At 33.3% G+C, this 121,896-nt stretch overlaps 5 protein-coding genes and 2 pseudogenes across 11 annotated transcripts; 3 read left to right on the top strand and 4 right to left on the bottom strand.

The window, feature by feature from the left end:
• The first annotated feature begins 2,340 nt into the window (after window positions 1–2,340).
• LOC144574317 (uncharacterized) lies at window positions 2,341–5,848 on the top strand. 2 transcript variants are annotated; one of them, XM_078324257.1, is made up of 10 exons: window positions 2,341–2,555; window positions 2,631–2,791; window positions 2,973–3,037; window positions 3,340–3,380; window positions 3,774–3,862; window positions 3,957–4,070; window positions 4,497–4,574; window positions 4,931–4,996; window positions 5,183–5,263; window positions 5,375–5,848. In XM_078324257.1, the coding sequence occupies exons 1-10, from the start codon at window positions 2,399–2,401 to the stop codon at window positions 5,429–5,431; spliced, it is 909 nt and encodes a 302-aa protein (XP_078180383.1). In that variant the 5' UTR covers window positions 2,341–2,398; the 3' UTR covers window positions 5,432–5,848. The 2 variants fall into 2 exon arrangements, with proteins under 2 accessions (XP_078180383.1, XP_078180382.1); XM_078324256.1 differs by having other exon boundaries at window positions 2,347–2,555; window positions 5,404–5,848.
• A 9,114-nt stretch (window positions 5,849–14,962) lies between these two features.
• On the top strand, window positions 14,963–19,007 carry LOC144574031 (monooxygenase 2-like). Its single transcript, XM_078323851.1, has 6 exons — window positions 14,963–15,188; window positions 15,804–15,950; window positions 16,667–16,738; window positions 17,208–17,373; window positions 17,862–18,090; window positions 18,380–19,007. The coding sequence occupies exons 1-6, from the start codon at window positions 15,115–15,117 to the stop codon at window positions 18,883–18,885; spliced, it is 1,194 nt and encodes a 397-aa protein (XP_078179977.1). The 5' UTR covers window positions 14,963–15,114; the 3' UTR covers window positions 18,886–19,007.
• A 610-nt stretch (window positions 19,008–19,617) lies between these two features.
• LOC144573734 (ABC transporter G family member 44-like) lies at window positions 19,618–41,743 on the bottom strand (annotated as a pseudogene).
• On the top strand, window positions 32,255–36,259 carry LOC144574239 (monooxygenase 2-like). Its single transcript, XM_078324157.1, has 6 exons — window positions 32,255–32,448; window positions 33,064–33,210; window positions 33,932–34,003; window positions 34,458–34,623; window positions 35,110–35,338; window positions 35,632–36,259. The coding sequence occupies exons 1-6, from the start codon at window positions 32,375–32,377 to the stop codon at window positions 36,135–36,137; spliced, it is 1,194 nt and encodes a 397-aa protein (XP_078180283.1). The 5' UTR covers window positions 32,255–32,374; the 3' UTR covers window positions 36,138–36,259.
• Window positions 41,744–42,451: 708 nt separating the features above from the next.
• On the bottom strand, window positions 42,452–44,900 carry LOC144573963 (AP2-like ethylene-responsive transcription factor AIL5). 3 transcript variants are annotated; one of them, XM_078323756.1, is made up of 9 exons: window positions 44,677–44,898; window positions 44,343–44,508; window positions 44,172–44,254; window positions 43,633–43,645; window positions 43,456–43,546; window positions 43,300–43,373; window positions 43,152–43,202; window positions 42,953–43,035; window positions 42,452–42,848 (listed from the first exon to the last, which is right to left on the bottom strand). In XM_078323756.1, exons 1-9 carry the CDS (start codon window positions 44,816–44,818, stop codon window positions 42,712–42,714), a joined length of 840 nt encoding a protein of 279 aa, XP_078179882.1. In that variant the 5' UTR covers window positions 44,819–44,898; the 3' UTR covers window positions 42,452–42,711. The 3 variants fall into 3 exon arrangements, with proteins under 3 accessions (XP_078179882.1, XP_078179883.1, XP_078179881.1); XM_078323757.1 differs by having other exon boundaries at window positions 44,343–44,571; window positions 44,740–44,896; XM_078323755.1 differs by having other exon boundaries at window positions 44,343–44,900.
• Window positions 44,901–46,561: 1,661 nt separating this feature from the next.
• LOC144574357 (microtubule-associated protein RP/EB family member 1A-like) lies at window positions 46,562–49,662 on the bottom strand. Its single transcript, XM_078324305.1, has 8 exons — window positions 49,419–49,662; window positions 48,739–48,807; window positions 48,554–48,640; window positions 48,279–48,385; window positions 48,073–48,200; window positions 47,917–47,981; window positions 47,685–47,798; window positions 46,562–46,917 (listed from the first exon to the last, which is right to left on the bottom strand). Exons 1-8 carry the CDS (start codon window positions 49,533–49,535, stop codon window positions 46,801–46,803), a joined length of 804 nt encoding a protein of 267 aa, XP_078180431.1. The 5' UTR covers window positions 49,536–49,662; the 3' UTR covers window positions 46,562–46,800.
• A 49,150-nt stretch (window positions 49,663–98,812) lies between these two features.
• On the bottom strand, window positions 98,813–101,079 carry LOC144573862 (F-box/kelch-repeat protein SKIP11 pseudogene; annotated as a pseudogene). Of its 3 annotated transcripts, none has more exons than XR_013518098.1 (2): window positions 100,789–101,079; window positions 98,813–100,438 (listed from the first exon to the last, which is right to left on the bottom strand). The product of XR_013518098.1 is annotated as an F-box/kelch-repeat protein SKIP11 pseudogene, transcript variant X1 (transcript). The 3 variants fall into 3 exon arrangements; XR_013518099.1 differs by having other exon boundaries at window positions 98,813–100,695; window positions 100,737–101,063; XR_013518100.1 differs by having other exon boundaries at window positions 98,813–100,532; window positions 100,789–101,063.
• Window positions 101,080–121,896: the final 20,817 nt, after the last annotated feature.

Genomic DNA, 121,896 nt, shown 5'->3' with positions numbered 1-121,896 from the left:
GATGATGGAGACCTTAGACGTTTTCTTTACTTCTCACTTTCAAAAAATGGTCCACAATACACTAATTATTTATATTATCTTAACAAATCAAGCATGCATGCATTAATTAATAATTGATCTAAATAAGCAAGAAGTAACAGAAAATTAGAGGAAGAAAAGAGAAATATATATATACACATGACTAACCTTAGCAAGATAGAGAAGAGAAATACAAATTAACTTCAAAGATCTCAGATCCGGCCTCCTTGTGAGCATAAATCAGACCAACATCCAATACAGAGAGAGAGTGTTAATTGATCAAAACGACGCTGGAAGGAGAATGCCTTTTATATAATCAAAACCCTACAATAACCTTTATACACGGATTTTTAAGTATAAATCCGTGTAGCTCTCTCAAGGCTTTCTATACTGTTATTTAAACAAACATTCGTGTACAATGCCTACCTTTCAACACGGTTCTTTAATAAATACCCGTGTAGCTCTCTCAAGACTTTCTACACTGTTATTTAATTAAACATTCGTGTACAATTCCTAATAAACGTCCGTGTGTTGTTTCTAGCAATAATTTTTTTAGTCTATTTGACTAATTTGTAAAACATACAATTATTGAATTTTACGATTTCTTATATTTTAGAATTATGTAGGTTCAAGCCAATTGGAATTGCAATGTAGATTGCTTGAACTGAAGAAATCATGAAGACATTTATCAAGAATTTAAATTGTAAAATTATAAACTTGGTAAAGTGTTTTTGATGTTGTTTCAACATGATACAAACGTTGGTAACGTTTGTAAAACGTTATAACGATTATACCTGTAAGAAAACGCTGTTGAACAGCTTGGTCAAACTCAGAAGGAATCACAAAAGTTATAACGTTTTAAAAAGTTATAACGTTTGTGAAAAAGTTATAACGTTCTACAAAAAGTTATAACGTTTTAATTAAATTTCCAAACTTCAGAAATTTCTGTTTTTGATCAAGTTTTTACAGTGCAAAACGTTACATAACGTTTTACAATCGTTGGTAACGTTTTACTGAGTTCACAGAAAATTGAAAACTCTAAATCGTATTTTGAACTAAAACGTTGTAACGTTTTAACAAACGTCTGTAACGCTTTAAGTCAAATTGCTCTTTCTGGAGCTATCTCTATAAATAAAGTTGTGGGGTCTCTTCCCCACTTGAACTTAGCCGCCTCAAACTTCAAAAAGCCAGATCTATGTGAGCTTGAGTTCCTCCATTGTTGTGAGAGCTTAGAACTTCAATATCCCTCAAACAATCTCAAATCCACTTCACTAATCTTGAGTTAGATTAGGTTAGAGTGAGTTTTTGAGTATTTCTCTTGCGAACATTGATTTAGAGACTTCGTTCTCTTCTTGAGTTGTCCGTGTGACTTCCCTTGGTTGTAAGGGCTCGCCGACTCTCATCTCTAGTTGGCCGTGTGACTTTCCTTAGTTGTAAGGGCTCATCGGTTCACAAATTGTAAAAAAATTTCTCGTTGGGTATAGAAATGCGCACCTAGAAGAGGTTGTGATGCTCCGGAGACGTAGGCCTTTGTTTTGCCGAACTCCGTTACCACCGCGTGTCAAATTTCTCTAAACTCATATATTTATTTTTTTATTACAATTACTTTTCAATTTTAAGCGATTAGCGATGTATTTAGTGTAACACCGTGTAGCTCTCTCAAGGCTTTCTACACTGATTCTTTAATAAATATCCGTGTAGAGATCCCACAGATATTTCAGGCTTTCAAAAAATTACAATTTCTACATGGTTTTCATATAAAATTGTCAAATCCGTATACAATGTGCAGTGTACAATGACCATTTCTGTAGTAGTGAATCTAAAAATTCTAGACTATTACAAAATAGTGATTTTTTGCCTTTTACATAATATATTTTTTTAAATATATAAAAATTATGTTAAACAATTCAGATTAATTATTAAAATTTTGAAAATAAACTTCTTCTTTTTTTGCAAGAAAAATAAAGATATTAATACACAGCGGACCAGTATATCCTGCGCGCTGCACATAACCTCACTGGAGTCTGGAGTTAGTTCGGCTCCCGTAATACCGCAAAGCAGACATGTATGATGTATCCATGGACCACGGAGCTCCACGAATTCAGACCCTCCCCGGTACCGTAATTGGAAATCTTTTAGAATAATTGGATCTGGACCGTTGTTTTTAACTTGGCACGAATCACAAAGTCCAATAATACTGCCCCTGCGCTAGCTCGAATCTCGAAGCGACTGAGAGTTAATCTCAAACCGTAAAGTGAATGGAATCTTTTATTATATTGGAGAGGATACTTGTCCGGAGGTTCACGACCCCGACTAGTGAACTAATCCAGTCTCTTCTAGTCTCCTCCATTTTTTACTCTTTTTATTAACCAACCGTTCAATGGCGACGATGCCGACTGCATGGTCCTTGGGCCGCGCAAGATCCCCTGCTATCGTCTGGACCTCCTCCGCCGCTCTCTTCTTCCTGATCTATCTCTTCGCCATGAACGCCTTCTCTCCTAGCACATTCACTTCTCCCATTCTATCCTCCCACTCAGGTGCTTACACATCTCCTCTCTTTCTATCCTATTCTCTCGTTCTCGCTCCTTGAATCTGATGACTGTACATTGCAGATCCGCCATTTAAGGAGAGGCGACTGGAGCTGTACGATAAGATGTCGCGTGATCTGGATGATAGAGGCGCTGTTTTTCTAAAAGGCGGGGAGACCTCTCAGTCTCTGTCTCTGTCTGATATTTTCGAGCTGAGGGACGGTGTTGTTGTACCAGTCCTCAAGGTATAACTGGACTGTACTAGAAAATGTTGCAGTGGAATGATCCATTTCATTCCAATTGTACCAGAAATCGCCAAGACATTTTAGAAGCTCAAGTCCCTATCCATTAGTTTGTAATTGCCTTAATTTTTCCTTGGTTTTTTGTAGTTGAATTCATGATGCATTCTTAATTGTATGTGCGCAGGCTGCAAAACCCCCAGTTCGAGCAGATGTGCTTTACCTGAGTCCGAGATTTTCGAAACCCATATCGTATGTAAAATTCCCTTCTCACAGTGAAATGTCTCCATTTGCAATAGATTCATTTGGAAAGTCCAATTGCAACAATTTCTCAGACTTATATGCTACTATTTCCTAGTTTGGCACAAGTCCAGGATTCAATGTAGTTTTGCTCCCTTTAGAATTACTATCATAGTCTTTATGGGTGCAAATAGGTAAATAAACATCTAGCAGTTTCTACTGGGTTGAATTCTGCAATTTATCTCATATAATTTCATAAAGGAGCTCACAAGGCTGTGTAGTTGCTTGTATTCACAATTTCTTGTTTTGCACAGGGAGGCTGTGAAGGAGGTACTTCTCCCTTACTTTGATGGAGGTATTGTATATAACAGATAACCTTATCAGCTGGTGCATCTTACTCTTTACTCACTGGTTGTTCATTAGCTGGTTTCTTGCTGAGCCCCACTGCGCACCAATTCCTTCAATTCCCAATCATGTTCAGAAGCTATTATTTACTATTTACCATTTTTCACGTTTTTTTTTCTTTCCATTTTTGGTCTTTCGTTGAGGTTAGATGCCATACCAGAATTAACTCTTAAACACAGTTCAGGCTAAAGGCTTGAAAAATCTACTATCACTGATACCGTACTTACTGGGGTCCTATACTATAAAGAGACTCTTTTATGTTCCTTAAAAAGTCATGATTGAATATTTTTTTATTTATTATTTTTGTATTTGTTTGCTGACGATACTGTCTTGTAACATGCAGCAATTTGGTTCCAAAATGAAAGTATATACCACTTCAGCATGTTCCATGCCTCCCATCACCTGACACCCGTAATTGCCACTGAAAATGAGGTACATAAAAATCCCTGTTTTACTTTATTTTTAATTGATATGTACTTTTTTTATATTCTGTTTATTGATGTGTCTCGTTCTTTTTTAATTTGAGATCGAAGCTGAAGCAGAAGCTGTTGAAAGAGTGACTAAATCTATTTGCCCTTTAAATATTACACTTGATCGTGTGGTTCTGACATCTACTGGTGTTCTTCTTGGTTGTTGGCAGGTCATACTTAGTTTTCCTCTCTGAGTTTGTTATATTGAGGGACACTCACTTTTCTTTTATTTTAATTTTATATTCTAACACAGTCATAAGTAGTTAGGATTTTGACAAGCTTTCCTTGTAAGTTTCTTGTGTAACCCTGCAAAATCTCTAAATACCAAATATGTTCTTACTATCGGCTAACTCCAATAAATGACTATAAAGCAGAAGCATTTAATAGGGCAGGGTAGTCTGGAAGAATGCTGTTAGTGATACTCATCTCGTATTGAAGATTTAAACATGATATTATTCTCCGGATTTGTAGGGGCGCACGTGCAAACATTCCTGCCAATACAGTTGTTCTTGTCAATTGTCATATTTATCTCACGTGAACTTGTAATATGTGGCTTTCTACTAATACTCGTTTCATATTTTTTTTTGAAATTTTAGGTGGTGTCCGGCACTGATCCAGCTGAGATCAGAACAAAACTAAGAGAAGCTTTGCCCCAAGCCCCTGCAAAGCAACTTGTGAGTGGAGCATATTAATTTTCTACTTTTCATTGTCATATCTTATTTACTGTTTGACAATGACATCAGACATATCTTTTAAAATATTTAATATTAAATTGTTGGATTGGCATTTGTTGTATGTATCCATATGTAGGTCATATTCCTGATAGCCATATTCATAGGTGTCAGAAAAAATTAGTCTAGAAATTTGTTGTCACAAAGTACTAGCATGTACCAACTAGCATGCACTGGTAAATGTATGATGAGAATCCTAGGTGGGACTTCTCATATATGGATAGTAACTCCTGTGCTGATAGCCTTGGTGACTTAGTCATAACTCATAAGAAACAGCCTCTGTTCTTTTCTTTTTGCAGTATGACACTGTTCTGCTCCATACTTCATTTGCAAGGATTTTGGGCCATCCTAAGCTCTCTGAGGAGGTACAATGTGGAAATATTTCCTCTTAATTCATTACCAAAGTTTGCCAAATATTACTTAATGCTGTTAGATAGAACCTTGGCCTATTTCTTTTCAATATTTTAAGTCTACATGCTTTCTCCATTTTATACTATTAGTCAGCTTGTCATGACATTATATATTTATTTATTTTCTCATTTTTTTGGTAGGAGAGTAAAAAACCCTTTGATCAACTCCAATTTTTTCATGAGCTGGTTGCAAGAGTCAATGCCAAGCTTCGTGGTTTTGAGGTAGTTCTAGAATAGAACCATTTTCTAATTAGACCTCTATTTTTCTACCTTTATGGGCAAATACCCTCTTTGACAATTTAAAACGAAAGATAGTTTTCTCTCTTTATTAAGGCTATTGTATTTTACATTGCCAAATGCAGGCAACAGTTACTGAGCTGTGGTTTGTAGAAGAGTATGATGTATTAGCCCTTGCACTTAACGGAAAGATGAAAACTAGGAGATTCCATCTCAGATGCAATGGAGATGTTCAAGGCTCTTCTTAAGTACGGAAATTTTTCTTTCATGAAAATTTGGAGGGTTCTTCAACAAATGACGTTATTCTCCAAAAACTACCTTGATGTTAATTCAGAGGATTTGGCACGATTTCTCAGAAATCCAGAAATTGTTACTTTTGTATGATTTCGAATGACATGTATGGTGGTGCCATTGCTCAGGGATATACTTACAAGTGTGATTTCAGATAAAATTTGTACGAGTTTTTCTGGGTGTTATATACTCCCATGTACTTTGTATAGACTCTTAGCTTGTATCTAAAGTGTACTGAAAATTAATGTTTTACAGCATATAGTTCAGTTTTTAGTTCGATATTTGGCATCCCGATGAGGTCACGTTGACTATTAATTGTTCAGTATTCAATTCAAGAGTGCCTGAGTCAGCCTGACCAAAATCGAAATATTGATATTTGAACACCATACCTGGAGGGGAGATTTTTTTGAAATACCAGCCAAACTTAGGATGGCCCAAAATCCTTGCAAAAAAAGAAAGAAAGAAAAAAAGAAAGAAAGAAAGAGAATTGAGGAATAATAAAGAAAAAAAAGGCGAGTCCGGATCCCCTAATGTAACCCAATTTTTGGGTTTGACATCTCCACCGTCGTTTTTATTGAAAGACTCAGATTTATAAGTTTTCATCTCCACCTGCCCAAGCCCAAAGGCGCTAATCCATTTTTTGTTTTCGTTTCTTTCTTTCGCTGAATCATTGCTTCAACACAGTAGCATAGGCATTATCCGCCAAATAAATCTCCAAATCAGCTAGAGCAACTAGGACGATCTCAATCCCTCATCTCGAAATCATCTTTTCTCTCCATTTCTTGCAGCCAGCACACAACAATCAATAGACCAACAATCATTTTCTGTAGACACAACACCAATTTGAAGCCCTTTGGTCCAGGCTCCAAACCGGGTGAAGTGCGAAGACGTGTTGCTAGGTAGAAGTAGTGCAACTGCCGCGAGATGCATTGTCGGAGGAGCTTCCAAATCAGTTGCCTCCTTTGAAGGTGCATAATCAACTCAAAACTATCAATGTTTAATTTACATATCAGTGGTAAGCTGCTTAATAATGGGAAGTGTCATTGAGTTGTCCCTGATGCCACATCATAGTGCAGATGCATCGGCACTCAAGTCTTTTATAGTTGTCAATTGTCCTGGTATGTTGGTACCTTTCCTTTATTTCTGTACCTAGAGCACAATATGCATGGCATCAGAAAGTGAGATATAATTATTATTGTTGGGCAATTGTTTGATATATGATGGGGTTTAAACTGAAATATATTAAAAGGGGGTTAGCAATATATGAGAATCTATTTGTCCGTGATGCAATTTTTAGAATGCTCCTGTATTGTCAATATTGTTGAGTTTAATTCAATCTGTATTGTAATTTAATTATATTTCATAACTCCCAGTAAAAATGGAGTCCTACTCGAACTTATACTCATCTGGCCTTAATTTACTCACAAGTAGAACAAGAAGACTTACTGTAGATCTGATCCATTATGATTTTAAACCAATCAGGCACTCCTAAGAAACCCTTTTGATTTTATACCGTGCAGAAATTCAATTCTGCACATGCACATATACTTTTTGATAATTCTTGCAAGAGCTATGTGCTGATGGCAAGAATATAAACAATATTTATTTATCAAAATGATAAGAGGTCGATTTTTCACAGATTGAAGCTGAGAGGCACTTGTGTTTTTAGGGCAAGGTGGATGGATGAATCTCCACTAGTGAATAGGATCGAGGTGGAAGTGAAGATGTGGAGCAAATACTGCTAGGGATAAATGACCTTTTTTTTTATGTGAGGTGTAGAGTTGGATTATTTCTATTTTGATGTAATGTAGTTGTGAAGTACCAATAGGGCCTGGATGTAAGAGCATTTCAAAATAAAAGATACTAAATTAATTTCTCTGCCAAATTAATTTTTGTCTTGATGTAATGTAGTCTCTGCCAAACATTTCAAAATAAAAGATACTAAATTAATTTCCTTCTTATTACATTTTATTTTAGGGTTAATTTCTTATATACCCTTCAAGACATCTCTAATTTTTTATTTACCCTTCAAGTCTTAAATTTATCTTATTTGTCCTCTAACTCTTGCAACAGTTTCTTATTTATCCATCAATTAATCTATGTTAAATTATCACTAGTTAAATTATAAAAAATCTTTATTGAACTTTGATTAAAAATGTAAAAGACAAAATTACCCTTTTTTTTTTTTTCTACATCACTGAGAGTACACAGCATCTCTTCTCAACAGAGCATGATTCAAGAGAGGAGAAGACTGCTGAGTTTATTGACGCTCTCGTCTCATCCATAATTAATAATTATTGAACTTCAATTTGAGAATACTGAGAAGGAAAAAGTTAAAAAAAAACACCTGCAAAGAATCACTTGAGAAGAGATGAGAATACTGACAACAAGAAAAAAAGTTAAAAAAACAGACTTGAGAACTTGAAACAAGTTGCCAGGACAGGTGTTGTTCTTAGGTTTCATTTTTGGCTTTTGTTTCATTCATTTCACCCTTTTGTCTTTTTTGTTTTTGCACAGCAGGTCAAGAAGACAACAATTGTCAATCTACTTTTATTAATAAATAACTTCCATTTTGTTTGTAAAGCAAAATTAGTAATCACGAAATTATTGGCCACGATTCTTTGCAAGACAGAAGAGTTTTGCAACAGGATTTTTTTCTAGAGATCTCGGCGTAGATGTAAAAAGAAAAGGGCAATTTTGTTTTTTACTTTTTTAATTAAGATGTTTTATAATTTAACTAGAGATAATTTAGAATTGATTAAGTGATGGATAAATAAGGAACTATTGTAAGAGTTAAAGGATAAATAAAATAAATTTAAGACTTGAGGGGTAAATAAGAAATTAGAGATGTCTTGAAGGGTATGTAGGAAATTAACCCTTTATTTTAATAAGACACAATGATCTTGGTATATTTGCCTTTTGATTTTCTAAAGGTTTAACTCTCAAAACCAGATATAACAAACTGTTTTATTTTAATATATAAATTGGGGTATGACCCCTATTCCTTCCTAAAAAAATGTTGGTAATCAGTGACAACTAGTAAGAAAAACAAAGCAAAACACAACAATATCACTTCATAAAAATAAAATTTAAGTTGGATTTACAATGACATATCCAGTTCTACAAATCTGATTATTGTACCCTTACACAACAATGAATAAAACAACAAACTGATATATAATGTCAGAAAAGGCAAAAAAGTCCATAAGCTCAAAATATTTTTTGTTTTCTTCAACAGCTCTTTGGTCTTGTAAAACTTACCAATCTCAGAGTTTGGTTAGATGTCTCAGAGTTTGTTTAGCAATATATGCTAACCCCCTTTCAATATATTTCAGTTTAAACCCCATCATATATCAAACAATTGCTAACCAAACTCTAAGTTTGTTTTCTTTCGTCTTGTAAAACTCAGAGTTTTACCAATAACCAAACTCTGAGTTTGTTTTTTTTGGTCTTGTAATACAACTTTTTTGTCTCCTCGATATACTGCTATAATCGTTATTTAGAACCTTGATTTTATGACATCCGTATCAATTTATTTTTATGTATCCTTTTTTTTTCTGCAATATGGATGCCATGAACTATCGCGTGTCCCTGCTGGACGCGCCATAGACATAGTCTATGAGCCCGTGTCTCCCCAGTCCCCAGGTACCTGAGATACAATTTAAAAGAACGGGCAGCTCAGATTAATTTCATCCGGATCAAATTCAATCAGATGTCTATAAAAACCGTATGAAGTCTACTGTGAGATTCGTGAATTAAAAAAAACGGTTCGAATTTAACACGTGCCTGGAGTGATACGGATTCCATGGTCTCTGACCCAACTATGACCGAAATTTAAAAAAAAAAAAAATTCTTACATATATTTTTTTTATTTTCTGTTTTTTTGAAAGTTTGATAGTAACTACCAAGATTTTTTATTTTTTTATTTTTTGTTAATAAAAATTTCGGATGAATGCCTATTCAAACTCTCAATCTATATCAATGTTGTAAAAAACGGTCTTAATGGCTATTTAATCGTTAACGCGGTCAAACCATTACTAATACACTTAATGGATCAAAATTTTTAAATATACCATTTTCCTAAAAATAATATACCAAAACACCATTTTTTTAAAAAAATTGTTAAAAATGCCATGGCCGCATCTTGTAGAAGTGGCTACCTTTTCGGTGGCCGCATCTAGGCAAACAGGGCCGCTTCTACAGGATGCGACCCTTTTTTTTTTTTAGAGTTAGCAGATTTGTTTTGTGTTTTTTTTGTTTGTTTTGAAAATAGTTAGTTAGTTGTGTATGGTATTTAATTTGAAAAATATTTTACGTTTGTCAGAAAAAAAATATTATGTTGGCAATGTCGTTAACTGCATATGTACGAAGAAGTAGTTTGATTTTGTTTTGATTTAGAAATATTAAATTAAGATACGCCTAACAAACATGAAATAAATATTCAATACAATAAAAGTACTCCTAAATAATAATTTTTCAAAATATTACAACAAACAAGCTGACAATCACAACATAAAATTGACTACTAGATAAAAATACATTGCTTGCCTCTCTCTCAACCTCAAAATTGACAAACAAAAATGTATTGTTATTATTAATTTTTTGGGCAAGTTAGATTTTAATTTAAAAATATGAGTTAACTACCTCGTGCATCTCAAGCAACTTTGTTTTGTTGTTCCTGTGTATCTCGACCAGCCTGATGTCCTCTCCTTCTATTATGCAGTAAATCAAGCCACATCGGAATTCTATTGACTCCTTCGGCCCAAAGTAATATTTTTGTCATTTGGAACAAGGGTTGGGCCTTCGTTTTGCGGCCAATCAGACTGATTGTCATACACATGCCATTCACCCATCCATGTATTGATCAGTGTCTAGATGTGGTAGTAGTAATGTACGAACCTGCCTGGGTCAATGCCTCGGAGACGGCACACTGCCAGAACATGAGAACACGGTATTCTTTCTAATTGTGGCTTTTGGCATGTGCATGTAACCGTGTTCTCATCCGTGATTACTACCGTGTATTTGTAATTCGCCTTGGTAAACCAGCCAGAAGCGTCATACATGTATGCATTAACTCTCTCTTGTGTGGATGTTACCTCAAACTCGTTCAAGTTGTCAAATCCAGCGAGCGTCTTCATAGAATTTGACTTCACGCACCGTTTGTTAATCAACTACGAAAAATTTATGATATCAATGTTTTAAAATAATTGAATGAAAATAAAATAATTTAAAATTAAAAAAATAAAATAATTTAATGAAAATAAAAAACCTTGTGCACACGACATGAGAACTGTTGACCCTGACTTGCTTCAAATTCTGCTTTTGTCCTCCTTTGAGCAAACCATTGCTGATATTTGTAAAATGTCTCCTCAATTATTGCTGCTACCGGCAACCTACGAGATGACCTAAAGACATTATTGAGCGACTCGGATCCGTTTGTAGTCATAATTCTCCAACGGTAACCCCATCCAGCGCTTGGAATATCTTCCATGGTTTTGGACACTCGTTCTCATCTTGATCCAAATACTTACCCACACCGTCCAAGGGGCTTGACTGCTCTCAGGCATATTAATCTGCAAAGGGGTTCGGGACCGACGGGAGGGCCGACTACTAGACCGTCGGCCCTCCTGAACTGGGGCATGACTACTCTCAGGCATGTCAATCTGGAAAAAGGGTTGGGACACTGGACTTGAGGAGGTTGACGCATTACCCCGAGTAGCACGGATTAATCTCGCAAGAGGGTTGGGACGTTGGACTCGATTAATCCCCACAAAGAGTTCAATTACCTTGTATCCACCTCCAGGAAAACTCATGGTCTGGTTGTACAGTACCTGCTAGACTCTATCATTCTGAATAGGAAATAGTTGGAACTAGGTTTGTCCTGAACCAGTGGGTATGCTAATTTTGGCCTGAATATCAAGATCATATCGATCCTGATTCAATCCCAGGTTCTGAGAAATAATAAATTTCAGAACTGACAAATCAGTACCCGACATTACCGGTATCACAGAAACAAGCTCGATACTGTAATAAACCTCATTAGGACCTGTTAGAACCTCACCACCAGTGTAAACAGATACCATAACAGCCATTTTGGTCTGAGTATATAAGAAAACCTAAAATTACAAATTAACTAAATTAATTACAAATACTGGAAAAAAAAATTGAAAAAGAGAGAAAAGAAAAAACTTACAGTTCAGCTGAGAAGAAGGCTTAGTGAAAACAACGTGAAATGAATCTCTCTCTGCAGAAAATGGGTTTTATATAGGTGGGGGCCGCATCCCCTAGAAGCGGCCCTGTTTGCCTGCCCGCTTTGCCTAGGTGCGGCCACCGAAAAGGTAGCCGCTTCTACAGGATGCAGCCATGACATTTTTAACAATTTAAAAAAAAATTGTGTTTTGGTTTATTATTTTTAGGAAAATGGTATATTTAAAAATTTTAGCTTAATGGATGCATGTTTGCTAATGAAAACGATTAATCGGCCGTTTTACTGTTTAATCATCCGTTTATTTCCATTTATTTTTTTTATTTATGTTTATTCTCGTTTATTCCTGTTTATTTATGTTTATTTCAGTAAATATTTATTTTTCACATTGACTTTTTTTTTATGATAGTGCGTAATAATAAGTTTTATAAATCATATTTTGTAATTTTATTTGTGCTTGGACATACATCCAATATTTTTTAGGGGGAATTTCACGTATACCCCTCAAAAACTTCAAAATTACGTATTTCCCCCTCTAAATTTGGATATTACGTATTTCCCCTCTAAAGTTCAAAAACTCACATATTTACCCATTTCATTGTCTTTTATATTAAAACTCATTCTAAATATATAAAATACCTATTTTACCCTTCATTAAAAGTATAAAATGCCCCATCGAACTCAAATTTGAATCTGAATGGTTTCTCTACCGTCCAATCCGCACGTATTGCAATAAGATTATTACGTGTTCGCTTCAAGATTCGTGCTAATCTAGCCCGCATGAATCTCAAAGCAATTTTGATCTGTGTGCATCGCATTAAGATCTGTGTACATTGCATCAATTTCAGTGTTTGTTCGCTTCAAGATTCGTGCTGATTTAGCGCGCACGGATCTCAAAGCAATTCAGACGGTAGAGGAACCTTTAGATTCAAATTTGAGTCAATGAGTGTTTTATGCTTTTTAATAAAAGGGTAAAATATGTATTTTATAAATTTAGAATGTGTTTTAATAAAAAAGACAATAAAATGGATAAATATGTGAGTTTTTGAAGTTTAGAGGGGGGAATATGTAATTTCAAATTTTAGAGGGGGAAATACGTAATTTTGAAGTTTTTGAGGGGTATACGTGAAATTCCCCCTATTTTTTATATATGTTTTTTCTTCTTGCTTACTTTGAAATTGATTAATTCTTCTGTTATTTATATACCATATATTTTTCTTACTTACTAATTAACTTTTCAATTAGTACAACATGTTCATTTATGAAACTAAGTTGTTATCATAAACTAAATTTAGTGATTTTATGTTAGAATGTTTTATTTCTTTCAAATAATATGTTATTAGTATTTGAAAATGCTTAATTCTTGAATTTATTTTTTCATTAAATAAATGTGTTACTTACACATGAAAATTATTATGCATTAATAAAATATAACGTAATGTCATGTTATAATAATGAAATTAAGTTAAATTAAGTTTATTTGATAAGTTTAATGAGTTAAATAAATTATTTTTAATAAATTATGATATACATAGATAAATTTAATAAAAATATTAAATTGTCCGTATAATTCTGATTAATCGGCCGCATACTGATTAATCACTTAGCGGTACCCTATCTATCCGACGACCGCATACCGTTATCTCACGACAGTTTTCAGATAAAATCATTTATGTACTTCTCGTCAACATCAACAGTTTTTAGATAAATATGTAATTGAGATGAGATTTAACATTTAAAAAATAATAGAATGGTGGGGTCTCATAAACTTGCACTAACTCAAATTGTTTTGGTATGGTTCCTCAGAAACTTGCACTAACTCAAATCGTTTTGGTATGGTTCAATCTATTTTGTGAAAATATATATTTTTTTTCTATCTGGAAAAATAATTTAAAATTTTTTTAAATAAAATATCCCTACTCGGAGTCTTTATTTATGTCCCAATTTTTTTTATTACCATCTTAATTTTTTAAAATTCTGATCTTATTAGCGCTTTTTTAAAAATTCAAAATCCATCCTCCATGCAGATCAGATCTACGTAGAAAGTCAGGCATCCACGATTCCACGTAGATTGAATTTGCACAGAACTATTGAGTTACGCAGATTCAATTTGCGTATAATCCATTTTTCTTAATACAAATAGCGACAATATTAATAGACGCTGGATTCATTGCAATCTATTTCTTCTTAAAACAAATAGGGACAGATTCCCCTTCGTGGTGGGCCACGATTAATTAAGTTATTGTTTGATATTTGAAGTTTTTTCTTAATAGCTTTATTTATAAATAAGGGTATGTGTTCGTCAAACAGGTGAACAGAGTACTGTCAAGATATTAATTAGTATATGATAAGTTAATTAAATTTTACGAATAATTTTACATTTTCATTAAAATTATGTACATATACTTTTAATTATTAAAAATAATTAATTTAATTCATTAAACTTATCAAATAAACTTAATTATTTTAATTTAATTTCATTGTTAATTAATAAAATTTTATGAAATTGCCATTTAGAAAATCTTAGATAAACACAACAAAATAAGTACATATAATATATAAATACAGAAAAATAATAATAAAAATGACTAATTAGTTGACAATATAAACAAAAAATAGACTCTTAGTAATAATTTAGGTTAAGCGGCCGTTTTCTAAACACTGATTCCTACGTAGGTCCTGCAATCCTTGTTTCTTAGATACATAAGATTTTAATCTCAACTCATAAACTACAAATTAAACTCCAACAATCTTTATTAGAAAAATAGAAATATAGATTCCATGCAGATTTGGTGCGAAAATTCAATCTGCGTGAATGGTAGATTTTGAACTTATAAAAATTGCTGATAAAGTTAGGATTTTAAATAATTAAGTTGGTAACTAATATTTTTTTTTTTTTAAGATTCGGCATTTTTGTTGTTGTTGCGAAATTACATTTTTTGGACGAAAACAATCCCGTACTTGCACATTATCAAGATATCATATATGTATGGAGTCGCTGTATGCGTCAGGGACCCACTTCTAATAATGACATAATAGACATTTCCATGACTTTCTTTGTCTTTTGTTGACCACATGCAAGCCCACTGATGCATCAGCAATTATCTTTTTTTCTTCTTACATCAGCAGTGATCTCATACGCCGTAATTCAATCCAACATATACTCTCAGTCACTGTTATACACTCATATATAAATAAAAGAAACCCTTCTCTCTTCTAAACCCATCTTTCATCTCCTTTTCATTCTCATTTTTAATCTTAACAGAGATATCTCTTTTAAACTCACCTGTTGTCTCAATAATTCTTGTTTTCAATTGCTGAAAAGGTGTTTCGAGTAAGAATGGATACGGTAGAAGATATTGTGATAGTTGGTGCTGGCTTTGCTGGTCTGGCAACTGCACTTGGATTGCATAGGTGTGCTCATTTATCTCTCTCTCTACCAGACAAGACTTGAAATTATGTGGAATCGACCTTACCTTCTATTTGCTTTCAGATCAGGTGCGGCGTAGCACCCGATCTACACACAATCTGACCACCTATTTTTTGTCAAGATTTGTGCTTTCCTTAAGATTCACACCCCCTCTTAAAATCCACATACATATACACCTTCAATTTCAGCCATATTAAGTTTCCAATGGCTTCATCCTTAAAAATTGGATCCTGTAGATACTGACCAGTACTGGTACTATACTATGTTGCTTCTGTACCAATTTAAGGTTACTTGGAAGTTGAAACATGGCCAATGATTTGGTACATTTGGAAGATATTTGTACCATGCAAATCACTTACCGTTTTAAATTTACATTGTTTTTATCTTTGCATGCATGATTATACAGGAAGCAGAGACGGATTTAGATTATAGCTGAGGTGGTTAAGTCAAACCATTAATTATAAAAATAACAACTTTGTCCACTATATTTTATAATTTTTATTAGTGTTGATACTTTTCAACTCCCTGTCTAAAGTAAATTATACTACAATAATTTATTTAGCTCTCTAAATCTCAATTTTCTGGTTTTGTTCCTGTAGAAAAGGAGTGAAGAGCTTGGTTTTGGAGTCATCACCGACAATGCGTACCACGGGATTTGCATTCTCAATTTGGACAAATGCATGGCGTGCATTAGATGCTCTTGGTGTCGGTGACAAAGTCAGGGATCATCATCTCTTGCTGGAAAGGTGAATGATGCATGAATTATTTACTTGCCACTAATTTTGTGCACTAGATGTAGAGGAAATAATATATACATAACAGATCATCAGTTTACTGCTGGTTTTGTTTCAGAAAATTTAATTAGGTCCGTTTCAGACCTTAACTGATATGTTTCTATACCAGATGACCCGGCAATTCTTCTTTATTTATTAATGGACTGAAATGCTGTAATTAAGATACCAGCAAAAAAGTTAATAATGGTTTACTGGAACCTTGGTTACATTATCGAGTAAAACTAGGGTGTTCTTAAGCTCATCCAGTACAAGTGTACTCAACTCCAAAACCTATCACATGGACTTCAAATGATGAATTTAAACCTGAAAACCGATCTAATTCACCAACGATGCATTTACATGCAAAATTTATAAATTTTCGAACTAATTTAGTACAAAGTTAAGTAGTCAAAAAATGATGAGAATTAACTAATAAACCTTCTTTTTTTGACCGCTTGATTTTATACAAAATTAAATTTAAAATTTTACATGCAAATAATCATTCGTGAAGTACAATTTTAACAGTTTGAATTTGTTGTTTGAAGTCAATTCGATAGGTTGGTGATCTTAATAACACCCAAATTTTATTCCCATAAATATGTTTGTTGTAGTTTTTCCTTCAAAATCTAAGAATACAACTATACATGATAATTATTCAAGACTGAGCCTCTTTTATACAACTTTTGCAGCGTTACATTTTTGACAGAAACATCAGGAGACATTTCTGCAAAAGTGGATCTAGACAAAGCTCAAGGAAAAATGTAAGAAATACAGTAGTACCTTTATGAGAAATTTTATATACACTGAAAGTAGGAAACTAAACTCGTGGTTTCTTATTGAAGCTTATTGTACATTTTTGAACCATCTCTCCACCAAATACCAATCCTGTATGATACCCGTGTTGGAAATGGTTTTTCTTTTAAAATAAATTGAGATAGGGTCCAAGCCATGACACAACTTTTACTATGAAAGAAAGAGAGAATTTTACAAAAATATAAATTTTACAAGCACAATACCTGTTTTTGGTTTTCTATTAAATATAAAATCCTGTTTTTCCAATGCCAGAAAACCCATTTCACTATTGGAGAGATAAAAATGACCCAAAAGCTTTCTAGAAAAGATTAGGGAATAATGGGAATATTTGAATATCAAAATATTTAAAAACTGTTTTAGTTCATCCATTTATGAATCTTAAAATTGACGATTCAATATGTCTTTCTTTTGAACAAGAGGAATGCATGAAGTTCGTTGCGTAAAGAGGGATTTCATGTTGGAAACCTTAGCAACAGAGCTACCAAAGGACACCATCAGATTTTCATCTAAAATTGTGCTAATTGAAGAAGATGGAAATCTTAAGCTCCTGCACTTGGCCGATGGCTCTATAATTAAAGCAAAGGTGCATACAATCGTAACACAATTAAAATTTCAATATAAATTTAACATAAAGTCAAGCGGCACAAAGAAAAAAAAAAAAGGTTTATTAAGTTAATTTAATACGTTCATTGTTCATCATTTTTTTGACAGCTTGATTTTATACTAAATTTATTCAAAAATTATAAATTTGACATGTAAACGCCACACTCATGAAGTAGATCAGTTTCAACGAATTGGATTCATCGTTTGGAGTCAGTCTGATAGGTTTAAGAGAGCTTAAGAACACCTAGTTCTACTCCATCTAGCATATCTGGTATACTCCAACAAAAGCAAATAAGAAATCGAGCCCAATAAAGATTTGTCATAGGAAATAACAAAATGGAAAAAAATAGGACACTTCCAATATAATCTGTCCATTGCCATTAACTGAGCAAGCTAACTCAACAGTCTAAGATGCTCATGAAGGAATATGATTTAGATAACTAAGATTCTAGTGGCGTTAAAATACAGGTATTAATAGGGTGTGATGGAATAAACTCGGTGGTGGCAAAATATCTAGGCCTAGAGAAGCCTTTATTATCAGGCCGTTGCGCGACTAGAGGCATTTCCGAGCACCCAAGTGGTCATGGTTTTAAACACGATTTTCTTAACATAAATGGAGGAGGATTCCGTTTTGGCTTCTTGCCCTGCTCTGAGAAAAACATGTACTGGTTTTTCACTTGGTGCCCCTCTGAAAATGGTATATTGTTGCTCCCTTTTGCCTAAAAATCATGCTTTTACTACTATACTAGGGAAGTTAATGTTCTCACTATGATTAGTCACTTAAATGGGTAAATAGTAGTTATTTTATTGAGGTTAAATATTTTTAACCAGCGGTTGATGAGTGCTTAATTAGTTACTAAAAGTAATACATTGAAGGTTGTCATCCTAGGGATCCTAATGTAAAGACTATTTCTTTATCTAAAAATCAAAAATCAAATGTAAAACTGCAAAAATTAAAAGCCAATTGCAACATTGGAACTTTTCAGGGGCAGATAAGGTAGATGAAAGCATACAAAAGATGCGAGAATTCGTCGTAAAAACTTTAACAGCATCAAAAGTGCCTCGAGGAATGATTGAAGTGATAGAAAGCAGTGAGATGAGTGAGGTGGTGTCAAGTCCCTTGAGATACCGGTCCCCCATCTCTCTCTTATTTGGAAACATCACCAAAAGAAATATATGTGTAATTGGTGATGCGCTCCATCCAATGACACCCGATTTAGGCCAAGGCTGTTGCACATCTCTGGAAGACGGAGTTATTCTATCAAGGTATTTGGCGGATGCTGTTCATGATGGAAATGTTGAGGTAGCTTTGGACAAATTTGCAAGAGATAGGAGGTGGAGGTGCGCAAATATGGTTGCCAAATCTTATATCACAGGGTTCATACAACAAAGCAGTAACTGGTTTGTGAGCTTTTTGAGGGAGAAGCTTTTGGCCGGGATCATGGCTAGAGATCTGCTGAATGTATCAGACTATGATTGTGGGAAACTCTGAAATTAGTAACACGTTATGAGATTCTCTGTGGACTGAGAAATTGTATGAAATTCTCCCGTTTGTTTTCTCATTCTTTTGTATTCACTACGAATAAGTGAATAAGTTCAGATGTGACTGGCAAACAATTTCTTATTATTTTTTTCTTGAATATTAATAATCAGTTTTGTATTCACTACGAATATGATTTCTCCATAGTTACTTTCTTTTGAAATACACTTCATTTCAAGTTTCCTACATATCTTTAAAAAAAATTCCGGGACTCTTTGAGGCCTCCACTGGATTGACCAAGAGATCTAGTGGGGCTGCCAGGCCACGTCGTAGCAGGAATGATTAGATTAATAGATTTGGTGAGAAATATGATTGCTAGATTCCCACCGTACCCCCTCTGCTCAATTGAATTGTATACATACTGTATCTGCATTTAAAGCGGCAATGCCCGACTTGTGCACATGCAAAACCGAGCCCAATTTAAATTTGAAAATAACAATTATACTATATCTTCCCCCACTTTTATTTATAAAAAAAAAAAAACAATTATACAATGTTCAAGTGTGTTCAAGAAATATAGAATGAGTTTACGAGTTCACCTCCAAGCACTAAGACTAGGGGTTACAGTTACACTCGTGCACTTAAGGTGCTCGATTAGATGTATCAGAGAGCAATGAAACCCCAAGCATACCTTCCACAACCCAGTGATGCTTTTGACCATTTCAGTCACGGCACCTCCACTCTCTACTCTTCCACCGCCAAGGCCTGGCTCCCACCAGATAAAGTGACAAACCCTGCACGTGCAGCCAGGTCATGCACGTAAGGTGTTTGTTTGCGCATGCAGCTAAGATGATTTCACTCGTATGACAAACTTCGTATGCACATCGTAAATTTTGGTTTGGATTGAGCCTGACCCGGCATAGAAAGCATTGGTCGGGTAGGAGATTTGCCTCGGTCATGTTGGGACATGTCGGATTAGTGACTCTACCACGCACTTCACCTTGCAGACAGTTCAATCTGGCCTAGTTTCTTTATTTTGATAATAAAGAACTCCGACTGAGTTTTATGCACGAATCCAAAAACAGATGACCACACTAATTGCGGTGTCAACCTACTCTATTTAAATATCGATCTCCTATCTCTTTGCTGTTCTAAGAAAGTTGCTAGAAAATTTGTTTGCATGGCTGGAGATGTGCTTTTCAGGTCAGGGCGGTCTCATGCATGGCACTTAAACATAGTATTGTTTCAGCTGTGTTTCCGTGAGTTCACTGTCGGATCCAAAACCGTAGCCGTATATTCACCAATATAAAGTTAAAATCGAAGCCTTTTGATTTTCGAAAATACACCAAACAAAGTGACAAACTTAGCGAGGCCCCAATAATATGGAAACTACGAATCCACCCTTGCTATGGATTCATATTTTCAAAGTAGAGGATATTTTATAAAATTACTGGGTTGACTTGTTAAAAACAAATCAGCTCTTCTTAAAGATTTTATGTGGCATGCAATATATCACAGTGCATGCAGCTTTTCAGAATGATCCATAAAATGTTATCATTAGATAGAAAATAACACGTCTATAAAATATCGACTTCACTATCAACATAATTAAAAAATTTCAAAGAATTGAATTATTAGTTTGAATCTTACAAATTGCAGCGGGCGTATATTTACAACACCATATGTGGTGATCTTATCCTATACAAAGAACTACCAAAGAGAGGAAAAAAAACCAAACGAATAGACACAAAACCTTTTGTATACTTCTGATTTACAAATTGAACCTATTTTTGTCATGAAAAAATTATCTATCTTCTTTGGAAGTTGAGCACTTTGATGGATACACCAAAGAGGAAAGCGAAGAGAACTGCAAATCCAACTACCCCAAGTAAACAGTGCCATCATTTGTAGTTTTATGGTGCATACGTGTGCGGAAAAACAGCGTCATTGCTATTAGGGTTGTCAGCATTAACTGCATTGATTTTTTTTATCTATGTAAGCACAATAAAAAAAGTTGATTTCATATACAAATTTATGCTGTGTTTCTTTCATACATTTAGTTAAAAACTTAAAATTGTGTACCTGAAATGCTCTGAAAATGTACACAAAAAGAGTTGTGTTTCATGAGGAGAAATTCTCTCGAGGCAGCCTTTAGCAGCTCTATCTTGCTTATACCGTACTTTGAGGTGGTTAGTGCGGCAGGGTGGCTCGTTGACTTGTCGAATGGTACAGATAACTCTGCTCTGAGCCTCTCACCAACATGGAATGACTTGAAAGCCTCTGGAAATTCACGTACTGGGACGTACCGGTATGACCTGTTGTGCCTCTGCCAATACTGACGCTGGTCTTTCTGAGATGTAACCTAAGCCATTAAATATTTCATATAATTAGCTTCTGCATCTTGGATGAAGTACTAAAATATGGGTAAAGTTTTGGGTCCCTTTTGGTACATTACTTATACCACCTTGAATTCTATATTTACTTTTGAGTAAAGCTAGGGTGTGACATGCTCACCAAGAAAGTTTGGTGAGCATAATTCTAAAAATATATCGGATCGACGTCAAATGCCGAATTTAAACCATTGAAATCCATGTACTTCATGAGTGATGCATATACATGCAAAATTTTGAAGTTTCGAGTTTATTTGCTACACGGTCAAGTGGTCAAAGAAACGAACATTTTATTATAAGTTATTTTACATATTCAATTTTTATTATTTCTTTGACCACTTGACCGTGTAGTAAATAAACTCGAAACTCTCAAAATTTTGCATGTATATGCATCACTCATAAAATACATGAATTTCAACGGTTTTGATTCGACATTTGACGTCGATCCGATATACTTTTAGAGTTATGCTCACCAAACTTTCTTGGTGAGCATGTCACACCCTAGCTTTACTCTTTACTTTTTTTTGTTTTTTTGAATATATTTTTATTTCTACTTTGTCCCTTCTTGTACCATTTTTCATTCTTAATTTGAGCCGGGATTAACTGTTTTCTCAAAGAAAAAGGTATGGTCTTAACCGGTATAAACTGGTTATTTAACAAGTACATCTGCAAAATTCCTTTTTCAGTTTACCTCTTGTAGGAAATCGGCAACACCTTTCCTTTCTGGTTACTTAAAACCCCATGGTTTCAAAAAAATCAAGGATATGTTCACGGGTCCCATGGTACACGACATGGCTATCGGACAGGAGGATGATGTCATCGAACAGGTCGAAGGTCTCAGGTGCCAGCTGTAGTAGCGAAATTACGGTTGTTTGTCCCAGAATGCTAGCGATTTGCTTCAGTGACCTTACTATTTGAAATGTGGTTGAGCTGTCCAAACCAGTTGAGATTTCACCGAATTTTTTATTAATAGAAATAAAATAAAATAAATATTTAAAAAGAACATTACTTTTGAATATTTTCCAAAACTAAGTAGAACGGGTTGTGAGGACCCGTCCCACCGGACGTGATTATACAACCCGTCCCGGTTAATCATTGTTATCCAACTTCCTAATTAAATTCGCTAAAAAAAAAAAAAAAAAGCCGGACGGAACTACAAAACCCGTCCCGATTTAAAAAAAAAAAAAAAAACGGACAGGACTACACAAACCGTCCCGAATTAAAAAAAAAAAAACGGACGGGACTACACAACCCGTCCCGAATTTAAAAAAAAAAAAAACGGACGGGACTACACAACCGGTCCCGAATTTAAAAAAAAAAAAAAAATCGGACGGCTTGTTTTATACTCTCCCGGCACGCTTTTAACTCATTTCCACTCTTCTGTAAGGCGTTCAGACGGGGAGAAAAGTTCTCATTTCTACTCAAACAGAAGGCAAGGTTCAGACGGAGACATCACTCAAATAGCAGCAGACAGAAAGAAGTTGTTATTGTTAATAGCGAAATTAAATTTCAAACAGGTAATTCTTTAATTATATTTTATGCTATATTATTCAGTAATTTTTATAAAATAATTTAATTAATATTAGTTTTTATTAATGTAATAATAATAATATGTAATTTATTCATTATTGTGTAGGTTAATAATATGTAATTTCTATTTAATTAATATTAGTTATGAATATATTTCAATAGGTAAATTTGGTAAGGTATCACTAAAATGTTATGAAATTTAATTTATTTTTACGTAATTATTGAACTTTATATTTGTTTAATTAAATGATTTTATTATTTTCTGCTATGTCATTCAGTAATTTTTGTAAAATAATTTAATTAATATTAGTTTTTATTAATGTAATAATAATAACATGTAATTTATTCATTATTGTGCAGGTTAATTTATAAAAATAATTAATCATGTTGATGCTGAGAATTTATTTTGGTGGTGAAATACGACACGGTCGTAAAGGAATAGAGTATAGTATTAGTCCTCGATTCTCATTGAGTGTGACTGATGAATACGGTTGGTATGATGTGAAAGGTGAAATTTATCGCCAACTTGGATATTCTGAGAATGAGTACAACCTAAAAGCACATGCACAGGTTAATGTTGGTACAACAGCCCGACGTTATTATGAGAAAATTGAAATCGTGTGCGATCAGAGTTGGAGAGGTATTTATATCCAAAGTATGCGTGCCCAAACCCAGTATACTTTTCTCGATTTATACATTGAGTTGGTTCCAATCATCGGTGAAATACAACCGCAGTTATTCGTTAATAGTATGGTGCCGGAAACAAATCCAGAACCTCGACAGACCCATTATAGTGATAACTATGCGGGTCCCAGTTTCTTCGAACCCTATCAGACACAACAAACACCGAGGCAAGACCCTCGACATACCCAATATAGTGGTAACTATGCGGATCCCAGTTTCTTTGAACCCTATCGGACACAACAAACACCGAGACGAGACCTTTATCTGCATCCTTATCCCAATCTGAACGAGTCGTCACCGTCTGTTCAGACAGAATACAATAATCAGAATAGCCCATGGATCGATCCACCGGAGGCAGCTGATCCTAATACTGATTTTGATGATGTGCCTCAAAGTGATGATGAAGAGGACGCTGACTCATGTGAGGATGATGCCGACTGGGATTATGAAGCTGATTCAGAAGGGGATGTCCGGGATGATACCTCGACACAATCACACCAAACACCACGCGTTCAGGCCGAACATTTTCCCATAAGTGACCGTGGTGTAAGTCACCCTGTGGCAAGCTTCAATGACACCTCAGCATTTCAACCCGCAGATGTCAACTTCTTCAGTAGGCCGAAACATGTTCATGATACACTCGCTGTAGGTAATGAATTCTCTTCAAAAGAGGCTCTGCAATTGAAAATAAATAGTTATCACATCAAAAAAAATATTGAAGTAAAAATTACGGGGAGCAATAGAACTAGCATGGTAGTCAATTGCAAGGACACCAGGTGTGCGTGGCGTTTGTATGCTAAGTCTGGATTATTTTCATCTAAGTGGGAAATTAGAACAATTTCAGGACCGCATACATGCCATGCCGATGCTTCTCGTACCGATCATGCACAATTAACTGCAAAAATGGTTGCCGATGTTATACGAGAAGATATTAGGGAAAATGTTGCCTTAACCATTAAAAGCGTTAAAGGGCTAGTTCGTAAAAAATACAAGGGAATCATACCCAAATATAACAAGTTGTGGCGTGGTCGAAAGCTGGCAATCGCACAACTATTCGGTAGTTGGGAAAAATCTTACGACCTTCTCACTCCATTGTTGGAAGCAATTAAAAAAGACAATCCAAGAACAAAATTCGAAGTTGCGCACGAACCCACAGGAGATCCAACAGAAAGGTTGTTTAAGGCAGCTGCGTGGGCTTACGGTCCGTGCATTGCTGCAGTGCCTCATCTCAGGCCAATCATTAGTATTGATGCATGCTTCCTTTCTGGTAGGTATCAAGGGAGATTGTTGATAGCGTGCGGTTACGATGCTGAGAACCAGTTGCTTCCTCTGGCTTTTGCATTAGTCGGGGAAGAGAGTTTCCAGACATGGGGATGGTTCATGAGGTGGCTGCGTCTGGAGGTAATTGGTAATAAGTTCATGTGCGTTGTTTCTGATCGGCACATGGGGATCAAGAAAGTATTCACCGATAGATACGGTGGTTGGTACGAGGATGGAGGCGAGTGCGTTCACAGATTGTGCTCACAACACATTGCCGAGAATTTGATGAAAAAAGTACACAATAGAAAACTTTGTGACCTATTTAAAATACTTTGCAACAAAAAGAAGCCACGGAGGTTTGAGGAGTTCTTCGAAATATTACGAAAGAAAAATCCAGATGCAGTTGCGTACTTAAATAATGTCGGTAAATATCAAGATACCAATCATAATGAGATCCCTAAACCATGGAAGGTGTATCAATGTATGGACAACGGCGCTCGTTGGGGAATTATGACTACTAACGGATCTGAATCGTTGAATAATGTATTCAAATTTAGCCAGAGACTGCCAGTTGTTGCACTGGTGGAAGACACATATTACAAGTGTCTTGCGTGGTTTAGGGATAGATAAGAGAAAGCAATGGCTCGCTTAGCTAGTCAACAACTTTGGTCAGAGCGAGTTGAAAAGCTATTGGCTAAAAGAATCAAAAAGTGTCTGGAAATGAATTCCATGCCACTCGGTGTGCACGGTGAACACGAGGTCAAGGTGAATGATGAGAGGGTCGTGTACAAAGAACGAGATGAAAATTTTACTTATAAAAAAGAAACTTTCCGGTATAAGGTTATCATAAGTAATGGAAACATAGCACAATGTGCATGTCTCAAACCACAGCTTACCGGTATACCGTGTGCTCATGTACTTGCCGTGTGTCGAGAACGGAGATACAACCACAACATATTCGTGAATCATTTGTATTCCGCAAAGACACTTACCGAAACTTGGAGTGGCCAATTTCACGGCTATGCCAACCAATGTGAATGGCCTCTCTATGACGGTCTAACTATTGTTCCGGATCATAACAAAATCAAGAAGGGTAGAAGAAAACACGCTCGTATAGTCATGACGATGGACGAAATGCAAGGAAGGACCGTGGGACACCAAGCTAGACGTTCGACGTCCGACAGACGTGCGGCAAGTTGGTTGCATTATTTTTGTGTCATTCACATTTGAAATGTATGTACATAATATATTAATGGCCTTGTTGTTGTGTTATTTGTTTAGAGGCTTCCTTCAATAAGAATCAGGGACAACAAGCTAGACATTCTGTGTCTGACATATATACAGCAGGTTTCTTAATATTTTAATATTGATTAATTTTTTTTTCCTTATCCAAAAATTGTGTATTCTAATTAATGCTTTTAAATCAGGAACATCTTCTGGTTACAGTCGAAGATGAAGTCGTACGTTCAAGACTCTTTTTAAGTAGTTTATTTTTGTTATTTGGTTTGTCATTGAAGATTATGTTTGTATTTTGTATTATGCATTGAATTTTTTTCTATGTTGTAAGTAATATATCCATGTTTACATCATAATAATCCTTATTTGCATTAAAAAAACTATTTTGGCATTTAAAGAAACATAAAAATAAAAACAAATATTCTCAAGTAGCATTCATGAAGCTAAGTATCATTCATACAAATAACAAAAACTAAATTAAAGTAACAGTCAATTTATCAAACAGTCCATTTATTACAGTCCATTTAAATACCTAGTCAAAAGTGAACAAGTCTGGTGCTCGGTGCTCTCGTCGTGGGTATCTTCGTTCAGGTCTAGCTTCCTGTTGGTCCACTCTCCTACGCCTGACGTAAACATTATTGTACGACGGGAAAAAGTGATTCACTGCTTGTGTACGTGGCGTAACGACCGGACTAGGTCCTGTGTTGTCTTCTGCACTAGTAACATCTAGCGGGGCCAGCCTGATATGATCCGAATTCTACAACAATCATTTTAGTATTTAGTACACATGATCGACTACTATTTAAATAAAACTTAAAATTTTGAAATTACTACCTGATATACCGGACTAGGTCCTGTGTCACCCGTGTATTGCGCATCCTGATGATAGGCCTGATCGTATGTCTGGTCCCAATTGACAAACACATTCACTCCCTGTAATAAGTATTTTATAATTTGTAAGAAACATAATAAACAATTATTTAATAATTATTTCAAGAGAGATAAAATTACCTGATAGACCTGACTAGGTCCTGTGTTGTCTTGTGCGAACGTGATAGGAACCTCTGATTCCTACAATAATTATTTTAGTATTCAATAAACCATTACAAAAATAATTAAAATTGAACATCATAAGTGATGAAATTATTACCTGATGGACCTGACTAGGTCCTGTGTGATAAACTGGGGCTTGCTGGTACACCGAGCTGTCTAACAACTCTGACATGAACTGCCCAACGTCATCCGTTCTCTATAAAAATAATGTAGTATTGTAATAAACAAACTCGACGATTATTTATAATTTCTTGGAGTATTAAATAATTACCTGATAGGCCTGGTCATATCCCGTGTTGCCTTGTGTGGACGTGCCATGATCCTCCGCTCCCTATAATTAATAATTTGCTATCTTAATAAACATAATCGACAACTAATTACAGTATTTTATTCCTATACTTACCAGATCAACCTGACTAGGTCCAGTTTGAAAGCTTTTGAGATATTCATTTAATCCGTCATTTGTTTCTATCCATCTCTCATGATAGTTGGGATTTATGTCTTGTGGCAAGTCAGGGATGTGTTCTGGATTATCACCGTCTGAGATGTCATCGATATTGTCTGGAAGATCGGCCGCTCTCAACATACTTTGCAATTTAGCATCCATACCGTTGTCTCTGAGAAGGCCACAACTTGCTTTCAGAAAAAATTTCCCTATTTTCTTGAGTGCCCTCGATTTCGTCAATCCCATAGCTGCTGATATTATCTTTATCCCTCGTAATGTCTATAAAAAAAAAGTGATAAGTAAATTGAAAGAATAATAACATCTCATAAATTTTTATAATTTATAAAACTTACATCACGTGTCGATTTCGGGGCACCGGGAATGTACCCTACTTCGCCAATCTCATCTCTGTATTCTGGAATGGGATCATCAAGACCCTCTATGCACCTCTTTCCTAAGAAGATATTGAACATGCCATTTTCCTGGAACCAACTTCGATATGGCAATATGTCGTAATGACTCCAATACCCGGTTGGAATAACCAAGTGGTCTCCTGGATTAGATGCCTCATTTACGTAATTTTGGTGCACATTAGACCAATTTACTAGTCCCACATTGGAACTGTGAACAAATTTATGTAACCGGCGTACCTCATCCTCGGGGAGCGGCAGTGCATACCCAAATTGCCTCATCACACGATCTGGATAATAATGCTCAATTATCCAAAAGTGCACAAGTGGCACACGAGCTAGCCATACACCCCTTTCGTCATTAACTCGTGATGGCAGCTTACACGGTATCTGATTTAACAATGCGTTGTAGGGCTCCCAATTTACCATGTAATCTTCGAGCTTCTGCAGTTCGTTGCGGAAGTAACTAACTCCACTCTGATTGTGACCTTGGCGATAATCATGGAGACAACACCACTTATCTCCGAATGCTGGACACTCTTGCTCATTTGGATTGGCCCAATTTGGACTCCAATCATTTAAGGGACGAGGACGGCCGGTCGGTAAACGAGACCAACACCAATGTTGTAGAAGCACATTTGGCCCGAACATAAGCTTTGTCTTACGCTGAACCGCAACACAAAGGCTCCTGTAGAGATAAGCCAGAACAGCCCCACCCCAGTTGTACTGTTCCGGGGAATCAAGATCTTATAGAAATTGCAAATACATTCCCGGAACCGAATCTCCCGACGAATCAGCAAAAAACATAGACCCGAACAAATCGAGTACATACGCCCTGGTGTACTGGCGTATCTGCTCCTCTATCGGCTCACCCGGGTTCGTATCTGGCATTGCAGCAAATCGAATACGCAACTCCTTCAAACTTATAGCATACCCAGAAGCCGTTCGAACCTCTTGCATGTCGTTTGGCCCCGATCTCTTTTTATTTTTAAGCACCGCACTTGCGGTCCCATTTCCAAGAAGTTGATCCACTAAGATGGACCAAGTACGGTCTGAAGCACCTGTCACCGGTAACCCTACGATCGGCAGCACCCAGAGACAGGAAACATCCTGCAGAGTAATTGTCATCTCTCCCACGGGAAGATGAAAACTGTGGGTCTCTGGTCTCCATCGCTCCACGAGACCAGCGAGGAGTGCTGGATCAATTTTTATGTGAGCCATTTGAGAAACCTGATACAAACCGAGTTTAAGCAAGAATGGTTTGCAAAGGTCGTTGTACTTAATCCCAGTCCAGATACCTCGAGGGTCCACTCCTACATCTCTGTAATCCTGTCAATGTTATACAATTTAATTAAAGTAAAATATTGTAATTCAAATAGTTATATCATTCTATAAAAAAACAAAATTATATGATTCATGGAGTAACTTACATCATCATGGATTCGTGAGACCTTATGTTGGTCATGTGGCATCCATAATAATTTGCTAAAATTATTTGCTGACCATGCCGATTCAAAACCAAAATCATCATGTGCAGCTGCAGCATGTGAAGGGCCACCCTGATCACGACTGCTTGACATTCTGCATGCATGCATGATATTTAAAAAAAAATTAATAACAATCTAAATTTACTAACCACTAATATTATTAAATAAATTACTAAATTAAGAATAGAACCGAACCGAACCAAACCGAACTTGGCAAACCACTAATAAAAATTAAGAATATTATTAAATAAATTACTAAAATTACTAACCACTAATAAAAATTAATGACCTTCTGCAAGCATAATATTCTTGAAACCGAACCGAACTTGGCAAACCAAAGTTATCATTCAGTTTTAAAAATAGAACCGAACCGACCCGAATTAGCATTGCAACCAAACCGAACCAAAGTTTTATTTCGGTTTGCTCAGTTTGTTCGATTTAATTTTGGTTTTAAATTTTTTTCAAACCGAACCGAACCCAAGTTATAATTCGATTTTGAAAAACCAACCGAATTGATCTAATAAACTGAAATAACCGAACCGATCCAATAAACCGAAATAACCGAACTAATTCGGTTTGATCCAAAACCGAACCGTTTGAACACTCCTAATTAATTCTTTTAAAATGCATTTCTATACTAATTACTATAATCAATAGTCTGATAACAAATCAAATTAGAAATTAACACATTTTTATACTAATTTAATTTGATTATATTTAAAACAAACCTGAAATAATCAATGACAGAGATGGTTTGAGATGACAGAGATGGTGCGGTGGAAAATTTTAAAAAAATCCGGACGGGTTGCGTTAATCCGTCCCATGCGCCGATCTGCTGTGCAAGGAGCGGAGCGAAGAGAAGCAGAAGCCAAGCCAGAAGCCGCTGCGGAAGAAGGAAGAAGTAAAAAAGAGAGTGGGGGACGGGTTAAGAGAACCCGTCCAGGTTTTTTTTTTTTTTTTTTCCGAGTTGGGATGGGACCAGTAAACCCGTCCAGAGTTTTTTTTTTTTTTTTTCCGGGTTGGGACGGGACCAGTAAACCCGTCCAGAATTTTTTTTTTTTTTTTCCGTGATAGGGTTAAGGGGTAAGATGATTAACCGGGACGGGGCATTTGGATCCGTCCGGTGGGACGGGTTGTTACAACCCGATCTACCTAGTTTTGGCAAAAAAAATTAAAGTAATGTTCTTTTTAAATATTTATTTTATTTTATTTCTATTAATAAAAAATTCGGTGAGATTTCATCCATAAATAACGCTGTTGTGGGTCCCACGATCATCTCACCTGTTGATAAAAGAGGATAATAACTTTAATTCATTTGAACTGTCCTTCAGGAAATAGCACATATTTCTTGGGGGTTTGGTTTTTGCCTTTTCGTTTTAAAAAATAATAGAATGGTGGGGTCTCATAAACTTGCACTAACTCAAATTGTTTTGGTATGGTTCCTCAGAAACTTGCACTAACTCAAATCGTTTTGGTATGGTTCAATCTATTTTGTGAAAATATATATTTTTTTTCTATCTGGAAAAATAATTTTAAAATTTTTTAAATAAAATATCCCTACTCGGAGTCTTTATTTATGTCCCAATTTTTTTATTACCATCTTAATTTTTTAAAATTCTGATCTTATTAGCGCTTTTTTAAAAATTCAAAATCCATCCTCCATGCAGATCAGATCTACGTAGAAAGTCAGGCATCCACGATTCCACGTAGATTGAATTTGCACAGAACTATTGAGTTACGCAGATTCAATTTGCGTATAATCCATTTTTCTAAAAACAAATAGAGACAATATTAATAGACGCTGGATTCATTGCAATCTATTTTTTCTTAAAACAAATAGGGACAGATTCCCCTTCGTGGTGGGACCACGATTAATTAAGTTATTGTTTGATATTTGAAGTTTTTTCTTAGTAGCTTTATTTCTATCAGTGTTGTAAATATAAGGGCATGTGTTTGTCAAACAGGTGAACAGAGTACTATCAAGATATTAATTAGTATATGATCGGTTAATCAAATTTTACGAATAATTTTATATTTTCATTAAAGTTATGTACATATACTTTTAATTATTAAAAATGATTAATTTAATTCATTAAACTTATCAAATAAACTTAATTATTTTAATTTCATTTCATTGTTAATTAATAAAATTTTATGAAATTGCCATTTAGAAAATCTTAGATAAAACAGAACAAAATAAGTACATATATAATGTATAAATAGAGAAAAATAATAATAATAATGACTAATTAGATGACAATATAAACAAAAAACAGACTCTTAGTAATAATTTAATCACCGCGAACATCAGGTTAAGCGGCCGTTTTCTAAACACAGATTTCTACGTAGGTCCTGCAATCCTTGTTTCTTAGATACATAAGATTTTAATCTCAACTCATAAACTACAAATTAAACTCCAACAATCTTTATTAGGAAAAATAGAATATAGATTCCATGCAGATTTGGTGCTAAAATTCAATCTGCGTGAATGGTAGATTTTGAACTTATAAAAATTGCTGATAAAGTTAGGATTTTAAATAATTAAGTTGGTAAGTAATTAATGTTGGATTGAATCGGCATTTTTGTTGTTGTGGCGAAATTACATTTTTCGGAGGAAAACAATCCCGTACTTACACATTATCAAGATATGTATGGAGTCGCTGTCTGCGTCAGGGACCCACTTCTAATAATGACATAATAGACATTTCCTTGACTTTCTTTGTCTTTTGTTGACCACATGCAAACCCACTGATGCATCAGCAATGATCTTTTTTGCTTCTTACATCAGCAGTGATCTCATACGCCGTACGTAATTCAATCCAACATATACTCTCAGTCACTGTTATACACTCATATATAAATAAAGGAAACCCTTCTCTGTGCTAAACCCATCTTTCATCTCCTTTTCATTCTCATTTTTAATCTCAACAGAGATATCTCTTTTAAACTCACCTGTTGTCTCAATAATTCTTGTTTTCAATTGCTGAAAAGGTGTTTCGAGTAAGAATGGATACGGTAGAAGATATTGTGATAGTTGGTGCTGGCTCTGCTGGTCTGGCAACTGCACTTGGATTGCATAGGTGTGCTCATTTATCTCTCTCTCTACCAGACAAGACTTGAAATTATGTGGAATCGACCTTACCTTCTATTTGCTTTCAGATCAGGTGCGGCGTAGCACCCGATCTACACACAATCTGACCACCTATTTTTTGTTAAGATTTGTGCTTTCCTTAAGATTCACACCCCCTCTTAAAATCCACATACATATACACCTTCAATTTCAGCCATATTAAGTTTCCAATGGCTTCATCCTTAAAAATTGGATCCTGTAGATACTGACCAGTACTGGTACTATACTATGTTGCTTCTGTACCAATTTAAGGTTACTTGGAAGTTGAAACATGGCCAATGATTTGGTACATTTGGAAGATATTTGTACCATGCAAATCACTTACCGTTTTAAATTTACATTGTTTTTATCTTTGCATGCATGATTATACAGGAAGCAGAGACGGATTTAGATTATAGCTGAGGTGGTTAAGTCAAACCATTAATTATAAAAATAACAACTTTGTCCACTATATTTTATAATTTTTATAAGTGTTGATACTTTTCAACTCCCTATCTAAAGTAAATTATACTACAATAATTTATTTAGCTCTCTAAATCTCAATTTTCTGGTTTTGTTCCTGTAGAAAAGGAGTGAAGAGCTTGGTTTTGGAGTCATCACCGACAATGCGTACCACGGGATTTGCATTCTCAATTTGGACAAATGCATGGCGTGCATTAGATGCTCTTGGTGTCGGTGACAAAGTCAGGGATCATCATCTCTTGATGGAAAGGTGAATGATGCATGAATTATTTACTTGCCACTAATTTTGTGCACTAGATGTAGAGGAAATAATATATACATAACAGATCATCAGTTTACTGCTGGTTTTGTTTCAGAAAATTTAATTAGGTCCGTTTCAGACCTTAACTGATATGTTTCTATACCAGATGACCCGGCAATTCTTCTTTATTTATTAATGCCTTAATGGACTGAAATGCTGTAATTAAGATACCAGCAAAAAAGTTAATAATGGTATACTGGAACCTTGGTTACATTATCGAGTAAAACTAGGGTGTTCTTAAGCTCATCCAGTTCAAGTGTACTCAACTTCAAAACCTATCACATGGACTTCAAATGATGAATTTAAACCTGAAAACCGATCTAATTCACCAATGATGCATTTACATGCAAAATTTATAAATTTTCGAACTAATTTAGTACAAAGTTAAGTAGTCAATGATGAGAATTAACTAATAAACCTTCTTTTTTTGACCGCTTGACTTTATACAAAATTAAATTTAAAATTTTACATGCAAATAATCACTCGTGAAGTACAATTTTAACCGTTTGAATTTGTCGTTTGAAGTCAATTCGATAGGTTGGTAATCTTAATAACACCCAAATTTTATTCCCATAAATATGTTTGTCGTAGTTTTTCCTTCAAAATCTAAGTATACAACTATACATGATAATTATTCAAGACTGAGCCCTCTTTTATACAACTTTTGCAGCGTTACATTTTTGACAGAAACATCAGGAGACATTTCTGCAAAAGTGGATCTAGACAAAGCTCAAGGAAAAATGTAAGAAATACAGTAGTACCTTTATGAGAAATTTTATATACACTGAAAGTAGGAAACTAAACTCGTGGTTTCTTATTGAAGCTTATTGTACATTTTTGAACCATCTCTCCACCAAATACCAATCCTGTATGATACCCGTGTTGGAAATGGTTTTTCTTTTAAAATAAATTGAGATAGGGTCCAAGCCATGACACAACTTTTACTATGAAAGAAAGAGAGAATTTTACAAGCACAATACCTGTTTTTGGTTTTCTATAAAATATAAAATCCTGTTTTTCCAATGCCAGAAAACCCATTTCACTATTGGAGAGATAAAAATGACCCAAAAGCTTTCTAGAAAAGATTAGGGAATAATGGGAATATTTGAATATCAAAATATTAAAAAGAACTGTTTTAGTTCATCCATTTATGAATCTTAAAATTGACGATTCAATATGTCTTTCTTTTGAACAAGAGGAATGCATGAAGTTCGTTGCGTAAAGAGGGACTTCATGTTGGAAACCTTAGCAACAGAGCTACCAAAGGACACCATCAGATTTTCATCTAAAATTGTTCTAATTGAAGAAGACGGAAATCTTAAGCTCCTGCACTTGGCCGATGGCTCTATAATTAAAGCAAAGGTGCATACAATCGTAACACAATTAAAATTTCAATATAAATTTAACATAAAATCAAGCGGCCCACAGAAAAAAAAAAGGTTTATTAAGTTAATTTAATACGTTCATTGTTCATCATTTTTTTGACAGCTTGATTTTATACTAAATTTATTCAAAAATTATAAATTTGACATGTAAACGCCACACTCATGAAGTAGATCAGTTTCAACGAATTGGATTCATCGTTTGAAGTCAGTCTGATAGGTTTAAGAGAGCTTAAGAACACCTAGTTCTACTCCATCTAGCATATCTGGTATACTCCAACAAAAGCAAATAAGAAATCGAGCCCAATAAAGATTTGTCATAGGAAATAACAAAATGGAAAAAAATAGGACACTTCCAATATAATCTGTCCATTGCCATTAACTGAGCAAGCTAACTCAACAGTCTAAGATGCTCATGAAGAAATATGATTTAGATAACTAAGATTCTAGTGGCGTTAAAATACAGGTATTAATAGGGTGTGATGGAATAAACTCGGTGGTGGCAAAATATATAGGCCTAGAGAAGCCTTTATTATCAGGCCGTTGCGCGACTAGAGGCATTTCCGAGCACCCAAGTGGTCATGGTTTTAAACACGATTTTCTTAACATAAATGGAGGAGGATTCCGTTTTGGCTTCTTGCCCTGCTCTGAGAAAAACATGTACTGGTTTTTCACTTGGGGCCCCTCTGAAAATGGTATATTGTTGCTCCCTTTTGCCTAAAAATCATGCTTTTACTACTATACTAGGGAAGTTAATGTTCTCACTATGATTAGTCACTTAAATGGGTAAATAGTAGTTATTTTATTGAGGTTAAATATTTTTAACCAGCAGTTGATGAGTGCTTAATTAGTTACTAAAAGTAATACATTGAAGTTGTCATCCTAGGGATCCTAATGTAAAGACTATTTCTTTATCCAATCTACAAATCAAAAATCAAATGTTAAACTGCAAAAATTAAAAGCCAATTGCAACATTGGAACTTTTCAGGGGCAGATAAGGTAGATGAAAGCATACAAAAGATGCGAGAATTTGTCGTAAAAACTTTAACAGCATCAAAAGTGCCTCGGGAAATGATTGAAGTGATAGAAAGAAGTGAGATGAGTGAGGTGGTGTCAAGTCCCTTGAGATACCGGTCCCCCATGTCTCTCTTATTTGGAAACATCACCAAAAGAAATATATGTGTAATTGGTGATGCGCTCCATCCAATGACACCCGATTTAGGCCAAGGCTGTTGCACATCTCTGGAAGACGGAGTTATTCTATCAAGGTATTTGGCGGATGCTGTTCATGATGGAAATGTTGAGGTAGCTTTGGACAAATTTGCAAGAGATAGGAGGTGGAGGTGCGCAAATATGGTTGCCAAATCTTATATCACAGGGTTCATACAACAAAGCAGTAACTGGTTTGTGAGCTTTTTGAGGGAGAAGCTTTTGGCCGGGATCATGGCTAGAGATCTGCTGAATGTATCAGACTATGATTGTGGGAAACTCTGAAATTAGTAACACATTATGAGATTCTCTGTGGACTGAGAAATTGTATGAAATTCTCCCGTTTGTTTTCTCATTCTTTTGTATTCACTACGAATAAGTGAATAAGTTCAGATGTGACTGGCAAACAATTTCTTATTATTTTTTTCTTGAATATTAATAATCAGTTTTGTATTCACTACGAATATGATTTCTCCATAGTTACTTTCTTTTGAAATACACTTCATTTCAAGTTTCCTACATATCTTTAAAAAAAAATTCCGGGACTCTTTCAGGCCTCCACTGGATTGACCAAGAGATCTAGTGGGGCTGCCAGGCCACGTCGTAGCAGGAATGATTAGATTAATAGATTTGGTGAGAAATATGATTGCTAGATTCCCACCGTACCCCCTCTGCTCAATTGAATTGTATACATACTGTATCTGCATTTAAAGCGGCAATGCCCGACTTGTGCACATGCAAAACCGAGCCCAATTTAAATTTGAAAATAACAATTATACTATATCTTCCCCCACTTTTATTTATAAAAAAAAAAAAACAATTATACAATGTTCAAGTGTGTTCAAGAAATATAGAATGAGTTTACGAGTTCACCTCCAAGCACTAAGACTAGGGGTTACAGTTACACTCGTGCACTTAAGGTGCTCGATTAGATGTATCAGAGAGCAATGAAACCCCAAGCATACCTTCCACAACCCAGTGATGCTTTTGACCATTTCAGTCACGGCACCTCCACTCTCTACTCTTCCACCGCCAAGGCCTGGCTCCCGCCAGACAAAGTGACAAACCCTGCACGTGCAGCCAGGTCATGCACGTAAGGTGTTTGTTTGCGCATGCAGCTAAGATGATTTCACTCGTATGACAAGCTTCGTATGCACATCGTAAATTTTGGTTTGGATTGAGCCTGACCCGGCATAGAAAGCATTGGTCGGGTAGGAGATTTGCCTCGGTCATGTTGGGAGATGTCGGATTAGTGACTCTACCACGCACTTCACCTTGCAGACAGTTCAATCTGGCCTAGTTTCTTTATTTTGATAATAAAGAACTCCGACTGAGTTTTATGCACGAATCCAAAAACAGATGACCACACTAATTGCGGTGTCAACCTACCCTATTTAAATATCGATCTCCTATCTCTTCGCTGTTCTAAGAAAGTTGCTAGAAAAATTGTTTGCATGGCTGGAGATGTTCTTTTCAGGTCAGGGCGGTCTCATGCATGGCACTTAAACATAGTATTGTTTCAGCTGTGTTTCCGTGAGTTCACTGTCGGATCCAAAACCGTAGCCGTATATTCACCAATATAAAGTTAAAATCGAAGCCTTTTGATTTTCGAAAATACACCAAAGTACCAAACAAAGTGACAAACTTAGCGAGGCCCCAATAATATGGAAACTACGAATCCACCCTTGCTATGGATTCATATTTTCAAAGTAGAGGATATTTTATAAAATTACTGGGTTGACTTGTTAAAAACAAATCAGCTCTTCTTAAGAATTTTCTGTGGCATGCAATATATCACAGTTCATGCAGCTTTTCAGAACAATCCATAAAATGTTATCATTAGATAGAAAATAACACGTCTATAAAATATCAACTTCACTATCAACATAATTAAAAATTTTCAAAGAATTGAATTATTAGTTTGAATCTTACAAATTGCAGCGGGCGTATATTTACAACACCATATGTGGTGATCTTATCCTATACAAAGAACTACCAAAGAGAAGAAAAAAAATCAAACGAATAGACACAAACACCATGTTTGATTGTGGCCTAAAGAATGAAATAAATAGTTTAGGCCTCGTTATTCCACCAAACGTGCCTTAATTGAGCCGGACTAAGGTGGCATAAGCCAATCTTTAGGCCGGCCTAAATTAAATCACCTCACATGGTGGTTTAATTTTTATTCCACCTCGTGACCTAACTTGAATGATTATAATAATATTTTATTTGTATATAATTAGTATATTATTATTAATAATAATTATTAGTATATAATTATATAATTAATATCTTATATTGTTAATATATTAAATAATTATTATAATAATATTATATAATTAATATCCTTTTATTAATAAATAATTATATAATTATTATGTTATATTGTTAATATATTAAATAATTATTATATAATATTGTAATATATTATAGTTATTATCAATATATTAATATTGTGTAATTAGTATCTTATTAACGATATATAGTACTATATAATTAATATGTTATATTGTTAATATATTAAATAATTATTATAATAATATTATAATATATTAATATTATATAATTAATATTTTCTTATTCATAATTATTGTTAAGCAATTATATATTTAATATGTTATATTTTTAATATATTAAATAATTATTATAATAATATTACAATATATTATAGTTGTTATTAATATATTAATATTATATAATTAGTATCTTATTATTAATAATTATTATTAATTTATAATTATATAATTAATAATTAATATTGTTAATATAGTAAATTATTATTATAATAATATTATAATATAGTATAGTTGTTATTGATATATTAATATTATATAATTAGTATCTTATTATTAATAATTATTATTAATATATAATTATATAATTAATATTTTATATTGTTAATATATTAGATAATTATTTTAATAAGATTATATAATTAGTATCTTTTTATTAATAATTATTATTAATTAATAATTATATAATTAGTATTTTATTATTAATAATTATTATTAATTTATAATTAATATTTTATATTATTAATATATTAAATAAATTTTAGAATAATATATAATATATTACAGTTATTATTAATATATTAATATTATATAATTAGTATCTTATTATAAATAATTAATCAATTTAGGCTTTCAAAACTTTAGTCCTCCACCAACTCTAACCAAACAAGAAATAATTTAAACTATGATTTAACTTTAGACCTCAATCAAACATGAATAATTTAAACTAGCCTAAGTTGGAATAACCAATTTATACCTCCTTAGCTTTAGCCCACAACCAAACGTGGGGAAAACCTTTTGTATACTTCTGATTTACAAATTGAACCTATTTTTGTCATCAAAAAATTATCTATCTTCTTTGGAAGTTGAGCACTTTGATGGATACACCAAAGACGAAAGCGAAGAGAACTGCAAATCCAACTACCACAAGTAAACAGTGCCATCATTTGTAGTTTTATGGTGCATACGGGCTGTCAACATTAACTGCATTGATTTTTTTATCTATGTAAGCACAATAAAAAAAGTTGATTTCATATACAAATTTATACTGTGTTTCTTTCATACATTGAGTAGTTAAAAACTTAAAATTGTGTACCTGAAATGCTATGAAAATGTACACAAAAAGAGTTGCGTTTCATGAGGAGAAATTCTCTCGAGGCATGCCTTTAGCAGCTCTATCTTGCTTATACCGTACTTTGAGGTGGTTAGTGCGGCAGGGTGGCTCGTTGACTTGTTGAATGGTACAGATAACTCTGCTCTGAGCCTCTCACCAACATGGAATGACTTGAAAGCCTCTGGAAATTCACGTACTGGGACGTACCGGTATGGCCTGTTGTGTAGGGTTTCTCAACAACTTCATTTTAATTCTCATCTTTTCGTTTTCACCCCCTCCCTTTCTCAGTTATGCCTCTTGCGTACTGGTGAGTGTAAATACGAGTAATATTTTAGCGTACCTCTTGTGACACGCTTTCGTTGCCCTCCAGAAATACCTCTGAGCATCTCATCCCCTACAGTGGTATCGGCACGTATATCCAAACCCAAAATCTGCAAAATTCAGGGAAATATCAAGAAAAGAAAACAGAGAAAAAGAGGTACTTTCTGAAATTTTTATCAAGAAGATGGATGTGATTTGTACCTTGAGCACATAGTCAGTAATGATGCTCGTTTCTTGGCCTCTTGTCGACACTGCCTGGATTTTTTGCAATAATAAAGAAAACTTCATGAAGTACCAATTAAGAAAAAAATGGGATTAAAGAAAATTGAGCTACTTTTTTTTTTTAATAAATTGGTAAGCAATTGAGCATCTTAATACTTTTTAGTATTATAGTAAGATATCTAATATATTACCTTCATATACACATCAAGGTCAGGATCAGGCTTGATATTTGAATCTTTCTCTCCTAGAAAGCTGAGTTAACATATCTACATCCATTTTCAAATACATATTATTTAGTACTTATCATACATCATATTGACAAAAACTAGATCTAGTTGTCTGAAAATTGTAAAATTTTATACCATATCTAGTACCAACACCCTGGACCCTGGCAGAGAAGGCTAGGGTTTTTCGAACTGTCATCTCAGCAATGTGCAAGTCATGTTGGCTTACATAAGCTGCTGTTCTCTGTGGCACAAACTCATAAATGCCATGTCCATTGTATGTAACCTTTCCAGTAACCTGTTTAATTGGCAAAGAAATTAATTAATTTATGGTTGACTACGAAGTTGATTAAAAAGACAATAATTAAAAGAATTGAAGAGCTAAAAGAGTACTTTTAGTTCAGAGTCTAGCTTTCCGGCCAAGGCCAAAAGCAGTGATGTTTTTCCTGAGCCGGGTGGTCCCAGTAACAATGTCATCCTGAATTTTTAAAATTTATAATTCATAAAGTGACCAACATATCCACAAAATTTAAAATGTACCATGTGTATATGTTATTACACAGTGAAAATATACTTTTACACAAAAGTAAGCCTTTATATGAACAGATAAAATAATCCTTAATTTGTTCAAACAAGTGAGGAGAAAAAATAACTTCCCAATAGTTTAATAATTTATATATGCAAAACATCCCCTCTGGGGTGGGAATATTTTAGTACCTCTTAGGCTTGACAACTCCACTGATATCATGAAGAATATTAAGAGGCATTTTCTTGTTCGGCAGTATGTGCAGAGCATTCACCATAGACTAAAATAAGAAAAGATGCATGCCATTATATCCACTGTATAATAATATGAACAATTAGTAAAAGTTGCTGGACCCAAGTATAAAATTACCTCAAGAGAATTAATTGTAGCATTGATAAATGTTGGCAATCCCCTGCTACCAACATTGGCTAATGCTTCAATATTTAAATTCTCATAACGAATTTCGATTGTTAGAAAATCGAGCCCAACCCTGAAAAAAATAATATTTCCAATAATCCAATCATTTTACCTCCACAAATAATATGATGAATTTTAAAAATGTGAAGAACATTTCAAAGACAGATCATCAGCAGCCTAAGGAACATTTTATCCAACACTTTGTGAGCAGCGACTAGTAAGTTGTTAGTTCCATATACATGCTTATTTAACCCACATTTTCATGGTTTGCACTCACCGGTCGATCCTCTGTTTCAACTTGAGCAAGAATCGTTCATTATCCTCCTCGGCAACGCGCACCAGCCGCTCGATGAGCTAGCGCTTCTCAGTGATCCCGAGATTGTCTATGTTGATCTCTTTCCCGACACCTCCATCAAGGAATAACCCCTTCTTCATGCAGTTGTATGTGGGAATCTTCTCCAGTCGATCCACTTGAGCGACTCCTCGTCATCTTCACGGGTCGATCCATTGATGCACTGCCAGCTCGTTGGAAGATTGAAGAGCTGTTCTGGCATAGGCTCGGCAGCCTGAAGGAAATGATTGAATCCATTTGTGAACTCAAGTACAGTACGGGAGTTTCTCTTCCTTCAATTTGTTATTTTGTTTCCTTTTCTAGCTAGGGTTTCTCTTTTTTTTTTTTTATTTACGAAAATGGAGGGAGAGAGATGTAGGGTTTGTTTTCTTTGAAATAAGGGATTGATAGATGGATCGAAGGAACGCGAATGAATGAATCCTGGGGAGTAATGGAGTCATTTTATACGTAGAGGAGGCGCGGGAGGAGGGGGAGGGGGAGTCTAACACCCCCTCGGTCAAATAGTCTGTTCATCAACCGTTGTTTGTATTGAAGTCGAGAGGTACCAATTTTAGAGCAATTCAACAGCTGAATGTCACCGCTGAGTGAGGGGGCTGTTGTATTTTAATTCCTATTATTTTATTTTTGATGACAACGAAAGGAATGATAATATCCAATTTTAATGGTAATCTGATATGATATGGCTGCTTTCGAAGTTATTCTGAAAGCACCGAACCTGCAGAATTTAGAATCAGAATAAGTTCAGAGAGCTATTGGTGAGGAAGTATAAATGTTTTTTCCAAAATCGACATTGAAGAACTCCCTGGTAATATCCAGTGAAAGGCATGCAATCAAGGAGACAGCTCCTATTAAATACCAATGCACTAAAAATAAAAATAAATTTTTTTAATACAACTGCAGAGAGAAAATTAGAAAAAGATCCAACGTATTGCATGAAATACATTAACGAAAAGTGCCTTGTCAGTAGAAAAGCTCCTTGATAAATAAGCAGTTACCACTTACCAAATCAACTCATCTCCTGGCACAGGCATCAAAGGTTTGTACAAATCTATATTTTACATCTAACAGAGTTATTAAGCACTCACTGAAGTCAAACAGACACAAAAGGAGCAAAAACAAAAACAAACAAAGACAAAACACAGCTAAAAAGGAGCAACAGTACATAGATATCTAATTTGAAGGACCCTCTACTGCTTTCGAGTCACTACTATTATAATAGGTACTGACATCAAAGTTAGTAACTGCATTTGGACCTCTCAGTTCAATGGCTGCTATGTCATATGCCTCAGCTGCTTGCTCTTCGGTGTCTGATATAAGCGGCAAATGAAAAACTTCCAATTAATGATATATATATATATATATAAATTTTTTTTTTAATCAATAGTGAAACTTCTGATGGAAAATTGCATACCATAGGTTCCAAGGTAGATGTCTTTGGTCTCTCTGCTCTCACCAACCCGACCAATACGAGCTTGAAATTTACCATCTTTCCTCCTTAGATCCCAAATTGAAAAGGATAGAATTTAATTTATTAGACTAATCATTAGTGTTGCAATTAAATTTTTATTTTACACATTATTTCAGCTATTATTGGTTTCTATTAAAAGAACCTGGTAACTCCTCTAAACTGTGAAGAACCTCTGGAGAAGCAAGTACTCTTCCTGCAATGTAAAAATTTGAATAGAATATTAAACACTTGTACTGTTTAGAAAAGTAAATATCAAATGTCAACATTGAACTGAAATTTCAAACACGTACCTTCTTACACTAGCCACATACTCATCGTGGGACATGGTCTTCATTGTCTCTAGGTCCTCCTCATATTCCGAGACCTAGAAATAAAGTTGAGTGAAGAGTTAAGGTTTTTAAAATATACTAAAAAAATAGAAATTGAACCTAGGTATTTTGTATTACAGGAAAGTTAAGCTTGGCCTCCGAGGAAGGGCCCCAGAATTTCAGAACAGCAAGGTCATGTGCTCTAGCTGCCTTATCTTCATTATCATAACTTCCTATACAATCAAAATTGCAGTTGTCAACTAAATTTTTTATTTAAAATGATAGTATTGAGTAATTTTAAATGAAGATAAATACTTGCCTAAGTAGACTGGAGCATTATGTCAAGTAACAGAAAAGCAACCGCCATAGCGCCAATTATGCAAAGACCAAAAAGCCAAGATTAGGAATACATATTACCAAAGAGGCAAATTATGAGGAAGAACAAAATGACGGTGGTAATTTTGTTTAGTCAATCCTGAACAATTTGATAGTTTATATGAGTACCAGAATAAAAATTTCTGTATATACCAGAATAAATGAGCATAAATTTGCTAGTCAAATCTGCTAGTAAATTTCTGTATATACCAGAATAAAAATTGATAAGAAATGTATAAATGACAATTTTATAGTTTATATGAATACAAAAGGATCATAGTTCAAGTAACTTGATCAAATTAAAGTTGTAAATTATACCCAAAAAACCCCTAAAATTGAGCATCACACATGATATAACTGCGTTTGACCACCTAACTTAAAAATAAATTAACATGTTTTTAACGACATTAGCAAAATGGATCAGCTATTAGCTATTAGATTGTTCTTTTATGCTACAAGAAATTAAATAGTTCGCTTACTGTGCCTTCCCTTCCGTTTCCTGCCTGGAGCGCAGTGTATATTATCCCATAGATGTGCCTCAAATTTCCCACTCCACTTCAACCTATAATTTAAGAAAAAAATAATAATAACAAAAGAAAACCTGATAAAAATAAACCGTCCCAAAGCAAAAAATCAAGCACAAATTTAACCTAGTGACGCCATGATATTTAGACGACCGAGGCGCCGCGTGCTTCTTAATGGCGGCAGCGACAAGCGGACTCTTTGTTGACAAAGGAGTAGCTTCAATAGCTTCAGAGTCCTTTGCCACATTTTCTCCGGCTTCTGACGCCCCTTCCGTTTGTGGATCAACGGCCGCAATCTCTCCGGCGATTTCAGCGTTTTCTTCGGCCACCACTTGCTTCGTTTCTGGATCAACGGCTGGATTCTCTCGTGCGATTTCAGCGTTTTCTTCGGCCACCGCTTGCTTCGTTTCTGGATCCCGACTAGGGGATCCGGTCGTTCTATCGGTTTTCTCCGACTCCGGATTCTCTCCGGCGATTTCAGCGTTTTCTTCAGCCACCGCTTGCTTCGTTTCTGGATCCCGACTGGGGGATCCGGTCATTGTATCGGTTTCCTGCGCAGCAGAGTCGGAGGGGATTTCCGACGGATTTGGAGATCCGTGCATCGTCTCTCACCCGAATCTTGACACGCTCAACGAAGAACAGATTGCCGTCTAAAGGGAAACCCTAGTAATATTGCGATTGAAGCACCGGTGCTAATCTTAAATTTGTTGGATTAACGGGTAGGATTATAATTTTTTGTTTTGTGATTTTCTGTGACGGTCTTTGCGTCACAAGTCCATGGGCTGAACGAGGAATTGAGATGCGGGGGGTCCACGTCCATCACCGACAATCTGTGTGGCCCAACTGACATTTTCTTTATGACAGCAAACCAACTATCCTTATTCAATCCATGTCATGAATTCGCATCATTTCGAGATATCTCGAATTTTGAGTTGATATGCGGAAAATCCAGGCCGTTTAATTTCTACACGAATCTCAAAGCAACAATAACACTGTACGTGCATTCCGATTATACACCGAATTTAATATAGCCCGACATCATAAATTTGGTTAGAGTTCACTAAATTTTGTCTTTTGTTATGAATTAGTTGTTCAAATTTAATTTGTCTCTTTATAACTAGAATTATTGTATTTTTTATTTATTTTAATGAAGATATTCTATAATATTTTCATACAAAACAAATAATAAAATATAATTTATTTGTTAGTATTATGGACGGAACTAGCATATTATGTTAAAATTTTAGATAGAATGAGGATATTCCATTATATATTGAATGGAATAAGAATATTCTGTTAATATTTTAAATGAAAAAATTATATGACTTGATTAAAATAAATTAAAAATTCAATGACTATAAAATAACAAATTAAAATTGAGTAACTAATTCGTAATAATTAAAATTTACCCGATTTTACGAATGAAATCTTCGGATACGGACTCCCATATCATCGGAATTAAAATCAAAAGTGTAGATTAATAGTTGAGTTTTATGGCAGAATGTCCAATTTGATCAGATTTTTCTTTAATTTTGATCCCGCGATTAATGTAAATAATGCCAACAATTGTGATGGAAGGCAATTCGTGCAAGCTAAGTCGAGAAAAACTGAAAAATGGATCAGTTCACCTCCGCTGCTTACCGTCAGGTGCAGGTGCAAGTGCTGTGAGAATTCGCATCCTCTGAGATATCTCATATTTTGCGTGATTGTTTTGGAAAATCTCTACCGTTCAAATATGTTCTGCACAAATCTCAAAGATAAAATAATACTGGCGCTGCGCTATCCCCGAATAGGCACCGGACACGTCGGTCACGCAAAATATGATATATCTGAGGATACGCACTCGTGCTGTGATGGAAGGAAACTATTCCATGAATAAGATTAAATTCTGATCAGATAAAAACACCGTCTCATGCGCTTCGATAGAAAATCAGATAATTGATGATTGTATAATTTAGGATTTTATAATCACATTAATAATGAAGAAAGAAATTGGCATTAAAACCTCTATGAAGGGGAAGATAGGTTGAGAAACTAAGAAATTGTCACAAAAGCTCGCTCATTTACACAACTTTGGTTAAAACTTGGAGACTTGCATTTTTTTACATCTCATATAGATAAAAAAAACAACAGACACGGACCTGGCTATTTAGTTGCATGATTTGTTTGCATACCCGTTTTACTGATATCATGTTAAATGAAGCTTAGGCAAAGCAGCATTATTATTATTTTAGTTAACAAAGACTCCATGTCTACATGCTGTGCATATGCATATTACTAGAGCATCATCACATATCGAAACAAAACCACAGGAATCAAAGGATTCCATGATCAACAGCAAAGAGAATGAGAGTAGGTAAATCTTAACTATCCACATATCTAATTATTTGCAAGTTCCACGAGAACAGGCAAAACAATTCTGAGTACCATGGTTCATAGGTACACCTAGATTTGTTAGCCAGAAACCTAAGATACCCTAGTTTTACAAATAATTTTTTTTTTATGTCAATAAGTGCACCAACTTGTTTGCTAATAGCAAACAGACATAGTATAATATGGCATGAGACGATATTGGCTTTTTGTCTCATGCTGATTCATCAGGGATGAGATCTGGAGACATGTCTATTATTCCTTGAGCTTCAGGTAATGGTGATTCAGTTGCATCAGCAGCATAAAGGATCTTTTGTATGGCCTTCGTTATCTACAAAATAAATTAAGAATTTTTCACTTCTACATGCACCAAAATACTAAGTTGCATACCATATGTAGACTAAGTCTTTTGTATTGCCTTGGTTATCTACAAATAAATAAAGAATCTTAACTTGTACGTGGACCCAAGTACTATGTTCCATTCCATATTTGGACTACTAAGGGTTTGCAATAATGCTTTGTAAATTATAATGTTAAGCAAATACTAATGGAAGTAAAGAACTCTTACCATCATATTATACCAATAATAATTACCTAAAGAAATTTCAAAATTGTTCTTAGATGACAACATAAGATATCCAACATCAGAATAATTCAATTTGCATTAATACTATGAGAAGGCTAACAAATTAAATTCAAAAACTTACAAGATACGGAATGAATAGGTGGTCAAAAGGACAATTACATTTAAATTGAAAGATAAGAAAATTTTGAGCCTCTAGTCCTTCACTTATTCAGCACAAAATTTTGAGAGACAATGATAAGTAAATGTAGAGTTTCAAAAAAAAAAAGAGAGAACACTTAATGTAGTAATAGAAAATTAGTGGAATGATATTCTGTAAATTGAACGACCAATAAGCTTAAAGTAGGTTTACATCAATGGTGGAAGAAGAAATATCCATTCACTGAAACAAAAACCAGGTCATCTGGTGAAAACTGGAACTGTACCAAACAGAAAGATAGGCACAAATAAATCTGTGATGTTTTTATAAGCACTAGCAGTATTCCAAATAAAATAGATAAAAGGTGTTTTTCTACCGGAAGATGTTCCAGCTCATGCCTTTGGCAGAGAATCTCAATATCCCTCAGCTTCGAGAAGTAGAAGTCCCTTTCTTTCTCCATATTATTTAGTGTCAATTCCATATCACCTAACTAATATCAGAAATGAAGGAAAAATATAACAAGGGAACAAAAACAAAAAAATACAATAACAATGCTTAAAAAAAAGACACAGAAGTTGGGGATATACAAGTAACATATCTAAAAATACCTTTTCAGAAAGTTCCAGGATCTGTTGCTCTTTCTCAGAGTTATCTACCTTTGTCATTTTTGGACCTGAGGTGGCAAACAAAAAGACCACAATAAAAAATCAACACAAATAAGATAGTAAATCAAAATTTGAAAAAAAATGAGAAGTGAGACAAACCATAGTAGTCATGGTCAGTAGAAACACGGCCAGCAGAGTTAGATTGTAGTGTTTTGGTAGCCTTGTTTGAGACCTTGGAGCCCCGTTCTTTCCCTCCCTTAGATCTCCTCTCCAATGGATTGTAGTTCCTAGAAGTTAACAAAATACTTTCTAAGATTATTACTTCCAAAAAGTAATTATCACAAAGTAAAAGGAAGATAGCATACTCATTTGTGATTCCGCCATTTATTGAGTCACAATAGCGCTTCAGCCATTGAAGGAACTCCAGATTGTCAAGAGGACGACCCTTCACAAGCCTGTTCACCTCAATATGCTACAACAGCAACCGAAGGAAAAATGATGAGAAAAAAAAAATGTATCATGAAACTACTGTGTACAATTTGCGCGAGGCATCAACCCATCAAATAAGTAGGTCTAGGATTGAGGGGTATACGTGAAATTCCCCCATTAAGAAATTATTGAACAAAAGCTAACTACGTACCTTTGGTATCTTCAGTTTGTTGAAGACATCTTGAAGGACCTTATAATTTTGAATCATTTCATACTCTGATTTTGCATCAAAATTGACCTACATAAGAAGATAAAATTAAAAGACTTACTGATAAGAATCATAATCAGTTGTACAGTTCAAGGAAAAAAGAGAAATAACCAAAAGAGAAATTAAACCTTGTGCATCGGCACAACACCAGGATGAACCATATCCATCATTTGACACTGAACTGCTCCAGGGCATGCCTAAAATATAACCATCAAAATGAATAGGTATTGTATCATCCTTTCACTAACCAAAAGTCTTTTTTCTTTTGTCTTTCACTAAGGTAGATTATTCTCTATATATCCCACACAATATGTTATAATTGAAGTAACCAAGTGAGTTATACCAAATCAGACAATCAACATTTGAGAAACTGTAATCCAATCAAGGCAGACTACTTTGTAAGTAAATTAGCTTCATGTAAAATTCTTGATCCTTAGTTTCAGGAGTAAGGAAAAATAGAGCATACATTTACATCATTACTATTTTTCCCTTCTTTTGAAGAAGAGAAATGGATTATCCATTTAAAATTGTGGACTGAACTAGTCACCATTACAATTGATCAATCATATTGTCCTTACTATACTAGGCTCGCAATAGACAACTATTCTAAAATACTGTTACAATTGAAGACGCAAATATAAAGACATTAAACCGATTAGCAACAGACAATCGTACAATTTCTTAGGAAACGACAAACAAGTCAGCTATATACTAAATGTACTCCAAATACAAGCTATTTCCACAAATACTTCAGATAACAAGAAGGTGAAATGAAATAAAACTTAATTTCCGTAAACCCTAGCTATACCTCCTCCACTTTGGCGATGTTAAGCTGAAGCGTGGTGTTGATCCACGTCAGAATCTCGTTCCTCCCCACGAAGTACGCGCCGTCCATCATCCCAATGTTCGCTGCCGCCATCGCCATCGCACGTCCCAGGTCGTTCGATAAACCTTGATCTCGATGAGAGAAAGAGAGAAGAGAGAGAGAGAGAGAGAGCGAGCTGAGGAAACCCTTCTTTCCACCCGGGAGAATGTTTTTAAAACAAAAAGATTCAAAGAAAAAGAAAATGCAACTAGTACGCTCACCAACAGGTAACAATACCGCCAAATAATGTACGTTTGGGAAGATAGCAGATCAATTATCTACGGATGAGATTGAATTTTGGGGAAGGTGAGAAGGTCTTACGCTGCGGGTGCGGTGACGAGATAAACTAATTTGAAAAATGTGGCTATTATGGCAGTAGTGAGAGTAACCAAGGTTCGGCCGAAAGCTGGCGATGGGTGGACCGCCTCTCTTTACTCGTGTCGTTATGTTTTCTGTTTACGCGAGCAGCAAATTTTTCTCAGAAAAAATAATAATAAATAAAACAGCAAAAGTAGGCCTGCGTAGTTCCATATTAGGGCCCAGAAAAAAAATTAAGTTGGATCAATAGTTGAATTGGTTGAGAAAATTAAAATGACCTTAAATGCGCCTATTACCCAAACTAAAATCTGAATTTCGTTAATTGTATTGTAAATTGGCCCTCTATAACAATTCGGATGCTCCTCTAACCTATGTTAATAAGTATTTTTTTTCTTTTTCACTTCATACAAATTGGTCTTGTATTCCTTGTAATTTGAAAAGTGTCACGTTCTTGTAATGTGATGGCATGAATTTATGAATGACAGCTTCATTTGTTTAAGATGACTATTTTTTCTTTTTAAGACAGCAATGTCTAAAAATATAATGTTATGAGAAAAATAAATTATAACAAATATGATTGTTTCACAATAACAAATATAATGTTCTAAATTTTTTTTTATATAAATTAGGTAGTATTTATGTTAGAACTTGAAGGAGATGCATGTTAGAGATACGGAGATATCGGAGGATTTTTGAAAAATAAGTTCATATGGAAATATATGGACTTAACTGCTAGCAACATTAAAACCATCATAATCAACATACAAGGGACTATTAAGACTATTTGCCTGGTTGAATTTGTCAATTTTAGAATAACTCAATCGTTATCTATTCTCAAATGCATTTTGAAAAAAATAAAAAATAATTCCTTGAATTTTTTTTATATCATTCATATCTACAACATGTGTTTGTAGTTTTATTATGAAACATCACAGAATATGCTATCAAAAACTAACAAATCATCATACAGGACCAAAATTTGATTCCATTTATTTTATAGATTGTTAACGATCTTGTAAAGGGAAAATAACACTAATCTATTTCAAATGAAAAATATAACATTTGTATCGTTATTTACCTCATCATACAAAACAAATGTTATCAATTCAATAAATAATTTTATATAAATTTATTATTATTAGAAGCAAATATTTCTTATTTTCTATTAAGAGTAAATTTTAATTTTGGCCTAAACTCAAATGACACATTTTCTGTTACTAAATGCAAGACCTATAAATTTAAAATTTTATTGGGTTAGTTTGTAGTTTTTAAAATATAATTTTAGAAAAGTTAGTACGAATTTTCAATTTTTAGCTTTTAGATAAACAATGTCTATAAATTTGAAATTTTACACACTAGTTACTTCAAAATTGAAAATTAATAAAACCCTCCAAAAAGATATCCACATAAACATTAGACTATTTTTTTTAAAAATATATCAAATGCCAGACAAAATATTTTTCTTTTAGGGGGAATTTCACGTATACCCCTCAAAAACTTCAAAATTACGTATTTTCTCTCTAAATTTTGAAATTACGTTTTCCCCCTCTAGACTTTAAAAACTCACATATTTACCTATTTTATTGTCTTTTATATTAAAACTCATTCTAAATTTATAAAATACCTATTTTACCCTTCATTAAAAGTATAAAACACTTCATCAAAATCAAATTTGAATCTGAAGGGTTCCTCTACCGTCCGATCTGCACTCATCGCAATAAGATTATTGTGTGTTCGCTTCAAGATTCGTGCTAATCTAGAGTGCATGGTGTTAGTTTGTAATAATCTATAAGTCAATAATACAATAAATTATCATAAAGCTTTGTTCATGAATTGAATGTTTATATCATTTTGTTGCCTTGAGTATTATTGCATTTATGGATCATTTCGAGTTCATGACTGAAATTGTGAAACTCCATAATATAGATGATATATACTCTTAAAAGGTCACTGACCAAGGTAATTAGCAGGAACACTAATTACCGCTATAAGGTTAGTATGTGGATTAAAATATGGTTAAGTTTTACAAACCACTTGACACGAGATGTCATTTTAATCACATAGATACATGTTCTAGGAACATGGTATTTGACAGACCCCGAATGAGACATTAAATAGAATTGTGATCGTGTCATTTATGTTTTCATTCAGTGTCACGTTCTACAGTATGAGGTATTTATCGTTCCCACTGAGAAATGTGTATGTGTGATTGTTATCCACCGCTGTCCGTAAAAAGCAGTCATAACGGTAGCATTTCCATATGTATAGCTTAGCTGAGGAAGTGATAGTCTGCCAAGAATACTATTTGTCCCTCGTATCTCTATACGAGCTATAGCATCACTAGGCCCCTTGGTAGAGTTAGATTATCTGCATGCGGTATAATTACAAGAGTAATTATATTTGATAATCTACTCAAGATCAAGAAAAGATTCAGTTAGCAAGGATGACACACATCTACCTTGAAACTGATCTGATAGCTATGAGACAGAAGAACAGACACAAGTAAATAGTTTACTGGATCGTGATATTGTACAGTACAGCATCATTTGTGTAATTGGATGGTCATGATGTGTTGCCAGATACCACTCATGATTATAGAAGTTAAAACAGTTTTAACTCTGTTTACCAATATAACACAGATCCTATTGGGTCACACCATATAGGAGCTACTCGGAGAATCTTACTGATTAATTATAAATTGATTATAATTAATATTAAGATGGTTATAATTAATTATACGTGATATAATTAAATTATAAATGTCATTTAGAATGACAAGCAGAAACAACGGTTAATTTATAAACGTACACGTTACGTTGTATAAAAGTTACCGAACAACAACCGAAAAGAAATATAATTGTATATGACAATTATATATATTTGATTTGAATTTTAATTTGTTAATTATGGATTTGAATTATGGGTTTAAAAGCCCAAAATAATCAAAGCCTTAATTAAAATTAAAAGCCCAAAATCAAAGCCTTTTACTATTCATGCCTTAATGGGCCAAGGACAAAATGATCATTTCACACCTATGCCACCTTGCATGACACCTTAGGGTGTAGAAGCATGGAGAAGAGTGTGGAAGGGGTATTTTGGTCTTTTCACATATTAAAGGATGAGGTGTCAAGGGTTTTTGGTAAATAGATTTGTTTTGAGGGGTATTTCGGTCTTTTGCGAACCTCCTCAAAACACTATAAATAGAGGGGTGAGGGTAGAGAGAAAACTTACTAATTCACGTGTTAATCTGATTACTTCGTTAATCGGTTTTTCCTCTCTTCCCTGATTTCGGTTATTACGAGATTCGGAAAAATATATTTTTGCAAACTCTGCGGTATTTCTTGTTTTGCTTTTTAAGTGAAACGGAATAACTTGGAGTCTTAAATATATTTAATCTGTCCCTTTTTTGGTAAATAGTGTTTCTGCAGAATTCTGCGGTTTACGGTATTTCTGGCAGAAGAAATAAACCGTTTTCCGGTTAGTCCTGGTGGATAACCGATAGAGGTATCACACGTGTGATACTCCGAGTCGATTCCTTCCCTGGTGTAGCTCTTCTTGCTCGGTCTGCATTCCAACTGTGATTTGGAAACAAGGTATAAATTGTTATATTAATCTATTTAATTGGTAAATAGATTTAAAGCTTTAGAAAATCAATTATGGAGTAGATCTGTAAATAGGATTAAATGGATCTTCTTGATTCATTTAATCCGTAGCTTAAGGTAGATGTAAAAAATTTTTGTTTTACTCTTTTCGCACCTTAAGCTAAATCAATGGGTTTGAACCATCGAAAACCCAACACATGGATCTCAAAGCAGTTTTATCCTCTAGCATCGCATTAAGATCTGTGCACGTTGCTTCAATATTCGTGCATGTTCGCTTCAAGATTCTTGCTGACTAGCGCGCACGGATCTTAAAGCAATTCAGACGATAGAGAAACCTTCATATTCAAATTGGAATCAGATTTATGTTTTTTAATAAAAGGGTAAAATAGGTATTTTATAAATTTAGAATGTGTTTTAATATAAAAGACAATAAAATAGGTAAATATGTGAGTTTTTGAAGTTTAGAGGGGGAAATACGTAATATTGAAGTTTTTGAGTGGTATACGTGAAATTCCCCCTTTCTTTTATATTTTTTGACAAAAATATCCTTGTTCCAATTACATAACCTTCGTACCTTTTCATTGCCCTCCCTTGTGTTTATATATAATATGAAAAAAAAACAAATAAAAATGGTATAATTCCTAAAAAATAAATTGAACTTTGATCAACATATTAAGTTTTCAATGCGAAAGCTATTCACATATATATATAAAACTCACATATTACTGAATTACCATATAAAGAAAATCATCTATTAAAATCTTAATATAAATTAGAAAATACAAAAAAAAAAATGAAATTTTGCTATAAATCACCAATCATAAATTGAAAGTACTGCCATGAGATTCTATACTTGTACCAAACTTTCAAAGTTCCCACAATTAAAAAAATATTAATAACTATTCATACCTGGCATTTTCTCTATGGCTATAAAAAAACAATTAAATATTTCGTTGAATAGGTAAAAAGATAACTTTCAAAATTTTAATTCATATTAACATAAGATATGTAAGATACAGTTATTATCAAGTGCATTTTATTTTAAATATTGAAGTTGTACAACGAGTGAAAGTAGAGAATGCAAATAAGGGTGTGTTTCAGAATGGAGGAGGAATGAGAGAAGAAGAGAAAGCAATGTAAACCGTTAACCCTCTATATTTCAATTTAGAGATTACAAAATTCGAATAGTTTGCATATAGAGTTCACCTCCTCTCCAATTTAATGTTCTTTAGCAAGTAAATTGAATCCGATTACCTCTCTCCTCCCCTCCCCTCCTCTACCCTCTTATGGAGTTTATCATACACCAACACTTGTGTTAATAATACGAGTTTATTTTTTGTTCAAAAACAATCAATCTAATTGGATTTATAGCAGGAATGAATGTCGTACATATTTCAATAAAATTAACACCCCAGAATTAAGCTTCCCTTCGATTGTAATTAGGAACGCCAATTGCCTGCGTGCTTCAGCTTGCCAAAAAAAAAAAAAATTAGGGACGCCAATTGTAAAATTAGCATCCTAATGGAATTTTTCTATGGCACGCTTAGTAGTGTACCAGCGCGACAGCATGATCTTTTGGTCAAATCAGCTGAAATCCAAATGCATGAACAGTAACTCTGAAATTTCTGAAATACCAAATCTAGCCGTCCAACTTTTTCTGTGCATGCATCTCAGAACAGCTGACTTTCTGTGCACGCATCTCAAAACAGTTTAACAGTTGGATTCGGAATTTAACAAATTTCAGAGTTACTGTTCATGCATATGGGATTTCAGCTGATTTAAATCCATTAACATAGCATGGAGGCTGGCAGCCTGGCACTTCAATTGTTTCGATTTTGTGGGTGCATATTGGTAAGACACGTTTTGTGTAAAATCCTGGCACAACACAATAGGGTACGATAAACTCTTATCCCATTTATTTGTCTTATTAGACAATGGATTTTGAATATGATAGACTCGGTTGGAAATTTTTATCATATAAATTATAAAATTCGGAAGTACAGAAATAGAAAGAGCGTCTTGTTTTGATCATAGTAAGATCTGATTAATTGAATCTGATTTATTGATTTTTTTTTTAATCAATAAAGAAAATTTGCAAAAGTAAAAAAAGTTATGGATCAGACTCAAATACTCAATTCATAAAAAAATTAATTATTTGTGGTACAAAATCCGCTGTAGGATACAGATGGTTTGGTGTCGCAGAAAATCAATTAAAAAATTTATAGATCATGAACAGTGATTCCGATCTACAAAGTGATTGATTTTTTGCGGCACAAAACCCTCTGTATCCATAGAAAATCAATGGTTACAGAGGGTTTTGTGTCCCAGAAAATCAATCCATTTATGAATCGGAATCATTAAGTCCAATCTATAAATTTTTCTTTTTTCCTCTGCCGCAGTTTAAAAGAAAATAAATGGATCGAATTCAATAAATTCAATCTTACTGAATTTGATAGAAACAAGACACTCTTTTTTATTTCTTTACAATTTTTATGGATAAAAAATTTCCGATTCGATTGGATATCCTTCAAAAAGTTCGGAAAAGTTTAAAACAAGTAGGAAAGCAATAGAAAAAAAAAATTATAAGAATTTTTTCAAGCTGATATCTCATAAACCTTTTGTTTTAGTGTAATATCTCAAATATATTTATTATTTCTTTTAGAAATAAAAAAAAAAAGATAAAACGATGGAAAAATCAGAAGAAGAAAAATATATATAGAAATTATTTACACGTAATATTGTCAAATTTTTAATTTCATTACATGTTTTAAATTTTCTGATAAGTTTCTGCTAAATTTTATGAAAAGAATATATTAATAATATAACATGTTACACGTATTGGTGCATGCACAGCGTGTGTTAACATGTTGACTGCCCATTTTATGTTGGAACGACACGACACGTCACTCTAACAACATGCTTGACAAAGAGCATAACATATTTTTTTTTTACTTTTTAATTTTTATTAGTTTTTTTTTTTTTTTTTTTATTGAATTTTTATTAGTTTTAATATTCTAATTGTGAGTATGTACGCGAGGTTATTTACAGTGTGAAATAACCTTGTGTACAATTAGTATGAAATAGTTTTGTATACAATTTGTACCTTTCTAACCCAACCAAGCATGGAAGCGTATCCTTTGTGGAGACAATTCCTGCGGAGCTTTTAATCTGGTCCGTTCGTTTCAGATCGAACGGATCAGATCAGATCTTACCCGAATTGAAAAAAAAAAGTATTCTAAAAAATTGCAAGATCTGATCTGGTCCGTCCGATCCGAAACGAACGGACCAGATTAAAAACTTCGCACAGCTCCGCAGAGAATACGCTTCCACCAAGCGTTCAAGCCACATGATCTGGATGACGTGAATGGTTCATCATTTTATAATCACACATATGTGATGTGCTTGATAATTTTTAATTTTATTTCTTCAGATTTTAAATAAATTTATAAAAATTAAAATAAAAAATGTTGAAAATATCACAAAAAAAATTTAAATAAATAAATAGTGTTGAAAAAAATTGACCACGTGATAAATCACATACTGTGACGTGCTATTTTCATTGAAGTAAGACATGTCGCACAATAAAGCTCAGGCAAATTCGTGCAAATCATATTTACCTTTCTAATTTCAAATACACAATTTTGCTATCTTTTTTATTAAAACTCATTTAAATTTATATAATTTCTATTTTACTATTTATTGAAAAAAAGAAAAAAAAATATGTAACATGTTTCGAAAAAATATAAGTCTTAACTAATCAGTTTCTAAAAACAAATGATTAATTTCTCTACTTTTGTCTCTTACACAAGCATGCATTTGAATGTCACTTGTGTAAGCGTCACAAGAGACATTACCCGTTTGTCTTAAAAACCGCTCAATTAGAAGACCGGTATTTTTCTGAAACATAATGCATATTTTTTATTTTTTTAACAAAGAGTGAAATAGATATTTTATGAATTTAAAATAATTTTTAATAGAAAAGACAATAAGATGTGTAAATATGTAAGTTTCTGCAATTTAGAAAGATAAATATGAACTTTAGAGGAAAATGTAATTTTGATGTTTTTGAGGAGTATGGATGAAATGTTTCCAATTTTTTATGCTGTTAATCGTGTTGTTCTTATTTTATAAATTTTCTGGTTCTAAAAGTAATTAGATATTTACATTCAAAATTGATTTGAATGTAAGATTCTATTTTAAAATCATGATTGCATTTTTTTTTTACAAAAATATATATGGCAAAGGCTTCTATGGACATAAGGACCTATTTGTAAAATGAATATATTTTTATTTTCAAAGTTTCAACAGTCGATTTGAACCGTTCATCTTGTTCGCCATATTAATATGTGGTTGGAGACCAAATTTTACATTTTTCTGAATTGTTTTACTATTTATTAAGATGGGTACAAAATTCAATGGTCTGAATTTGATATTTTTTGTACCCATCTTAATAAATAGTAAAAAAAATCAGAAAAATATAAAATTTGGTCTCCAAGCACATATTAATATGGAGAACAAGATGAACGGTTCAGATCGACTGTTTGAACTTTGAAAATAAAGATATATTTATTTTACAAATAAGTCCTTAGGTCCATAGAAGCATCACTCAATATATATTATTCTTTAGAAACGAGATTCAAAAGACAATTCGAATATTAAATTTACAAACACATCCCGGTTCATTTAGCTCTAATTTCAAAATCAAGAGCTACTCTAATAAGACAAACAACAACTATTCTTGATTTGATTATTCTAACTATTTTTATTTTGCAACTAAATTATAATTTTAACCGATATATACAGAGCATTGACTTGTAGATACTAATGCATGGAACTGTATTTTGAAGATGATTCAGGGTAATATAATATGAATCTTTTTTCATCATGTTTTTTACATTTTAGACAGTCAACAATATCAATTCGAACACTACTCTAGTCTAAGCTATTTAGTTCTCTCTTTTTCATTTCATACAAATTGGTCTTGTACTCTTTGTAAAATGAAAAGTATCACGTTATTGTAATGCAATAGCATGTATTCATGAATGACAGCTTCATATTTAAAGATCGATGATCATTTATTTTTAAGATAGTTATGTCTAAAAAATATAATGTTCTAAAAACAATATGACAAATATGGCTGTCTCACATTATAACAAATATGGCGCTCAAAATATATGTTTTTAATATATTTTTTTGTCAATAAATTAGGTAGAATTTATGTTAGAACTCCGAATAATATGAATAGTAGAGATATTGAGATGTTGGAGAAAAACCAAAAAAGTAATTTTAATTTGAAAACATATGTATTAAAAAATAATTTATCATAAAAAACACCATAACAACCATATTAGAATATATATGCATAATAATATTTGTTAATTTTAAAATCATTTAAGACTCACTGTTCTCCAAAGAAATTATGAAATATATTTTCATAAAATTGAAAAAAAATGTAATAAATAGAGAGGAAGTAACTACCTAAACTAGATGGAGCAACATCCCCGCCAGTGTCATTTTCAACTTGCTCCAAATTATAAGGCAACATCTCAAGTAAAACTATCAGAAAATATTACATAGCAGAGGTCGGATATGTAAATTTTGGCATCAACATAGAGAAGGTTTATTGACAAAGGTCTCTGAAAGGGACGAGCCATTGTTAGCTAGGCATAGTGATGTCTTCAATTCAAGCTACAGATGAAAAAAACATATTAATTTTTTTTAGTGTTTATTAATTTTAATTTTAGAGAAAGAGTTAATTGTCTATATAAAAATAAATTAATTATAACAAATTTTGGTGATAGTTTGCACTTTCAGAGATATCACATAGAGGTAGACATGTTGCTTGTCTAAATTGAAATTATCTTATCTTGTATATAAAAAAAGAGAGTTTGTTGAATATTTTAATATTCATCTTGTATATGAAGAAAGAGAGTTTCTTGAATATTTTAATATTCATCTTTGCAGTATGTGTTTGTAATTATAATAGGCACCATTTACGAAATATTCAATTAAAAATCTGTAAATAATGACGAATATGTAAACTTTGACCCAATTTATTTCGAAGTTTATATATAAAAGCTTTCCTTATTCACTTTAAAAAAATACAAATGTAATATACGTATGGTTATTTATTTTTTATAAAAAGCAAAAAAGAAAAGAAAAATCAATTGAAAAAAATCATGCAACATAAATTCTTGTTAGTTGGTCTGTTGGTGGAACATTTTTGGTTATTTATTTTTGAACTATTTTATAAAATAAACGTATTTTTTAAATATCAAATAAAATGCCCTCAGGGATGAAAATGAAGCGGATACAAATCATATAGTGGTAAAACTATATTCATATATTTTTTAATTTTCCAAATACGAACACAAATTTGATATTGACCGGATGCAGATATAGATGCATATTGAATAAAATAACATAAAAAATATATATTAAAACATATGATATATATCTATTATTCGGATACAGATAATTGAAACGTAAAACCATATCAGTATTCATATCCACATGAACATTCATATATCGGATATCCACATCTAATTTTCAAATATGGATCAGATATTATCTATACCAAATTAAACCCCTAATTAAATGCTCTACAAGTCTTTAGTTTTATTCTAATATTTCTAATATTTTTAATTTTTGTAGAAGTAGTTCTGAAAAACCAGGAATAAATAGAAAAACGTAGAAATTCTTTACACTAATATTCTAAAAAATCAATATGTGTTTCATTATGTTTCTAATTTTATACTATTTTTTGATGATTTTATAACAAAAAATATATATGAAAATCTATCATGACACGTGTTGGCACTTGGAACAAACATAACACGCACATCGGCTGTCCGATCCATGCTTGAACGACACATCACGTCTCTCGAACACGTTGTGCTTGATACGAGTCCAGCACGCTTTTAATAGCTCCAAAAATATCAGAATCACATTGATGAACAGTACAAGCTAAAATTCAAAGCTTTCCAAACAAAGTAACAAATAGTACGCCGCGTCCAAGCCAAAAAAAATGATCTGGATGATTATGCTGACCTACGTGGCACAAAATCTCATCTTACGTATTTCTATCCAAAACGAACTTTGACCGTATCCAATCACCGTCCACGTGGCATGACGACAACAAACTTCATCGATTCACGCGTCTCAACTGCCTTGATTACTTCTCGAATCTTCCCGCTTTTATATATACTTCTCGAATCTTCCCGCTTTTTTATATATATATATATCCAACAACACTCCAGACGCCACGCCGATCTCATTCGATCACAAATTCACAAAAAAAGAAAGAAACGAGAAGGAAATCGTCATGGAATTAGGATCGATGGAGAGAAGCATTGCCGAGAAGAAATTGGTTCATATTCAGGTGCTCAAATTATTACAAGAAGAGGTATGGGTTGAGGAGGGGATGAGCGAGCGATCGGGATGTAAAGAGAAAGGAGATTCCGATCTCAAATCTCATTTTGGCGATATCTCTTGCGCGCGATCGGCGGTTAGATCTTCGCCTCTTGGCAATGGACCAACTGTTAGAACTTAGTTAGATCCAAAGGCCTGAGTTGATCCGGATTTGCTTTCAATAATTTTCCTTGAAACAAATCTTTCGTACGGATCCAAGTGCTAGATATTGTGCTCAAAATTAAAGACATTTGCGTCAATGTTTTATTATAGAGTTTGATCTGACTTCTGACGTCATATTATCCGTGCTCATATGTTTTACATCCTTGTACATAGTTACATAGCGGTCCTTTTTTTTTCTTTTTCTTTTTTAATACTTTGTGCTTCTATATGGTGTAATATATAAAACATGAGTTTTTTTAAAATATGAAATTCATGTCTTCATCTATTTTACATCCGCTGATGAACAAAGATTGAATGAGGTCAATTGATTTCTATTTATTAAAATTATATATACATATATGACTTTTTTTATATAATTTAGAGTAAAATGCTACTGATGCTATAAAATTAACTCTTATATGATAAATGAATCTCATAATTTGGATGTTTGACTCCGTACTTACATTTTCTATTTTTTGTTTATTTATGTTTTCCGAAGGCACACTTCAATGGACTTGTCTACATGAGTTACATTTTTTATTTATTTATGTTTTCCGAAAGTACACTTTAATGGTTTGTTAGTTGTTGATTTTAAAGATTTAAATAATATTTATCGCGTCGTGACGGAATGACTAAAAAAATAACGCTACGTTTATATAATGTGAAATAACGTAGAATTTATTCTACTGATAATGTCATAATTTTTATAGTCTAAAAATACTATAGCATTATCATAATTTTTATAGTCTAAAAATATTATAGCATGCTATAGCTGTTATTTAGAATTTTAGTTGGTTTGGAAAACCTTGGTGCAACCGTCATGTTATAGTCAGATTGACAGATTCAAAGAAGATGAAAGACAGACGTGTGGTGGCAATCTAGTTCGTTACCCACCCGTCATCGTCATTGTTAGAGTTAAAAAAAACGTATATGCCGTGTCGTTCCGTGATTAATACGTCATGATTTTGGTTTTGTGTTGTGCAGTGTCGTGACATGTGCCGTGCCGTAATTAAAATGTCGAGGGGTGGTCATGGCACGTGAGTTACGCCGTGACTTGCGCGTCGTATTCAAATATAACTGATTATATTTTTCACGTTTAACTGTTTTTTTTTTATAATTTAAGGTAGTTTATTCAGAATTCATAATTTGATTAAGACCTAATGGTTCTAATTACACATGACTTGCGTGATTACGTGTCGTGTCGTGATTGGATCTTTCACGTTACGTGCTGTGTTGTGTCAAATTTTAAAAAACTGATCACGGCACGGAACACGCGAATTACAGCACAGAACAGTCACATGTACTATAATCGTACTATTCCGTGACGAAGCTAGCTCCGCCGTGCCATTTTTCCCACTCTAGTCATTGTCATAAGTTGAAAATCTTAATCGTAGCGTTTCCCAACGCTACATATAGTCAGAAATAATACCACCCGCAAAAAAATATCACATCTTCAATATGATTCCTTACCTTTTATCTTCAATTTCCAAATTAATATCCGAATTTAATTTCAAAGTTCCCAATGTAATTCTGAAATTAATTCCCAAAAATATAGAAGATAGAAATTTTAACGATATTTTTCAAGCTTCAGATGACTTTATTTTTGTCCGAAAATCATCGTTGGGGGCTGCATCTAATAATGAATATAGATCTTTTTACAAGGATCTTAATAAAAAAAATTGGAATTTCTCATGAAAAATAATACATGTATATCTTGTCAAAAGTTTTTTTTTTCATAGATAATCTTGTAAAAATTGTACATGTTTAATGTTTGAATTTTTATTTCTATTTTTGTTAAATTTCTTCGAACTTTAAATTAATTTATCTCGATTAAAAAATTTATAGTTGTCAACAAATTAATTTAAAGTCTAAATTAATTGTCAACAAATTAATTTATTTTTGTTATATTTTTTTTATCTACTTTCGAAATTAAAATATAAATGTTAAAACGCGGAAAATTAAAGTGTTGAATTGCATGCAATAATTCTAAGAAACTATAGCAGATCTGTAGTTGCTTAGGTATAATGTCAGTTTCTTAGAGAATTTCGAGCCGCGCATTTGTGCAGTTTCTTCTATGACATAAAAAATTGCCATTTTTTCAATAATATAAAAATATTTATTACTTTTTCGAAAATTCTGTATTATTTTGGCTTTGGAAAAATATAAATCCAAAATACAATGAAAGTTTCCTTTAAAACAATAATATGTTCTTATTCCAGAATTTAATCATACGATGGATGAAACATATCAAACCAAAATATTATGTTTTACGTGGTTCACTGCTCGTATAATTGACTATTATTTTTTTTATTTTTTGTAGGAATGCTACCAATTGTGCGAAAGTGTTTTCATATAAATTCCCCCGTCACTCACAGAATGCCCATGTTGTTCAGTATTTTTGCCGAAATTTTTATTAATACTATTTCAAAAAAAAAAATCAAAACACTAAAATTGGAGAATTCGAAAAATACCAGCAGCTCTAATTCAATCTGCACAGAAAATGGGGCTGCATATTGAATTGTCGACCCTGATATTTTTGAAATTTCAAAGAAAATGTGGTTTTTTTTTTAGAATATGGTATAAATAAAAATTTCGGGTATTTTTGTCTCAAAGTATACAAAATTTAAACTTGTTTAAGGATTACATACTACATAATTTACCCTTAATTTTACACTTATCAAAATTCAATTTCAAAATAAAATTCGCAGTTTTACGAATAATATATTGAAACTTGAAAGGCTGACTATTGAAACCAACACAATTTCAGCAAATTATAATGGTCATCTCCATTCCAAAAAGAACAAATAAAAACAAATAAAAAGTTAGGAGTAGGTGGGCTTCCGGATGGAGAGAAGCCATGGCCCAATAAGCAATTGCAAGGCCACATTATTGGAGTGAGAATATTCAACCATTAGAGCATCTACACCCTACGGTAACTCAAATAAATTTCTAAATATCTATTAATTACTTTTCAGAAATTAAAATTTCTTTTAACTCTCACATCTCCAAACTTAATTTTAGAATTTCTATTAAGCCACGTCAACAATAAATTAAAAAAAGTGAAATAATTTGAATCAATCATTTAATCAACATGGAGTTTATAAATAGTGAGTCTATGGTACTATGCATATCACGGGTTGTTACCGTGCTACGGCTCTATATTCGAGTTTTCAAATTCTAACGGTCGATCCGAACCATTCATCTTGTTCTCCATATTAATATGTGTTTGGAGACCAAATTTTACATTTTTTTGAAAAATTTTTACTATTTTTTTAGATATTTAGAAAATCACTTGATCTGAAAATTCTGGACCATCCAAAAACAGTGATTTTCAATAAATCTAAAAAAATAGTAAAAAAAATTCAAAAAATGTAAAATTTGGTCTCCAAACACATATTAATATAGAGAACAAGATGAACGGTTAAGATCGACCGTTAGGATTTGAAAACTCAAATATAGAGCCGTAGCATGGTAACAAATCGTAATATGCATAGTACCATAGACTCACTCATAGTTTTTTATAAGAAACTTTTATGCATAGTTTCTTAATAAAAAAAACTCTATCACATTTCTGAAACTGGATTATAAACTGCCACATTAGAAACTCATATAATACGAGGGAGGGAGGGATGTAGATGCTCTTTTAGTCTCTCAATTTTACCAACGAAAAAAATATATATATTGAACTTTTAGGTTTTTCAAGAACAAATAGTTATTGAAATTATGTTTGAATTGAACTGGTCCTTGAAAATTGAAGAAATGAAATATTGGCATCGTTACAAATTAATCACTATGGATGTAAATCTCCCCTGCATTTTTATCAATCTATCTCAACTGTCTTAATGGATAGTGTATAGTATGTGTCTCAAACAGCTCATGTTGTTTAATTTCATGACGGTTGGTTATATTATAGTTTCACCGAGGTCTTCGATCTGTCATACCAGTCGTTAAGAATATTATATATATATATATATATATATATATAGGATTTGGCTAATATGCTATGGGTAGCTAAGAGGCCTCCCGTGCTACGGCTCAATATTCGACTTTTCAAAATTTTAACGGTCGATCCGAACCGTTCATCTTGTTTTCCATATTAATATGTGCTTGGAGACCAAATTTTACATTTTTTGGAAATTTTTTACTATTTTTTTAGATTTATTGAATATCGCTGTTTTTTATGGTCCAGATTTGTCTGAAAAACAGCGATTTTCAATAAATCCAAAAAAATAGTAAAAAATTTCCATAAAATATAAAATTTGATCTCCAAGCACATATTAATATGGAGAACAAGATGAATGGTTCGGATCGGCCGTTAGGATTTTGAAAAGTCGAATATTGAGCCGTAGCACGGGAGGCATCTTAGCTACCCATAGCACCATAGCCAAGTCCTATATATATATATATATACACTATGTCAAACATGTTCTATCAGTATCCAGCCCATTTAATGCATGTCTGGTTCTGGCATTGGCCCATGCAATGGCAAGACATAAAACCTAATGAGGGTTGTGATGCGGGGCCCAGTATGCAGTGTTACCAGTCAGTTTGCCTAATGTAGTCATGCAACTCGATCGATTACACGCTTAGTTATTTTATATAGGGAACATGACATGTATATATAGGGAACAATAAGGACATGTATGTTCAGTTCAACATTTGAAATGACATTCTTGTGATGAACTTCTGAACTGAACTTCGGATAACTATTCCTGAATAATAAGTTCTAAAAACTATTATAAAACTATTTTAGAATAAGTTGAATCTGTAGCTTGTGGCAAGTTGCAACATATATATATAGCTAGGTAGCAAAACTTTTTGCAACTTGCATGCAAGCAGCAGCAGCAGCTTCTATTCATGAGTAATTGGCAACATAATAATTAATTAATGTGTTAAATTTGGGAGGAACAGGCTGTACTTGTCTAGGTAGAAGGTGGTACAGCAGCGTGTTGACATTTCATTTGTAGGTCCCATAGTGACAAGATATCCGAATTATACCCGTTTAATTCTTTTTTGGGGTGATGCCGAACCGAACACCAAATTATTCGGTTGACCGAATTAAACCCGAATAATTCCCGATTTTTATGAACTTTTCCCGAATTTTACGAATTATTCACAAATTTTTCCTGAATTTTTCCAAGAACAATTATTTTTTTGGTTTTTTATTTTTTTTCTCCCTTGCAGGACTGAGATTTCTGATCCAGATAATTCCAAATCATTCCCGAATTATACCCGAATCACGAATTTTTGATCCCGCTGAACCGAATCCGAATAATTCATTTGTCACTATGGTAGGTCTTGTACATAGTGTTATGTAGAAGCCCATTTGCAATGTATGACACAGAGAAATCATTCTTTTTTATGTTGTATTACATATTCATTTGTGACATCTAACTTGCTAATTCTCTGCTGGTATAAACAGTAACTCATAATAGTCAAGGCCATCTCTGCTTATCCAAGTCAAATTTAAATATTTAATCATATGAACAAAACCGAATATAACGAGCTCTGTGTACAAATAATTAAAAGAAGGCCAATAACTAATTATTTGCTAATTGCTGATACATTCTAACAAGGTGTCCACAGAATTCACGCAAAGGATTAAATGACATAAAATATCAATATTGAATAGCAGATGCTAACAAGTGACAGTAAATCACGCTTGGAAGCGGACACAGAACCTGATCATCTAGCTAGAGACCTAAACCTACGTACGCAATGCCGCATATCAAAATAATATATAATATATTATCTCATTTCAATCAGCGTAGCAAACTCCTGATTATCTCAGCCTGGCTGCTAGTTACATCCATATTAGTAATTAAGAAAGAGAGCCGATCGCTGAGGTCATCGACTTCTCTGTGGAGGCTCTTTATGTAGCTACATGTTTCTTTCAGAAGATTTGCTGCAGATGCCTACATTTGCAAATTGCATGAATAAGTTAATCACCAGCCCCAATATAAATATATCCTATGCATCAAATTTGGTGAGAGAATGAGTAATTATGAGCTACAGATATTTGCTCATCTACTATTGCTTATATGTTAATTGAGCCGAAAATACAGTTGATCAATATTTTCAGGTAATGTAAGGGAATAAAAAACGCCTAAGAAAACAAATATTTTAAAACCTTGTTGCAATATTTTCTTTTTTAGTATTTTTCTAGGTAGTAAATTAACAAGAAGTTTATTGATGGTCTTACACGACGAGTGCTACGGCGTGCCTCGGGAAGAAGAGCATGTAGCTTAGAGATGAGCTCATTGATCTCTGCCTCAGTGATCCTTGAACTTGTGATAGTCATTATATGAACCAACAAAAGTAGAACTAAGTGATTTGTTTAATTTGAGAAAGAGAGAGATGAGGAGGGAAAAGCAACTCTGAAAATTGATTGTTTGAAAATGAGATGTAAAGGAGGTGATATTTATATTGGAGAGGATTGGGCCTACATGCTACCCATTTGCCAGAAGAAAGTGGGCCCTTGTCGGCCCAATGTGTAGCAGTCATTCAATATCGGACTTTATCTCTTCCATTCACAATTTGCCACGTGCCCGACATGAAACGTTCCTCAGATTTTAACCTATGTCTTGTTACCGTACTCTTAATTTCCTATCGTAAATATTTAAATCAAATTTCCTATTGTAGGCTAAATCTCTCGTCTCTGGCACAATCTATTTGTAGTTTTTTTATTGCTGCAGCTGCAGCTTTTCCTTTTTCTTCCACAATTTTTTGGCACTGCATATTTTTTTGGATGTGTTTTTGCATGACGAGAAGTACATTCGACCATGCTTGGTTGCTTGTGCTCTTTCAAATTGCCTGTCAACAGCTCAGAAAAAGGAACCCCTTTCTATGTTTTTCAGATACTGAGATGATCAGCGCGGTGGTTATGTAGACTCAATAATTAGGAAATAAATTTGCTGCGATCCTACAGGATCGTAGGGTCTCTGAGATTCTAATCTCAGCCTTTTATATATTTTGAAATTCGTGCACCAAAACTATCTCTTTTTAAAATTTCCACACTGTAATAAATGAAGGGTTGAAATTGGAATCGCAGCAGATTTGCTTCCCAATAATTATTACATGGAAAAGAAATTGGTAATTTAATTAATTGTGAAGTTATGCTTGCTTCCTCTAATATGTATATATAAAGGCTAGAGATTTGAACGCATGACTTGGTAAAAGATACCATGTTATATATATATTATTTTCTTGTGATTGTTTGTGGCCATTTTTATTAATATCCCTAAAAAATTCAAAATTTTACAAATACCCCTGTTCTCAATTTTTTTTTAAATATGCCCTGACCGCTTGGGCTTCGGGGGGCCCAAATATCATGTGAGGCGCCACAGGGCCGGGCAGCCCATAACACAAGTGAGGCGCCACCCCCTGGGGCGCCCCATGATATATATTTTTTTTTTTTTGAGATGTTAGTATTTTGATTTGAATAATTTTGTGAAAAAAAGTTTTCTTATTTAGAGTGTGCCAAAAAATAAAATATTTGATATATTTACGAAGTGATGTCGTAAATTTTTATAACTTTAATTTTTTTATTTTTATTTATTTGGTGAACTTTGATTTTATTTGTCAGTTGGATATCACAAATCTAAATATAACACTAATAAGGACTTGGCCTTTATTATGATTTTTATAATATATGTATAATATACACATATACACATATACATATACATAATATGCGTATGCCAAAAAAATATATTTACAGAGTGATGTCGTAAATTTTTATAACTTTGATTTTTTATATTTTTTTTTTTTTTTGGTGAACTATATGTATAATATACACACATACACATACACATACACATACACACACACACACACACATACACACATACACATACATATATACACATACACATACAAAAAAACTCACATACACATACACACATACACATACACATACAAAAAAAATTCACATACACATACATATACATATACATATACATATACATATACATATACACATACACATACATATATACACATACACATACAAAAAAACTCACATACACATACACATACACATATACATACACACATACACATACAAAAAAACTCACATACACATACACATACATATATACACATACACATACACATACATATATACACATACACATACAAAAAAACTCACATACACATACACACATACACACATACACATACATATACATATACATATACATATACATATACATATACATATACATATACATATACATATACATATACATACACACATACACATACACATACATATATACACATACACATACAAAAAAACTCACATACACACATACACATACACATACACATACACATACACATACACATACACATAGACATATACACACACACACACATACACATACACATATACCAAATAAATCAATTCGCATAAGCAAAATAGTAAGTTTATCTGCCACCACGTCTGAATAAACCTAACAAACGACTAGTTCTTCTGGTACCAGTGGCAGGTGCGGCATTACTTGTAGAGGCTTGGGTACTAGATGATTGGCTTACATGAGGAGGGGGTTGTGTTCTACCGGTTGCTTCAACAACAACTCTGGCATTTTCTCTTTCATTGTGTTCGTTTATTGCATCTAAATGTAACAATGCAATTCAGTTAGTAATATAATTAAAGCATAAATAAATTTTGTACAATTCTACGTACCTGCCCTGCGCCTGTCGGAAACAGAACGGCGAGCCCGATTTCCCGACGGTCGCTTACCACCCATCTCGTCCATGGTCATTACAATACGCTTGTGTCTCCTCCTTCCCTTTCTTATCCATCCTTATGAAGATAATATTCTATCTCCGACATATGCAGGCCACTCATGCTGATCAGGATAAGAATGGAAAGATCCACTCCAAATGGAAGCAAGGTAATCGGTATGGTACATGTCAGCAACATAGTGATCCTCACAGTAGTTCCTCACTCGGCATACCGCCATCACGTGACTGCAGAGTATGTGACTTAGCTGGGGTCCTTGGCATGTACAGGTTACCGCCTTGGCATCTCTGAATTTAACCACATACTTGCAAGCCCTCTTGACAAACGCCATAGTGCCGTCTGGTTTACGGCTGGTAGGAACGTACTCATTTGGATTTTGCACTTCGAATTCTGTTCCATCATTACCCATCGGGATCACGATCATAGTTGCACCTTTGTCTCTGTGTCGTCTTAGTTTCTCCTCCACCCTTGTTGAAAATGACTGGTTCATCCTTATTAATTCTGCGGCCTTAGCACGCCGTTCCTGAAACCAGGCATTTAACTTGTAGAATGTGTCCTCTACAACTGCAGCCACAGGCAACATCCGGCTCTGCTTGAATACTGCATTCAGCGACTCGAATCCGTTGGTGGTCATAATTCCCCAACGCCAACCTCCATCCCGGGATTGATATATTTTCTCGTATGCTGGATCTTCGTTGACATCTCAGGGATTATTTTTGCCCACCTTCATTAAGTAGAGATTTGCCTTTGGCATGTACTACATAGAAAATAAGGAAATAGAATAATGTAAGTAAACAATTGTAGTAAAATTTTTTTGTTTTCTTAAAGTACAATAATATATGTAAACAATTGAAATACATGTACCTTTGCAAAACTGCTAGTCATCTCTACCACCCTTCTCAGCTTTTTCTTTCTGCAATTCCATTTAAATGTATCAGTAACCCACGTGTCACCCCCGGTTGCCTTGGAAAGGTTATCCGCAACGTGTTGCATACACAACCTGTGCACACACTGGCCAGTACGTGTTGACCAACCGTAATCTTCACGATCAAAAACATATTTTATTCCTTTGTGCTGGTCTGATATCACACAGAAAAACTTCCCTTCCCCAATCACCCGTCTTCTTAAAAACTGCATAAAGAATCCCCAGTTCTCGCCGTCCTCTTTATGAACAATTGCAAACGCCAAAGGCAACAGCTGGTTCTCAGCATCATATGCGCATGCTATGAGTAGCCTCCCCTCGTAACGGCCAGACATGAAGCATGCATCAATGCTGATAACAGGTATGATGTATGGCACAGCTTGGATACAAGCACCAAAAGCTCATGCTATGCCCTTAAATTGTTTAGCTCCCTCTATTAGTACACCGTCTTTATCAAAAAAAGGGCCATGCCATCGCTCATATACGGTGCCGACATTTGTACTTGCCATGGCCTGGAGCAATGGTGCCAGATAGCCATATGAGTCATTCCAACTACCGAATATCCTGCAAACCGCAAGTTCACGACCTCTCCACAGCCTGTTGTATTTTGGGATTACATATTTGTATTTGTGTCTGACGGTCATAGCCACCGCCTTGATGCTCATCGATGGATCCAACTTAATGTCCTCCTCAATTGCATCGGCAATTAATGATGCCGTCAACTGCGCATGGTCTGTCCTTGTGGACGCAGACTTGCATGTATGAGGTGGTTCACACTTCTTAATCATCCATGCTTCCCCTAAACCCGCAGGGGTTGCAAAAAGGCGAAACTCGCAGCGCGGGTGAGTTGTACAAAGCACAACTAACCTTGTTCGGTCCCTTTTGTGTATTATACATTTCCAGTTGCCGTGAACATGAGTCTCATTTATTTTCTTTACAAGTTCGTCTATGTTGGTATAAACTTGCCCTGCGGCAAGTTCTTTGTTGTATTCAACACGAGGACCAAAGAAACTAATGTCTGCCTCTTCGAAAGCTGTGGTGTCGTTGAATGTGGCAACCGAATGCTTATTCCCCCGACCTCTAATCGGGAATTTTTCTGCTCTGGTACCGGTCCTGACTCTGGCATAGTTGGAAATCTAGGGATTATGGGTGTCTGTCTGGGTGGTAGTGGTAACTCTTCAGTATTTTCTGGAGAGTTGTGGTACCCCTGGTTGTCATAACCGGGGCTGTGATACCTCTGGCTGTCATAAGGGGAGTGCTGGTGATATCCCTGGTTGTCATAAGGGGATTGCTGGTGGTACTCCTGGTGGTCATAAGGGGAGTGCTGATGGTACCCCTGGTTATCATAACCCAAATTGTCATAACCTGAAGGTCCAGCCCCAGCCGAACTTGAAGGTCCAGCCCTCGTTCGGGGAACCCTCTTCGAATATATGTCCATTACCGGGACCCCACAAGCTACAAATTGAGTATACACAACTCTCCACAAATTGGCATCTGTTATTGGAAACTTAACAAAGTAAGGTCTACCCCCCCACGTGAGTTGTCAATCCGTGTAGCCAATTCTATTTCATACCTGTTGGGGTTTACAGATGTCTTTTAGTATATTAGCTGCTTCAATTCCTCAAATGTAGTATTTTCATTAATCTCGAAGCCAAATGCGACTTCTTTCGTGTAATGCACGCCATCTTCATCCCTTTCTAGCTTGCCGCCGACATACAGTGCAACTAACATCTCTTCTTTAACAAACTACATTAAAAAAAAAAAATTTACGGTACGCTACAGTGAATGTACAGTAAATGTATAGTACGCTACAGTGCGTGCAACAGTAAATTTCTACAGTAAATGTACGGTACGCTACAGTACTTGCAACAGTAAATGTACAGTACGCTACAGTACTTGCAACAGTAAATTTGCAACAGTAATGACTAATTATTATAATTAAAAAAATACCTATTCATTCAGCTTCTCGCCTCGAGGGAAGTTCTCAAATCGGGAAGTGACAGAGGCAGAAAACGAATGGGTTCATACTACATATGGGGCGCCTGGGGGGGTGGCGCCTCACAGGCCTAATGGGGCGCCCCAGGGGGTGGCGCCTCACTTGTGGTATGGGCCGCCCGGCCCTGTGGCGCCTCACATGATATTTGGGCCGCCCGAAGCCCATGCGGTCAGGGCATATTTAAAAAAAAATTGGGGATAGGGGCATTTGTAAAATTTTGAATTTTTTTAGGGATATTAATAAAAATGGCCGGATTGTTTGCAACTTCAACCTCATAAGTGGAACATGGCATAAGAAATAAAATGTAAAGTTTATGGTAATATATGCACAATGCTCACATTCATTATTTTATTTGAACAAAGTATTCTGCTTTCCTCTCTATATATGAAACTTATATGAGAAGCTTAACAGTTAACTAATTAATTTATTAGCACAAAAAAATCGAAAGTGAGAGCTAACGATTTCATAGCTTACGTGGACAGCAGAGTATGGACAGTGAACCCCAAATCTCCATGGAGCTGGGGTAAAATCATAAAAAAAATATAAGTATGATTCTATTTATTTATTTTGCATGAAGAATCATATATATATATATATAGCAAAGCAAAGAAAATGTACATTCCTCTAGCCTTACCAGAGAGTTAGGGCCTGTTCTTTAAATGGGCTAGGGAATGGGCATGGTAATTGAACTGATTTTTACTGTGTTCGTGGGAAAAAAAAAATTCAGTTTGAGTGAATTTTTTTTTTCCACACGCACAGTAGCGCACCGAACAGGCCCTTACCGTTAAGATAAACCTGTTCCAAATAAAGAACATATATATTTTCAAACAAAACTATATGTGCTCAGTAAAAGAGGATTTAGTTTTTAGGTTTCTCTACGTTTTCCATAAAAAATAACATTTTGAATTTATAGACTTAGAAATTAAACTTTTTGAGTTTTGACACATCCACTGTCAAATGCATGTGGGAATTTTTTCCCAGAATCGGAAGCCTATTAATTCTGGGAAAATTGGCCACCAATGTTATGTAATATTATTGACACTAAATCTGTTAAAATAAAAAATAGCTAAAAGAAAAAAAAAATGTATTATTTTTTCGTTGACTATTTCGTACATAATATAATGCTAAAGGGTTGTCAAATTTGTGATATATATATTTTTTTTTTTAAAAGTGGGGATACCACCTGGTTTCATTATAAAACGTCCAAGTCCTTACAAAATTCAAAATATACAAAACCAATAACAACTAAACTGAAAATAGAAACATCTAAGGCAAAATACAACTAAAAACAACTAAGTCAACTAGAGCAATTAATACGAAACACTTCGAACCACAACACTCATAAAAAAAAGAAAAACGTCATCAGGAGAATCAATGAGGAGACCATCAATAGCCATTCTCGACCTTATCACGCAAATAGTTAGAAAGGTCCGGCCCCTCTAAACCAAGAAAAGCGTCCTCGTCTGAATCCCCCATGGGGCTTCCCCTTTCCTGAGTGCTTGTGTCCGAAAGTATCATCAGAAGACCTGCCTGATTCCAATAAGTTGTATCCATAGGTAAAATGAGAGTTAATTTAAAGTATGAATCATCAAGTCTCGCCTTACACCAATAAGAAGTTAAAGCTATAATAGCGGATCCTATAGAAATAACATTAGGGACTGGTACGTGTTGGAAACAGATCCTATTTCTGGTAAGCCACACTAACCATAAAGTGGCAGCACGAACTAATTCAACAAGTAATGAATCTTTTAAAGGAATCCAGTTATCAAAAAGCCACAAGTCAGAAATAGTACGACAATTATAATGAAAGTTATTGTAATTCTCTATCCATGACCAAAGCAAAGAAATATAAGGGCATGTTACAAAAAGATGATCAACGGTCTCAGGTTCACCACAGAAATGACAATTAACACTATCCTGCCATCCCCTTTTAGCTAAGTTACATTTAGTGAGAACTTTATCTTGTCTAAGTAACCAAATAAAAAAAATTATTTTTAAGGGAATTTTTGAATGCCATAAAGTAGTATACGATTTATTTGAAATACCAGTAAAAGACAACCACAAATAAAGAGAGTGAACAGTGAATAAACCAGAATTAGTCCATCGCCAAGAAATTTTATCAGAAGAGGTTGGATCAGTAAATAAATTGCTATAAACTAAAGAGTTAGAGAGATGGGTCCATTCTGTTAAAAAAATGCTTGTTAGTTGTCTAGTAAAACGAATATCAAGAATAGAGTGAGAGAAAGCATTAGAAACTAAAAGCTTTTGGTTGGAAGTGATTCTAAAGAGATTAGGGTAAACGCAATACAAGGCACAGTCACCGAACCATCTATCTAACCAAAAAAAGGTAGTCCTACCATTACCAACAATTCGATTGATGCCTAACTCATAAATTTGTAAGTGAGATAGCACTCCCAACCAAAAGGAGGAACAGCTAGGAATATGCAAACCAGTGACACCATATTTAGTAATTAAAATATTTTTCCATTTACCAGTGACAGTGGGATCTTTAAAACGAAAGTACCACTTAGCTAATAAGGCAATATTCATGTAATTCAAATCCAGTATCCCTAAACCACCTTGATCTTTAGGTAAACAAACAGTGGACCATTTAATAAGGTGGTACTTCTTCCTACCAGCAGTACATGACCCCGCAGACCATAAAAATTTCTTTCTAATTTTATCAATTTGTGATCTAACTGTAACAGGCATGTGATATTTTTTAATATTAAAATGAACATCGAATCTTTCAATTTTAAATATTAAAAAATCAATTTAATTTTGAATATGCAAAATTCGATGTGAAATTCCTTATAATTAAATATTTACAGTTCGAAATTTGAACTTCGTTTTTATCCATTTATTTTATGAAATTTTCAAACTTGTATCAGGATAATTAAAGAAACAAGCATATAGGCCGAACATTGGATTGGTCGAATGTGCATTTTCTTAGATTTTTACATAGCAATTTTGACTTTATGTAAGTAATTTATGCAACGGACAGACTGTAAAATTAAAACAGCACTGCATATGATTGGTATATTGTATGGAGTCAAAACTATTCAGCTGTTAATAACAGTGGCGGATTGGAGAAGAGAGAATCGAGATCAATTGATTTCTATTTTTTTTTTTGTATTTTTGTATATTTTTTTAATATAATTTAGAGTAAAATATCTTAATACGGTAAAATTTATCATCATTCTATGCAATTTTTTTAATATGATTGACCGTCATATATATTTTACTCTTATAATTTGAAAGTCTAACTCTGCTCATAACTGTTAAAATCTTTACCCCGTTTTTATTTCAGCCGGAACCCATTTTTTTTTTTTGATAAAAGTGAATAATCCACCGATTTCTTATAAAAGAAACCTACAATGTCATAGGAGTTGGTACCAAACCTCTGGTACCAGATCCTTTAAGAAGAAAACTAAAAATGTAAAACATACATCTAAAGCAATACCAACTCCAACATGACATCCAACTAAAATAAGCAAAGATCTCCAACTAAACACAAAAAAAAAGACTATGATATTGCAAAACAGCCCCTTAAAATTATAAACCAACTACTGAAAACCAACCGAGCCCTCCTCTACTGTTACTTCACTTTTGATGTATGTTTCAGTCGGATTCACCGATAGGCAGCAACTCCTTCATTACCCCTTCCTGACTATTATGCTCCTCCTACAATAATATATTCACATAATATACTATAATTTGATCAACTTCATTAGAAAGCAATAAAGATAATTTTAACAATGAACCAGGGTAATTATTCTTCATCCAAAAATATACCAAAGTTATAATTTGAGCCGAAATATATTTTAGGTAAAAAAGAAACAAAGAACATGATCAAGATTCAAAAATTGCGTAGGCCAGAAACTAGAGAACTAGATCGTGGGTCCCATTTACATGTGACAAATCATTGACGAAAGAGCTAGATCAATGTTTCCAAATCGGGAGGGACACAAATTGAAGAGGCTGAAAGTTTAGGCACCGTCATGCAACACTAGACTTACAGGCACGAGTTGAATTATCCAAAAGACGGGGGACCCGGTACGCAGCCTCTTGTCTGGCCAATGGGACCCGCAAGGCGCATACCACGTGTGACGTGTCTGTTCGGCATCGAGCAATTGAGACTCCAGCTAGGTGGGGCACATCGACCACGTGAGAAGGCATGGCATGGGCATCACTGCTGGGTCCATCTCCAACCAAACACGTGGGAACTTGTTGGGTCGTAGAATTTAGACATTTGACTCGGTCAATTGTCAATGCTAAATTTCTAGCAAGGTTTTATTGCATAAAAAAAAAATGGTCCATGTCCTCTCTAATAGACTGACAGTCTGACTGACACTACCATTTTTTTATTTTAAAAATTAAAAAATCCGTATTAAAATATTTACGAAATTTTGATGCAGATTTTCAAGTATAGGAGAAATACAACTTTTACTGGTCAGTCGAGATTCTGCTACATATGCTTGCGCGTAATTTTCTTGCCGGAACAAATGCAAATAAAATTCGTGTGCCACAGAAAAATCTCGCACAAAATAAAAAAAAGGGACGTGATATGAGGACCCGCACTCTCATCCCTCCATTATTCCTTCAATTTCATCCACATTTTTCATGATTTATAAGGAATTTTGCGAATCTAAAACCACGAACGTCTTCTACACAATTTTATTTTTCAAATGAGATCCATGATGACATACTTTCGAGCTCGTCATAACACAAGTATTTATACCTCGTCATTTAAGTATTTATACCTAGTATTTTTCATATATGACACTGCTGACATTTAAAAGCATTAATATCAAGTATTACAAGTATTTATACCTATGCACGGAAATATTTATACCTATATGGTCAACTATTTTTGTTAGAGAAAGGTTGACGCATGGACGATTAGGGAAATGTGATGCGGAGATGCGGGGTCCACGATTAGGGATAAAATACTTACAAGTATAGGTATAAATACTTGCACGGTGAGGTATAAATACTTGCACAATGAGGTATAAATACTTGTGTGACGATGAATCCAAAAGTACGTCATTATTGATCTTATTTGAAAGATAAAATTGCGTAGAATACGTTCATGGTTTTAGATTCGCAAAATTTCTCATAGAACGTGAGAAATGTGGAAGATATTGAAAAAAAAAAATCCACCTCTAAAAACGTGTATGATTCTTATCCCACGTAGTTTGAGTGGTCATCTATATAGTTATATCAAGTTAGACATGCAAGTATTAATATCTTAATTTGCAAGTATTAATTTATTATCTTTCAAGTATTTCTACCCATGAATTAAATTAAACTCGGAAGATCACAGTATTGTGAATAAATTTAATTAAACTAGTTAGTTAAGTTAGTTTATGAGAAGTTAAAATCTGTTTAAGAGATGGGGGATACAATGCGGGTACTGAAGTGTGGAGATTGAAATAATTATTCATAAAAAAATTCCTTGTGTCGTCCGTCTTGCATTCCATCATGTAGAGGGTACAATTATTAATAGAGCTGGTTTGAATTCATGCATGCAATGATGCAACACACCTTGACACCAGTAACTTTTTTTCATTTTTTTTTTCCATTTTGTCAATTAACCTTTTATTTTATTTTATTTTTTTCAGCCAAAATTTTTTTTTTTATTTTTTTCAGCCAAAAAAAAAACTTTTTATTTTTATTTTATTTTGTCAATTGATCGGTTATAGTTCAACTAGCTCTGTCAGTATATTTACTCAGCATAGATGATTCTTCTTGTTTTCGACAATACCCTGTGATTAGGGGTGCAAACTGAGCGGATAATGCTAATACCATATTTGTATTAGTCTTTTAATTGGTGGATACGGATACAGATAGTAAATGGATATCAAAATTTAAAATCAAATCCGCTTTAAACGGATAAGGAACGAATAATCTACGAATATGGATACGAAAAGAATAATTGTCAGATAATTGAGTTATACACTTTAAGAGACAAAAGTGTGCCTCGTTGTTGTCTTGAAACAATGACTAAAATCAATTTAACAGAGACTAAAAAGGAAAAGAATGAAGAGTAAAGAAATAAAGGTAAAAAGAAAAGAAAATAGTGCTATTGTAGCACCATTACCAGCGAAAAAGTGATTAAATTGAAAATTATATTGTATTATCATTTATCCCACAACCAACACTGAAATGAATATAAGATAATTATATAACAACTTCTATCCAGAGCAGTAAAGTCAGAGCCGGTTGGAAACAATTTTGGATCTAGATAATTGCAGATACGGATACGGATATTCACTTTCATGAATTATCCGTATATGTATCTGACATTATTTCACCATATGCAAAAATATATATATCTGTATCCGCAATTATCTGTATCCATTCAATCCGGATTCAAATAATCTTCAAATAAAGAGCGAATACGTAGGGGATTATCCGTATCTGTTTTCTTCATGTTTTTTTTTTCTCTCTCTGTTTTTTTTGTTTTGCTTTTTCTTGTGGCTTTAACCGCGCGTTTATTTATTTATTTATTCCTCCTAGTCTCCTACTGCATTTTTTCTCCTTCAACACGTTGAGGAAGAAAGAAGCCTATGCAGTTTGCACTGCTATACTATGCATATATCAGCGTCTGAAATGTGAAAATAAATTTAGTATAATTTAATTATAGTTAAAAATAAGGATCCTGATAACAATCTCCGCAGCTTTATTCTCGTAAAATCCCCCGCACAAACTGCCAAAAGAATTATGGGAGGACCGCTCAGTCATTAATAAGCGTTTCATAAACTGTTAGTATTTAACTTGAAGAATCAAAGTATTTATCTTGAATTTGCAAAATATTAATCCCTATACAACGATCTCTATTTATGAAAGAATAAATCAATCTATCAATTGTCCCCACACAAAATTTTCTTTTTTTTTGGATTGTCCCCACACAATTGGGGACCATTAAATAAGCAAATCCCCCCACCCAATGATAAATATTTCTCAGACATAATAATAAATACTTTATATTACATAGATAAATACTTTATGCTACATGAATATGTTAGTGTAATCTAGAAGTCAATCATAATTTTGTTTATGAATTTGATGATTAATATATATCATTTTATTCCATGAGTTTTATTGCCTTTATGAATTATTTTAAGTTCATGACTGAAATTGTGAAACTTCATAATATAGATGATAAATACTCCAAATAGTCACTAACCATGGTAATTAGTAGGAACACTAATTAGCCATTATAATGTTAGTATGTGGAATAAATGATGATTAAGTTTCACAGACCATAGACAAAGAGTTGTCATTTAATCACATAGATACATGTTAAGAACATGGTATTTGACTAACCCTCAATGAGACGTTAAATGGTAATGTCTTTGTGTCATTAACGGTTTCATTTCAGTGTTAAGATCTACAGTATGAGGTGTGGTCTTTCTTACATGAGAAATGTGTATTCGTAAGTGTTATCAAACGCTATCTGTAAAAAGTAGTTATAAAGGTGACATTTCAGTACACATGACTTGTGCGGATGAAGAGATGCTCACCAAAAATACCATCGTCCCTCGTATTATTATACGAGTGATAGTAACACTGGGCCCCTTGATAGGAGTAGGATTATATGTATACGGTATGATTAATAGAGATTAATCATATAAAATAATATACTTAAAGATTGTTCGCACAGAATATATGCTTACAAAGTTTCGGTATAGCAAGCTATACCTTTTAAACCTTTGTTATACTCTGTCAAATCAGATAGCAAGTGTACTATCCTATCGATGAGTATGCTCAGGTATCGATCCACAGGGACGGAAAAAAATGACCGGACTTATCCTAAAATCACTTGAGATTCTAGAAGTGAGAGAAATTGGTTTGGTTTAGTTCTAACAATTCTAATGATTTATGACAAGTTTAAAAGACAATAAAGAGAATTAAAGTTGTTTTCAATTGATAAAAAGGTGTTTCCAGGGTTCAGATTTCATTTCTGTTCAGCCCCGAGGCATACGACCCGTACAGATTCCCGTACGGTCCGTAGGGGACCCCGAGTTAATGTTGGAGCTACTGTTTTCTGCGTTGATACTAATGTTTAGGGTTTCTATCGACCAAATCTAGATACCTAACCTCAACTTTCGCATTTTGGCCTAGTACCCGATTACCAGACTCAAATACTTCCCTCTTAGATGCGTTAAACCTCAACTTTCGCATTTTGGCCTAATTTATCCAAGTTACTTGTTGGTTTACTAAAAGTATCCAAGGACTTTTGCCTCAAGGAAAGTTTCACCTTTCGGGTACTCCTTGGTTTCACCCTACTTCATATACTTTATTCGGTTGGATTAAATGTTATAGACTTGGCTCCTAACACTTATATGTGTGCATTCATCTAACGGGATGACTAATCAATTCAAGCAAGCACAAATAAAACAATCAAAATACTACTCAACAAGGTAAAAACAAGCATTCAACAAAAAATCCAAGTAGCATGCAAACAAAGCCAAACTAGAAACTACATCTTTGCCCTAGAAACAAAGTAAATTAGCTACTCATGTTCACAAGATAACACAAATAACAACAAATGAAATAGTTCATGACAAAACAGTAGAAAATTCGAAGATCCGTTGCAAACTCGCGTTTTTCACTTCTCTTCCTCTTCTCCTCCTCTTATCTTTTGCTCCAAGAAAAGTTTGTCCAAGTTCCAGTGGTGAATCCCCTTTTTTTGGTGAGGAAATATCTCATTTAATGCCCCAGATCACGTCCCAAGAGGCTTCCTTTTCGGCCTCCTTAAATTATGCTCATTTCAGATTCCAGCTGGATTTTCCGAATTAGCGTCCTACGGCCCGTAGGGGACCCCCTACGGGCCGTATGCTTGTGCTTTGTCTTGGAGACTTTGTGCCTTTGTTGGAGAACCTTTTGTGTGGTTGGGCAGATCTCGTACGGTCCGTAGGGAATGTCATACGGGCCGTATGAAAAGTAGTCAGATTCAGTTTTTTGCCCTTTCTCCTACAAAATACCAAACAAAGCATAGCAGTACCACATTTCAAAGTAAAAGTCCACATTTATAGGCTTTAAAGCACATGTTTTAGTTTAAATCAGGGCCATAATTCAGATATAATATGGAGATATCAAAGATCAAGAAAAGATTAGGTTTGCAGGGATGACACATACCTACCCTGAACCTGATCTGTTGCTATGAGACAATGGAATTAACACAAGTAAATTAATAAGTTTACTGTAGGATCGTGATATTGTAATGGACAACATCATCTGTGTAATTGGGGGTCATACTATACTGCCAGGTGCCACCTATGATCTATAGAAGTTAAAATAGTTTTAACTCTATTGCCAACATAACACATATCATATCGGGTCACACCGCATAGGAACCGAATCAGATAATCTTATTATTAATTATAAACAGTTATAATTAATTAATAAGATGGCTAAATATTAATTATAAATGTTATAATTAATAGAGAAATGTCATAGAGTTGACAAGCTTAAATAGATTAAAATTGTAAGCGTGTATGACACGTTGTACAATAGCTATCACAACTCAGACCGAAAAAGAAATATAATTGTTCAGAACAATTATATATATGGATTAGTATATTTGGGCCTAAGAAAGCCCAAAAGTCCAGGTCCAATACTATTCAATTTGGACCTTTCCGAGCCTTGTAATATTCGTTTTGGGTCTTTTGGGCCCAGGGGCATTTTGGTAATTTGCAAAACTGACTTTAACCCCTTAGAACCGACCTACTACACCTATATAAAGGGGTGGAGGGTGATATTGCTATATTCAAGCTACTGTTTTGACCAATTTCAGTACCAAAACATGTATTTTAAGCCATCAAATAACGTCTATTATAATGAATACATGTAGAATTTGGTACTGCTGCGCTTTCATTCCTATTTTACAGGAAATTGGTGAAATCAGGAGAATTTTGAAGTCCAAAGCCTTTGATGCGACCCGCATCAGGATTGACGTGAGGCGCATCCAGTCCTCCGAGTCGCACCAGAAGCTCGCACTGCCATCTCATGCGAAGCGCATCCTTCATGTTCCAATGCGGGTCGCATCGGTGGTGATGCGGGTCGCATCGCGAGCTCCAGAGCAGACAACAAAGGCCCAATAAAGGCCCAGAATTGAAGCATTCGTTTTGAAAGGTCTATAAATAGACCACCCCTGCCACCAGAGAAAGAGTTCCGAATTTGAAGATTCAAAACCTCAAGAATTGGAGTGTTGATCAAGAAAGAAGGGAAGATCCTTGCTAGATTGCTACATTGGGTTCTATCATGATCTCTTCTCTTCTCTCTTCTTTTATGATGTTGTTTGAGTAGATCTTTCTTGTTTCTAGGGTTGATGTAGTCTAAAGCTTTGATTGTATGTATTGAATTTGAATTTGAGTTCTTCTTGTGATCAATTGATTGAGTATTATTCTTTCATTGGTTGATTTTGATTGTTTGAATCTTGATTGTCTATTGTTGAATGTTTCTTGCATCTCTTCTAATATCTTGACTTTGACCCTTCTTGCAATTTAATCAAGCACTTGAGGTAGGTTAGAAATCTGAAAAGATAGATCAATTGAACCGAAAGGTGGGATTTTCATTTATTGAGAGATAGTGGATACCTTTAGCAAACCGATCAATTGACTTAGATTGAACACGAATAAACGAGAGTTGAAAGTTGTAGATCTAAGAAGGTGAAATTGCAATTCCTTACTAGGTTTCTGGTGCTAATAAACGAGAGTTGAGGCTCAGGAATCTTAGGTAGGGTCAGTAGAACCTTGCACAATCTAATAACTCAGAAACATGTGCAATCCTGCATTCACTCGAGGACCACGGGAGTCGCATGCGAGACCATGCGGGTCGCGTCACTAGGGTCGCATGCGAGAGCATGCGAGTTGAGTGAGGGTCCAGAGAGGCAAAGCTGAAGATGAAATCTGAAACCCTGGAAACATCATTTTAAAATTGACTGAAACAAACATTTATTTTCTTTTGCAATCTTCTGTTATTGAATTTAGAAATTGAAACGTATTCAACCCAAGTTTGTCACTTCTAGTATCTAACTCAGATTAGTAGGAATCCAGAGTCGAATTATACCGTCCCTGAGGATCGATACCTGATTATACTATACGGATAGGACTGTGCACTTGCAGTCTTAGACGAGAGTTGATTCAAGGTTTTTAAACGGGTACAGCTAGCTGTACCTGAGACTTTGTAAGCATACTTTTGTGCGAACAGAGGGTTGGAGAGAGGGCATACCATTTCCATTTGCAAGATTTGAAAGTCTAACTGATTGTCTGACGAAGTTAGGTTCCTTTCTTTCTCGGTTTTTTCTCTCAAATAGTGTTTGGGGTAGGAAAGAAATATATATGTATAGACATATATTATTTGAGTGGTGAGTGAATTGTAATCTCACGAAGTCAGTGGCAACTCTGCTTTTGCACGTGGTTGTGAATCAGAGTATCTGCAGATCGTAAGACAACTGTTTTAGCTGAGTGCTGCAGGTAGAGTATTTCTGGTAAAAGAAATACCTACTCTTTGGTTGTTCCTGGTGGATTACTGATAGAGGCATTGGGCGTCTGGTGCTCTTGTCCATAGCAGCAGTAGCAGTAGCGAGGCAAGCTCAGCGGAAGTTCCAATTAGAATTTGGAACCAAGGTATAATGTTATATTAATTTATTTAATTGTTAAATAAATTTAGTTTTAGAAATCAATCAAGGAGATAGATCCTCGGCTTAAGTTTGACGTAAATTTTTTTGTTTTTCGGTCTTTTTCTGCACTTAAGCCAGTACAAGGGTAGCAACAAAACCCAACATGATAAATACTTCTCAAACATAATTATAACTTTTAGTAAAACATCAATAATAAATACTTCTTAGACATAATGATAAATATTTTATATTACATGGATAAATACTTTATGTTATATGGATAAATACTTTACAGACATAATTGCAATTTTCTTATGTATAAATATTTTCTTATAATTTTGGACGAAAATTTTAACTGAGAATTTTTATTCTATATTATGTATGTATGCATGCACATTATAATTTTCTTATGTATGTATGCACATATATGTTGATCTTTGTATTTTTTTTCATTGGAGATGCAATTTTGTTGGAGACCATTAACCAAGAGACATCATGTCATGGATCACATGCACACTCCTTTTTTGATATGTTGGATCTAATACAACTAAGTATGTATGAAATTTCAGTCCAAACTAGATCATAACCAAGAGTTTTGATAACATGAGCCCAACTTTTGGGCCAAAGCTTGATCACATGGTTACTAAGTGGTAAGGACATAACTTCTATATAAACATCGTATTGGATCTTGAGGAGTATATTGTTAGTTTGTAATAATCTAGAAGTCAATAATACGATAATTTTGATTATATAAAGCTTTGTTCATGAATTGGATGATTAATATCATTTTGTTGCCTTGAGTATTATTGTATTTATGAATCATTTCGAGTTCATGACTGGAATTGTGAAACTTCATAATATAGATGATATATCCTCTAAAAAGTCATTGACCAAGGTAATTAGCAGAAATACTAATTACCACAATAAGGTTAGTATGTGGATTAAATGATGGTCAAGTTTTACAGACCATAGACAAGGAGTTGTCATTTTAATCACATAGATATATGTTTCAGGAACATGATATCTGACAGACCCCGAATGAAACATTATACGGAATTGTGTTCGTGTCATTAATGCTTTCATTCAGTGTTAAGTTCTAAAGTATGAGGTATTCATCTTTCCTACTAAGAAATGTATATGTGTGATTGTTATCAAACGCTGTCGGTAAAATGTAGTTATAACAGTAGCTCTTCGGTACACATGGCTTAGCTGAGGTAGTGATGGTTTACCAAAAGTACTATTGTCCCTCGTATCTCTATACGAGCTATAGCATCATTGGGCCCCTTGATAGAGTAAGATTATCAGCGCGCGGTATGATTACAAGAGTAATCATATTTGATAATATGCTCAAGATCAAGAAAATATTAAGTTTACAAGGATGACACACACCTACCTTGAAACTAATCTGATAGCTATGTGACAAAAGAACTGACACAAGTAAATTATTTACTGGATCGTGATATTGTATTGTACAGCATCATCTGTGTAATTGGATAGTCATGATGCGTTTTGCCAGATGCCTCTCATGATTATAGAAGTTAAAACAGTTTTAATTCTATTTACCAACATAACATAGATCCTATTAGGTCACACCATATAGGAGTTAATCAGAGAATCTTATTGTGGTTGATTATAAATTGGTTATGATCAATAGTAAGATGGTTATAATTAATTATACGTGTTATAATTAAATTATAAATGTCATATAAGATGACAAGCACAAATAAACGGTTAATTTATAAACGTACACGTTACGTTGTATAAAAGTTACCGAAACAACAACCGCAAGAAATATAATTGTTCAGAATAATTATACGAATATTATTTGTATTCGGGCCGAGAGCATTCGGGTCTTTTCAGATTCGTCCTTATCCGCATGACATGTCATCGATCCTATCCAGATGACACGTCATCAATCCTATCCACATGACACCTCACCCCCTAGGTGGCATGCCTTGTCATAGAGGTATTTTGGTCTTTTCACACCATTTTAGAGGCTATAAATAGATGGGTGCATGTAGAGAGAAAAACCACTAATTCATTCGTATCGTTTCGTGTCGAAACGAATCAGTATTTTCTCTCTTTCTCGGTTTCTCTCCCAAATAGTGTTTCGGTTGAGAAAAGAAAGTTATACATAGTTGACGTATAATCTTGCGGGTTGTGGTGAAGTATATTTACGGGATCGGTGAATAGTGTTTTCCCGAATTTCGCAGTATGTCAGTTTTGCTTATTTGTGAAACTGAATAGCTGAAAATTCGTGTTTATGGGTTTTCGTCTTTTCCTCGTGAATAGTGTTTTTGCAGAATTCCGCAGTTTACGGTATTTCTGGAAAAAGAAATAAATCGCTCTCTAGTTATCCTGATGGATAACCTATAGAGACACCATACGTTTGGTGCTCCAAGTAGAATCATTCCCGTGATGTAGCTCTACTCGCTCGGTCTGCATTCCAACTGCGATTTGGAAACAAGGTATAAATATGTTATATTAATCTATTTAATTGGTAAGTAGATTAAAGTTTTAGAAATCAATCATGGAGTAGATCTGTAAAATGATTAAATTGGGTTTTGATGCCAAAGGAATACTGAAGGACCGCCTTGGAAAGTTTCCTGACATACCCCGTTTAATCCTTGGCTTCAGTGAGAAGTAAAATTTTTGTTTTACGTTCTTTTCGCAGCTTAAGCCTAAACGGGTTTTGGTTACCCCGAAACCCAACATATATGTTATGGGGATCACATGGAATTGCATGTGTACAAAAGGCAATATGTATATATGTTGCATGAATTGAAATCTATTATAGTTTTATATGAATTCATATATAATAATCGGCCCAACGGAAGTTTATTGTATATTTTTCATGGTTGTGGCTAATTTGCTGCCGGCGGTGCTGCCGCCTATTTTTCTATTTTGTGATGTCCAAACAACAAATCCAAACTGTTAGATGTTTAATCTATATTATAATCTACTTGGAGACCAAATTTTACATTTTTTGTAAATTTTTTACTATATATTAAGCTGGTTTGAAAACCGCTGATTTCAATGCTGCAGAAATTTACTGAAATCAGCGGTTTTCAAACCAGCTTAATATATAGTAAAAAAATTCCAAAAAATATAAAATTTGGTCTCCAAGTAGATTATAATATAGAAACATCTAACGGTTTGGATTTGTTGTTTGGACATCACACGGCTAAATATAGCCCTGGCAGCACCTCTGCTGAAATGCTGCCAGCAGCAATTTAGACAGACCCTATTTTTCATATAGATAATTTAAAACATACAACGTTATTTTTTTTTAATAATTGGTTGTTATCAATTTTTATCAACTTTAAATTGCAATTTTCAGTAAAATATATGTATTCAAAGACAATGATAAATACTTTTCAGAAGTAATGATAAATACTTTATGTTACATGGATAAATATTTTATGTTACATGGATAAATATTTCTCAGACATAATTGTAATTTTCAGTAAAACATATATACATCAAAGACAATTATAAATACTTCTCAAATATAATGATAAATACTTGTCAGAACAATGATAAATACTTTCTTGAACTTTGTTCTTGAACTTGTCAATAAGTAATGTTTAATCAAATCAAAGTATTATCATGTCAAGAACAATGATAAATACTTCTGAGACATAATGAAAAATACTTATCAAAACAAATACTTTCTTGAACATCAATAAACAGATAAATAATTGTTAGCGGGGATTGTTATTAAAGGACAGTGTAATTAATGCGGGGATTGATATTAGAGGACAGTATAATTAATGCGATGATTGTTATTAAAAGGACAATATAATTAATGCAGGGATTGTTATTAAATGACAGTAATTAATGCGGGGATAAATGGAAATTATTAGCGGAATTAATGGGGGGGGGGTGGTTAAAAAGGCAATTAAGGAAGTTAATTTGGAGAGAGAGAGTGGGGGGATAAATGGGGGGGGGGGGGGGGCAGGGGTGAGGGGAATGATATAATTATTCTAAAAATAATACAATTTATTTATGAGGAGGGTTCAAATGCACCCAAATTTTTGTGCACCCAAATGCACCCTATCATTTTTCTCCGTTTTCAAAGTTCGAATAATCAATCCGAACCATTAGATGCGATCTATATATTAAGATGTGCTTGGAGACCAAATTTTACATTTTTTGGAATTTTTTACTATTTATTAAGCCACTTTGAAAATCGCTGATCCAATGGTCCAGAAAATGTAAAATCAGCGATTTTCAAAGTGGCTTAATAAATAGTAAAAAATTCCAAAAAATGTAAAATTTGGTCTCCAAGCACATCTTAATATATAGATCGCATCTAACGGTTCGGATTGACTATTCGGACTTTGAAAAACAGGGAAAAAGGATTTAAAAGGTAGGATGCATTTGGGTGCACAAAAATTTGGGTGCATTTGAACCCTCCTCTTTATTTATATATATATATGTGTGTGTGTGTGTGCGTGTTCATTTGTAGAAAAATTATGGATTTAATTTAGTTAAGAGTATTCTAGCAATTTTAAAATACTTTAAAAAGGAAAAACTTAAATAATTCTGCGAAATTTAATAACATTTAAAAAAAAATCAATAATTTGTAATTTATGGTTTGAAAATTGTATATTTGTTTTTGGTGTGCAAAAAAATGTTAGTAGGTGAACTATATGGAATTTATATTGAAATATTGTGCTCTAAATGAAAATAGTGCATCAAAAGTACTTGGTTTTGATTTTTGTAGGAATAAAATTGAATATATTCGAGCACAAGCATAACTATGTGTTGGTTAGGAGTGGCTAGCTAAGTCACTCCTGTGACTATAAATTAAAAATTAGCACTTTAATTCTTATTTAATTTGTAATTTTTATAAGCAATTATACCTTATAGTATTTCTTATAAAATAAAAATATACTACAATAACTTATTTAATTATTCCAGTATCATTTTTTTTAGTTTAGTTGAACATAAATCTCGACTATACATTGTACTATGCTCCACATGGTACTTCACCTCCAAAATATAGAATCTGCATTAATGATTTAATGTACCATTTGAATTTATCTTATGACCGTACGATCAGAATCCAGATCAATTCAACTCAACACGGACTCTTTAATATTAATGTGGACTTAAATCGGATGGTTCAGATCGTAACTCAAAATTTTAGTCAACTCAAGAGGATTTTAAATTATTAAATAAAAACACTGCACGATATGATAACTGTAGTCTGTAGCAGCCAGGAAGGTGGTTCCAAATGGCAAATGCCAAATGCCAAAAGGTTGTTGGTGTCATAATGTATTAATTAAAACTTGTTCTTTTAATTCTTATTTCAAAATGTAATTAACCGAATAGTGCATCAAATTATAGCTTAACTTTTTTTTGGTCAAAACTTATAATATATACATATATATATTTATATGTGTTGAGCATTTTTTTTTTTTTTTTGTAAATTGCAGTTTGCTTGTGGAGTTGGATATCACATCATAATAATTTCATATTTACTTGTTGGATTTGGCTAATATGCTATGGGTTGCATAGAGGTCTCCCGTGCTACGGCTCAATATTCGAGTTTTCAAAATCCTAACGGTCGATCCGAACCGTTCATCTTGTTCTCCATTTTAATATGTGCTTAGAGACCAAATTTTACATTTTTTGGAAATTTTTTACTATTTTTTTAGATTGATTGAATATCGCTGTTTTTTATGGTCCAGATTTGTCTGAAAAACAACGATTTTCAATAAATATAAAAAAAAAATAGTAAAAAATTTCCAAAAAATGTAAAATTTGGTCTCCAAACACATTAATATAGAGAACAAGATGAACGGTTCGGATCGACCGTTAAGATTTTGAAAACTCGAATATTGAGCCGTAGCATGGGAGGCCTCTATGCAACCCATAGCACCGTAGCCAAGTCCATATATTTTTTTAGAAAGAATTTATAAGAAAGAGAGTGGGTAATATCAAAACGTTTGCACCACGCCTCCCGTGCAACCAAGTCATTTTCCGATTTTTAAAGTCCAAATGATTGATCCGAACCGTTAGATGTGTTCTCCATATTAAAATGTGCTTGGAGATCAAATTTTACATTTTTTGAGTTTTTTTTACTATTTATTAAGCCACTTTGAAAATCGCTGATCCAACGGTAGCTTCTGATTTTACTATTTTGTTAAGCCACCGTTGGATCAGTGATTTTCAAAGTGACTTAATAAATAGTAAAAAAATTCCAAAAAATGTAAAATTTTGGTCTCCAAGCACATTTTAATATGGAGAACACATCTAACAGTTCGGATCGATCATTTGGACTTTAAAAATCGGAAAATGACTTGGTTGCACGGGAAGCGTGGTGCAAACGTTTTGATATTAGCCACTCTCTTTATAAAGAATACTAATAGATATCAATGAAGATGATTTCAATATAATTCAGGAATTGAATTTCTCTTATCGGATTGATTCAAACTGAAGTAGATAATTGATTTCTAAACAAACTAACATAACCCCAGTTGTTTGATATATTACTCAATTACCACTGATTTAGGGTTTCTAAAAACTCAAAGAAGCAATTCTAAAGACCGGAAAGAGTTTAAGAAAACAAGAAGAAAGGGGAGAAGAACAAAATTTTAGTATTGATGAAGGGAAAAATAAATAAATTCAGCGCCTCCTCTTCTTCTATGTTGGCATTCTCAAACGAAAAGAAAGACAATTCATTCTGCTCAAATCTCTACTTATTCTGAAGTTTCAGCCTAATCCAGTTCTCAGCGAATCGCTCCATTTCCTCTTCGTCTCAGTAAATCCGGATTCGTATTTGAATTTTTACGGATTTGGATATTTGAAAACAGATAGTTTGCAGATACGGATATTATATGTGTTCGTACATTTTTTATTTTTCAGGCATCCGTTTGTGTGAATTTAGATACAGATACGTTTTTAATCTATATTTTTGTATCGGTTTGTTTTAGAATCATATATGATTAGAGAAAAATATTTTTTTGTTAGTATTTATTGATTAAAAATATGGTTAAGTTGGAGATTAAATTTTGCTAACGATAGATATATTTATATTTTTAATGACATTAAAGTTTAACATAAAAAATATTATTTTATTCGTCATAATGATTGAATGTCCGAATTATATATGTTTTTTATGTTAATTTTATTTTAAATAATTCATTGAATAATATGTTGATTTTACCACAATATTAAAATTAGGTATTTAAGTTATATATGTATATGTATATGTATTCGTATTCGTATTTGTTTATTATTTGATCTGTATTTGTAATGTGCTATGCACAGTACCAAATAGATGTATTTAATGTTTTTGATGGATTACCAATCAATACTCAAATTTAATCTGTACGATAAAAAAATACATCTGCAATTTTAATTTGAATGAAAATATTAATTAATAGATGTAAAGTTTAAGTTGGATGCATTATGTTAATTTTTGAAGAAAATAAATATGTCAATAACAAAGTCATGACGGTGTGTGCGGTGCGGTCTGAAACCTGTCACAAAGTATTACTGAGCTGTTGTAGACAAGGTTCTGCGCTATTCTTTTAATGCTCACAAGTAATGGCCCCTCATGGATACCTCTCCTTGGTCATATCTAACAAATTGGTTTGTTTATGTTGTCAAATCACACACATTTAGTCGTGGGATGTTTGCCTTCCAAACATGTATCTGCTTTAATTTATAGATCGCCTAGATTAAATGGATACATGTTCTAGATACTCAATTAACAACGACAGATTTTACTGAGATGTGTAAAAAATTAAAATATTCAGTGATAAAATAATTTTTTTTCTTATAATATACATACAAGCAAGAGAAACTTCTGAAATTTTATATAGTTAATTCACGTTCCCAAAAAAAAAAAATGTCATGTCATGTGACATAATTAAAATTAGAGATGTAAATATATAGGTGTTGTGATTATGTTTTTATGGCCATAATTAAATTGAAATAGACAGTCACAGTACATTAATGATCACGGTACGTTAGTTATATTATGATCGCACGTGCTTATCTAAACATAACTGGTTACGTTGCATCACGTTTAACTTTTATTTTCAATTTAAGTTAGTTGGGCATGATTAATGTGACTGTGTGTTGTACCATGACCAAACAATCACAGTATTGTACCAATTTTTTTTAAAATGATCACAGCACGGAAATCCATAGCCCCTAAAGTAATATAATATTTCTATTTGAATTCAGACCGTTCAAACAAAATCTACACATTTAACTAAAAAATAAATACGTCATACGACATACAAATCACGTCACATAATCTATACTGTAACACATTCGTAATAAACCTGGTAATTACATAACTAATTTTCTTCACTATAATAGTAAACAAAGTCTTGAGCCAGTAACATCATTACATCACTCAGGAAAGCCGGACCTACCGGACGCAATGTGGGTCCCGCAAGTAAGAGTATGGTGGTGTTGTCAGAGAAAAGATATTAGCGTAGAGCTATATTTTACATTATTAAATATTTGTCTTTTGTAGGGTCTCTCTGCATTCGCTTATTAAAGAAAAAAATGATAAGACAAATCCATAGGTCAATGCTTCCCGCGTGAGAGGCATTTTCACAGCTCAGGTGCGGTTGTCGTCTATACTCTGCATAATTACCTGTTATTCTATTAATTAACTTATTTTTATTAATATCGTATGAATAATTCTAGCATGTATTTATTTATTAAATACGGTGCAGAGCGTATATATTTAGTTCAGACTATGGATTATTATCTCAATTTTTAAGGCTTAAACAATCAATTTGAACCGTTCATCATGATCTTCATATGAAATTACTTGTATATCAAATTTAACAATTTTTTTTTATATCTTTTTAGGTAGGTATAGAAAAAAAACACTTGATCTCAAGATTGCAGAACATTTAAAAGTAGTGATTTTCTATGTATCTAAAAAAATAGTATAAAAGTTTTTAAAAAAAAATTTCGTCTGCAACAAAATTTTTATACGAAAATTATGTTGAACAGTTCATATACGAAAACAAAAATATTGATTCATAGTAAGGACCAATCTGCGCTATGCATATTAATTACCGTAGCCTCACTCAATTTATTATTTGTACGATATATTTTTTAAATAAAAAAATTGTAATTATAAATACTTTTAAAAAATAGATATATTAGTATAAATTAATATAAAGTCAATTGAATGATTGGCAATTTATAAAAAAAATAATCAAACTAAACTGTTGAAGCAGTGAAGCACGTCATATTATGGAGTACATATATATCTACTTATTCATAATTTCATTCAAAACAGACCATGGTCTCATATATATATATCAACACAGACCATGATCTCGTATATATATATCAACAAAACGATACCATATTGGTCGAAGCGTGCGCGGCCATGCTCCTTTGGTACATGAATTTGCAAATAGTATATATATGTCGATGAGGCAGTGATAATAAGTCAAGGGAGATAATTTCTGTACAGAGATTTGTAGTCCAGTGAAGAGACAAGTGTAGCAAAAGCAGTAAATTTTTGGGTGACATGTTGTTGTTTTTTTTTTTTGAGGGGTGACATGTTGTTTGTGCAAGCTGTAGATTGGATATGCGAATGGAACTCTTGCAGCAGTGTAGTGACCTTGTCTGCTGATTCATGGGTCACCATTCCCTGTACAACATATAATAATAGTAATAAGAAGAAGAAGAAGAAGAATTGAAGAAGAAGACGAAGAAGAAGAAGAAGAGCGAGGCTATGATATTAAGTATAGTACAGATTGGCTCGTACTACAATTAATAAATTAATATCTTTATTTTTAAAATCTAAATAATTAATTTGAATTGTTTAGTATAATATTCATATGAAAATGTACTTGCACATTAAATTATATATTTTAAAAAAATACTATTTTTTCATAGGTAGAAAATCACTATTTTTGAATGGCATGGAATCTTTACATAACTGATTTTCTACCTTTCAAATCAGACTCATCTTAACTCCCTCCAACGTGCAAGCATATATAATTTCAAAGCTAATTATAAGTTTATTCCAAGCTTCTAAATAGCGTTTATAGCGGTGTAGCGGGGAGACCAAAAAAAAAAGCTTTAGCGAATAGCGGAGCTATAGCGAAAGCTATTATAAATAGCGTTTTTTTATTTCAAAAATTATATTTTATATTTCTACTAATAGTAAAAAGAGTGATGCTTCTATGGACATAAGGGTCTATTTGTAAAATGAATATATTTTTATTTTCAAAGTTCAAACAGCCGATCCGAACCGTTCATCTTGTTCTCCATATTAATATATCTTTGGAGACCAAATTTTACATTTTTCTGAATTTATTTACTATTTATTAAGATGGGTATAAAAATTATCAAATTCAGACCATTGAATTTTGTACCCATCTTAATAAATAGTAAAAAAAATCAAAAAAATGTAAAATTTGGTCTCCAAGCACATATTAATATGGAGAACAAGATGAACAGTTCGGATCGACTGTTTGAACTTTAAAAATAAAAATATGTTCATTTTACAAATAGGTCCTTATGTCCATAGAAGCCTTTGCCTAGTAAAAATGTCTCATCAAGAAAAAAAATATCAAATTAATTAAGAAGTTCTAATATTATTCATATTAAACCAATACAAAGTTCAAATTGTCATTCAAAATATCCCTAATTCAAAAACTATCGATATATTTTATATTCAAAATATACCACTACCATATATTAATGCATGATACAAAATTTAATTGATATAGCGGTATAGCCCGCACATGTTCCATTGTATTGATATAGCTTAATAAAGTAAAAAAAAAAACCAATCTAGATATTAAGGCCCATTAAAATTGCAAAATCATGTTTTCAGAAAAAAAAAAAAAAATTGCAAAATCATAACCCATGTAGCATAGCGGACCGCTATTACCGCTATAGCGGTCGTAGCTTGATTAGCGCAGTTTTAACCCGTAGCTTAGCTTTCTGGGTCCAAAACCGCTATAGCGGCGCTATAGCTAGCTATTTAGAAGCTTGGTTTATTCAAAACAAAAAAAAAATACTAGATTTTTAATTATTTAATTATATTATTTCTTTTTTTACGAGTTAATTATGGTATTAAATTTTTTTTTATAGCTTGAGTTAATTACGGCATTGTTTAGGACAGTATGTCCGATTTTAATGTTATGACTAAGAATAATGACAAATTGTGTTTTTTTTTAAATGTGATAATTGGTTCTTTTATCTCATTTTTTTTCTGTTATCTTCCACCATTTCCCTTCAGATTTCGTACGTCTTCACTCGGCTAATTCGTACGTCTTGAAAAAAAAAATTCTTTAAAAATATCAGAGGAAAAAAAACAACCATGTAGCCATCTCTAGAGGAATCCGTATCCTCTGTAGTACTATAGAGGATCACCATCACTTTACGGTTTGAGATTAAATCTCAACCGGTTTGAGATTCGGGTCGCAATAGGGGGCAGTATTTTTGAGCTTTGAGATTTGTGCCAAGTTAAAAGAACGGTCCGGATCCATCAATTAGGGAATCATTCTAAAAGATTCCCTTGTGCGGTACTACACTGGATCCGAATTCTCTCTAGAGGGGGGAAAATGGCACCGAGGAGTCGGCTTTGTCATAAAATATCACTGCACATGTTACTGTTTCGTGTTGTGACTAGTTTGTAGAAAATTTAGCACGGCACGTCACGGGAAAGATCCGGTCACAGCACGGTACGGCACGTAATCACGCGAGTCACATGTAATTAGGACCGTTAGGTCTTAATCAAATGGTAAATCTTGAATAAACTAACTTAAATTATAAAAAAAAAAATAGTTAAATGTGACTAGTTACGTTTGGACACATCACGCAAATAGTCACGGCGTGACTCGCATGCCGTGACCACCCCTCAACATTTCAGTCATGGTACGAGTCACTGTTCACTTAGTCACGACACGAGACCAAAATCACGTCATGGCACGGCACGTTTTTTCCACCCTAGTCATCTCTTTGTTTCAATTCGACGCAATAGACTAATAAGATTAATGCAGGATCCAATTTTTTGTACGAACAAATTTTCTTAAAGTTGATAATTTTGAGAATATTAAGCCTAGAAGTAAAAAGGTTTGTCCCCAGGAATAAGCATACTAGTCTGGACCGAGCCCAATATGAGCTGAGGCGATTTTAAGGTTTTGATTGTTTCTTTATTTTGGGCTTGGAACTCATTTTTATTTCATGGGCCAGAAGTATACTATATATGCACAAATTCTATTTGGGCAGTTGAGCCTAGTCTGTTCTATTGGGGAAACGAAATAAAATAAAAGAAGAAAAAGGTTTAATAGCTAAGGTTATTTTTTATTTTTTTGAACTATGAGTTGGAAGTCAAGTCATCTAATATATTTCAAATTTCTATGTATTAATATAGAAAAAAATTTCTAACTTATAGATTTTGAACTCATGACTTCTCATATAGAAGTTATGTGCTTTTGCCACTATATCAAAGACAAGTTCTTTAATAGCTAAGGTTATTATTTTGTCTATGTGACTATGTCTAAGTTAACAATGTTATGATTTTGAATTTTCTTTTATCCGGGTTTGTTTCAAATTTTTACCGGAAGTTAAGACGAATTATAAATTGTCTTAAAATTGACTGGATATAATTTGGGTATTTTGCAGTGTTTTAAATAGCGCGCTATAGCGGCGCTATAGCGGCGCTATAGCGCCGCTGTAACGTTTTCTGACCAAAAAAGCTATGGCGCTATGCCCAAATAGCGCCGCTATAGCGCGCTATTCCGCGCTATAGCGCCGCTATTTGAGCATAGCGCGATTTTTTTAACCCGTACGCTATTTCGCGATAAACGCTATTTAAACCATTGGTATTTTGGCATGAAGATGTCCGTAAAATAAACAGAGATTGAACAGGCTAGGTAATTAATTCATAGAATTTGGCAAAAAATAACACTTTCAAATAAATTAGTCTGTATCATAATTTGAATGTATCAAATAAACTAATTAATTAATTTGTTTAGTTCAAGAGGAAAAAGTTAACTTGCACCAACTATATTTGACAAACTTCACCTGCAAAAAGCTGGTTTTAAATCAAGTTTGAGAAAAATTCCAAACAAATTTGAATAGAATCAATGGATTCATAAAGCTGCTTTTGAGAAAGAAAACCAGCTGAAGAAAGAACCCCAAGTGAATTTCCTATTTTGAACCAAGCGTTGCAGAAAGCATTAGTCACCTGACATATCACTAAAAAATGATAGAATGAAATGAACAAAGATGGCAAAATAAAAATTAAATGCGGTGCCACCAAACCAGACTAGCTTTTGGATGCCTCCCAAGAGAAAGCCAAGGACCAGTAGCTGGTACCAGGCCTGGCCACACCGTCCTTACCATGCAAATCAAACCCTCTGTAATTAGTACAGTCAACTGAGAAAGTAAGTAAAAAAATAAAAATAATCCACCGACAAATGGGAAGAGGTTAGCTAGGTGTATTCAAGGACAGAAAGACTTGATTTTATAAAGAGAGAGAGAGAGAGAGAGAGAGAGAGAGAGAGAGAGAGAGGGATCCATATATTTTTTGTAGACAAATAGTTGGATAGATGTGGTCCAAACAACAAAAAGCCCACACGAGTGATTTGGGTCACAGAAATCGTTGTACGAAGTACGAACCCATGCTCAATAGCCTTAGAAAAAATAAAAAATAAATAAAAAACCGCAGTAAAAACTAAAAAGGAGAGGTAAGAATTGACTGGAATCTGTTGCGGTCACAATACCTAGACAAAGCGATTGGTGCATGTACTTGGTGGAAATTGGTACTTTTTACGGATAATCGATCGTTGTTCAATCATTTTTCCTCATCAACCCGGCCACCTCTCGCATGACACCTAAGCTTGACACGTGTCCTGGTTTTGTTCGGTTGCTATCATCGGGTTTCCATTCCGATTAGTACTTTTCATTTATATTTTTTAAAAGTACAATAGCTGAGCTTCTCTGAACTATTGAAGTATTGGTGCAATGTAGTTTACAAGTTCTTCAATTTTGGACTTAGACCAATACATGTAGTTTAAAAGTTCTTTTAATTTAAAGCAACAGTGAATCAACCATAAATTGAACAAAATCGTATCCTTGACATAATCAAAACCTTTTTTTTTTTAGGATAGACATAATCAAAACCTACTAACCCGTGCATGACAGCAAGTGTGAACAAAAAAAATATATATGTACAATACTATACAACCTGAAATGTACTAAAACAATATACTGCAGAAGCATGCTTCTGGTATCTGGCATGTATATGATATTGAACTACAGCATTTTTTTTTTTTTACCTAAAATAGAGATTAGGCCTTGTAAATTAAATATCCACTAGAAATCTTCAAACTGGATTTTGAACCTATAACTTAAACTACTGCATTTTGTAAGTTAAATTTTATAATTTCAGAAAGGTATATACCAGCAAGCTATTTCTATGCATGATGTTAAGCTACAGGTTTTCCACTGGTATATTTCTATGCATACTCATAAACAAAACAGAAGAAAAGAAAGTAAATAAAGACAGGAACAAAAGAACCACCAAAGTGTTAATCTACAATTCCAAATTGATTTCAAGAATCAGGGGAGATTAGAAATTTATAAATCTGTTACTCTCCAAGGATGGAAACATAACAAATTATCTAGATACAAATTCAATGAGACTTAACTGAAATACGAAAACAAAGCACAAATGATAACTCCCCAAAGGTACACATGACACAGAAGCAGTAAACAAACTTTTCCCGTGGGTTTCCCATGCGAACCTCGAGTAAACTCTGAAATTTTAAAAGAAAAGGAGGGCCTTGAAATTACCCCTCTACCAGAATCAGTAGAGATTTTCTCAGAAAAATCTCTTAAGACTGTCAAAAATCAGCAGCCCATCACTGCACAGTTATAGACAAAACTTCCCGAGTGCCTCTCGGCAATAATATTCCACTGAGGAGGACCATTATTATCAGGCACCCATGAATTGATCTCAATCATGCCCCCCCCATATGCCCGGGGCCCACCAATCACAAGCAATCTATCGCCGCAAGCACGAAATGCCACGCCCCAACCATTTACAGAATCAGGCCGGGCCGGCATGGGACCCAACGTAACCCACACATTGTTCTTCTTATCATACTTCCTCAAAACCCTCTCTGAGTAATCTGCCGCATACAACTCATTTTTCACAACAGCAACGAGTGGTGGCGCACCGGCTACACAATTCAACCCGGCAGACATGTTACGAATGACCCGCCAGGTTCCTCTCTCCAAATCATACTCCTCCCCACATGTCAAAATATCAGTATTACTTGACATGCCCCCAATAACATAAAACTTATCATCCATAAATACACCAGAGCACATTTTTCTAGCTGTATTCATACTGGCTATTGTGACCCAGCATCTAGTTTCAGAATTATACAGCTCAGCAGAGTTTAAAACAGTACCACACATGTCAGTGCCACCCGCCACAATTGCCTTTTCTCCTAGACTCGCCGATCCGAAGAGGCACCGAGGCTGATTCATCTGCACACCACGCGTCCAGGAGTTGGAAAGAATGCTATACCTCAATACAATTTGTTGCTGGAAAACTATACCGAAGACTAACAGCTCAGTGCCAACTGCAAGGGATTCTTTGTCAGCACACATGAAGCACTCATCATGCGGCATGCGTGGTGGGGTCATCCAGCGGTTCTCTTTAGGATCATAAGCGATCCACTCAAGCACGTTGCAAGAGAAATACACCCAATGCTCGATTATGCCGAGCTGGCGCCTCAGCCGGTACAGCTCTCCCCCTTGGATTAGGGATCTGAAACTGCGGTTGAGGCACGCAAGGGACCCGTAGTCAGAACGGGAGCAGCGTAAAAGACAATCAATCGAATTGTCTCGGCCAATTGAGTTAATGAGAGAGTTTGAATCAGAGTAATTCGACCTGTCGTTTGATCCATTGCCCGATTGGCAATCCGATGCGGCATTAACGGGTTCAGGTTCGGGTTGGAGCCTTTGTTTTTTGGCGGGTTTGGCAGCGAACTCAAACAGGTAGGTCATGTAAACCCACTTCTGTTCGGGCTTGCAGCAGCTCGGTAAGGCAGGAGAGATTAGGCAAGATTGACCTTCCAACATTTCTCGGGATTAGGAGAGAGAGGTACCTATTTTCTCAGGGGAGAAATCTCCGAATAAGTGATCTGCATAAGATGAAAATGAGAACTCCAATTGACTTCAAAGAAATGAAGAGTAGAGTATAATCCAGATTCGGATAGAGGAAGCTTGATAACAGATCTAAGTTACAAATAGGAAAAAATAAAGCTTTCCTTTTTGAGAAATCAAGTGCAAATAAAAAGAAATCACCTATAAATTAGATCGACAAAAACAGGAAATCAAACAAGCCCGCACCTAACGGAATCAAATCGGATTTAACAACCAACAAATCTCTTCAAATTAACTATTCTATCTTTCCTCAAAAAAAAAAAAAATAAAAAAAACCTATTCTCTCTCAAATCCGAAGGAAATAGAAATTGAATCCCAGAAGACTTACCAGTAAATGGATCGGGGGAGAGAAGAAAGATCAGACGACCTTCGGACTTATCTATCAGCTTTTATTATTTTCTTTGCCTTTGCCCCTTTATCAATCAAAACAAATGATTATCCTTTCGGTTTTCGTTTCCTTCTGCTTCTCTACTTCTTTCGTACTTTGGATTCTGCTCTGAAGCTCATGGCTTAAATCTCTCTCTCTCTCTCCCCCCCCTCTCTCTCCCCTCTCTCTCTCTCTAATAAAACTTTTTTCTTTCTAGTGTTAGTGTGTTACTGTTACTTTTTTCTTTCTATTTTCGTGTTGTGGATAAGTTCTCGTGGAAATAATCAAATTACGATGTAGTCCTTCGTTAAAGATTTATGCAATGCATTAAAATTAAGAGTACTGTTTATTTCAGTTTTGAAAAGATTGTAGAAATTATATTTGTTTGATAGTATGTTCAATCAATTTCAAAATTTATCAAATATTCTTTAATGAATTCAAACTGATCTATTTTATGAGTGATGTGTTTATATACAAAATTTATAATTTTTTTAATTATTTTAGTACAAGTCAAGCAGTCAAACAATAATAGAAAATTAATACATAAATTAATTTAAAAATATATATATTTGGCCGCTTCACTTGATACTAAATAAATTCAAAAAATTATATTTTTTTTTCATATAAATGCAGCACTACTCATGAAGTAAATCAGATTTAACAGTTTGAATTTGTTCTTTAGAGATGATTTGTTAGGTTTTAGAATTGATGATATTTGAACTACAATATCATTGATGTCATGGTAACTGAATTTTCTTTAATATTTGTTCATTTATATCTTTCAAGACGAACATTCACATGCAATGAAAAATAACTAAGTTTGGTGAGAATATCTAAAAATTAGTCTTAGTATAATTAAAGAAGTCAAAGAGGCATAAAACAAATAAAGAATGAGAAGCTTTTTTCAAATAATATGACTTGTGCTCAATTAAAATATAATTAAACCGAAGTAGATATGAAACCACTTTACGTAATTGAAATATTGGTAATTTTTAAGTAGATAAAACATAGTGAATACAAAATATGAATGTCCTATATAAGAATAAAAGGTGTTTAAAAGTAAAGATTTAATGCAATTATGGAGCCGTTTAACTTTATTTCACTAAATTTGATTTGACATCTAAATACATGTTTGTCAAACACGCTATGAATAATAGTACAAGTTGTACTTTTTACAAGTTATCTTATGCATACATACTCTCTATTATTATTTTTTCTGATATGGGTAATAATTCAGAATATATTCTTTAGCAGGGGGGCATATTGATATTGTAGGTCATGCTTCTCCTTTTATTCAATTAACCCTCTCCGTGATTTTATCTGATTAAACTTTTATATTGTTACAGAAAGAATGCTTTCCAATGAGTATCTCAGTCCTACAGTAGCAGGCCATTTTTCTCTCTCTAACCTCTCACATCAATTTTGCTTCTTTCCTTTCTTTTGTTTCTCTTGTTTACATAACCCTTGTTTCCCAAAAACTATGGTGCACTTTTGGGTCCATACTTTAACAGAGCTGTTTTAGCTTCATACAGCGCACGTACCCCATGCAGTGCTATTATGATTCAGTAATCCGTGCGCTGTATGTAGCGAAAAATGCTCTTTTAAAATATTTACCCTGCACTTTTTTTCACTTTTGGTAAATGTACAAACGTCAACTTTTGCATATTTCACTTAAATTAATGTAAAGTACTAATTAAATGTCCTTTTCCAGTCAGCATTGCTTGGGGAAGACTTCCGACAAAAATTCCCATTACAAGCTAATTTCATAAAAAGGTTCAAGAAATAAAATAGATTTTATCTAAACATTTTTATAAGAGGTTTTATTATTTATAGAAAATATAATAAAATAAGAGAGAAAAGAGAAAAAAGTATTTTGATTTTTTGATACATAGAAAGATCGGTAGAATAATTATCAATCCAAATTTTTAGATCGGTGAAAGTTCTATCAATTCTTCTATGCATCAAAAAAATTAAGGTGTTTTTTCTCTATCCCTCTAATATTTTATGATATTTTCTATAAATAAATAATTCTCTTCTAAAAGGCTGCTCTCATTTGCAAATAAAAAATGTTTATCCATCTTCAATAATTGCACTTGGAACAAACATGATTTCCTCTTAGTATACACGCCAAATAAAATACTTGCATAATAGAATTAGTATAATAATGCCAACTTCTCTATACCATTATTGGTAATAAAACAAAAATTGTACTTTTACAAAACAGATTTTATTAGCATCTATTTTTGTAAAAAGTATATAGCCCATGTTTTGGTTTGAAAAGTAGTACAATACTAACTATGAATGTTTAGAACCTCTTTTTAAAGAAAATCACCTCTAACTTAGTTAATTATCTTTAACTATGAATCTTCATCTATTTTGATATTTTCTACTTTATACAAAATTAGTTTGAAATTTTATAAATTTTACATATAAATGCACCACTCGTTAAGTAGATCGGTTTCAACAGTTTAAATTTATCGTTTGAAACCAATCCAATATATTTTAGGATTTAGCTCACAAAGAACTTAGTAAACTTAAGAAACATCATAATTCTAACTTTATTATTATCATTGTTGTTGTTGTTGTTGTTACTATTTTTAGTATCATAATTATTAGTAGAAGTATTAATATTAAATAATATAATTCTAACATTATTTGTCAAATGAGTTATATGCCCATAGAAAATAGAAAGGAAATTAAGAAAAGAAAAAATCCATAGCTAATTGTACTGCTAATTTTTGTATGCAAACTTCTGCTTATGATTTGAAAATTTATTTTTTTATGGATCTAATTATAATTGGACAATTACATGATTCATAGCACAGTTTTGAGAATCAAACAATACAACCAATACCCAGAAAAAGCTTTCATTTTTAGTGTTTTCCAAGGAAAATGTAAAAATGAATACTTCAAATGCAGTATTGATATGTGATTTTTTTTTAATCTTTTCTTGATGAAATCACATGTTAATCGTCACTAATACTTTAGTATATGTGCCAGTACAAACTATATATATATTATAAAAATATGATCAGATACTTGAAGAGACCATATACCGAATTGTAGATATGAACATCTATTAACCATATAAACTGCCAATATGTTTTCTTTTATAATAGAAATGGAACTCTGATTCAGGTATCACTCACCCAATCCTTTTGGCCCATATTTTAATTGTCCGGACAATTTCATGTCTATCCCTAAAAAACAAGAAATACCAGACATTCATAAATAAGGAATGTGAATCATGTACATCCTCTCCATTATCTCAAAAGGAAATTTTTTACAATTAGGCTCTGTTTGGCTGCCAGGTGGGAACTGGAACAGATTCAATTTGAATGACTGAAACACTGTTTCTGTGGAAAAAAAAATTCACTCTTTGTCACGGGATTATACGGCATTGAATTTGATGGAGATGGGAATCCACTTTTGAAAAAGTGGGAACTCATGGATACGAGTACGTACGGGAATAATTATGGAAATATGCTAAAATGAGTGTTCGGTTGTACCGCGGAATTAATTGTGAGAAATCTTAATATATTTAAAATATATATATTTCTAATTAGTCCAATATTGTGTTGTAAATTTAATATTTTGATTGGCTTGTAAAAAATGTTAATTGTAACATTTGGTAAATTTAATAAATATCTAAAATTATTTTCATTTAAATATAATATTTATGAATTTAAAGGTTCAACTTGCAAAAATTCAAACTTATATAAAAAAATACAGAGGCTAGCGTGGCGTGCTTGAAGACCTCAATCTCACCTTGTGAAAGGAAGTAAAATATTGTAAATAAAATCACAAAAGAAGAAGGAACAAGTGCAGGATTTGGGATGTATAATTAGTCCCACAAGAGTAGTTTAAAGGGCGTGTTCGAAATTTACTGTTCATATCAGAAAAAAAAAATTCACTCTAAAAATTAGTTAAAAAATTTTGCAATTCCATTCTCATTTCTATTCTCTTCCGTCTGCCGAACATGTCCTAAAACTGCTAGAGGTATTTATATAAGATTCTTGGACGTGTTGTTTGTACTTTTTTGTCTGGTTTGACTGAATTTGAGTGAAACAGAGGAGAGAAAATAAAGCATGCCGTTGTGGAAAAACAAAAATTTGATCTGACAACGCGAACTTTTTTCTATAATTTTACATTGTCTTGGGTATTGATTGGGAAAATAAATGGGTAATGGTTGGGAAAAAACAGAGCCTCCGAACAGACTTGAGAAAAATATGGGGAATTAATTCGATATCCCATCCGTTTCCATCAAATTTTGAACCGCCAAACAAGTCCTGAGTGAATTTTTTTTTTCTCACAAGAACAGTGATGGTCGAACAGAGCCTTAGTGAATCCGGATCATTCTTTTTAAGTTGGCACAAATCTCAAAGCCCAATAAAACTGCCTCTTGTACTAGCCCGAATGTCATACCGGTTGAGATTAAATCTCAAACCGTAAAGTGAGCTGGATCCTCTACGGTACTTGGGAGGAGCTGGATCCGAAGAATTTTATGCAGACATGGACATTCATCTGAGATCAAACGGTTCAGATTTATCATAAGAATAGTTGTCCAGAACATGCATGTGCTATCGAATTTTAGTACAAAGAAGTTGACGTCCGATCTAAATTGTTCAATTTAAAATTGAAATACCATATATTTTCATATTGTTGAGATATCACTGCTAATTATTATCCTAAAATTAATAACATTTTTTAGATAAAGATGGAGATAATGTTATGTTATATATCTAAAGAATGTTCTCCAACCGAATTTTGAACATACACTAATTAACCACACGAAAAACATTGTATTTTATTGAAATAAAGATGGAATCAACCTCTCTATTTACATAAGTTAATAGAACGAGACTTGATTTATTACCTTCAAAACTGAAATTAAACATTGAAAAGAAAATTACTGAACAATTATCTAAGCATTTAGCAAGAGAAGAGAAATAATTTGTATGTGACTTCAATTTCATTGAAATTATATGAGATACTATTCATTTCAGAGATAATATTAGTTTAAATTAGGACATTTTTGAAGGAACAAACAAGCAAATGTTCATTTGTAATATTTTATTGTCATAAACTCATAATTGGCCCATTCTTCTCTTGCTCAGTTCCTTTGATCTGTTGAGAGTGGGAAGATGAGGACCCACAACCAGCTAACGTGGTCCCACTTGACACCAACTCCTCACACGAACCCATTGGACCATTAAACCATGTTTGGTAGGAATCAATTCTTATCAATTAAGAATTGACAATGGAGATTTCGGTGCAAGAAGGTGATTGGTCATTTGCAAGTACTACCAATGATAGCACAAGCTTAATATCTAATCATTACATCTACATCGTTAAAATTATGCAATTTTCAAACAGAGACTGAATTGCATTTTAATTTGTTACATCTTGTTAGATCTACTGAAACACATTATAAAAAGCTAAACGGTAAATATTTATAGACAAATGTCAAAAATACAATGTTTAAAAACTACATTTTTAATCTGAAGCCTTGTACAAATACTATGCATATATCTATACCTCTGTGAGACCGAACATGCCAATTCAATGCAAATAAATGACAATAAATCAAATCTCTCTTACTTTTTTAAGGATGTCTTTTTTTTTCACTATCTTCATCACTCAACAAATTTGAATGCACTTGATACGCACAAATTATGAAGCTATCTGTGAGAATCTTGATGTGAATCGAACAGCTCCGACCCGGATATCGAACCGACTCTGATTCTATTAAAAGGAGTTGTTCCCCATGAATATTTTATTAATTATTTTAGTAAACTCATGCTTAATTACATACACATTGAATTTGCTAGAAGAAGTTTGTTGCAAATTTGCTACTAGCTTGCCAGTTAGTGGAAGTTTATCAAGTTTGTCCATTTTTGCATTATAGTCTATTATATTGGAGATTCTTTGTTCTTTTATTTTTAGGAAAAATTGATTAATTGTCACTCCAAAACTTTAAAATTTTAAAAATATTACTCCAAAATTAGAAATCATCTTAATGTCACTCTAAACTTAATTAATTTTTAATTTTGTCACTCCAAATAATTAATGACTAAAATATTATCTTCCTCTTCATCCAACTTTCTTCTTCTATCCCTCTTTCACTATTGACACGAGCAACATAGATCAGCAGCTGGTGAACATGGTGCGGCTCTTTTGCTCCTCCAATCATGGCAGCTCGACGCTCACCTGCTTGTACCGCTTCCGGGTTCATAGGTTTGAACCCGGTTCCCCTAGCACCATCACCCTCTAGACTTAAATGATGGATGGACTAGAAAGAATATGATTCTTCATTCTATTGGAGTTGCTCCTAATGGGTACATGTGCTTGAGCAGTCTTTGTTAGATGTTTCTGTTACCTTTTTTTTTCTCTCTCTCTTTCTGAATTTGTATTGTGTAGGGTTGATTAGGATATTTTATTGTTGTTATGCTTTAGTTTTTTGTTTTCCAATTTGATTGCACAGTGGATGGTTGGAGGCAAGAAGTGAAAAAAGGATAGAAAAAGAGAGTTGGATGGACAGGAAGAAGGTATTTTAGTCATTAATTATTTGGAGTGGTAAAATTAAAAATTAACTAAGTTTAGAGTGGCATTAGAATGATTTCTAATTTTGGGATGACATTTTTCAAATTTTAAGGTTTTGGAGTGACAAATAACCAATTTTCCTTTATTTTTATATTATTATATTATTTAAATATTAAAAAAAGTTAATAATAGAGAGGAGGATTCACATGACTTTATTTTTTTTTGTATGTCTTCGTTTTTCTTATTTTTTTTTTTAAAAAAAACTTTAAAACTTCTATACTAAAATAAAACCGCTAGATATGATTTATATTATTTTCTCTACATGAACATAAAAAATAACTAATTCTATATATTCTGTGTGTATAAATTAATAGGTTAAAAAAATAACATTCAGAAATTACCCGCATTAACATATTTTTACATGCTTTTGATAACAATCAAAATAAAGTTGAAATGTCACAATCATTTACATATACATAGAAAAAAAATATTGATCATATATATCTAATAGTTTATTTTGACATTTAAGTTTTAAATTTTAATTTATTAAATATTAAAAATGAATACACTAAAGATGAAAACATTTAAACCCCTCATTAAAAAATTAAAATGTTCATTGGCAATAACCAACGGACTCTAAGAAAAGAACTGAACTCTCGTGTAAAATTATCAACTATATTTCAAAATTATCTGTTTAGTGTACCAAGATATCAACTAGGGGTAAAAGTTGTTGAGTGAACTTAGAAATGGGATCAGCTCTAACATTAGAAAAATCTTATGCTCTTCTTTAGAACTTTGACAAGGAAAAGCTCACCTGATTAATTAATTAATTAAAGATGCTCCAAATAGATCATACGACCTTTTTTCTGTTACTTTTATTTAATAACTGAGTAGTTGGATTTGTTGAAACATGAAAGAACTAAATGGAATCTTGGTTCAAATCTATATAAGCCAAGTTTACTGCACTATAGTTGTTGGAAAATAATGTTTTAATAAAAAAAACCTTCATTAATAATTCAACTGTTTAGTACGAAATCAGGGAGAGCTTTAAGTGTACTCTAGATGTTATTTTCAAATTATTCTTTTCTTATTTTCAATATTTTCTTACAATCTCTTTTCTCTTTCTTTTTTGTTGACTTATATCCATTGAAAATCTAGAGCCTCGGTAAATATGTTTTGTCGCTTCTATAATTTTAAAATTTTAAAAAAAATATATTGAAACTTAATTAAATTTTATCTTTTAAAAAAGAAATTATATGATTCAACTTCCACATAAAATACTAAATGTATGCTTGTAAGTTGTAGCTTACTGATTATAATTTTACTGTGTGGCTGTGAGGACTCAGATTCAAATTTCGCTGCCGCACATTATGTATTTACATTCCAATTTCCAAATCTAAATTTCCAGTTCCACCCATACTTACATCCAACAAATTATTTTCCTTAAATCATTAATAGATACTCTTGACATTATTTCTTAACTGCCAAAATCATTTTCTTTGATTGTGATTTCTAAATAGAAAATTAATGTCACTACTATAGAATAAGTGATTGTACACGGACATAAACAGGGGAGCTATACGGATTTTCCGCCGTGTGGAATGTGAGGGGTATAGAAATCCCTGAATATTTACACACGGATATTTACCCATGTGCGATTATCGAGAGCTACACGGATTATTACATAAACAACCGTGTACAAACACTTGCCAGCGTTGCTCTCAAAATAACCGAGCTACACAGATTATTACATAAACAGCCGTGTACGATTACTCTTTCTACACAGATATTTAGCTAAATGTCCGTATAGCTCTCTTATTTTTTTTTTATGTTTAAATACCTTTCTATACGGACTTTAGTTAAATGTCCGTGTAGAATTGTCTTTTTTTTTCTAATTTTTTTTTAATGTTTAAATACCTTTCTACACAGACTTTAGTTAAATGTCCGTGTAGAATTATTTTTTTTCCAATTTTTTTAATGTTTAAATGCTTTTCTATACGGACTTTAGTTAAATGTTCATGTAGAATTGTCTTCTTTTTTTTTTTTTTGTGGCTAGCCTCCAATTTTGCTAGCCATTTAAAATTAGAATTCTAAAACAGAGAAACATTAAACAGAGGCCTTTTAAACTCAGAATTTCAAAACTATACAACATAAATAATTCATGTACACTAAATTATACAAAATTATACAAATCCATATTGAGCATTACAAAATTTAAATTGAAACCACCTTGCCCACATACATCTGACATCGTCGATCTGCTCCTTGGTGTAACACTTTTGCTTTGGTCCATACTACAATTATAATTTGGTATTAGTTAGTAACAAGAAAAGGTAGATGCAAGACACTCGCAAATATCAATTGCTATTAATAAAATGAAAAGTATAAGTAAGCACAATATGAAAATCATAGAAAATACTAACATATTACAATTGGTGCAACATATATATATACATAGACTATTGTACATGCAATCCCATGTGATAAAACATAACATATACTCTTCAGGATCCAATACAATGTTTGTATAAAAGTTATATCCTTACTACTTAGTAACCATGTGATCAAGCTTTGGCCCAAAAGTTGGGCTCATGTTGCCAAAACGCTTGGTTATGATCTAGTTTGGACCATAATTTCATAAAAACTAAGGTGTATTAGATCCAACATATCAAAAAAGGAGCTCTCATGTGATCCATGACATGATACCTCTTGGTTAAAGGTCTCCAACATACTGCATCTTCAATAAGAATCCATTCATCAGCATATATATGTGCATACATAATAGGGAATAAAAATTGTCCTTTAAAATTTTCATCCAAAATTATAATAAAATATTTATATATAAAATTAGTTGAATCTGTATATCTTTTATACAAACCATTGAAAATCAATTTCGTAAATCCAAAATAAAATAGCAAAATAATTTAAATCTTACAGTTATGAAGTGCAGACATATATTTTTAGGCAGAAGCGTAAGTACTGATCTTCAACGGTTTTCCTCAGATCTGATGATGGAGACCTTAGGCGTTTTCTTTAGAACACTTTCAAAAAACGGTCCACAATACACTAATTATTTACATTATCTTAACAAATCAAGCATGCATCCATTAATTAATAATTGACCTAAATAAGCAATAATAAGTAACAAAAAATTAGAGGAAGAAAAGATATATATATATAGAGAGAGAGAGAGAGATGGGCTATGGTGCATTGCAATGCATAGGCATCCTTGTGCATTGAACCATAAATCACTGATTCAAAGTCCAAATGACCGATTCAAACCGTTCATCTTGTTCTCCATATTAATATGTACTTGGAGACCAAATTTTACATTTTTTGGAAGTTTTTTACTATTTATTAAGCCACTTTGAAAATCGCCGATCCGGTGGTCCAGAAATTTTTACTGTTTTTTACTGTTCACCCGGATTTTCAGATTTTCAAAGTGGCTTAATAAATAGTAAAAAAATGTAAAATGTGGTCTCCAAGTACATATTAATATGGAGAACAAGATGAACGGTTTGGATTGGTCATTTGGACTTTGAATCGGTGATTTATGGTCCAGTGCACAAGGATGCATATGCATTGTAATGCACCATAGCCCATCTCTCTCTCTCTCTCTCTATATATATATATATATGACTAACCTTAACAAAATAGAGATGAGAAATACAAATTAATTTCAAAGATCTCAGATCCAGCCTCCTTGTGTGCAGAAATCAGACCAACATTCAATACAAAGAGAAAGTATTAATTGATCAAAACGGCGCTGGAAGGAGAAGACCTTTTATATAACCAAAACCCTACAATAACCTTTCTACACAGATTTTTAAGTATAAATCCGTGTAGCTCTCTCAAGGCTTTCTACACTGTTATTTAAACAAACATCCGTGTACAATGCCTATCTTTCTACACGGTTCTTTAATAAATATCCGTGTAGCTCTCTTAAGACTTTCTACACTGTTATTTAATTAAACATCCGTGTACAATTCCTAATAAACGTCTGTGTAGCTCTCTCAAGGCTTTTTACACTGATTCTTTAATAAATATCCGTGTAGAGATCCCACAGATATTTCAGGCTTCCAAAAAATTATAATTTCTACGCGGTTTTTATATAAAATTGCCAAATCCATGTACAATGTGCAGTGTACAATGACCATTTTTGTAGTAGTGTGTGATCATCGCTTTACTTTGTTACCGAGCGTCTACATTCCAGCAACTCAAATGAGTTTCTAAATAACTGTTAACTACATTTTATAAATTAAGGTCTCTAAAGTTTCTAACTCTCACATCCCTGCAATTAATTTTAGAGTTTCTATTAAGCCACGTCAGCAACAAATTAAAAAGAAAAAACAATTTGAGCCAATCATTTGACCAACATAGAGTTTATAAACAATTTCTTAGAAACTTTACTGCATAGTTTCTAAATAAGAAACTCTCCCACATACCTAAAACTATATTAGAAACTGCCACATCATATTAGAAACTCTAATAATACCAGAGATGTAGATGCTCTATCGCGATAGTCTAATCTGATTAATATAATTTGATTGGTTAGAATTTGAGTGTTGTATAAGTTAGAAAAAATTATGAAAATTTTGGAAATGCGGGCATGTGAAAATAACTAACCATCAGTGTGTGTGTGTGTGTGTGTGTAGAGGAGGGATTAAGTTACAACATTTTTTGAGTTACAACAAGTTACAACAAGCATTTTTTACATTTTGAAAGTCCAAATCGTCGATCCAAACCGTTAGATGTGATCTCTACAATAAAATGTGCTTGGAGACCAAATTTTATATTTTTTGGAATTTTTTTACTATTTATTAAGATGGGTACAAAATTCAATGGTATAAATTTGACTAGTTTTTGTACCCATCTTAATAAATAGTAAAAAAATTCCAAAAAATATAAAATTTGGTCTCCAGGCACATTTTATTGTAGAGATCACATCTAACGGTTTGGATCGACGATTTGGACTTTCAAAATGTAAAAAATGCTTATTGTAACTTGTTGTAACTCAAAAAATGTTGTAACTTGATCTCTCCTCATATATATATATATATATATATATATAGGAACCTGCTACGGTGCTACGTGTAGCATAGAGGCCCTCCGTGCAACGGCTCAATATTTGACTTTTCAAAATCTTAACGGTCGATCCGAACCGTTCATCTTGTTCTCCATATTAATATGTGTTTGGAGACCAAATTTTAAATTTTTTTGAATTTTTTTACTATTTTTTTAGATTTATTGAAAATCGCAGTTTTTTTATGGTCCAGATTTGCTGAAAACAGCGATTTTCAATAAATCTAAAAAAATAGTAAAAAAATAGTAAAAAAATTCCAAAAAATATAAAATTTGGTCCCCAAACACATATTAATATGGAGAACAAGATGAACAGTTCGGATCGACCGTTAGGATTTTGAAAAGTCAAATATTGAGCCATCGCATGGAGGGCCTCTATGCTACGCGTAGCATGCTAGCATATTCCTATATATATATATATATATTGGGTCAAAATGTATATATGTATTCATGAAAACCAAAAAAGAATTTATGCTATGATATGCAGAGAAAACAAAGATGTACAAAATTGATACTAGCTTGGTAAATTTTCTGAAGGGCAATGTTTTCCCCCACTGAGAGAAACCTGTGGATCAGTAATTAGTTTCATAAAATTTTGGACCATTGCTATGCAAATTAAATGAAAGAAACTGCCCTCAACAGTCTCTATTCTTGTACTGTTTTTGTTTGTTGACCTTTATTTTTGTAAGAGATACATTATTATGAAAATTGAATATTTTGTTGTACATCCAAATATTCTTTCTTTCAACCTAAGTCTAGTTTTGATGGAGACATATAGATTTATTTTCCGTATGAAGTATTTGAAAAGAAAATAAATTTCAGGATTAGTATGTCTTTATTTTAAAATATTTTTAAGGAATTTTTTTTGGATAACTTTAACCCCATGATTAATTATCGAAATTAAAATGTAACTGGCTAAAACTTTCTTGAGTAAATTATATATCTTGTCTTTAATCACTCATTTATCATTTTGGTAAGTCAAAAAGTTAAAGATGAAAATTCACATTAGCATCTTTATTACGGTGATATCATGATAATATGTATATGAATCTCGTTTTTAATCAATTTATGAATTATGATGACACAGATGTCAATTGTCTTATGATACCATTAGACAATTATCTAATATTCGTGTCATTGTCTTTTATTAGTGTGACTACATCCACACTATTTGTAATTTAAAACAAATGCTAAGGCGATAAAAAATATTATTCTTTAATGATGTGTTTGGATCGTCAAGAATAGCATGAGATTAGCACTGTTTTTGAATTAGTCATGACTATTCTTCTCCACTATTTTACGTTTGAATCACCTTAAAAATAGAGCTATTTCTGAAGTTAGCGATGTTCTTGTAACCCATCCAAACAATGAAATAACACTAACTCCAAATTAGTATTATGCTTGCTATTTTTAAGTTGCATCCAAATGCATCCTTGTTGATACAAATAAAAACTTTAAGGACCAAAATTAAAAGCCCATGGTCCATTTGTGCAATTTATTCTATTTTCTTCAGTTGAAAAAGTCAATAAATTGAAAGGGTAAAATTGTCCAAATATCCTTCATGCAGAACCTTCCAAAATAAGGTTCTTTGGTATAATTTTGAATTAGTCTTCGTTCAAAGTCAGAGTTGGCTAAACAAATGGTGCGGCTACTCTCTCTTTTCTAATTTCATAACGTTTTTTCCGTTTCAAAAATACGGTGGGTTTCTCTTTCACCGCGTCTGTATTTGACAGCGACACAAAAGTTGGTTTAAACAGAGAGCATGTCCAATGCGAATTTAGATAGAATTTAAAACCTACACGAAAATTAGATCGAATCGTGACACACGTGTTAGTGATAATGACCCCCTCTAACCTAAGTGGTGATTAGGAGGCAATTAAAGATGAGATCGAATCTTTGTTAACTAAAGGGTAATACTAATTAATACGCGCGCGTCTCTGCTTATTTTAATAAATTAGTGTATGATGTTGGGTTCTTTGCATATGAAGCCAAAAGTCTAAACTTTGAATTAAGGGAAATGCTTTGGGACACATGAGAAGCATTCCACCCAAGTATTTGTTGCTAATTTGTGTTGCTGCTCGTATCAAATTAAACTATGGTTTGATGGAATCATGGGCTAGCCATACTTTCAAATTATATGGAAATCAAATATATATGGAAATTAATTATATATATTTTTCTCATTTTCAGTACCATGATATATGCATACGTAGGATTCCACATGCAATGCATTTATAATTTTTACTTTTTTTCAAAATAATAATACGAACTAAATCATTTAATGTAATTGTATACGTCATAATTATGTGGACAGTTAAAGTTTTGTATTATACTTTTATGATTATCTAAGGTTTTTCTTTACTATTTTTTTTTCCTCATATGACAGAGAAATATCTGCATGATATAATAATATCTCTTATCATCATTTAAAATTATAAAAAAGGCATTAGTTTCTTTTATCTTGAAAAGAAAAAAAGGGTACTATCCACTGGTAATATCTGGCATGGAATCATAATTGAATAATCAGACTTCCATGATTTCATCACAGTGACTCGCTTTGGCGAATGGCAAGAAACAGAAATAGAAAATCTAACTCAGTTTAAAAATAGAATTGAATATAGTTAGGCGAATATTCCAAAGCCACCAATGAGCAAAGTGGGACCCAACAAACACGTGTCGACCTCCTAACGGTGAGATTCAACGTGTTGCGGGTCTCGGCGTAAATACCCCAAAACCAATAGGAATATAACAAATGGTGGGTGGATGCATGGCGGCCTTGTGGAATTATGGAATTATTATAATTATTTATCATTGTGAGGTTCCGGTACCGAAATTTTTAAATATACCATAACCCAAAAAAAAAAAAAAAATCAAACCACCACATTTTCTGAAAATTTTAAATTTTGACATGGCCGCATCCTCTAGATTCGGCCACTTTTCCGCGGGCCGCATTTAGGGAATGCGGCCACCTTTTTACTTTTAAAAAAAGGAATTGCCGCATCTAAGAGATGAGGCCGTGTCAAAATTTGAATTTTCAGAAATCATGGTTCTTGGTTTATATTTTTTTGGGGTATGGCATATTTAAAAATTTTGGGTTCCAGTACAATGCATATTTGTATTAATTTGTGCTATACATCAATATTTTTATTTACAAAGTTTAAATAATGGATCTGACCATTTAATATAATTTTTCATGTAAAAATGTATTTATAGATCAAATTTTACATTTTTTTTAATTTATTTACTATTTTTTTAGATAAGTAGAAAATCACTTAGGATGAAGGTTCTAAATCATTGAAAAGTAATAATTTTCTACCCATCTTAAAATATAGTAAATAAATTCTAAAAAATATAAAATTTAGTCTGCAAATACATTTTTATATGGATATCACGTTGAATGGTTCAAATTGACTATTTAAACTTTAAACACAAAAATACTAATCCGTAATACATACCAATATACGCTAGGTATAATATCATAACCTCACTCTTACTTAGGGGTGTCAACGGGTATGGTAAGGGTCTGGTGGAAGTATTTTCATACCCGTATCCGTCACAAATTATCCTTACCCGTACCTTACCCTTACCCATTACAAATTGTCTCACCCGTACCCTACCCTTACCCATTGTAGTTGTCGAATAACGAAACGGTAGCAGATAAATAACAGTTAATACTTGTATAATAATTATTTTTATTATTTATTAAATAAAATACTAAGACGCATTTATTTGTCACATATATAATCACATTACTAATATGAAAATTAATTCCAACTAAATTTTTTTTTTTTATCAAAACACATATATCTTTGTTCTTTAATTAAAAAAACAAGTATGCAAATAAAAGAAAAATTCAACATCTTGCTTGTAACAAAAGACATACAATTTCTCATTTTATCAATTTTAATAAGCACATTACTAATTATTACTTAAAAGTTAAAACATTATCATATGGAATTTCATGTAAATCAATTTCACCATCATGAAAAATCGATTCTAACATTGATGAGAGCACTCCATTAGCTTCTTCACAAGATGTATCTGATTAGACGGAAAAAAAAATCTTACCTATATCCGTCTTATCGAATACGGTACATGTCGGGTAGACGGATAAAAGGGTGCCATTGACACCCCTACTCTTACTATACATATTATCATTATTATAAAATTGTATATATTATTTTATGTTAATTAGGAGGTGGGTCGCCGTCCAGGGCTTGGCCTTTTCAGCTGTCCGTTTCTCTAATCTCTAGTCACTAGGTTACATTTTTTAAGAAAAGTTAATTGTGGATTATATTTATTTAGAGGAGGGTTCAAATGAACCCAAATGCACCCTATCTTTTTTCTCCGTTTTCAAAGTCCGAATAATTAATCCGAACCGTTAGATGCGATCTATATATTAAGATGTGCCTGTAGACCAAATTTTACATTTTTTTTAAATTTGTTTACTATTTATTAAGCCACTTTGAAAATCGCTGATCCAATGGTCCAGAAAATGTAAAATCAGTGATTTTCAAAGTGACTTAATAAATAGTAAAAAAATTTCAAAAAATGTGAAATTTGGTCTCCAAGCACATCTTAATATATAAATCGCATCTAACGGTTCAGATTGACTATTCGGTCTTTGAAAACGGAGAAAAAAGATAGGGTGCATTTGGGTGCACAAAAATTTGGGTGCATTTGAAGCCTCCTCATTTATTTATTTATATATTAACTGGAAGCACGTATGCATACTCACTGATGCATTAATAAAATGGAGATATAAATATACATTATTACTAGTAGCCATATTATGCGGTGAGTGGTCACTTCCTCCCTGCCTTTCAGTTAGAACATATCTTGTTTTCTTTTTATGTTTGTTGTAAGTGGGGGAGAATATTAAATGCACACGATTTCTACTTGCAACTTGTATATTATATTCGATCTGCATTTGTCTGGTCTTAATTACTAGTTTAATAGTGTATGACAGGTAGAGCAAATTCATGCATTTAGGTTTTTGGATCAAATATTTGGGAATCTTCTTCGCTTCAGATTAATTTCTTTTGTGGCCCTCAACCTACTCAGCCTACTTCAACTGACATTTACACAGCTAGACATGTTATATATATCTATATATAATTGCTATGCAATTGACATTTGTTTTACTTGTTCTGTGACCTTATCTGATTCCCATCGGGTTGCTTCTATTTTCAGAATTCGCGTTGCTTCTATTTTCAGAATTCGCGTTGTCAATTTCATTTTCGCTCTCCACGTTGCAAACATCTTAAAAATATTGAATTTTTTTCACGCCGGTGAAAACAACCAATCAAAATCGGTGATGTGGCGGTTTAAAGAAATTAAAGCTAATTTCAGCAATGCAGTATTTGTGAAATTAATATTAACTTAATTTTTATTATCTTCTTGACAATTGTCTGAAATTTCTACCAAGCATTTTAAAAAAAAAAAAAAAAAAAGGATAGCTGCCTGAATTGCTTTTTAATTTTAGGGATAAAGATGCTCTAAAAGTAGGCGATTTACCTACTTAGGAAAATTATTACTAAGAAAAAGATATTACAAAATTAGAAGGTACATGGAGGAAGTAAAGAAGAAGAATGATCAAATGGAGTATGACTAATATAATATCAGTGTCATTTCAGTCTATATAACACCAACTCCAAAACTTATCAAATTGAGTTCAAATGGTGAATCCAAACCGTTCAAACTGATCTACTTCATTAGTTGTGCGTTTACATGTAAAATTTATAAGTTTTTTAGTTTATTTGATATCAAGTCAAGCGGTCAAATGTTTGAGTTTTTAAGTTAATTTTAATACATTCATTTTTTAATTTTTTTGCCGCTTGATTTGATACTAAAATAACTTGAAAATATAAAAAGTTTGCATGTAAACGCATCACTCATAAAATAAATTGGTTTGAACTGTTTGGATTCACCATTTGAACTCGATTTGATAGATTTTGAAGTTAGTGTTATATACACTGAAATGACACTAATGTTATATTAGCCATACTCGATCAAATGTCTTGGTGAAGAAATTATAATTCGGTACCAGCTGTTGAGCGACAACTGTCAACTGGTACATAGAGGAGGTTGCAGTGATGTATACAGTTGCATGTTTTGAATCGTGACATATTGTTCAACATTAATTGGTTCCTAAATTTAGGCTTGAAATTAACAGTTGTGCCATTCTTTTTTGGAATTAATTTGTCCCGTTTCAAGTACCTTTTGCAACGGACTAAAAACTTTGGAAATGAAAAATGGGCTAAAATGAAACCTGAAATTTATTTTACAGCTGCTGATAGGCCTCTTACTGTTTTGCACCTAATTTCCTTATTCTGGGCTTTTGTTACTTTGTAGCTCATTTTTTTTTGTTTATGCTCCATTTGGTTTTTTGACAACAAAAGCCCAAAATATGGTTTCATGCCTTTGGGGTCCAGTACAAATCTAATCCAATTTGCTTGTGTTGTCAATTATTTTTTTATCACATGAGCGAAAATGTTATATGCTTAACTAGGTAATATGAAACTAGCAAATAACGTTTCCATATTTGAAAAAATAATAGATATATGCTATGCTGGAGTGGAATTCAGATCCAATGCATTACATGACCGTGTAGAATGAGATCTGAGTCATATGTTTTAATCTAGCACGAATCTCAAAACGGAACTCCTATATTTCAATTTTCAAATAGGCACCCTTGTTGGTTTTTCTGTGCTATAACAAAATAAAAAGGAAGGATTCCAACAAAAGGCGTATATAAATTGTGATTATTTAAATGCAACCAACTCTTAATGGGGAGAATATGGATGATTTAATAAAGTGTGATACTTAGGTGGAGGACCCAATATGGCCTTTACGTGGTTTCTTTTAAGCTGCCACTTGGTAGCATCACACGTGCACCGATTTTGTAGTTTGGTACAACATTTGTGGGCCTAAAGAAAATGCATTCAAAACTTCAAGCCATTGTAATGCTACATTTTTTTTTCCCTCATATGGAGGATAACAACATATCGGGTCCGTACCGGGTCCAGTTTAGTATCGAGTAAAACTGTACAAGGGGTCAATGACACCCGCTACCCATATCGCATTCGATAAGACGGGTATGATTAAGATTTTTTTTTCGTTAACTTATTGAGTATGGGTATCGATAAAAAAAAAAAAAAAAATTTGTTAGATAAACAGGTATGGGTATGGGTAAATGTTATTTCGTACCCGTTGGGTAACAGGTAATTATATAAAATAAATTACATCATGAGAAAATATATGCATGTTATTGTAAAAAGAATATTATACTAAACATATTATTGTTTCATTTGAATGTTTTGTTATTTAGTTAATGAATTGAATTTGTTAGAAGAGTTATTTGTGATTTTGATTTGTTTTACTTCATAAAAAAATTATTAGTTAGAATTGATTGTATATTTGTATTTTAATTTTATATATTAGTAATTGTGATTGCATATGTATGACATAATAAGTTTTGATAGTTTATTTGTAAACATAATAAAACTATTATATTTATATTATTCGTTATTCGCCTACTACTGTTTTGTTACCCGTAATTTTAACGGGTATGAGTAAGATAGGGTAAAGCAAATTCTCAACAGATATGGATAGAATAAGAATAAGGTCAATTCTTAGTGGGTATGAGTATGAAAATGATTCCACCTTACCCGTATCGTACTCATTGACACCCTTATTTATTTGTTTGGTTGATGACTAAATCATGAATTTAATGGGAAGGCGGGGAATTCGTGTCCTCTTGTGTTATTTGACTAAAGAGTATCTTTTGAGTTTAATGTGTCTCTCTGATTAGGTTTGGAGCTAATTCAGCCTACCTATTAATCTATTACACACGGGGCCTTTAATATTAGTGCAGATTTTAATTGGACAGTTCAAATCTATTAGGCTTTGTTCGGCAGTAATTCCGAAAGTTACTGTTCACGCGGGAAAAAAAAATTCACTCAGACTGAATTTTTTTCCCTACGTAAACAGTAAAATCCAGTTAAAAATTTCTCATTCCTATTCTCTCTATTGGACTGCCGAACAGGCCCTTAGCGGACGTTCCGTTAATGCAGAGGATACGAATTCAGTCACGAAAGGGACATGCATGGGAGGGGAAAAAAATATTGGGAGAAATGAGTTAAAAAGGAGAAAATAATAAAAAGCTTAATTTGGAGTTTGAACTCTGACAGTGGGTCTTTCTGAGGAATAAATTTTAATCTATTTAGATGGGTGGTTTAATTTTGAACGGCTAATTAAGTCGGTCTAACTATTTTGTATTTGATGACTTAATTAATTGAGATCTAAACTTCTTATTTCATAATTTAGATATCAATCAAACACACTAAAAAAAACATTATAAAAATAAGTGAGAAAAAGACAAGAGTGTCCCTGGTTTTTGATACATAGAAGTATTGGTAGAATTTTTACCGATATAAAATTATATTATAAAGTAAGAGAGAAAAGGAAAAAAAAAATACCGATATAAATTATTTTATAAAGTAAGAGAGAAAAGGAAAAATAATACCACTGTTTGCAAAAAAAAATTATATTTGAGATTTTGTAAGGATTAAACAAAATTTCTCCTTAACAGGAATATTCGGACACAAATTTATTTCATTCAAATTGACAAGCACATGGGAAAAAAGTCGCAAAAAGTAAAAAGCCTTTGGATAAATGGAATTTTTAACTAATCTAAATTTAAATAGAATAAATTGTACCGATCCTTTTATACATCGAAAAAGTCAAAGTGTTATTTCTTTTTCTTTCTTATTTTATAGAGTAAAACTAAAGTGTTCGTAACGTGACTAAGTCTCTTTGTGAACTCAATTCTAAAATTAATTTATAAACATTTTAATTTTGATTGCTTGACTTTATATTAAATTAAGTTGAAAGTTCTAAATTTTTGCATATAAACACATCACTCGTGAGATAATGAATTTCAACTCAAATTGGTCATTTGAAGCTAATATGTTAAATTTGGATCCTAATCTGCTGTAATCTGAGAGCAGTGAACAGTGATTCTGAAATCTCTGTAATCTGAATCTAGCCATTGAACTGTTTCGAGATGCATGCACGGAAAAACCAGCTATTTCAAGATGTGTTCTTAAAAAAAAATTCAACGGCTAGATTTGAAATTGCAGGAATTTCAAAGTAGTGTTCACTGAATTCAGAATTGTAAGAGATTTATTATCGTTAAATTTTAAAATTAAATTCACAGAGAAACTTAATGAACTTAAAACACCCTAGTTCCACTCTATTATTTACTACTACCGCTGAATCCAACAAAATACTGTTATGCTTGTTATTGGGTTGCATGCATCAACTCCTTTTTCATTGGCAGTGTGTACATGCCAAAAAAAATACATATGTACCCTTGTAAGGCAGATGACATTAATACTCTTTCTTTCTTTTGCATCGGATCGCAATATTAAAAATTTAATC

This window comes from Carex rostrata, chromosome 22 (assembly GCF_964058835.1).
Source record: "Carex rostrata chromosome 22, lpCarRost1.2, whole genome shotgun sequence".
Taxonomy (NCBI): domain Eukaryota; kingdom Viridiplantae; phylum Streptophyta; class Magnoliopsida; order Poales; family Cyperaceae; genus Carex; species Carex rostrata.
The sequence above is the reverse complement of the archived record's forward strand: the minus strand, read 5'-3'. Positions and strand labels throughout refer to the sequence as shown.

What these genes read in the sequence shown, in the direction of transcription:
- LOC144574357 (XM_078324305.1), bottom strand. Translation starts at nt 49,535, where the DNA reads ATGGCGATGGCGGCAGCGAACATTGGGATGATGGACGGCGCGTACTTC. An exon ending in AATGGCGGAATCACAAATGA is followed by an intron (nt 48,201 to 48,278) that starts GTATGCTATCTT and finishes GTTAACTTCTAG; the next exon opens with GAACTACAATCCATTGGAGA. An exon ending in TACTGACCATGACTACTATG is followed by an intron (nt 47,982 to 48,072) that starts GTTTGTCTCACT and finishes TTGCCACCTCAG; the next exon opens with GTCCAAAAATGACAAAGGTA.
- LOC144574317 (XM_078324256.1), top strand. Translation starts at nt 2,399, where the DNA reads ATGGCGACGATGCCGACTGCATGGTCCTTGGGCCGCGCAAGATCCCCT. An exon ending in TTGTTGTACCAGTCCTCAAG is followed by an intron (nt 2,792 to 2,972) that starts GTATAACTGGAC and finishes GTATGTGCGCAG; the next exon opens with GCTGCAAAACCCCCAGTTCG. An exon ending in TTCTTCTTGGTTGTTGGCAG is followed by an intron (nt 4,071 to 4,496) that starts GTCATACTTAGT and finishes TTGAAATTTTAG; the next exon opens with GTGGTGTCCGGCACTGATCC.
- LOC144574239 (XM_078324157.1), top strand. Translation starts at nt 32,375, where the DNA reads ATGGATACGGTAGAAGATATTGTGATAGTTGGTGCTGGCTCTGCTGGT. An exon ending in GACAAAGCTCAAGGAAAAAT is followed by an intron (nt 34,004 to 34,457) that starts GTAAGAAATACA and finishes CTTTTGAACAAG; the next exon opens with AGGAATGCATGAAGTTCGTT. An exon ending in TTGGGGCCCCTCTGAAAATG is followed by an intron (nt 35,339 to 35,631) that starts GTATATTGTTGC and finishes GGAACTTTTCAG; the next exon opens with GGGCAGATAAGGTAGATGAA.
- LOC144574031 (XM_078323851.1), top strand. Translation starts at nt 15,115, where the DNA reads ATGGATACGGTAGAAGATATTGTGATAGTTGGTGCTGGCTTTGCTGGT. An exon ending in GACAAAGCTCAAGGAAAAAT is followed by an intron (nt 16,739 to 17,207) that starts GTAAGAAATACA and finishes CTTTTGAACAAG; the next exon opens with AGGAATGCATGAAGTTCGTT. An exon ending in GCTCTATAATTAAAGCAAAG is followed by an intron (nt 17,374 to 17,861) that starts GTGCATACAATC and finishes GTTAAAATACAG; the next exon opens with GTATTAATAGGGTGTGATGG.
- LOC144573963 (XM_078323755.1), bottom strand. Translation starts at nt 44,818, where the DNA reads ATGCACGGATCTCCAAATCCGTCGGAAATCCCCTCCGACTCTGCTGCG. An exon ending in AAATATCATGGCGTCACTAG is followed by an intron (nt 44,255 to 44,342) that starts GTTAAATTTGTG and finishes CTTAAATTATAG; the next exon opens with GTTGAAGTGGAGTGGGAAAT. An exon ending in CATCTACCTTGGAACCTATG is followed by an intron (nt 42,849 to 42,952) that starts GTATGCAATTTT and finishes CGCTTATATCAG; the next exon opens with ACACCGAAGAGCAAGCAGCT.